A 121,896-nucleotide genomic window follows, 5' to 3' on the forward strand; every position below is an offset into this window, starting at 1 on the left:
TCTCCAATAGGAGGTCGAGAAGAAAAAGGGCAGTTTCATGACTCCTATGTGGAAAAGATGAGAAAGCGGGGGGAGGACATCTGTAGACATACATGGGTTGGGGAAGTAGGAATCGCTTAGATCATTGGTGTCAAACTCACTGTGTCACATTGATGTCATGTGATATATCGCGACATTTTTTGCTTTCGTGGAGCTGGGATGGGATATTGCCTGCGCATGATGCATCTGGTCCGCGGGCCACCAGTTTGACACCCCTAACTTAGATGATGCTTCATTACCCTCAACATATGCCCAAATTACCCCTTTGAGTATAGTTTAAAACCCCCACTTTAAGAATTGTTGTGCTAAGCAGTAAAGTTAGATAGAGCGGCAGCACTGAGAAAGCAGTGCCTTTTCAGTTTTATTTAACAAAAGTGCATTCACAACTAATTTTTGAAATTGTAGATACAGGAATAACAAAATATTACAAATTACTTTAATGTTATAGTTAATGCTGAAATATTTCTACATCGTTAAGAGTTGACCACTGTATTGTCATATTTGAACATTTTCGTTTTTCAAAGTGCAGCTTTTTTCATTCTCATTTTCTCTAATAAAGTATTAAATTGAGAAGTCAAGACAGGATATCTTCCCAGGAATTTTTTTAATATTGAAAAGTATGCATAAAAGCATAAAATGAAATAAAGATCCTGTGAAATAATGATAAAATGAAATAATAAAACTTAATTTAAAGCACACTAAATGTTTCTAAATTTTATATCCACTCAAATAAAACATTAAATTACCTTTCTGTGGAGTTTGTTCTTGGGCTTCTATTTGTATTCTTTCATCATATAGTTTATCTTCAATTTCCTAAATTGAATAAGAAAAATTGCTAATAAACTATAAGAACTACATTCCTGTATGACTGATTAATTGATTTAATAAATGTATATCCCATCTTTCCTCCAAGACAGGTATTTGCAAAGCATTTTATTTTCCAGGTTTTTCCATTACTCTTATTTTCCACAATTATAAGCTGACCAGATTCAAAAATTATGAATGCAAAATGCAATTATTTTTGTCCATTTTCATTATACACTATGGTTACTTGTTTTATAGATCTCTGTCATGTCTCCTTTAATTTATGTATCTCATATTACAACTTTTCCTCAGCTTGAACATTTTGGTTGCTCTTTTTTGCCTCTTTTTTATAATACAGTTATCAAAGTTTAGCAACCCAAATTGTGCATTGTGGGGTTACACTGTGTATTTTTTTTTTAAAGGCAGTTTTATTTTCTATTCCTTTAGTTCCCAACATTTTTTCAACAATTGCCAAACAGGTCACTGACCTCAATTTCTATTACCTTTAACTTAAATTACATTTGCCATTTTAACTATTAGTATTTAGTATTTTTATTTGATATACTCTTATACCTAAGTGCAGTACAAGCAGAAAACAATAGAAATCAGCAAGTTAGTATAACAAATATTTACCTTCTCAAATGTTATATTACTTTATAATTATTTACCTATGCTTTTTTGTTTTTATCTTTCGGCGTAGATTATGGTCTCCTACAGATTGGCTATCTGCTAATTCCTAAATTAAGAAATGCCAGTCCCAATAAGTATCTTATGGGAAATCAACACAGTTCCTCTAGCACACGGATGGCAAACTTGTGGTGTCATGTTGCCGTCATGTGTAAGGTGACCAGATTTTAACATTGGTAAAGAGGGACATTGTGGGCGTGGCTTATTTTGTGGGCGTGGCTAGCTGGTCATGTGACTGGGTGGGCGTGGCTAGCTGGTCATGTGACTGGGTGGGTGTGGCTAGCTGGTCATGTGACCGGGTGGCCATGGCTATGCGTATAGGGTAAGGTGAACAGATTTTAACATTGGTAAGAAGGACACCATTGTGGGCGTGACTTGTTGTGTGGGCGTGGCTTGGAGGCCATGTGACTGGGTGGGCGTGGCTAGCTGGTCATGTGACCGGGTGGCCATGGCTATGTGTATAGGGACTACTCAGAGGGCTGAAAAGTCATTTCTGACAGGTCCTCACACTTTTGACTGGTCCTCACACTTATGACCATCCTCACATTTATGCCCGTGCAGTATTCTTAACAACCATGTCACTCATTTCACAACTGCTTCTCTTCACCATGGTGACAAGATAGGGCAAAAACGTAAAATGTGAGGACAGTCATAAGTTCGAGGACTGGTCAAAAGTGTGAGGACCAGTCAAAAATAACTTTTTCAGCCCTCTGAGTAGTCCATATGCACAAAAGGACTAACCAGAGGGCTGAAAAAAGTCATTTCTGACAGGTCCTCGCACTTTTGACTGGTCCTCACACTTATGACCATCCTCACATTTATGCCCGTGCAGCATTCTTAACAACCATGTCACTCATTTCACAACTGCTTCTCTTCACCATGATGACAAGATAGGGCAAAAATGTAAAATGTGAGGACAGTCATAAGTTCGAGGACTGGTCAAAAGTGTGAGGACCAGTCAAAAATAACTTTTTCAGCCCTCTGAGTAGTCCATATGCATTAAAGAGGGATAGAGAGGGATGAAGGAATGGAAATTAGAGTAGGAGTGAGGGTAAGAGAGGGAGGAAGAGAGGAGGAGAAGGAGAAAGGAAGAGGAAGTAGGGAGGAGAAAAAGAGGGTGGGGGGAAGAGAAAGTAAGAAGGAAAGAAAAGAGAGTGGTGGTAGGTTTGAGGAGAAAGATTGCTGTACAATAAAAAAGATGAAAGGGAAGAAAGCCAACCCCAAGCAAATATAAAGATATTAAGATTAAGAATGAATTGTTAAACTTTAAAGAATAAAAGAGAACAAATATGAATAAATAGCAATAATTAGAATTTAGAAACACACATACAAACATGCAATGTATTTTCTTTGAACAGAATATTTGGCTGGTTCACAAATTTAAACAGCGTTTAGTCATTTCAATTAAATTTACAATTTCTATATTTCCTTTTTGCCATATTTATTCCTCAACTATTTTTTTAAAAAAACAATATTACCCTTCATCCTCATCTCTAATCTTAATCAAATTCAATTTTTCCCTTCTATTCTATATTATACCCCTTCCCATTGTCATCTATTTTTATATCCATCCTCACATTGGTTAATTATGTAATTATGTAATACAGTTGTTTAATACAAATTCAACATTTTAATATAAATCAATTAGTTATATAACTATCTTTTTTGTATATTAATCAATATGAACATGAATATTCCAATTATTTCCATGCAATCCAATTTCTTACAAATCAATTAATTATATTTACCAATAATAATAAACCAAATAATTTCCCCCATATATTCCTCCAAACCACAACTTAACCATTTCTGCTTTCAACACAATATACAATTATTAATAGTATCTCAATTATTACAATTCCCTAGTTAAATAGAGCTTTTTTTCTTTTGTGTTTTAAAATCTTGAACTCTCCTCTTTTGCCCAAAATTTCCCATTGTTTGCAGTTTTGTACCTACCTTTTTTGGTGAGGAAAAAGAAAAAGAAAAAGAAAGAAATCTCTCTCTGCCTCATTTTGTCACGTTGCAGGTTTAGTTTCGCTTTCGCCTTTGTTTTCAGTATAGCTGGGGGGGGGGGGAAATCTGCTCCAGGAACTTTTTGCAGCTTTTTGCAGCTAATTAACCTAGCGGAAGCTGTTAACAGGGGCTGTTTTTTCTATTTTTGCAGGCATGGGTCTATTCATTTTTTTTTAACACTGATCAGCTGTAGGTCGGCCCTTTGAAGCCCCGCGGCAAGAGTTTAAAGAGTTTTTTTTCCCTCTAGCCATCAGCGGGGATTCAGGAGGCAGAATGAAAAATCGGGACTTTTTTAAAACGCCGCGGGACGCGGGACAAATTGCTCAAAAGCGGGACTGTCCCGCCAAAAGCGGGACGTCTGGTCACCTTAGTCATGTGACATTTTGTGACATTTTTCCCCTTTGCGGAGCTGGGGTGGGCATGGCCTACACATGATGCATCTGGCCCTTGGGCTGCCAGTTTGATAACCCTGATCTAGCATTAAAGTAAACCATTGTTGTTCCTCCCTGCTCCTTGTTTTTAACTATTCTATACCTGGAAGAAACCTAAATATAACTTGTACTGCTTTTGTTGTTTTGTGATTAACTTCAGGGTACAAACTGTGTATATTTAATTTAATACTTTTTAAATCACCTTTTCTTTAGTTCAAAGCAGTTTACATGTGCATTTTTCATGAAAATATACAAATAAAAAATGACGTTGAACAGAAAAAGTTGTCAACCTAGAGGCATTTTCTAAAAAGCAATTTCTGAAGAATGTCCAAAATTCTAAAGAATATACTATATTCTATTTTAATATGGACAAAAGTACCTGATTTCTAGTACTTCCTTTAGGTAAAGAATTTTTTTTCTTTGCAAGTCTTTCCTGAATTTTCTCTTTCTGAAAAAAGAAAGGAAATTGTTAAAAGCTTATCTGTAAGGATACAAAGCTACTTTTAAAAAAATAACCCTAAACAATGGATATAATCACATGCTTATTAGTCTCAATATTTAATTTAACAAATTATCTAAAGAACAATTATATCTAATCATTAATTAGTTAGAAAATAATATATTTAAAAGTATTTGTCATAACTTGCCTCACTCTTATCTAGTGATGCCTCCAAATCTTCATCAGAATCCATTTATGTTAATTAACTGAAAAATATAAGATATAAAGATTTATAATATATATATATCATATCAACATAATTTCAGCTTGAAAATTAGTAAAAAATAATATACAATTACTTTAATCAAAAGAAATTTGTTGGGACTATGTTTTTAATGTATTTTTTAATACATTTATGTTTTAGCATATTTTTCTGATTGCACATAAAGTTATTGAAGAGTTCAGTGAGGATCGCTTGTAGTTATGTGGAATTGTACTATGATATGTCTCATATTACATCGTTATCCAACATTCAATCCTGTTTTAAAACTTGAAACAACTGTAAATTTTGTCACTGCTTTTGCATTTCCTTTGTATGTATCTTTGTACCTAAAGATAAATTTATCTGACTTAACTTTTTCTGAAAAAGGTATAGATTTAAGTTCCAATTTTTCAATAACATTTCTCTAATGAACTGGATAAATTGGAGGCATGAAAATTTTGAAGTGCCAGAAAAAAAGGCAGCAAATAAAATCTTCTTCAATATTATAATTCTACCATGATCTACATGAATCCAAATCATTTTATGAAGGTGAGAGCTGTCAATACATTTAAGACAACATAACTTTAAAGATGTTGATTAGAAAATGTAAGTACTATAGGAACCAGGCTTATATAAAGATGTATTGTGAAAAAAATCAAATAAAGCACTGCAGCTAATTTATAATATTTGTGAGAACAGTTTTGTTTTGTGAATTATCAGTCAATTCTTCCCCTAAAATGCAGATTGGTAATGTATGTAACAGTGTACAATATCACAAAGTTGATATGTATATGATGTATGCAAGGACACAACTTCTTCAGCTTCAACCTCAATAATACACAGGCAACAATCGGTACAACCTCAAGGTAAACCTCTCCAAACTCAATTGCAGAAAATACGACTTCAACAAGAGTGATCAACGCCTGGAATGCTCTACCTGAGTCCATTGTTACATCCTCTAACTCTCATAGTTTCAATCTTAAACTGTCTATCATAGACCTCACTCCATTCCTAAGAGGTCCGTAAAGGGGGCATGCATAAGCACACCAGCGTGCCTACCGTCCCTGTCCTACTGTCCCCATTTATTTATATTAATTTCTTTCATTCATATCCATGTTTATATTTATACCTGCTGTCTTGTACATGTTTGACAAAATAATAAATACAAATACAAATTTAGTACTGACAAAATATTTATTTGCTTTGAGTACCAAATGTAAGTACCAAATTAAAAAAAAAAGAACAGAATCATCTGTGGTTGAAAATGCCTCTCTCTAAATCACCTAATGACAGGCTAGAAAATGAGTTTTCACTGCAGCTCTGAGATTTCTATGACAAGCTTTTACAGAAGAAATCTAACAACTGCATTCTTTAAACGGAAAGCATTTATGTTGTTAACCAAGTTGTATATTGTATCTTAGACATTATACATAAAGTTGGTCAAAATCCAGACGACCAATGTATATCAGAAGTCTGTATATCAAAAGTAGCATCCAGAATAGCCTGAATATGAAAGATTTTATCTACAAAAATCATTGAAAGTATTACACAGAAAGCCTTATAGAAATCTGAAGATTCTGAGTTCTGCAGAAAGAGATCTGAATATAAGTCAGCTCCCCGCACACAGAATCTAAAATTTAGCAGGTTATGAAGTAAGACGTGTGGATTCCATTTTCAGAATTCTCCAGCCATCCATGCTGCATCTGTTGCATTTGGTTTCACTGGTTCATCTTTGATCTAGCCCAGTGGTCAGCAACCTTAAACACTCAAAGAGCCATTTGGACCCATTTCCCACAGAAAAGAAAACACAGAGAGCCACAAAACCCTTCCCCTGACTATTTCCTGAGCGGCCACAGAACTAGCATATGTAGTTGAATTAAACATTCCGTTTTCTTCTGAAACTTTTCTTTTCTTGGATTTATCCATGGTTGGCCTACCAGGGGTTGAAAAGCTCAATAAATTACATCTCACACATTGGTGGTTGTGACGCCTATTTTGAGTGACAGGGAGCCGCAGCAGAGGAATGAAAGAGCCACATGTGGGTTGCTGACCCCTGATCTAGCCCCTGTACGTTTGTTGCTGTTGCTGCTGTTATATGTGTGTCTCTCTTCTGGATGTCTGTGATCTCTTTCTTAATTTTTATTGTTCCTTACTCTGAAAGTGTATGCTAAGTCATTTGAAGTTGGTTGACCTCTAAAATAATGAATAAACCAACCAACTAATAACATATGGAAAGGTCTCTTCAAGAAAGACTCTTTTGTTCTTCTCTCAAGGTAGCCAGTCTAACTCATGTTATAAGAGGATTCGCCATTGCTGCCTCCATCCAAGTTAATCTACTTCAACTGGATCATCAGCTCAATTGGGCGTTGTTTATTTGCATCCAATTCATGTTAAAGATGCAAGGAATTAGAAATTGGTTCTTCAATATTTAAGACCCCTTTCCCTTATGTTTCTGCCACAATGTTAAAATCAGCTAGCAGGACACATTTGTATGTCCCACCTGTGGCATTTCAATTATTAAGCCCTTCCCCAGGAGATCTATACCTATATCTATATGATACCAGGATCAATGTTGATTACATTGATGCCAATTTCAATCTAACTAATTAAAAAAATGGGAGGAAGGAGGTTGTCACTGAAGTAGGTTATAGTTGTTTTGATTGAATTCTGCCTTGAAAGCTATAATACAAAATATATAACTATATAATATATAAACAGAAAATCTTCAATTTGGGCTTTTTGCTAATATACTGTACAACCACTATCAATATTCTATGCAGTTGAGTACTTTATTCTGCTTCATAGGAAAAGGAAATCCTTTTCCAAAAATTTTTCTCGAGTTTGAAATATCCCAGACATTAACGCATGGTGTGGTCAGAAGCAAATTGGATTAAAAATATACCCAGATTAGAAATAGTGAACAATAAAAACATGGGAGAAGTTAAATGTTTATAGGACAAGGTATAAAATGTACAAAATTAATGATTGTTAGGAATTATAATGTAAATAAGAGAAAAAGGGACAAGAAGAAAAAGAACAGCATAAAGGGAAATGGGGAAAGGTGTAAATATTAGAAGATGGCTGTTACGAAAGTTGTAAAAAGGGATCTTATACTATGTGTTTTGTGTTTGTTATATTGTGTTGCGTTATAAATAGAAAAAATTAAATAAAAATATACCCAGGAGATTAAATAAATATTAGTTATGAATTGTATCTAGTCTTAAGCAAGGATTGCAGTAAACCATTGTATACTTTCGGTATTAAAACTGTTTTTGGGGAAAAGGGCTGCAATGCTCTTCTCAAAATATTTATCAAAACTGTGCCATTACTTAAAAATCACTCCTTTTTCACGGCGAACTTGTTTTATTTTTTGTTTACCTTGTCTGGCCCCAATTTATTATCTTTCTGGATTTTGTCAAAACTCTTAATGTGTACTAGAAACAGTATTTCCCCACACGCACAGCCTTCTGTCGAAATAACTGTATGCAAGGGTGAAAAGAGATGAAAAGTTACACTTTCCCCTCAAAAACAGGGACGATTTCTTTTCTGCGGCACTGTATCCCAATAGCCAGCATTGCTAGCTGTCTGCCTCTTGCCGAGCTTACGCGAAACTAAAATTGAGTCGGTTTCTAGTTTTTTTCTCCTCACGACACCTTGGCCCACATTAAAAAAAAAGAAAAAAAGTGGGGGGAGGGAAGGAACCGCTTCCCAACCGCCCCTTCTCGGATAGCTCCCACCCGCTTTGATGTTGAGCATGCGCACGAACTCTCCTCCGCCTGAAGGGGGCAATGCCGACGCAGCCCAGAACAAATCAGATTTTTTTTTCCCTGACTCGGACCTCGTGCCTCGCCGGCTCTAGAACCAGGGAAACCCGCGCGAGCATGCGTACAGAACCCGGCGTAGCTGACGCGCCAATGCGCGTGCGTTTATAACCGAGCTAACGTTAGAGGCACCTGCGCAATTCAAAAAGCATCGTGAGGGCTCTCGTTTGCAAGGCCGGCTGGCTTTGTTTGCAAACAAACTCCTGCCTGAGGGTACGAAGTGCCAAGTTCCCTAACCGCCCGCGGTCTTCGCTCCCTTTCTAGTTCTTCGCGAAGCTGCGGTTCGGTAGCTTCAAGGCCCCCAAATTTCGGGACTCGAAAACTACCCGCCGCCTTGACCAAGCCATCCTCTGCGAAGAAGCTGCTGGGACTTTAGGGTGTCCCTGGGGCCCCCGTAACGGCTGGCTTCAGGCTGGCGTTGGAAGTCGGCTGCCCGGCGAGTAGTTTTGCGCTGCGCTGCCTGCGGGAGACGAGCCTGAGCTCTTCCCTGCTCCTTCGCTCTCCCAATTGTTCAGTGTACTTGTAAAGCCTTAGGACAACTGCCCCCCTCATGGCTTGACCCCGTCGCTCTCGTCTCCCCATCCCGTCGGCTGCTTGGCCCATGAGGCCAAATCAATGAGGTGGTAGAAGGCCCTCTTGGTTGCTGGGCCTGGTTTGTAGAAGTGTTTCCTCTCCTCCATTGGCTGCTTTAAGATGGCGGACCAGCTCCCGAAATTCTGGAGGTTAACAGAATAACAGAGTTGGAAGGGACCTTGGAGGTCTTCTAGTCCAACCTCCTCTCCCTCTCAAGCAGGAAACCCTATACCAAGTTTTAACTGGCCAAGTTTGGGGGGGGGGGGAAACTGCTTTAAAACAAAAAGGGCTGCTTCATTCAAAGGAATTTTAAAGCACCCTTGCTGCTTTACTACTTTTCTCTCAGTTGTGCACCTTTCCAACTACACCTACCGTGAAAAAAGGACCTTGTGGATGCTAACCAGCAATGGTGAGAAAAGGCTTTATCCCCTTGGCCTTTGCTTCAAAAGCTGAGCCTGGTTCCCTGTTTCAAGACAAGACTTGGGTTTCTCAAAACAAAGCTGCCTGAAACCACGTCTAATATGGTCCTTCAGGGCGATCCTATAAGACTTAAAGAGATTGGCACTATGTTAACTGTGTGGTTCTCTCATTTGCTGCAGTGCTGCCCATTTTCTCTGCTGGCTCCTGCTCTTGTCCGTTCCAGCATTGAGCATGGTAAAGAAGAATACTATCCCTGATGGGTAAGTATCTCATAAATACTGCCTAGCCCTAGAGAGATAAAAGGGGGGACGGCCCTGACAGCCCCACTTGGTTCTCTCTTGCCTCAACAGCATCTTTGTAATCTGCAAGACAAGGTGAGTATGATAACAGGAGCATGCAGGTTACCATCCTCCAGGTAAGTATTTTAACCCACATTTTATAATGCTCCATCGGCCTTCAGTATCTCCTATTTCTCCTCTATCTTCAACCTTGGACTTGGAATAAATTAACTCTATAATTACAGTTATGTCAATGGCATGGCATAGAAGGTTGATACCAAGATTACTTCAGTAAAATAACATGATACCATGGAAGAGTTCGGGTTTATTACATGTGGTTCAGTTTACTTTTGGATTAAACAAGAACGCTTTCTGTAATTTCATAGAACTTGGACATATGATTTAATTTTTTTGCAGGATTTTTGTCCCAGTGGCAATTACCCTATATTTTATTAATGTCTGATAGTGTTAACTTAGCCTTCAAAGATATTGCATTATTTTTGTTCTAAAAAGGTGATTCTAAAAAGATTCTGAGCAGTTTATAATTTTAAAAGAACACATATTTAAAAAGTGATCTGTAAAACCACCTAAATAAAAACCAAAACATTGCCATGGGTTTCACAAACACTATAGCCTAGGCCTGGGAACAGATCCAAGTTTTCAGAGATTTGCAGAATTTTTGAAGAATAGGAGCTAGATGTATCATTGTGGGGATTCTATTCCAGTGGGCAGGAACTGTGACATAGAAGGCCTCGTTCCTTGTCCCACAAGTTGGCAACATCTAATTTAAGAGAGCCAGATTACACCCAGTCTGCCTGATTGCATTGAATTGGCAGGAACAGAGAAAGGCACTCCCATCAAATAACCAGACACTATTCCATGAACGGTTTTATAAATGATAACCAGTACTTTGAATTGTACCTGGAAGCCAACTGGTAACCAATGAAGTTTGTGAAGCAGTGATGACCTGGGTAGAATGCAAGAAGGCTATTACTTGCCTGTGCCACTGCATTTTGAACAAGATAAAGTTTCTGAATAGTCTTCAAGGACAGTTCCATGTAGCTTGCTTTGCAGTAGTGATCATGACATGAGTAACTTTCTGAAGAACCTCGTAGTTAAGGCAAGGAGGGTGCAGCTGGTGCATAAGGTGAACCTATACAATGATCCTCCTGGTCATAGCTGTCACGGGCTTTTTCAGTAGTTTGCAAGTTCAGGAGCGCCCCCCCCCCCCCCCCCCGCATGCTAGTCTAAAATGGGAGAATGCAACCTAAGACCAAAGATGAAAATGTCCCAAACGTAGGGGGCCTAAATAGCCCCAGCCATTCGGTGAGATCAGGATCGAGTCTCAATCTGTTCCTTCCTATCCAGATCCAAACAGTCTCCAGAGTGGTTAGTATAGTAACAACTTCATACATGCAGTCCAGATTGAAGCTAGGAAGGACTGCTATGGAAGGATGTAAACATTGCAACACAGTTCTTACAACTCACACAGCTACTGGGCAAGAGAATACCGTGATTGACAGATCAAGAAGCACAAGGATGGCGACACTGTCTTCATTCAGCTCTGCTAAACATCATCAACAAGTGCAACCAATACTGTCTTAATACTTACCCCTAACCTGAAATCTGATTAGTGTGGGTCCAGTTAATCTCCTTCCTCCAGACTTTCTACAAGTGCTTCTGATCACCTTCTCAACAACCTTCATCACAAAGGGAAGGTTGGAAACTGGATGGTAACTGTCCACAATGTAAAGTCCAGCAATGGCCCCCTGAGAAGGGATATACCCACTGCCTCCTTCAATACTGGAGAGATCATCACCTTCATTAGAGACTTAATACCATTGCATGGCCACGACCACAGGTTACATCCCATCTTAACTCAGGAAGAACCGAGATCAGAAAAACAGGTTACTGAATTCACAATCTGGAGAACTTTGTCAGGAGTCACAAAATTAGGGCATATCACATATCTCTCATTTGGTCATTCGCAGAGCAGAGCCTCAGAGCACCCTCAACAACTTGTGGGTAATAGTCATCCTTCCCTGAAATCTCCGTTGATGCAAAGCTAAAATCACAATGGATATATTAACCAAAGGGAATAGGGTCCAGGTCTTGATAATACAAATCAGGTTGGTCCCCTCACCCACAATAAGATTATGGACGAAGGCAGATTTATTAATTTATTAAGTAACTTGTTCAAAAATAATAGCTATGATGGTTACTATTCTACATTGAGCTATACAAAGCTTGGAAATCATTCCTGTTTGATTGTTGTGGTAGCATTTAAAGAGTTAAATTCAGTTGTCTTATTTATTAAACTCACGCTTAGCTGTTCTCTATATTTCTAGTAGATATGTGCAAATAGCACTTGAGTAAAAATACACATGAGTATATAAGATTTTGATGCTCTTAATTATATATATATATATATATTTATTTGGTCTTTGAATTGGGTAAATCAGACATTAGTATGCTTTGAATTTTTGATGGTGGAACAAAGAAAAATATTACTTAATTTATTGAAGTTTGTTCTGAGGTTATTATATACTTGATTTTTTGCACATTTATATTCATAAATGTGATACAGTGTTTATAGTAATTTAATTTACAGTATTATCTTCATCCCATGCTTGTTAAAATTATTTGTACTTTGGCTTAATAAATAAAAGTGAAAGAAAGTTGTAACTGTAATTAAAATATCTCTTTACAGTGGATATATTATTTGTAAGTATATACACTTTTGTCTTTTATTGCAAGGAACTTTCTCTTATTTTTATATGAGAAATAAAATGAAATGTATAATTAATGTAATATAATTGTCATATATTTGAGAGCCTGTTTGATGTAGTGGTTAAGGTTCTGGCCTAGACACCAGGAGTCTGAGTTCTATTCCTACCTTAAGTATGAAAGCTAGCTGGGTGACTTTAGGCAATCACTCTCAGCTCAACCTACCTCACAAGACTGTTGTGGGGATAATAGAAGGATGAAGACATATTATCTATGCTGCCTTGAGTTACTTATTAAATAATAAATATGGGATAAAAATCTTAAAAAGAGTACTTAATAAATTATCTTTAGCTTTTATTCATAAATATCTGAAGCTAACAAACATTTCAGTTTCAATTTCTATATTGTTAATGAAGCCATCATTTCCATAATAGTTGAAATATATGCTTTTATATAATTGTTTTTGTAATAATACTGAAAAGTTTTATTATTTTCTTAGATTTTAGGATCTCTTGCAAAAGGATTATTTTGTCAAAAGCCAATCTTGTAAAACGTTTCTATAAATGCACAGGAATTTGCTTGAATAAGTACTTAAGTCAGTTTCTTTTTAAATGTTTTTTTGCAACCAATTCTGAAATATCCTGTGAAAATAAAAATTTAATGATTTCAAATATCTGGCATTGTTTTATAACATATATGAGTTGTTTATGTTAATGATCTGGTATCATTATATGAGATGCTAATTGTTTTATGAACCACCATTGTTTTGTTGTCATTTTATAGAACAACCACATATAGAATCAAATACATACACATTTTGTCAGACCACCCTTCAGTCCTGGAATTTAAGTAGCTTCAAGGCTTTGCTTTATTTGTATTTCTGACTAGAGTGTCCAATAAAAATTTTCAACTGCTCTATTGTTTCTTTATTTCACTAATCAGCTATAGTTAATCAGTTATGAACATCTGGGGTAAATGTTTATAAGCACATGTGAAAAAGAGTCATTTTAAATAATAGCTTTTTGTCAGATAATAGGTTGGGTGAATCTTTTCACCATGGTTATAACAGGAAAGTATCAAAGCAAAATTGTGAATCCTTTTTATTTTTTAAGAAATAGACAATTTCGCATTCTTTTTTTCAGATACTGCTGACAAAACACGTTCTCGGTGATTTTTCTGAAAAATAGCAAACTAGTTTTAGAATATAACAGCAGAGCTTATCTCATCAGATAAAAATTTAAGACCTAGATGCCCTCTGGGTCTGCAAAGCCTAACTCTTGACTCCTAACATGGTCAATCGTTTGGTATTTTTTGCTGCCATCAAAAATCATTTAGCAACTTTCTCCCACCTCTTATGAGAGAAACCTCTTATGAGAGAAAACCTTTGTTTCTTTCCGGCAATTTAAAAGAGAAAAATGAGGGGAAAATAAATTATATAGTACCATAGTACCTGGTTCCATAGCTATGAAGTTAATTAGCAGAAGCTGCTCATTTGCTCCCTCTTTCTGAGAGAATGGCACAGAATTTTTTAAAAGAATTAAATATTAATTAAAAGTATTTTTTTAAAACATTGGACACATACAAAATAGTAGTCGAAGAGGTAACATTTTTAAAAATATAGACTGCATTTTAAATGGACTTCCAACAGGAAAACAAAAAATATGGGACAAGCAACAAGATGATACTGGTTGTTCCAATTTAGAGACAATTTTGATGTAAAATGGTTCCATGTTGTATGATGAATTTCTTTTAATGATATTAGATATCGGAGACAAAGTTTAAGTAGCAATGTATCTTTTTTTAAAAAAAGTAATCTACAATTTCTAGTTAAACATCTTCCTTATGCCTTAGAAACAAATGTTTTTGGTTTGCTTTCCTGGATTTTCCAGATTTATTTAGTTTACAACCTGGAATCGGGGGCATAGAACACATTTTTTTTACCTAAGATCGATACCCAACTTCTGCTTTTCTATTACAAATACAAAAACTTCTATCCTTTTAGCAAGGGCTGGGACTATGCCTTTTGCGGTTTGATCATGTTTGAGAGCGTCTGTCACCTTGTTTAGAGTTGATAGTTTGGAGAGTTATGAAAGCAGATTGGCTTCAGAACAGCATTTGAACAAAGTGGCTTTTGTGTCCTTATATCTAGTATATTTCTTGCACTAACGTCTTCTCCAAACTGAAATTATCTACATTAAGATGTATGTTTCCTACCTTGCAAAAAAAAAGGATATATGCAGTTGCTGCTTATAGTCAGGAATGCATCTAGTCCTCTGTCCTATAAGCTGTTCATGACCAACTGGGCAGTATTATTTGAGTCATTTTTCAGAATGAGGAAGTGGCATATAAATGTAATAAATGATATATTTCTGATAATGGTTAGAAGATAAAAATCTAGCCAAAGAACCCAGATTAGCCTTGATTCCGATAAATGCTATTGAAAACTAGCAATAACAAGAAATAACCGAGTTTATAAACACAACAAAGAGATGAGGGGCACTGCACAGGAAAAACTTAAAATAGTTTGATATCTTGAAAGCTACAATCTCCAAGCTGTTAACTATTTTTACCATAGACAATTTACTTCTTCATGCTGCTCTGTAGTTAGAATTTAGAAAATGATTTTTTTTATTCCATATTAAATACTTTTACATATTCTACTTTGGATCAATGGTAGAGTGATGAAAAACAAATTAGTTCATTAAATTTAATAACATTAAATTTAATAAACAGTACCATGTCATTTCCTTGTACATCTTTAACTTTATATCTTATTATTTATTTGTGGTGTTTGTGTTTTGATTGAATGATAAAATAATTGCAAAGCTTAAGCAACTATAAGTGAATAATGTACTCCATTTTTATAAATATTCTCATCCAAAAATAAAAATATATAATATGATTAAAAACTAAAGAATACATTGAATTTTAATCATATCAAGGATTTGATATATATTGTTGGTGTTCAGCAATCTAAATGAACTGTTACTTCAGCCACTCAGTAACATTGGCTCACCAAAATATTAAGTTCTTATGAGATTATTATAGTAATTTTGTAAGGGAAGGAGTGACAGAATCTGGGAGCAAGTTCCTGCATCTTACTATGTTAAAAGTTTCCAGGTTTTTCAATTTTTATGTTCTATTTTCCAGTACTCAATTAGATTTCAATTTAAAATCAAAACAATTATCAATGGATACTGGATTTTTTTTTAATGCTGCCCATTATTATTTAACAAAGAACTGTAACTGATAGATTTGCTTTCCTTTTTTGTAAATAGATATCCATTGGAGTTATTACAATGAATTTATGATGAGTCTGCCTTGAAAATAATACAGAAATTTCAGTTACGGTACTCCAAAATACGGCTATTGTTATCTTAAAATCATGTAATGATTCAATACATCAATGTTTCATTATTTCTGGTCTATTTTGAAACCCAGTTAAACATTCTGATTAAAGATTTGGAATCAAGTTAGCAACTGAATCATCTCCTTCCATATGTGTCTAATAAAACAACCAAGTTCACTAAGAGCTTTAATGCTGCTATTCAGTGGGCCTCTTTTCTTTTTCCTTCTGTGCAGCATGTTCTGTTGGCGGTGCCTCCAATTTAATTTTTTGACAGTGCCTCTCGGGCTCTAGTATAACCAGACTAAATTTGTGTTAGATCCCAGAGCCAAAAAGGTGAATTAAAATTGTTTTACTCCCTCTCTCTCTAAAGTTACATCGGTACATCTTTGATGGCATCCCATGCAGAGGAATGACTTCTGCAGATAGATAAGCTTACTTCTGATGCCAAACTTTAAAAAGTAAACTTTTAAGTACCATAATCTTTCAGTTTAAAATCCGTATAAAATTATTGTTGTTTAAAGAGAATTCCATCATTGCTGTATTTTATCAACTGTTTCTTAATTGCCACCTCCATCTCTATCAAAGTTATTTTATCATTTAACATTTCTCTAACTTCTGATACGTTTGGTAGCTTTCTCTCTTGTAAATACTTTTTAATATTTTCTTCTAAAATATTTTCTTGACTGTATAACATTTGGAAGTAATTTTAGATAATATTTTTCTTCTCTTCTACCTTGTAATATAGATTCCCATGTTCGTCCTGTAGGTGCTGTATCAACTTTTTAGCTTTTTTCTTCTTTAATTTATGAGCCAGCCATCTTCCCGGTTTGTTTGCTGTTTCGAAATAATTTTGCTTTAACATTTTTATATTCCGTATCATTGCATCTTGTTGTGTTAGATTAATTATGTGTTTTGTTAAGTCTCTTTCTTCTTTAATTTTATCGTTCTGTGGTTCCTTCTGCAGGCCGGCTTCCAGTGTTTTAAGTTTCTCCTGTAGTAGTGTTTGTTGTTTCCTTTTCTCTTTATTTCTCCTCACCCCATAGACTATAGATACTCCTTGCATGTATGCCTTGGTGGTGTCCCATAAATTCTGTAGTGTTGTATGTTCTTTCCTATTCTCTTTGAAAAAAAGAGACAATTCCTTTTCCGTTGTTTGTGCATACAGTTTTTCTTTTAGAATTCTTTGGTTTTAGTGTCCACCTTACTTTTTTCCTCTGACCTTTCCATTTTACCACTAATAGGTTATGATCTGCCCAGGTATTTGATAAAATCTCTATACCGTCTAAATTATTAATTGGTTCTGGATTCATCCATGCCGTATCGAATCATGACCATGAACTATGGGGGTGGGAGAAAAAAGTATATTGTTTTTTCCCTGGATTTAGCTGTCTCCAGGCATCTCTTAAATTAAGTTCTTGCACCATATCAAAAAACGTATTCGGTAATTTTCGTCTTGTCTGATTATTTTTCTTTGTGCTCCTATAATCACTTTTGTTGTCTTCCACCGCATTAAAATTGCCTATTATGCAAATATTTTCATAATTAAGTTCCATTATTTTCCTAAGTAATTTGTTGTAAAAAAAATTCTGTTTTGTAAATAAATTGCTCGTGTCCTGGCTCCTCTCTCCTGTCATTCTATTTCCCTCTGTTCTCTCCTGTCTTGTTCCATAATTTTTTCCTCTTATGTCTATTCCTCTTGACTTTTGTCTTCTACTTTCTCTCTGCTATCCAGTTCGTCCTCCCTACTTATATAATGATCGTAAAATTCTTGTGCTTTCTCTAAGGAATCTATGTGGAATTTCTTTTCCTGCCAAGATATTAGCATCCCCTTAGGGATGAGCCATCTAAACATGACTTTATATTTTAGCAATTGGGTAGAGAGAAGTTGGTAGTTTCGTCGTCCCTTATTCTTCTCAGTATCTGTTTTAATGTTATAATGTCTTTTCCTTTATAAACCAGGGGTTCTTCTCTTGTTTTACTGTAGACTTCGTCTCTAGTTTTCTTTCTCACCAACCGTATTTGTATCTCTCTAGGGAGTTTGTGTCTACTTGCATAATTCGTGTGTATCCTATAGACTTCGTCTATCTCGTTTTCCATTTATTGTTTATTTTTTGGAAGGAGTTTCGCTAGGAGTTCTGCCATTAATTTTGGAAGTTCTTCCTCCTTACTTTCCGTTATATTTTGGAATCGAAGATAAAATATTGATTTTTTTTCATCTCTAAATTTATTACAGCCTCTTCTAGATCTCTATTCCCTGCCATCATTCTGCTTTCTGTTATATCTAGTTTTTTTTTCCACCTGTTCCATTGTAGCTTTTACTGTTCTGTTCTTCTGTTCGTTTTTTGTTATTGTTTCCTGCATTGTGCCAATTTTATTATCTAGCCTGTGTATCTCTCCTTTCAACTCTCCCATATCGTTTTTGATATCTTCTTGATTTTTTGTCATTACCTTCTGCATTTTCATCGTTGTCTCTTGTATTGCCATCAAAGTTGATTGCATACTCTGCAAGTTCACAGTGCAGCCAGATTTTTCGCCTCCCAACATGCTTTCCACTGAACGTGGTCCTGAGGGGGAGGCTATAATCGCGGTTGTTTTCCCCCCCTCCCCCTATTTTTGTAACTGTGGTGACCATATTCATCATCTTGATATTTTTTTAAAAAAAATTCCACAGTACCATATATCTACCCCTATTTTCCTCTTCCCTTCTTTTTAGAATCTTAACTAAATTAAGATTCTAATTAACTAAATTAACTAAATCCAATTTCCTTCACTCATAGATATTATAATACCTCCAGTAACACTATATAACAATCTATCTGGCAATCTATCTAGTTCTACCTTCTCAATATTAGTAGCATTCAATATTTCACTGGGCACCACAATATCTCTAAGATTTCTCTATGATGGCTACTTTACATTCAAATTTATTTAACTTAATATAGTTTCTTAGTTAATTCATTAACAGAATGATAATTATTAAATAAATTCCTTCTTACTCTAAAGTCAATTAAGGATAATTACATTTAAGAATATCTTTCTAAAATATATTTATATATAACTACTATATACCTCTATTCCTTAAAATACTATCTTTAATGTACTTTAGCGCTTACAATTCAATCAAAATTATATCAACACTTTTACATGAGCATCAACCAGCAGATAGAATATATATATATTCATTCTATCTGCTGGTTGATGCAATATCAAGCCTCTGTTCGTTGAAAAGAGTTGTTTTTTTTAAGGGCTTGAGTTCTTTCCTACTTTGACTCTTTAAAGGGGAGAACTCTTCTATCTCTTCTAAAAGGTTCTTCTGTGTCTCTTATTTCAAATAAATACTATAAACCCGCTATGTCCAAGTTTATGATGTCTTTGGATTTTTCTTTCTCTTTAAGGCTTAAGTCCAATGTATGGAGTTTTTTTTTCCTCCCCAAGATGTCGTCTCAATTCAGAAAGGCACAGTCATCCTAGTTCTGTCCAGCAATCTCCCTCTTCTAATATGCACGATGTTCTCTTTTTTGAAGCACCGTTGTCAAAATCAAGTTTAATTAAAGCCCCAATCCACACATTCACTCACAGCTTTCACACGTTACTTTCCTTTTAATATTTTGACAGCTCGTAGCCTCCGCTCCCACTGCCAATTTGCCTGTTTATTCACCTTCCAGGAGACTCGGTTCACTGCTAATATATTGCTATTATTTCAATCCTTGAGAGTTTTTCCTTTCTGTCTTTTATACTCTCTTCTTACTGATTTCTTCTGTGCCAGATCGGAGGGTTCCTTTTGTTTAATGGGAGCTCGTACCACTCTCCACTTAAAACGCTGAGAATACCCCTCTACTCCATCGATCCCTCCAGGATCTGATTCGCCCATGGGAGCCTCAAAAACACAGAAAATTAGGTGAAAACAAGTGGAGCCCTGCTCATTTGCCCACTACAGTGTAACGTCACTGCTGGAAGTCCTCAGACTAATATAACTTCTTGCACTTTTAAATTTTATAAATGTTTTATGTAATATAGTTTAGACTTATCAGAAGATAATCTTTTTGAGAAAAGAAGTTAAGCATAATATATTAAATAATTTCTGCAAATCATTCTGTATTTCCTCAAGTTTTATTTAAAGAAAGAAATGTAGAATACGCATATACGTTTCTTAGCATTTATTTAAAATCAGGAGCACCTACATTCTGTTGAATTCAGTGCTAACAAATGCTATACTAGATTCCACTCTTGGAACATGTTTCATTTCATTGCCTTTGTCTCCATAAAGAACATAAGAAATGTAAAATCTGTAAATGTAAATACCACATTCTGGGTTGTGTAATTGTTGTAAATTAATTTTATGTATGTGTAGGCTGAGACCACACTTTTCTGAGGAACACTCTTCATGAAATATATGGGCCAGATGTAGAAGTTGATGAGACCAGGCACAAATCCCTTGTCTTGAATTTAATTTAAATTGAATGTAATTGTTCCCCATATATTTAATCTTTTTCCTGATTTGTCCCATTAAAAAATTGAAGTTGACAGAATTCTGCACTGCTGCCTGACTTCTGCAACCACTCATGGCCAGATGCCCTGTGGCTTGTTGCACAGCCCATGCAAGCTGTCTCTGAGCTGTAAAGCTGTCTCCAAATTGTTTTGCAGACTTCTGGAGGATTTTTTTTTTTTTTGAGGAAATAGTTTTTTTAAAAAACATTCTGCCAAGATTTGGGAGGGCTGCTTGTAGGCTCTGGGTCTCAGATTGTGTATCTCTGTTGTATATCAAGCAAAACATTAAGGACAAATCTTATAGTACTCTAAATGGGGCTGAAATCGGTGGAGTTCACAAGTGGTTGGATCATGTATTAAGATTTCATTAGATCCAGTGTATTTTCTATTTACAAAGATACCATACACCTATGCTTTCAAAGGCTGATATACGAACCTCACTAGTTTATAGCATAGTCAAACTAACATGTTTCCCCGAAAATACGATCTACCCCGAAAAAAAGCCCTAGCCCAATTTTCATGCATGCACCTAATATAAGCCATATCCCAAAAATAAGCCCTAGTTAAGCCCCATCCACCATCTGGTTGTACGAGATGGGATGAGGCGCATGTGTTGTGGCCCGCCAGCGGCCTGCGCAGATCATGGCTGATCCCAACGAGGCTGGTGTGGTGTCACCAGCAGCCGACGCTCGCGTCGGACAGCGAGGAGGCTGAAGAGGATGTGGTGCCAGACAGAGAACCTCCAGAGGCTCCTTCAAGTGGAGAGAGCGAAGTGAAGGAGCCTCTTCTCAATGCTCGAGCACGCAGGGCTGCCAAAAGGCAAGAGTGGCTACTCAGGAGGAGGAGGTCTCGAGAGTAAGGCTTGAGGATAATTGGCCACTCCCTTAGCCTATTTAAGTCACGTGCCGTTAGTAAGTTTCTTGCTGGAAACAACTTGTAATTATCATCAGAGCATTTTTGGAAAAGTCTTATCGTATCTTGTTTTCTGGTCTGGTTGCCAACCTTTGCTGGACTTTGGTTTATTCTTGCTACTTAATAAATTTGATAAGGACCGTTGGTGTGTGTCAATATCTTCGGGAATCCGGAGCTGGGGGAGAACAACGTGTAAAAATCAAGCTGGGGTGGGGAGGGTGGAGCTGGCCCATGGGCCCTGCACCTGCTTACATTAGGACCACAGCAGCCAGGCTTCCCATATTCTGACACCTGTTGTACTGCTGCCTGACTTCTGCAACCACTCATGGCCAGACGCCCTGTGGCTTGTTGCACAGCCCATGCAAGCTGTCTCTGAGCTGTAAAGCTGTCTCCAAACTGTTTTGCAGACTTCTGCAGGATTTTTTTTTTTTTTTTAGGAAATAATGTTTTAAAAAGCTACCATCAGCTATCCTTTTCCTTTTGGCTAAACTCTGCTAAGTTCACTCCAACCATTTCCACTTGACTGCACTTTCTCTCACTATTGCTTCCCTTCTGAGAAGGCAGAAAAGAATGTCAAGTATACCTATGGTATGCTGCGATTTGCGGCAGGAGGTTGCATGGCACACACAATGACACATGTCGGGGCGTGGGAGGCCTGGCTGTGGTGGTCCTAAGGGAGGCCTAAAAGAAAATAAGACTGGGTCTTATTTTCGGGAAAACATGGTACTTTTGCTTGAGAGAGAAAAAACCATGTCTAGTTGGGGTGGGAATGTTTGTTTCTTTTGCATTACTGTCATTTCCTGAAAACTTAACAAAGACCTTAATATGTTACAGAAGTTGAGAATTGTTATTTGGAATGAAATTCCTTTTGCCCAGCATAATAGCAGTGACAGATCATGGAGGAGGAGGAGGATTAATTAAACATTTTTGCATACTTGCAAAGAGAATGAAAAAGAATGTGTATATAAGGCCCCGAAAGCTTGGCGACATTAGACTAAGAAAAGCATGTAGATGATTTTTTTTAATTACCAATTTTAGCAGAAACTCATTTTGATTGGAGACTTAAGAAGTGGATGAACCCAGCTTCCAGTTCAGTATAGCTTCTATAAATTCAGACCCCCAAATTCTCTATTCATTAGTTATTATTTCAGTAATGTGAATTGTTTTATCAGGGCAATACTGTTTTCTATAAAGCATTGCAGTCATAATTTTTTCAATGTTTGTATATTTAAAGGTGTCTTTTCTTTTTATTAGCTGGAGGAATGTATCACCAGTTGGACAACCTATACCAGGAACTCGATTCATTGCTTTTAAAGTACCCTTAAAAAGGGTATGTATAAAACTATTTCTATGAAGTTATATTAACTACAAAAGAAAATAAAGTGAGATTCATTTTATATAATCAATATATAATCAATATCAATATCTGCAATAATACAGATTCAGTTCTAAAGAGGTGTTTCAGAGTACACTGGCCAAAAGTGTAGCACCCTTGTAGTTAAGTTTGAACTTCTGTACAGCTGACTATTAACCTTCCCTTCAGAGGATAAGAGCTTTTCATGTACTGTTAAATATCACCAATTATATGGTTTTCACACAGTCCATCTGTCATCAGTGCTACCTGTACTATTCACTTTAATGAGGGAATCATATCTTCCCTCAGTTGTTTTTTCAAATCTAATAAGCTTAATACACACTGGCATTTAACAGCTAACCTTCAATTCCATAATTGCACATTTTTCTGTGATCAAATTCATTCAGAATATTGCACAAAATTTCCCCTAATTCACCCCCTCGTTCTTCCATTATTGTCTTTCACTGAAACAAAACATGCAACTGTCACCACGCTGTCATCAAACAATGGATTTCTACTTTCAAATACACCCACAGCAACCTTGGTGACATCAACTCATAGTTTTCACATACATTATAAACCCTTCCATTAATAATTAAACCTGTACTTTCATACACATATTCATCAACTTCACTTCAAGCTACTTTTATTTAGATGTTACTACATTCTTCCCCATTTTATTTTTACAAACATATTGATTTTCCTTCTTTATTTCATTTACTTTGTTTATACATATACATATGCTTATACACATGCTGTACATTTACTCCTTTTATATTTTTATTCATGTGACTTAGCCTTTGTTTGCTCATTAAAGCTGATAAGGTTCACATATGAATTAATTTGAGAACATAGGTGGAACAGACATTTTTTTCCAATTTGGGTAGCACTGTTCCTAGTTCTACTATGGATGATGTTCCTCAAAAATGGAAGAAAGAGTATTTCTGTTTGCCATATATTTATTTATTAAATTTATATGCTACCCATCTTACTGCTGAAGCAACTCTGTATCTGATAAATAGTAATATTATCTAACAGTATACAGAGTTCTAAATTGTGAAATATACTTCATAAAGCTGGAAATGCAAAGATGTTTACTTCACAATTACCTACTCCACCTAGACACTGCTTCTCTATTTCTCTGTAGAACAACATGAAACTTCACTTATTCATGGTTAATTCAGAATCATGGCATTGGATGAATGCTTTCAGAGACTATGCATTTGTTCAGTCTGGGGATATAAAATATGAAATATTTATTATTGTTATCCCTATACAGTGTCACCCTGTAGTAAAACAACACATACAACTAGAGTAAAAAGAAAAACAACTTCAGTCCTTAAAGGATTACTAGCTGTACTATTTATTTTTAAATCAATTATTTGCTTAGAAACTACCTAATTGTTCTGAATGCTTGTGTTTTGTTTTTAGTTTGACTATTTTTTAAAAAATGTAATGAGTCAGATTTTTCTATATGCATAAGAATATCTTTCTATACTGTTCTTACTTTCTTTTTTTCTCCAACCTAGGCAATCAATAATCGACTTCCACTACCTCAAAAGTTTACACCAAAAGATCTCATTGCTGCAGTGAAAGCTTTCAATAAGGAGCTTGGTTTAATCATTGATTTAACATATACAACAAGATACTATAATACTAAGGTAATTGTAAATTAGTATTTGCTAGGGATAATAAAAACATTTTTTTATTTAGAAATTTAGAAATAGGTCGAGTTGTTATGGAATTTTCAGTCTTCAGCATGAGAAGAACTGTTCTATAATAAAGGCAACGTCTCGCCGGAAATGAACCTACCCACCTGGTCCGTTCATCAAGAGAAATTTAATAGGCATGAGAGAGAGAATAAGTATTCTTTATAGCAGGAGTCCATGGCCTGAGTCCGGTCTGCGGCCCATTGGGAACTGGGCCACATAAGCGACAGGTGAGCTCATGAAGGTCCATTTGCACAAGTGGCAGGCACATATGTGAAACTATCCCCTCCCCACTCACCATCATGCTGTCTACGCTACCAATCCACAGAGCCAGAAAGGTTAGGGATCACTGCTTTATAGCATCGTCGACTTTATGGAATGGTCTTTCCCAAGAAGTATGTGCAGCACCCACTCTGTTGCAGTTCTTTAGACCAGTTATTTTATTTCCAAATTACCTTCGCTAAACCGGGCGTGGGCATGGCTGTGAGTTTGACAACCCTGTGATAACACTTTTAAAACCAATAAACTAACCATTCTGTTACATGCCACAATATAACAGTTTGGCTTTATTCACAGATACTGTCACTACCAGAATTCCTATTAAATATTGCAATGTAGCGAGGAAGAAAAAATCGTAAAGATCTCCATCATAGAACTTACATTCAGTTCTGTATTTGGAGGTCAACTTGTACTAACACAAGTTGAGATCACTGCAACATAAAAAATAGGATTGTTTACTTAATGACATTGCGCTTAATTTCTTTAAAAAATGAATATTAAAATAATGAAAAATATTTAGTAATCAATTACTATATTAACTATAGTATTTGTTCATCTTTTCATTGCTAGGAATTGCCCAGAAATACGGAGTATAAGAAACTTTTTACTGTAGGCCTTGAAGTCCCAGATGATCCTACTATTCTACTGTTTAAAAAATGGGTCAGAAAATTTCTATGGGATAATGCAGACAATGGTAAATAACAGCCTTTATCATTTCATACTAGAGAGCAAGAACAATTGGAAGTTGTGTATTTCTTTAGATTCCAGCTATCATATAGGAATAATTACCTATATATATACATATATATATATACATACATACATACATATATATATATATACATAAACATATTATTCTAAATCAGAAACATCAAAAATAGCCTTCTACATTCTACACAGAAGATGGAATGGGATGTCTTACACCTACACTTGGTTATGAAACAGTGCTACTTTCTACATAATATACAGGTAGTCCTCAAATTATGACCTGATAATTACAGTTGTAAATCATAAAGTGAGTCATCACATGACCAACCTGATTTTATGGCTTTTTTGGGGGGGGCAGTAGTCTTTAAGCAAACATGGCAACTTAAAGCTAACATTGTGGACATTAAGCAAACCCATTGTACTCTATGGGCCAGTTTTTACCAGTAACCAGGAGTAACAATCAGTTTCTGGCAAAACTGTCAAATGGCCATAAATGCGGGCGAGTTGCCAAATGCCCAAAATGTGATCACATGATTGCAAGTTGTAAGTAGCTTTTGGGGGATCCATTGTAACTTTGAATAGTCATTAAGTCAAGGGTTACCCAAACTGCATGCAGATCAACAAAGCTTTCACCTCTGGTGTCAACTTTAATACCATAAAACTCCCTCTCATAATCTAAGAAATGTTTAGCTCTATCAGTTTTGCCTCTTTTTTTTTTAAATTTATATGCCGCCTTTCTCCGGAGACTCAGGGCGGCTTACAATGCATTAAGCAATAGTCTTCATACTATTGTATATTTTATTCAAAGTCAGCTTATTGCCCCCACAAACCGAGTCCTCATTTTACCTACCTTAGAAAGGATGGAAGGCTGAGTCAACCTTGAGCCTGGTGAGAATTGAACTCACAGTAATTGCAGGCAGCTGGCAGCTCTTCTTGATCACACTTAGTAGGAACCTTGCACGTGCAGCAGAGGTCATACAATCTGCTCCTGAATTCCCATTTTTTCCAGTTCTGAATCAAAGTTTCAGAGAAATGTAATTGCACAAATCCACTAAAGAGCAATATTCTATTATTTTAAAGCCTTCTTTGTATCATGCATTAACATTGCATTGTTTAATTTTCATTTTGCTTTTCCAATAGAGAAACTAATTGGAGTACACTGTACTAATGGAATCAATAGAACAGGTTACCTTATATGCAGGTAAGTGTCAAAGCAAACATTAAATAATTACGGTACTTTCACTCCAATGAAAGTTGGGTAATCCATAATTGTATTTATGTTCCTTTAGATATCTTATTGATGTTGAAGGTTGGGATCCAGAAACAGCAATCCAAGGTATTTGCATGCCTTTTTTAACAAAATCCCAGGTTATGCAATACTGTTTGGTTGAATGAGCTGTTGTAACTGAGATCCAAAAGATCACTTCCCAAAGTATCACATGTGAACTGAAGAGTTTTCTCCCCTGCTTTCGCTTTCAAGTTCATCTCACAAAAATGAGCTTCATGGAATTCCAGCAGGAAATTGGAAATGGAAATGCCCTCCCTTCCTATATGTACAAAAGCACTTCGCACATCTATAACAAAAGGAGAAATGTTTCATATAATTTCTTTAGGTAGTCCAGACCTAATATTGCTTGCAACATTTGTGGAAAGTTGCTTTTGTGGCATCGTTTCCCTGCAAAAATGCCCAGCAAATAAGCAATTCCCTTATTATGGGTAGCCCTCGACTTACAACAGTTCATTTAGCAACCATTCAAAGTTACAGTGGCACTGAAGAAAGTGACTTATAATGGTTTGGGCACTTCTCCATTGTAGTGGAGGCAGCATCCAGGAATGGGTTGTCCTCGTCTGTCAGCCAATATGACTGAGTCTGTCAAAGCTGCGAGGACATACCTTCTGCCAACGGTCCCCAGCTTTTGACTCAGTCTTGGTCAATGACAGACATGATTTCTTTAGCTAACCTATTCTTGGATCACTTCTCCTTACAATTGACATTTTTATTCATCTTCTTCAATACACATTGAACTGTCAACTGGCTCCCAGCCATGACTGGTGGAGCCAGGCTTTTCCAACGTGAAGGGCTTTAGCCCGACCCCACTGAAGGCCACCTGGTGGCAAGCCAGACATTGAACATTCCTGGCAGGGCAGCAAGTAGCAGCATTGCTCAACGCCACTGACCCTTGGGCTGCTTTGGACGTCAGCGATCGGCGCTTCTCTCTCCAGTGCACAGCGGGCTTCCCGCTGACAACCAAGTCAGTGCCTGAAGCCTTCTGGATCGTCGGATCGTGAGTTTTGCTGCCCAGCAGCAGTCCAGCAGCCCAGCCTTTGCCTTCAGTCTCACAGGCATCTGAGTCCCAGGCCCGGGTCCTGGGCACACTCCTGAAGGAGCACCAGGCTTTTGCTGCACTTGCGAGCAGCAGGGCCCAATTTGGGTGAGTGCTGAGCCGCGAAATGGCCCAGGATGCCGCGGCTGCTGCCATTACCACAGAGAACGCGCTTGGCAGTAATAATCCAGCTGTCTTGATCCCTGAACGTGTTCAGCAGGACCCTCTAGGCAGAGGCCCGCGGGCAAGAGAGCCATGGCAAAGATATTCCGGCACCGTGGAGCCTCCAAAAAAGCCTCTAAGGCTTCGGAATATGTCAAAATTAGGTCTCCCATGCTGGTCAGTACCTGACCTAGCCGCAATCCTGCAGCTAATGCGGTCAGGCAGCAGAAGGCTATCGATCGGGAGATCGAAAAACCTTAAAGAAGACTGACCGTCAGAAGAAATTGTCTCAAACGGTCCAGGATCAGGCAGCAGATTCGCAGCTGTTGGAGCTGCTAGAGGACTTTGACAGCCACCCTGCCTTGCAATGGTCGCCAGATGGTGCTAGCGTGCAACATTTAGCTGATCTGCCTGGCAATAGACAGCCTTTGCCGAGCTTAGCTCCACAGGGTTCTCACTCAAGTTCTGCCTGGCAACAGCCTGTCAGGCAACAGGCTATTGGCGCCACCTTTACTCCTACAGCTGCAGGATTGCGGCTAGATCAGGTGCCGGCCAGCATGGGAGACCTAATTTTTGAGGGGAATACCTAATTTCAGAAGGGAATAGCAACTGACATACAGCAGAATCAAAGAGCTGCCTCTCTTCACTCTGATTACCCCTTGCCTCATTCCTTCCTCCCAGTGATTCATACCTCAGGGGAGTTTTGCAAGACACAAGATCATTACCCCCCGAGCCCTTCACACCGTTCATCAGTGTCTGAAGATGAGGCAGACCAGGATCTGGACTTAAAGGATGATGAGGGCTTGCAGTCAGATCAGCCTGCATTTGCAGAACTGTTCAGACCAGCCTTATTTAAGTCCTTGCTTTTCAAGGTAAAAAATTCCACCAACATGGCATCCACCCCACCATCCTTGGATCCTGTTCCAGGTCCCTCTGATTCTTCAGGCTCCTCGTTTTCTGAGCCCACTAGTGAGGCAGAAGTGGTACCAACTGCACGCATATTTTTAGATGTTGTGCAAAGGCAGTGGGCTGCACCTGCGGCAGGGCCTAACCCTGGTTCACTGGATAAAAGATTGTACAACATCGGGCCTGAACTCTGAAAGGTGCTTATGGTGCCTAGGGTGGACACCCCAGTGGCTGCATTGACTGCGCAGGCCATGATTCCAGAGGCCCCAGAAGAAGCTCTCTGACCTGAGGACAGGAGGGCAGAGCAATCTTTGAGGAAGATGTACCAGGCGGCTGCCTGGGCCGTGAAGGGCTCCACAGTGGTCTCATTCTTTAATATAAAATCTCTCCTCTGGCTAAAACAGCTGCAGGATCGGGTCCCGATGGGTGATATCAGGAACCATCAGGACTTGAACAAGTTGCAGGCAGCTCTAGAGTTTTCCACAGATGCGACGCTGAATGCCGCGAGGTTTGCGTCAAAGGCCATCGCCTCAAATGTGAATTCCAAGCGGCTCCTGTGGCTCCGCCAATGGCAGGCAGATACCAAACACAAGTGGAGACTGGCCTCCGCACCATTCTCTGGGGAGCAATTATTTGGAGCCTCCCTGGACCCTGTTCTGGTGGAATCACATGATAAACGTAAGATCCTCCCATCTCTCTCCAGCGGACGGAGGCCCAACCATCAACCTACTTCCAACGCCAGTCCTTTAGGGGTTCAGACAGTGGGTTCGGGCCACCACGCTCGCCATTTCCCTTCTACCAGAGGCAGGACCAGCAACAAGAAACGGCGGGTAGTTTTAAATAGTTTCCACCTAGATGGCCCTTTCGAAGGGGAGGAAGCCATTCTTTCAAGTGCCAGAAGTAGCTGCACCACCAACCTTCCCATTGGTGGATGCCTGGCACATTTTGCCAGGAAATGGGAGTACATAACATCTGATGCATGGATCTTGGAGGCTGTCCGCTCGGGCCTCTCCTTAGAGTTCCTCTCCACCCCCCCGAGGTTTTTCATTCGCTGCCCTGTTTCAGGGCTCAAGGCGAAGCGGGTCTTCATGGAAACTGCTATTCAACATCTGCTGGATATCCAAGAGATTCAGCCGGTTCCAGAGGACCAGCAGAGGTTGGGATTTTATTCCATCCTCTTTGTAATTCTGAAAGCCTCAGGATGTGGGGGGGAAGTTTATAGGGCAATTCTAGACCTAAAACTATTAAACCACCTTATCATCTACAAGCGGTTCAAAATGCAGTCTCTTTGGGCCATTTTGGATGGCGTTAGGGAGGGTGACTTCCTTCTAGTTACCTCACCGAAGCTTATCTTCATGTCCCCATTATTATTAGTTCAATTTATATGCCACTTTTCTCCGAAGACTCATTGTACCGGGACATAGGCAATACCTTAGGTTTTCTTATGCAGGATGCATTATCAATATGCAGCATTGCCATTTGGCCTATCGTCAGTGCCCAGGGCGTTCACGAAAGTATTGGCTGCCCTGGCAGCATGCCTCCGGGCTCTCCCCATGCACGTCCAGTCCTATCTGCACGATATCCTGATCCAGTTCGCCTCGGTTCCCCAGGCGTGTGAGGATCTCAGACGCACCATCCAGGTGCTTCAGGATGACGGGTTATCAATAAATACCAACAAGAGCCATTTCACACCAACCTACAGCCTCCATGGTTCACCGTTGCCCTACATGCAACCTCACTAAGGTACTGCAGGCGCTGACCGAGGCCCCATTTGAACCACTGAAAGAGGCCACATTGCGCTTTCTGACCTGCAAGGTGGCCTTCCTGGTGGCCATAACATAGGCCAGGTGGATATCGGAGTAGGCAGCGCTTTCTATCAGACCGGATCTCTGTGTATTCCACCCTAGCTGGGTGGTTTTACATTTGGACCCTTCTTTCATTCTGAAAGTAAATACGTGATTCCACAGGGCCCAAGAACTTATCATACATTATTTCTGCCCCAATCCAGTGCATTCACTGGAAAGGAAGTGGCACACGCTAGACGTGAGCCAGACACTCCAGATTTTTTTTAAATGAACTTCCTCCTTTTGGAAGACGGAGTCGCTTTTTATATCCTTTCAGCCCGCCACCTTAGGCTCTAGGGTTACTCCATCAACCATGGGATGCTGGATTAGGGCGTGTATTGCCAAATCATACAAGATACAGGCCATTCCATTACCCAAGAGTATAACAGCACACACCACACGGAGTGCAGCCACAAGTGCGGCATGGGCAACACAGGCCTCTCTGGAAGAGTTTTGCCATGCGACAACTTGGTCCTCACTGTCCCCTTTTATCAAGCACTACAAACTGGACAGCTATGCCTCGGCTGAGGCAGCCTTTGGTAGGCAGGTCCTACAGAGAGTGCATGTGGATGTGGGGACCTCTGACCAGGCTGCAGCCCACCCATAAGAACACGACGGCTTTGGTATGTCCAATTCCTGGATGCTGCCTCCACTACAATGGAGAAGGAGCGTTGGTCCTACTTGATATGATCCTTCTCGTTGAGTTGAGGCAGCATCCTGCCCCACCCTAGAGTAGGGCTGGCCCTCGGTCCACATTGGATCACATCAGAGCTGACCACGTCAAGTCTGTCCCTTCATCTTCGCCAAAAGCTGGGGACCATTGGCAGAAGGCGTGTCTTCGCAGCTTTGATAGACTCCGTTCTATTGGCTGACTGACAAGGACAAACCATTCCTGGATGCTGCCTCCACTCAACGAGAAGGATCATATCAGGTAAGACCAGTGCTCCTTCTGACCGCTGCAGCATCTCCATGATCGCATGGTCAAAATTTGGCAATTAACTCATATTTATGACAGTTGCTGGGGTCATGTGACCACCTTTTGCAAGCTTTCTGACGAGCAAAGTCAATGGGGAAGCCAGATTCGCTTAACCACTGTGTTACTAATTTAAATGCAGTAGTTCAAACAGTTAACAACTGTGGTAAGAAAGGTCATAAAATGGGGCAAAATTCAATAAGTGTCTCACTTAGCAAGAAAAATTTTGTGCTCAATTGTGTTCGTAAGTCAAGGACTACCTATACCAGTGATGGCTAACCTTTTTGCCATCACGTGCCGGGGGGTTCACGCACGCGTGCCCACACCTATTTTCTATGCACCATGTGCACGCCGCCTCCCTGCTCCTGGCACACAATGGCCTGGTGGGCCCGTTTTTCTTTCTCACCTGGCTCCAGAGCCTTTCTAGGAGCCTGGGGAGGGCAAAAATGGCCAGCCCCTCTCCCCCCCCCCCCGGAAGCCAGAAACTGCCCGTTTGCCAACTTCCAGTGGGACTGTTTCTGGCCTCTGAGGGGGTGGGGAAGGCCGTTTTCGCCCTCCCCAGACTCCTAGAGAGGCTCTGGAGGTTGGGGACAGCAAAAAACAGGCCTTCCCCACCACCACCCCTACTTCTGGTGGGCCCAGAAGGCCCGAAAATCAGCTGGCAGAGCTGAGCTGGCATGCCCACTGATAACGGCTACGTGTGCCACAGGTTTGCCATCACAGACCTATACATTAGTCTCTATATTTATTATGTATTGATTGACATATCAAAATCATGGTGCTGTGGCTGACATACAAGAAATATTCCTAGCAATGGATAAATTTTGTGATTGAAAACGAAGTGTAACATAGGACTCCAGTGAGAGGCATTGGTCAGTTTTGGATTCAATAGCAAACATAGTTTATTTTAATAAGCAGAGATTTGTAGGAAGATTTCTTTTTCTTTATCTCTTGGTGGTTCAAAGAGGAAATCCAAAAGCTGCTGTAACTTGGTTCTAGCTTTTTTTTTTTTTTACTTAATTAAGAACAAGAAATAGTTCCTATATAAGGCTATGAAGAGGAATCTAGTCAATTCAAAGCAAAAGTAAAAAAACATTTCAGAATATTGTTGATTTTATAGTCTATTTTTGGACTACAGTAATTTGATTTGCCACTGGGAAGCAGAATGATGCACTTGAAAAAATGCTTATCATGATCAAATAGGGCCGCACTTTTGTTTTTATGAGTGCAAAGAAACTGAAGTTCATATAGGCATTTTTTTGTAATAATCAAGAATTCCCATGGCATTTCATACAAAATTGTACACACACACACACACACACACACACACACACACACATACAAAATTCCAAGTCACTGCAGTTACTATGACAACTTTGTTCAGTATTCTTCTATCTGATACCATTTCCACTTAACTGGGGCAAATTCTATGAAGTTTCAATTTACTGTTAAATAAGAACTTTGGTTATGTTTAGTGACAATCAATATTAAGTACAATCTTTGTTTGTGCTTAAGTAGAAAAAATATTTTTTGGGAGGAGGAGGTGCACCGAGTCTTGCTCCACATTTGCTAACCAGCTGACAGGAACATTTATATGAGAAGCATCCTTTTGCTGTTGTGGTTTTGAAAAAGCAATTTCTATATCAGCGTATTATCAAAATTCCAAAAAACCAGAAGTCAGATTCTAGAATTATGTGCTATTATTGAATATTTCCTCAATAACTTGTCCATTTTTCACCAAGAGCCCTGTTTAACTCGTGTTCTTGCCATCTGTTTAGCTTTTGGAGAAGCACGTGGTCACCATATGGATGGTCCTATATATCTGACAGATCTTAAAACTCAGCCAATGAGAAGGTGAGTCTAGTCCTATTCTTGTAGAATATGTTCCTTTTCTGTTCTGACACATTTTAAATAAGCTTCAGTGTTTGTTTTTTTCTGAAGTTGATCACAAAAGTAGAATAATCATTGCCTTTTTAAATAGACTTTAAATAGACCCCAAATTGAGAAAGTGGGAAACAAATGGTGAATCCTAAAAGATTTAGGTAGTTGATAAGCTTATAGAAAATACCTACAAGAGTACAGTCATTTCAGGGAGAGACTATAGAAAAGTATCCTATAATCAATAGAATTATGCTATACATCCTGATGAGAACTTCTCCCTTCTTTCACTAGATTTAGTGTAATCACACTATTTTTGTCTTTTTCCATTATAACCTCAGCAGAAAATGTGTTATATTCTCTTTTGAAATTCCTTAGCAACCTGGGGATGAATATGTGGGATGCTGATGGAGATATTGTGCCACCGCCAGATGATATAGACGAACGTATGGATCGATTTCCAAATGAAGAATATTCTAGGTAACTGCCAAAAATGTATTTGTCTTCATGTGGTAGGAGAATTGTATAAATCTAACTTGTATAATTCCACATACTTTATTCAACCCTGAGGGAATAATTATTTTTGAACATGTTAAAAATATTAACATACTCATTGTCAAGCTTTATTTCGTATTTTTACATTGCTATTAGTAGTGCAGAAGACTGTAAGCAGGGATATGGGTCAAGAGTAAGAAACTTAATTCCTCCATTTTTTTTATAGTTTCCTTTTGGTTAGCTGGAATCCTTACTGACACTCACCAGCCTTCTCACTGTCCCAACCTCAGCAGGAAGGCAAGGTTTACATAACCAAGTTCAAAGTACTTTGCAGGAGAGTGAAAATTAGACCCTATGCATAAGTGTATTTACACATATCATATAGGTCAGAGAAGATGTTCATTAAAGGCAAACTAAATTCTAAACAATTTTGACAAATTTACATTTGTCCTTCTAGAATTTGTTTTTGTTAGTGTATATTATCACCTGATTTTAAGAAATATTTTTTTTTTCCTGGCAGGCCTGGTAAAAGACTAAGGGTTTATGATGATGGCCCCAATGACTTACCGGAACAGATCCGATTGAGAGAGTTTGATTTTATTAATAAGGGTCCTGGGAAACGTCGAAAACCATATCATGATCACCAGTTTCATGATGACATGCAGCCACCACTGCCACAAATAAGACGAAGGCATTTCGCTGACCATCAGTTTCATGATGACTGCCAAGAAGAAATGAAGATTAAAGATTTAAAGTTTAGTACAAGAGAACCAGGGCACAGATTTCAACCTTTTGAAGACCATCAGCTTGATGATGACTTTCGAGGAAATGTATCAGGGAGAGACATTAATATGAACCGTAAACAAAGGCATAGACGTTTTGCTGACACTCCTTCTTATAAGCATAGACCGACAGATAGCCAGCTCAATAGAGGCCGAGAAGGAAGACGAAGACCAGTTTACAATCGACAGTCTAGAGATAATTTTCAGTCACTCCTGCAGGACAAAAATCAGTCATTCCTGAACAAGAGACCTGTGGAAAAACTAAGACTGTTTCAGAATTGTCCTGTTCGTGATGATGTCCACTCACCAGTGGGAGATTTTGAGTATGTGACTAGGGGATGTGGACAAAGAATGGTACCTTTCCTTGACCAGCAGCATCACAGTGAATTACAAAGAAAATTGTCATTAGAAGATTTTGATGATGAAGATTACGATAGAAGTAGACCATTCCTTGATAATCAGTCATACTGTGATTTTAGTGAGAAGTCTCAGCTGAAAGATTTCCAAAACAGGGGACCTGAACAAAGGCTGAATTCTTTTAATGATCATTCAACTCACATTAACGAGCCACATGGGGAATATTCTGAAAGGTGAGAAGAATTATTGATTAGCTTCAATATTATTTGTTCATTTTTGTTCATAATTATAGTGGAACTTGCAGGTAAAGATCATATAAATCAATAAAACAGGCATTGCTTTTTAATGTGTTACTAATAGTTTGAATTATGTGTTATACAGAACCATTTGCAGATTTTTTTATGCATTTCTGTAAATTCATTCATACTAGCCAGTTTACATTTTTGATATATGATTATATTAATGGAACTGGCAACCATCAATTGCCAAGTGTTTGAATTTGATCATTTGACCATAGGGATACTGCAATGGTTGTAAGTGTGGAAAATGGTCATGTCATTTTTTTCTGTGCGATTGGAGCTTTGAACAGTCACTAAATGAACTATTGTAAGTCAAGGACTACCTGTAAACTGTAGCTCAGGGGTGTCAAACTCACGTCATGGCGGCGTCTTTTTTTCCCTTTCACTAAACTAGGCATGGGCGTGGCCAGTGTGTGATGTATCCGGCCCGTGGCCCACAACTTTGACATCCCTTCTGTAGATGCTTTCAACTTAGAATGGAAGTCTAAATATATATACTGTGAATTTTAAATTAAATGAATGAAAGGAAAAGTATAGGTTTGGTATCGGTGAGAACAGGTCTGCATTATTCTGTTAGTAGACTTGAATGAATGGGAATATGACAACAGAATATAGAAACAGTGATCGGCCTTTTTGGACATCCACAAATTAATGAAAATGGTGGCTTAGTATCTGTTTTGTTAAATATCTCTTTGCTTAATACTTAAGCATAAACCTGTTCATACATACAAATAAAAAAGGAATGAATATAATTGAAATAGCTGCTTGCTTTGATTATGTTGAAAGTTTAACAATAAAGGAGAGGTATTTCTAAATGCAGGAGAAACCATTAGATGGTAGGGTGAAGAATGACTTCTGGAGGAAGTGGATATGAAAGACAAGGAAAAAATGAAAAACTAGAATGGAGTAGAACAACTACAGAAAGAGAACAGGGACTTCCAGCTGATGTCGCAGCAATATTGGACGTGAGAAACAAGTCTCCGCACTCCCATGCCAAGTTCTTCCTGTTGGAGGGCTCTGAAAGGAGCTAAAGCCACCCTGTAGGGGTGGTGAAGAAAAGAGGGGCACCCTGTAGTTCTGGGAGAGCAGCAATTCTCCTGCTGGACTCAGGGCTTCTTCCCTCTCCCTTGGGAAGAGGCAGCCATCATGGCTGCCACAAGCTGGGATAGCCAAGGCAACAAAGAAACATGTAGGAGCGGTCAGATGAATAGTGATTAGAGCTGGGTGATATAGACTGGAAACTGGAACTATTTTTATTGGGAATACTCTCCAGAAACTATACCAAAGAAATACAATATTTAATTTTACATATTATAACAGCAGCCAGAATAACATACGCACAGAATTGGAAAAGCAACATTATACCAAAAGAGGAAGAGGTGATAAGGAAAGTCGGATTGTGCAGAGATGGACAAATTGACGAAAGAGATTAAAAAAAAGATGAAACGGAATATTATTTAATATGGAATAATATTGAATAAATGGCTAGAAGTTAGGAATAGTAAATAAGAAGGATTACTAATATGCCACTAAACAATGTATGTAAAGTAATATATAGATACAACAATATGTATAATAGATAAAGAAATATATACATAAATAAGGAACAAGGGAACCACAAATATAAATATATGTAAAGACGAGGGGTTGAGAACCTGAATTTTAGAAGAACACCAATATGAAACTGTTGTAAAATGGAAATTTATGTTTTGTGTTTGTTTCTGTTCTTGTTTATAAAGGAAAAAATAATAAAAAATATATTTTTTAAAAAATATTTTTTAAAAATATATACTATTTAAATATACTATTTTTTTAAAGCGGCAAATTACCATAGGGAGAAAAATTCTAGTCCCGAAAGAAAGGAACTAAGGGGAAGAAAAGCTAAAGACCTTTAAAACATAGAAAATTGGATTCTTAAACTGGGTAGGCGTTGTTTTGGAAAAGCATTATAAAATGCTGGAACTATCTACTGGAATTTACTTGAATAACCTATTTTGCTTCCATAAATTGAACTAAATATGGATTAATCAATTTATCAGAACTGAAACAACACTAAAACCTAAACTGAGGCCGCCATCTACTGGTGAATGGAAAATATACTATACCCCTACAAGACTAGGAAAATTCTTAAAAGAAAGAAACAGCATTCATCTGGAGGACTGTGGTGATACTGTTCTATAACTATCCACTTTATGATTACTGGAGACTATTGTAAGAATAAGGAAGACTCTTAAGTAAAGTAAAGTGACTCTTGATTTGTGGAGGCTGCCTGGACTACTTAAATGGAACTGATTAATAATCCTGAGATATAAAGAACTATGATTATTGAACCTTTCTGAGGAGTAACATTGGATTTGAAAATGCTGCTTTTGGACTTGTAAGAGCAGAACTTATTAAAATAAGACAAGATGCTTCATCAGGAGGAAATGAATGTTATTTCAAGAGAAACGGTGTTGATGTTTCAAATCATTAGGGGTACTATGACAAAAAATCACTGAGAGATAAAGAACCTAATGCAAGACATAAATGGGAAAATAGAAAACATGCTACAACTGATAATGAATGAAGATCAAAGAGCCCAGGAAAGAGATGAGACAGTAGAAAAAATGGAGGAAAAGAAAGAACAGACAAAACAGAAAACAAAGCAAGAGGATGAGAAGGCGATAAAGATAATAATGATTCATGAAAAAACCAAGAGAAAAGTACTTTAAGACTCTTAAAAATGGAATTGGATAATCTGGAAGAAAGGGAGATAAGAGTTTGGGTGGACACCTGGGAGACCCGGCACCTTAGGAGGATAGAGATGGGAGAAATATTCAGATTGAATGATGAAGACACAGATGCTGATAGAGACAAAGATCCAAGAGAGGCGTATGGGAGGCAAGCCAAAAAAAATGAATAAGAATTGAAGTATTAAAACGGACAAGAGATGGTGGATAGAAAGGAATTATCATCACTTTCTTTTTTGTTAATATAATGATGGCCTGATTAAAAACTAGAATAGGGGTAGAAATAAGAACACATACTTATATAAGGCAAGAGTTAAATGGAAAGATTGGAGGTTGAAATATATTATTAGATATGTTTAAATAATAAGATGACTGGTACTTGAATGGCGTATTGTGACTTTGAACAACCAAATAATGAAGGACTACGTCTTATATAAACAAGTGTATTAACGCTAGGATTAGTAATGGTGGCTTGATTAGAAATAATCTAATTCTGCCTTAAAATAGAGGTAGAAATAAGAAATAGGGATTATTAGCAGATATATTTATATAATAGAATATAAGTAATAATTAGATGGAAATATTAGAGGTTGAAAGATGATATTACTATGTATGCTTAATAATATCATTGGCATTAAAATGGAGCATTGAAATATTGAACAACTACTCTAAAAACAATCATGTATATCAATACTAGGATTACATAAACTTGATTAATTCAACAACTATTATTACTACTACTATTGCTGTTTGTATCAAAATGAATTATACCCAGAGGCCACACAGTTCATGTATTGATATTGATGTATATTTTTTAAAAATCCAATAAAACTTAAAAAAACATGAATCTTGTATTTTAAAATAAATTATACGTGAAAGGGTTATTGCTACAAAATGATTAAAATGTTTAGTGTACATGTAGAGAAAAAGATTGTCATAAAGAATGTAGTTAAATGCAAATAATAATTGTTTTGAAAGAGAGTGAAGAATCTTGCACACCAGAGTAGAATTAAAAATAAAAGTCATGGAATTCTTGGGAGTGAAACTGAAACAAGACTCTTGCAAGGAATACTGTATTTTAGAGTTTTGTATACTAATGACACATCCAAAATGAAATTGAAACATTTGGTGTAAATGTCAATATTCAAGAAAGGAGAATGAAAGGAAAAAATGTTGTGAGATTGTTGGAAACCCAGTATAGATGGTAGCAAAAGAACAGGAGTCTAGCACCTTTTCTGATTAACAAATTTTCTTGGAAGCATTGTATGAGCTGCAGTTCACTTCATCAGATGTATGGAGTGACTACACTGATGTCGGATTTAAATTGAGGTGAGTTGGAGAGGAAGGGAAGGGAAGATTGGTGGTTTTGCAAATATAAGCTACACATGAGTCAGATTACAAGTAACCTATCAATTAATAATTGTAATGTGTTAAAAACCCATTGTTGAGAACTTCTGAGCCCAGAATCATTGGATGTGAGTTCAACAAGTTCTCACTTTGTGGTGCTGTTTTAATTCTCTTTTTTTTCTTAGTCTGCTGAGGAAGGTCCTGGGAAGTTAAAAAGTTAAAAGTTAAAAAATTACTTTAGCTTTGTTTTGAGTTTTGATATCAAATTAATTATTTTGTGCAAAGATTGTCCAAATAGAATCCAGAGGAGCATTTCCGGAAGATGATGGCACACAGTATGGATAGAATAGATACAAATGGCATAACTGAAGAAATGTTTAAATATGAATGTGCTTTGCTTACAAAACCAACTGTGCCTGGGAATTGGTTTCATTCTAGTATCCTGCCAGAGGTTTGAATCCTGCTGTCCTTTAAATGAGCCCTAAAGTCTTGGCTCTTTTCCCAGACTTTGGGCAAAGGTGGGATGTGGCTTCCCTATGTGAAGAGTTTTGTATCTGTTCTATGTTCATCTTCCTTTTTTGTTGTCTGGTGTTATTCTCTTTCTTTGTGCACCAGAATCACTGGAGTGCAAGTTACAAAATCTAAATTATTTATAAACAAATAACGAAATAAAATGTAAGAATAAATTGAATACTTCAGCATCAAGCAGAGAATAAAAAGGGATGTGTTATGTCTCTTTGGTTGTGTCACATATTCATGGATTTATAAGGAATGCTTGCGATGATGCAGAGATGTACTAATTGGGGACATGAATTACGGGAAATTTTATATGCAGAAAATGCCTTGTTAAGATCCTGTATAATTTAGCTAATGATAGGTAAATAGTATGATACAACAAGAAGTTTCTAAAAATGAAGGTATTAAATATCAAGTAAGTTTTGGAATGAATGACTGCAAACTATACCTAAATTTGGAAAAAAATGCAGGTAGATGAATTTGTAACCTTTGCTAGAATGTTTTGTAAAGATAGGGAAATTGAGAAATTTTAAGACATGCAATTACTAGTAGAAAGGTGATAGGCACTGTGTGATCTGTTATGAAAATATTTACTGAAAACTGTCTATAACAGAAGAAATGTAAAGGTTGAATGGAAGAGGAATAGGTACTGAAGTTACATGGTTACATGTAACAGGAATGAATGGATACTGAATGAATGTGGATTGACTATTAAATTGAATTACCAGTATGAAAGAAACATATTGAGGAAGTTTGATCACATAGAAGGAATGATTTGTGAGCAAAATATATGAAAGAAGAATGTATCAGTCACGGAATAAATTGTGTTGGATGAAATTAATTAGATTTTTTTTTAAAAGGGAAGTTTATTAATTTGATTTTTCTCCTGGGTTAGTACTTTATAAGTAATTAGGCTACATACATACATACATACATACATACATACATACATACATACATACTCCTTCCTCATCCTATTTTCCCCACAACAATCCTATAAAGTGGTTGGACTGAAAGACTGACTGGCCCAAAGTCAGACACACAACTTTCATGCTTAAATTGGGACTATTGTTTCTCATTGCTTCTAGCCAGTGCCTTAACCACTAGACCAAACTGCCTTTCTAGATAAAAGTTTAAAGAATAAATGACAATGTATAAAGCTGTATATAAATATTATGGAAGCAAACAGGTCTAGAGAGCTAAGATGGTATCGGCATAAATTTGAGGTAATAACTTTCTTTTTCATTACTTACCTCATTTCTTTACCTTGTATTTTCTTACTTCCAAACCACACTTTGCAAAATGTTGGTTAACATGAAAGGGCATGTACATACTGTAACATGTTTACATGTTGTGGAACATAGAAGAACATGATTGATGAAATGAGACAGTCATAATGAAAAATGCAAATTTTGTTGAAAATTTTGTTGAAAAGCCTACTAATCTTTGAAATTCCATCACCCCCATATTACACAAGGTTTATTTTACATTACACTGTTAGGTATGTAAGTTTGGATCCAGAATTATGTGAAAAAGAATTTTATGGCTAAGATTAAGAGAGAAAGGGTGGAGTGATACTTTTATTTGATTCTTCATCTTATTTGAACCCCAGTATGAGTTCTGTAGAACTCACCACAATAGAATATAAAGTGACACTGGAGCTAGAGAAGGCAGAGAAATTGTGAAAAACCCATCTAGTAAGTGTTGGATCCTGGGTTGTATTATCAATGAACCAATTCTTTTAATTGCATAATGCCAATTAACTATACAAGTAGTCCTCAACTTGCAATGGTTTGTTAAGTGACTGTTTGCAGTTACAACGGGGCTGGAAAAAGTGATTGATGATTGTTTTTCGTACTTAGAATTGTTTCGGGATCCTGGTTACCAAAATTCAGATGCTTGACAACTGACTCATATTTATGATGGTTGCAGTGTCCTGAAGTCATGTGATCATCGTATATGTTCTTCCGACATACAAAATCAATGGGGAAGCCAGGTTCATTAACTGCAGTGATTCACTTAACAGCTGTGGTAAAAAAGGTCATATAATGGGGCAAAACTGTCTCACTTAGCAACAGAAATTTTGGACTCATTTGTGGTCGTAAATTGAGGATTACCTGTATAGTATCACACCTGTTTTTTCTTCATTACATAATTGACTTTTTGGGTCCTTGGTTTTGTCTTAGCTTGGTGGTTTACTTGCAGAACTGTCATTACCCAAGTAAGTAACATCATCAAAACTAGTGAATGTGGGATATGCTCTCTTTTTATAGAGTAGCTTCTCAGCCGCTGTGATGGAGATGTGATTGGTTTTTCCTTGGTAGTTTATTGATTATTGAGTATTCTGCTGAAAAGGTTTATTCTTTTCCTTTCAGAAACTATCGTTTTCCTTCTCATGAGTACTACGCAGAATCTCCCTTACTTCAGAGAGATTATGGCTCTGATAAAGATAATTATAGTGGAACTTGCAGGTAAAATTGTGATTGTCACAGGAGTTCATACGAAACATATTATTGTTTTGGTTCACTAATTAAAATTGGCTCCAGGTATGCTATTCAAAGGCCTAATGTAGCCCAGTCCTGAAAAATTATGTACATTGCATGATCATAAAACTATATGTAGTTCTTCTGTTTCAACTTTAACAAGAAGACAGTCTTTTAAGAACATACATCATTTGAAAGACTTATTTCTGGTTAGGTGAAAACTTTAGCTAACATTTAACATTTAACCATTTGATGTATTCTTAATTTAATCTGAGAGAGCAATATTTATTCCTAAAAGAGGTATGATCACAAAATATGCATAACCCCATAACTTAAATTCTAGCAATATAGTCATTATCATATTGGCATATTCATAAGTAGTACTTCTCATTCAATGTGTACTAATCTGAGAAAAAAATGTATATAGGTTTGCTCTGAAACACTGCGTACAGGAGTTCTCTACTTAAGACTGTAATAGAGCCTGCCCATTATGATTGTAAATCATGACTCATAAAGCAGGGTACCGTGTGACGGACCCGGTTTTATTACTTTTTTGCAGAGGTCACTAAGCAAATCATCCTGGTCGTTAAGTGAATCTGGGATCGTTAAGTCAACCCATTGTTCACTATGGGCCAGTTTTGCCAAAAGTAGGAATTAAACATTTTTTTAAGCAAAAAGTTGTAAATTGTAGCCATGTGACATTGAGACACTACAAATGTCCATAAATGCAGGCTGGTTGCCAGGCACCCAAATGCAGTCATGTGATGGGGAGGCAGCTGTCAGAATTTAAGAACCGATTATAACTAACTTTTGGGGAGTCCATCATATCTTGGAAGAGTCACTAATTGAAAGTTGAGGACTACTTGTAATCTACAGTTCTATGTGAGTAGATTTAAGGGATGTTTTCCAAGACATACTGTACATGAAACATGCCCCATGTTATTAAAAAGATTAAGAATCTTTCGAGAGAGGATATTGGGCAAATTGGAATCTTTCCATACTTGAACATCTGTCCCATCACATATTTCAGTAAAACAGCTTGATATTAGAAAGCCAATGAGAAAGGACTATCACATAGAACCTGTAATTAGTATAATTTGAAAAAAAGGCATTTTCTACATTTATTCTGAAAGATTCTTTCTCTAACAAATGTTCAATGAAATCATGTACATTCTGATATGTTTCTTTGAATTAGCTATTTATTGTTTCAATAAAGTAACACCAATGTTTGTATGTCTCATTGCTACAAATTGCTCATTATAATATTTGATTAATAATTGTTTTCATATTATAGATCTGATTGCCCTGACGATTACAGGAAAATCCATCCTTTGGAGGTAATTAACAGAGGAGGAAAAGCTAGATTTGCTCCATATTCTTCTTACCCAACCCTTCACTCTTCATCTTCACATCAGGAACTGAGTTCAATCTCATTGCACAGTGGAAGGGAACATCAGTATGAAATTAAGAGAGAGATGAGGCAGGGGAAAAGATTACCAGTTGTAACAATTGATTATAATTATGGCTTGCCTTTAGACTATGCTTCTGAAGAGGAAGACAGAGCTCGTTATGTTTCACGTGCAATAGAGCACTACATTTTGAATTGAATTGGATGTGTACTTGCATGCATTATTTTATAAACATCTTCCTGCATATTGACCAAATTACTTCTAAAGTTAAAAAAAAGCTTCGTTATCATTCAACATCTGTTGAATGAAAAATCTGTTACAAGTCTAGTTCTGTTTTTTCACGTTTAAATGATAAATAATTGGTGAAAACAATGCCTTTTATGTAAAATCAAACTAGGTTCTCTCACTCATGAGATTGAACAACGATAACCATGAACAACTGCAAATGGTTCTCCTGTTTTCCTCAACATGACATGTTTCAGCTAAAATGTAATAAAACAATTGGATTACTGATTTTGATAGAATGTTACTCTAAAGTTGGCTTTGAAAAGAAACAAAAATATATAAAGATAAAAAAAATCAGTTCTAGTAATGTGGCTTATTCTTTTGATAATCTAGATTTTTCAATATTTCTTTTGGAAAATGTGCATGTAAATATTGTTTCAGAAAAAAACCTGTCACACTAGAAAAAACAATAAACTTGAGATTTATGTTCAGTTATTATACCTATATTATATCAAGAATATCTCACTTTTTAGTTGAGAGACCAGATAGTTAGAAATCAGCTACGTGGTTCCTTCCTTGAGAGATGGGTGGCAAATAAATTTAAAAACAAACAAAGAAAGAAACGCCTTCCTTCCTTCCTTCCTCCACTCTACTCCACTCCATATACCCCTGGCCCATGCATGCTTTTACAGCATTCTGAATAAGTATTGCTGAATCTAGAGTTTACGTTTCAGTTTTTAAGCACAGTAAAAAAATAACGTATTACCATTCTAATTTCTCAGGAGATGATTTTTTATTTTATTTATTTATTTTAATTATATTTATATGCCACCCTTCTCCCAAAGGACTCGGAGCGGCTCACAAAAATTAAAACAAAACAATAAAAACTACTAAAGTAATCAATTAAAATCTCCCAATTAAAAACCACCCATCAGATCAGTAAATTTGTTGAAAAAGCCATGTCTTCAGGTCACGGCGGAAAGAGCGGAGGTCGGGGGCCATCAGGAGCCCCGTGGGTAACCAATTCCAGAGGGTCGGTGTGTCCACAGAGAACACCCTCATCCTGGGCGCCACCAGTCGACATTGGCTGATGGCACCCGGAAGAAGGCAGTCCTATGTGAGCGCACAGGGCAGTGGGAGGCAGGCAGAAGGTGGTCCTGCAAGTACCCCGGGCCCATCCCACGTAGGGCTTTATAGGTAAGTACCAGCACCTTGAAGCAGATATGGAGGACCACCGGTAACCAGTGCAGCTCGCGCAGGAGAGGTGTAACACGGGAAAAACGGGAAGCTCCCATAACCCGCGCGGCCGCATTCTGGACCACCTGGAGCCTCCGGGTACACCCCAAGGGCAGCCCCATGTAGAGGGCATTGCAATAGTCCATTAATTAGTTTCTTGGATATTAGACAAAAAAGTATCTCAATACCGTATTTCATACCCCAGCCACAGGTAGGGTGCATATGGAATATGCTATTTGAAATGTCAAAAGACCTGCTTCAGCCCTGCAAATATTATTCTACACTAAAAGGGCACTGTTTATTCCACCTGCACTACAAATACATTCAACTCAAGTGTGGGCACAATTATTATTTGGTTCTTATTTGAATCCATATTCTTCTTTTGCCCCTTTGGAAAGAATTCAAATTTAGGACCATAATTCAAGTCCCATAATGCATCTCAGATGTGATCCTACGTCACAATGCTGGAATCAACGAAGGCAAATTCAGGGCCTTCGTACACATTTTCACATATCAGGTTAAACTCTTCTTTTCCTTAGCAGGTCTAACTTCCTAGGTACTTTCTGATAATTTTGTCTTCTCATGGACCAAGACAATACGTGAAAAAAATGGAACACTTAACTTTTTAATTCAAGTGCTTATGGTAGGGTAAGAACATACAGAACAGGTAGTCCTCAATGTACGACCACAATTGAGCCCAGAATTTATATTGCTAAGTGAGAAATTTGTTAAGTGAGTTTTGCCCCATTTTACGACTTTTCTTGCCACCTTTGTTAAGTGAATCACTGCAGTTCCTAAATTAGTAACACGGTTGTTAAGCGAACCTGGCTTTCCCATTGACTTTCCTTGTCAGAAGATCACAAAAGATGATCACATGACCTTGGGACACTGCAGCTATCAAAAACATGAACCAGTTGTCAAATGTTTGTATGTAAATCACCACCATGGGGATGCTGCAAAGGTAAGTGTGAAAAATGGTCATGTCCGTTTTTTCCAGTGCTGCTGTAATTTTGAACAGTCACTAAACTCTTGTAAGTCAAGGACTACCTATAATCAACCAATGCTTTAAGGACATCAGTATTTCTCTCTGCAGATGCACTTCAAAGTAGCCTTTGCTCTTCTTTCAGACTAACCGCACAAGGAGGAACAGACCAAGAAATCAGTTTTCCAGGAAAGCTAAAACTACTTTTATTGAGTAGTTATGATAGCAGAATCTTTTAACTCATACAGTTCAATGAATTTAGAGAGTTGTTGGTCTGAGCCCTTTCCAAATATCTGATGTGGCAGACTTAAAATATGTTTTGTCATCTTGACAATGGAGCTGGTATAACTCCATCCAGATCACCTTTGCTTTCTACAATTTTGTCCCCAGATTAAGGAGGCTCTATTTTGTGTGTTCCCATCAGCTCTTTTAGAGGGGAGATACATTCAAATGTAGATAATCTATGGAGAGAAGTAATTAAAATCATCAAACGTCTTATTCTGTTGATTTCATGCTGATATTTGCTCTTATCTTCACATATAACCAAATTCCATGGTCATTTTGATCACTGATTTTTTTAAAGAGTTACTTTCAGACTCAATGACTATTTCTTTAAATGTGGCTAAATGTCATGTAACGTGCTTGGCTAATGAATTAATATTACTGTACTTTATGCAATATATTTTATAGATTGCTCATTGACCATAATAAAGAATCACCACACAGACACAGACACAAACCAAAGACAATTGCATTGGCTACCCCAGTATTTAAAAGTACCTAGAAAAATGTGAACTACTTGATTAGGACTTTCTTTATTCCTGAATATTTCCAATATTTATGTCGTAGAATCTGGAAAACAAAGTTAAACTCATATTTATCTTAATAGAGCTTAATTCTCTTTAAACCATAAATAAGTAATCCGAATTTATTTCTGTGAGTTCAAGTTAGACGATAAGTAGCATTTAAAATTATGAGATCTTTATAAACCCACTGAAATAGTCTAAACATTAAGAGAGAGGAGGCATAGAGCAGGCATTTTTCTATGGTTTTAACTGGTCAGTTAAGTTATTGTTATGGCATCAGAGGCTCCAACATCTTGGGAATGGGTTGAACTGAGAGCAAATTGAGGACCCAGTTGTGGGGGCAATAAGCTGACTTTGTATAAATATACAAAAGAATGAAGGCTATTGCTTAGCGCATTGTAAGCCACCCTGAGTCTCCGGAGAAGGGCGGCATATAAATCAAATTAAAAAAAAACAAAAAAACTGGCCCAAAGTCATCCTGCTGGCTTTCATGCGTTAGAGAAGGCTAGAACTAACAATCTCTTGTTTGCCACTCCAGCCTTAACTGCTGCACCAAAATGGCTCTCTATAATTTGTTAGATTTATACCTCATTTTCAGAGGATGTGCATAATGTTCCCCAACCCATTCTTCCCCCATATAAACAAACCCAAGGGGTATGTTGGTTTGAGACAAAAGGACCCACCGTATTTCCTTGGCTGAGACTGGACTTGATCCTAGATCTCTCTATTCCATCACTGGTCTGCCATTATTGTTTAGCACAATCTGTGTTCCAGTTGCCTCGGATTCAGAAAAGTGGCTTTGCCACATGCCTGGAAGATTACCATGTTTCCCCAAAAATAAGACCCTGTCATACTTATTTGAATCCTGAAATAAGCGCTTGGCCTTATTGCTATGCGCTCAAAAGACTGATTGGGCTTATTATCAGGGGATGTCTTATTTTGTGGAAAACAATATTATCCTACATAGTCAAGAGGCCCGTAATATTCATTTGATGAGGCTATTTATATTTTGATTTATATATGCTTTCCTTTGGCTCATACACTTAAAAGCCATGCTCACAGACGGTAAGCAAGGCACAATTTAAAGTGTAAGTATGTTTTATGAAAGTACTATTCATGCATGAAAAGCTAGGACAGCTGAAGCCCGGGTCCGCCCCATGTGAACAAAAGATAAAAAGTGAACATGCCTTTGTCATCAGGCAGATAAGAAATAAACTCGACTGCTGAATAAACAGGATCAGAGATTACCCATCTAATTCAGCTCTTTCCCAAAGCTGTTGTTTTCAAAAAGAGAAAATAAAATGACAGAAGTGAACTTGCAGCATAGATTAAATAAACATTCCAGTTTAATATAGTTTACAAAGGCAACATCAAGCTATAGGGTTGGGTTGATTCTGTTTGAATAATTAAAATTAGCTGCTTTTGTTTTTCTTATAACATCCTCTCTGTGCCATGTGTTCAATTCACAGATGTCAACTTGCTTATGGACACTTCTGTATGAGGTAGCACTTTCCATTCTATAACTGATTTTATTTTTGATTTAGAAACTTCTAAATTAAAAGGGAAATTAGTGTGCGGCAAAAAACTTGTGAGTAATCCATTTTCTATGAATGTTTCTAGGCCTCAGCTATAGAGTCCAGGAATTCCTAGGAAATATAAAGGGTAGGAGGATGCTCTTTTTTCTATTTTCCAATGGGGGGGGGGAGACAGCGGAACTGAAACAGTAGAAAACATTCTGGGAAGTTCTAACGGGTAAAACTGAACAATCTCATTTTCTTTTGCAAGGGAAAAGGGTGGAGTTTTTTGCCTAATCATATCCAATACATTGCAGTAGCCACTAGTCAGAAAACGCATAATGGAGTGTGATTTCAATCCAAAAAGGAAGTGGATAACTTTGTCTGTGGAGAGGGAAGATGAGATCAAGAGACACGACATGACATTGCCATGTGATCTTGGTGACTAATCTCACATCAGGACTCGGGAATTAAAGGACAGAGTTTGAGCGACTGCATCAATGCAGGCACGGCATTGTTTCTTCATCACTGTAATTATATGTGAACTCCTATTGGTAAAGTTTAAAATGTGCCAAAAAGAAAAAGACCATAATTTCATCATAGTTATTTGATGCTACACTCCATAATGAAAGGTATACTTATTATGACAACGCATAATGTGTGTTTGGTTTCACATTGGCAAACCCAGCCATACTGGTTTGTAAATCTTGGTTCATAACTTAGCATGATTGTTTTAAGCCAACCCACCATTGTTTTTGGCCATCGTACCATGGCTCAGTGGTTAAAACCCCTGAGCTTGTCAGTTGGAGAGCTGAGAGCCTGGATTCAACACCCAAGCTCCATGCAAGGAGGTGAACTCCAATTACTTGTCCTAGCTCCTGTCCAGCTAGCAGTTCGAAAGCATACGAATGTGAGTAGACTAATAGGTACCAGTTCTATGGGAAAGTAACAGCATTCCGTGCACCTTTGGCATATAGCCATACTGGCCACATGAACATGGAAATTGTCTTCGGGCAATGCTGACTCCCTTGGCCAAGAAACAGAGATGAGTACCATGTCCTAGAGTCTGACACAACTGACAGACCTTTACATTTACCATGGATAAACACATAATAGTTTAGCTACTTTAAGGATCAGGGTCTTGTATGAACATACTACCTATAATAATGTATCCATCCAATACATTGGCTGGTTTTTGTTTTTTTTTTTGGTTTTTTTTGCAGAACATGCTGAATCACAAATGGTATTTTAGTTGTTGTACAAACCTAACCCATAAGACTAGTTTATAATTCAAGGAATCATGCAATGGAAAATTAAATAAATCAGATTAGGTCAACCATAGGTTAGTTTAAATTATTTGACTGCAACCATTAACTGTTTATTTTGTATATCACCTAGAGATTTTAGGCTGACATAAGTTTATAAGTCTTACAAATGAATAAATTGCAAAACTAAATTAACTAGCATAGTTATCCAGTCATCCACCTTCACATGGGCTTCTCTTTAACTGGGGTTTTGGTTTATCCTCTCTCTGCAGACCTGGAAAATTCATGATCTTGAATGCCTACAAACTAGATGTAGTCACCTATGACAAATCAAGACACTATGAATCAGGAATCTTAATTAAAAACTTTTTGTGGTAAGATTATTTGGCTAATTAATGTTAGCACATAACAAATTGTAAGAAAATATTTTTGGCTATTTTTCCGAATCTCTTCTATGATTGTGCATCCCAGTTGGAGCGATTGACATTTGTGGGAAAATATAAATAACCAACAGTGTAATGGGTGAATTGTACAGTTGGTATTATTGTGTATGTGTTTAATATTTGAAACAATAGTGAGTCAGTATAGTTCAAACTAGAGGTAAGGATGGTAACTTTTTGCAGAATAGGTTAAATTAAAAATTTTAGTTGGAAAGTGGAAAGATGATAAGAGTATACTACAGATTTTCTTCAGTGCTATTTTGTTTGTGGTGAATTAAACTATTAAAGACAGGTTTCTAATTAATAATGGGGGTTTTGCCAACTTCTATACTAGTTTAAATTTCTTCCATATGGAGGTTTAAATATTACATGTACATTAAAATGATGAATAGCCCATGGCATTCCCCACTTTACAAAGGATAATAATATTTAATATTTAATGGTTCAGGCAATGAGAATGCAAATGCATTAGTCACTCTCTACAGAAACCTAATGATTAATCATTAACCTTTCGATTCTATTTCTTTAAAATTTGGTCAAATATTTTAATGATGCACATCTGGACTACCTAATAAAGTCTGTCTGCTTTCTATTTCTGAAACTCCTGTGTACAGTATTAGTATGCCTACAGTAGTGAATGACCCAGAAAAATAGATTTGCATGAAAACTGAGTTTCAGGCATGGGAACAGAACATTAAAGAAGCAAAAGAAAAATAAGCAAGGAAGTTCCCAATAGCACCAACTGCCAATTTAACAGTCCGATTGGTACATCCAAGAGTAATTGTAGTTTGTATCTTACTGCACTGTATTGAACCCATGGAATTATCAACAAATCCATGCTTTTGCGTAGCAGAGCTGTCAAAAAGACTACCAGATGGCAGCAAATGGATGACTGCAATGTACTGGTTGCAATTCAGATGAGCTAGCTCCTTTTGCTCAGTTGCAAATCCAATTCCTGAGATTTATACATAATTCAGCATAACGTGCAACCCAAGGACCCTATCTCGTGTAAACTCCCATTCGATTAACCATGGATGGGCTGTGCAAATGCAGACATGATCTGATGCAGGAACTTATCAAATACAGCTCTTTCGAGTCCCTCTTGGAAGGCATTCTTTGTATTGGATCATTCAGATTTGGAGAAAGTAGCCCAGAAGCTTTTCTAAATTGCACGGTTTATACTGTGCTGTCCACCTTTTTTTTTTTGTTCTTGTGAATTAGATCTCGTTAGCTTGCTATATAAAATTGCAGACGAATATGTTATTCTATATAGAACGAGCCACCCTTCTTCTTTCGAAAACAAGACACATTTCTTGAGAAGTTGGCCTCAAAAGACTCGAATTACCGCAAGAGCAACCAACGTACAGTTTCCTCCGCTTCCCTTTATGGATGGGCAGAAGAAAAATCAAATACTCTTTAAGTGCCGATACCGCAATGAACGCTGGGAAATGTAGTTCTCCAACTCCCCATCCAGGCAAATGTATTTGACCATCCCAACTCACGAAAAAGGGTTTTTCCTATTACACAGGCTCGTGGGGGGGGGGGTGTTTACGGTATTATTTTCCTCTTGGTTTAATGCGTTCATCACTTCATTGTACAAATTATGCGCACTGCGCGGCCGGAAAAATGATTCCTTTTCTCCTTTTCTGAAGCTGAAAAACCCGCGTGACTTCATCTTTCCATTCAACTGTACACTTGGTACTGCCCTCTCCCGTAATGGCGGCCAAGCGCCGCCTCCTCTTCTTCTTCCAACTCCACAACGGACTTTTGTGAACTCTAATGGTAGATTCCTATTTAGCCCCTCTGTGTGCCCGCCCCCGCTCTTTCCTTCAAACGACGCCTCCTATTGGTTGCGGTCTGGCGTCCATGCCAATCAGGAAGCGGCTTCCATGGAGGAAGGGAATAAATACAAGATGGCTGCTCATATAAAACCAGGCGTCGGGCTTCTCCCTGGTGATGGAGGAATAGAGGCTTTAATCCGCGCGGCCCGTATTGTAGGTCGCTGCTGCTCGGAAGGGCGCCCGAAGAGGGGAGGGGGCCTCAGGCCGCCGCTAGGTACAGCCGCCTCTAGTCGCCCCTTCGCTTGCGGGGCCGCGGCGTGCTTTCCTAAGGCCAGGCCGGGGTCCTGCCATCTCCTCCTTCGCCGAGCCTCGGGGGTCTCTCTCCCTGCTGGGCCGGGCTGTAACTCCATCTCCTTCCGACTATGGCGGTCTCCAGGTTGGTGTCAGGTAGTGGATTTAGGGGAGTGGGAGTTGGCCTTGTTGGTCGGGGCCCTCGGCGCCTGATTTTCTTTCTTACGAGTGGGGCAGGCCTCATGAGGGGTGGGGAAAGGCTCCTCATTTGGGTTGTGGGTAGCCCGGCTTTCCTCACGCCTTGGAAAGCCGGGGAAAATTATTATTTTTTTTTTTACGGGCTTTGGGGGCCCTCCGCTTATTTTTTCAACCCCGAAGGATCATCCCGCGTGGCATCCCTTGAAGGTCTCCGTATCCTAACTTTGGAAAGTGTCTTTCTAGGGAAAAGGACAGCGGACTGAAATTGGGATGATCGAGCCCGGGGGGAGGGGGTTCGTTGTATTTAAGCTGCTGGTGTGTGTCCATATCCTGGTTTGGTGAAAATCGGTGGGAAACGACGGTGGTCCGGATTTTAGGGGTGCCCTAATCTGTTTTCCTCCCCAAATATAATCCAGGAGGGTGGTGTGAGAATGATCTTTTTCGGTCTCTCGCCCTGCCCATGGCTCATCGAGTTGTGTTGAACTGAACTGGATTGACTTGGGATCCTTCCTGCTGCAGAATTTGGTGGTTCATCTCTCTCTTAGCTGCTGAAGTTTCAGCTAGCTTATGCCTCTTTTTGAGATTTCCAAGCCAACAGTGTTTTTACAAATGAAGATTTTTTTTTTTTTTTGCTACTTGTGTTACTCCTGCAGCTCTTCCTATATTTTTACATAATACCATTTTGTTTGCTGGTTGTGACTGTCAAATACCTAAGTTCAGAGGGAATCTGAACTGCTTTCTGCTTTGACACATTCCTTAATATGAGTTGAGTGGTTCCTTAGCTGGCAAATAAGGATACGGGGGAAACTGATCATGGAGGGAGGAGAATTGTGTTCATTTATGAAAGCCAAAAATTGGGAGTCTTGTAGCACGGATATCAGTTAAGCCACTCCTTGCATCTGATTACGAGAGCTTGTAGCTCAGACATGCTTGTGCCTTCTAATGAAGCATGTTAGTTGGAAAATATCCTACCAGACTCATTTTGATATAAAGCTGGAAAATATGCCTGGATCCAAACAGCAGGAAATGTCAACTGTAGGGCAGCTTCACTGTTGCAATTTAGGTTCTAATATAAAACCAATTTTTTGTTCTGTCACAGTTAAAGTGGTTGAGCATCATATCTCAGGTAGAATCTCTGACCTTGGTCCTCATTTACTTACAGTCTGTTCTGAACATTGATGTGCTCCTGCTTGATTACACATGCTTTAAAAAAATTATGCTCTAGTAACCCCCTGTTTGAAGATTATTTTTTTTCTGATTAGCTATGTTGAACCATAAGGCTGTTTCATAGCTTTCCTTCATAGAGCTAATTAATAAAGTTTGTTTCTGACCATTTAAATTCCTCTTATGCTATATTTTTGTATGATCATTAATTGACAATTATGAGTTCTTGTTTTTAAATGCATTATTATGTGGTTATTGTAGCTTACTATAGTGACATAACTTTAGGAGATTCATAGTTGAGTGGCATTAAAATTTGTTAAATTCAATCTTCTAGGGTCTTCACTTATTCATAAAAACGGGAAGATCTGCTGCACTGAGATGGGCTGCACTGTGTAGTTGCCACTATCAATTGCAGACATGATCTGGTGTAGGTACTTATCAAATACAGCTCTTTCGAGTCCCTCTTGGGAAGGCATTCTTTGCATTGGATCATTCAGATTTGGAGAAAGTAGCCCAGAAGCTTTTCTGTTTCCATAACCAAAAGTGAAAATAGCGATGACTTAAGATAGGCTAGGGGTACAGCATGCAGGTTTGAGTTAACCAAAAAATGTTCTTAGCATTTTCAATGTTATAAATAAAGAGACTATATTTCATTAAAAGTTTGTGTTGACTAAACCAGGACAGGTTCTGTTGAATATAATTTTCAAGGTAGAATGACTGCATTACACATTTTTGTCTTAAGCCTTTTCACAATATTTCATAATAAGAGGTTGGCTGAAGTTCTTAAGGTTCCAATCTTTTACTTGCTTACAAAGTAACAACTTGTGTTAAATATGGTAATATTTAATAATATGTAATATGTAATAAAGCAGAATATTTCATTATAAATTTTAATGCGAGAATCCATAGTGCAAAATTCTGAACACCTTTACAAACATTTCGTGTGTGATTGTATTTAAAATTTTTAAAAGCAAGATTTAAAACTAATACAAACTAATGTAACAAAATTAAAGAGCTAAAATGTAAGAAAAGCAAAGAAATAGAAAAGAAAAAGTGACTTCTGATTTTTCACAGCATTACGATTATATTTCAACCTCTTTCAAGTCATATCATGATTCTCTTCCTGTAAAATCATCAATCAACAATTCATTTTTTCCCATTTTTATGCAAAAAGTTCGTAACAGGTTTCCATTCACCAATAAATGTCAACATTGTTTTTTCTCTAAAGAAGTCAGTTTATCTCATCAAGCTCTGTCAATTTTATCAAGTATTTTTTCATAGTAGGTAGTGTTGAATCTCTCAGTTTTTGTGTATATGATAATCTTGTCAAAGTAATGCTGAAATAATCTTCTGTGACTTCTTTAACTATCCTAAAACGAAAAGATTTAGCATCAATTGAAGATTTTTAAAATCCTCTGTATTAGTATATGTATTTGAATTTTAGTTGAATTTTTAAATTTAAGATCTTTATTGATTTTTAATTTTTTTTTGAATTTATTGATACAGACATCTTATGTCCGTAAGTCACCTAATGCGAGATGGGTGGCATACAAGTCTCATAAATTCAAAAAATATTTTAGCTTGTTTTTACATATCCACCAAGCATCATAGAATGTCCGTATTTTTCACATTTCCAATATTAATTTGAACTGCCTTTATAGAGAGCCAGCTTTGTATAGTTGTTAAAGTGCCAGCTAGAAATCAGGAGAGACTGAGTTCTAGTCCTGCCTTTAGGATGAAAGCCGGCTTGGTGACTTCAGTCACTCTCAGCCCATGACTTTAAGCTTGACAAAAAGCCATTGGTCAATTCCTATCACAACCAAATGATCAACGTTCATTTGATCCAAAAAAGCAAACTCTGCAGTTGCAGGAAAAATGCTAGGAAGAAAAAAAAAAAGCCTTTATACATTCTAGATGTTCTCTGAAATATATCTCATTTTATAAAAAATTCTCTTTAAGATCATGATGATGATGTTATCCATTCAGTCATGCCCAACTCTTGGCGATTCTGTGGGCCAGATCTCTGTATGCCTTTAATTCTTTAAGATTAAAAATTAAAATTCTTCAAGATCATATTATAATGTAAATTTCATCCTGTTAACCCTAAATTTTCCCATTGATCAATCTGTATGTTATAACCAAAATGCTTAGTCCATTTTGTCATACATTGTTTAAACCATTCTTCCTCTGTTTTACATTTCAGCAAAAGTTTATGCATTTTAGCAATTGGACATTCACCATCAGCACACAATTGTACTTTGAATTCTGTCTTACTTTGTTTTGTACCATAGGTCTTGTTATCCATTTTAAATCTTTCTGATGAGAAAACCATTGACAACTAATATCCTTCTGCTATTAGTTCTTTTCTTGATTTAATTTTAAATTCTCCTTGCTGGTTTTTCTATCATTCCCAGTACATGAACCATCTTTGTCTGCTATTTCTCTTTTATGATATGCTTCTTGAGCTGAGATCCACAAAGATGTTTTTGGGCACTATCTGGGTTAATATCCATTACATATTTTCAGTATAGCATATCTAATAAAATGATTTTAAAGTCCCCTTTGCTTTTAATTTAGTGTGCCTTAAATATCCATGCCATACAAACCTCAGGTCATAACGTTCTAACTCAAAGTCTCGTTTCTCAGCAACATCCATTCTTTCATCCAGCTGCAAAATACAGTTTCAAATCCGGTAAACCCAGTGTTCCTCTTTCCTTTGTATCTAGTAATATAATTAACTCTTGGGTTTTTTTCCCTTGCTATATAAATTTAAATATAGCTTTTTGTCATTGTTTGAATGGTGTGTCAGTTGTCAAAACAGATATTGTCTGAAACAAAAACATTCTTGGCAAGACATTCATTTTTATCAGAGATTCTCTGTAACAGTTCTAATTTCTTCCATCTTAAAATCTCCTCAAATCTATTCTATATTAAAAGTCTATGTTCATTCTATAATTATTTAGAAATATAAATAACATACAATTTATATTTATCATAGTTACATTCAAGTATTTTACTTTTTTCACTCTTAAAACCAATTTCTCCATCAGTTCTATTCAATCTTCTAATTTTATATTACCTGTTAACATTTCATCTTTCAATTATTATTCTTAAAACCTTAAAAAAAATAAAGTCCTTTAATTTTCCCATTAATGTTTCTATTTCCTCTATTGGATCATCCAAAACTAATATCAGGTCATCTGCAAATGCCCTTAATGTGTAAATTTCTTTTTAAATCTTAACTCTCTTGATTCTCTTGATATGTCTCTATTGAATACTTCAAGAACTAAAATAAGAATGGAGACAGCTGGCATCCTTCCTTGACTCTTTTTAAATCTCATAAGATTTTTTATTTTTTTATTATATTTGTATAGCCAGCTGCCCATGTCACCAGAAAATGACTGGAGTGTTTAACAATGAAATAAAACAATAATATAAAAGCAGTCATTATAAAAATAATCATAAAATATGGATAATCATTAGTTACAATATTGAAGTATACAGTATCACAAACATATATGATAGTATGTACATCAGCCAAAATATGGGTGTCAGCTTAAAATGTTGCTGGTTTTCTGGAACCCCTAAGCTCCATAATGTAACTAAGTCTTGAGGGACTTCCTGAATATCAACAGTGATGGAGTTAATCTAGTTTAGGTGGGTGAGAGATTGCCCATAAAGCAGGTGCCACAGCAGAGAAGACCCACCACCTAGTACCCATCAAACATAGTCCCTTGTGATGCTATCCTCAGCATGCTTTCCCTGTCTGATTTAATGAGATGGGCTGATGTAATCAGGGAGAGGCAGTCCAGTGCCATGAAGGGCTTTAAAGGTCAAAACTAGCACCTTGAATTACACTTATTGTGTTGCATTCTGCAACAGTTGAAATTTCCAAATACTCTTACTTGTAATGTAGTGCCCTGTAAGCCATAAGGATTTACAGAGGACAATCTTCTCTCTCTCTCCCCCATCTCACCCTCTCCCTCCCTCTCTCTCTCTCTCTCCCTCCCTCCCTCTCTCCCTCTCTCTCTCCCTCCCTCCCTCCCTCTCTCTCTCCCTGTCCCTCCCTCTCTCTCTCCCTCTCCCTCCCACACATACACACCAGCTATCAATAATGTGTTGAATAATATTCATCATTTGCTCTAAAGGTTGTAAAAGCTTATTCTCAAAACATTTATAGTAAGAAGCTGGCAGCCATCTGGACAGGTGCCTTTCCTGTTTCACACTATTAAATAGTTTCACACAGATCTCTTATTATTATAGCTCCATTCAAAATTTGATTCTCTATAATCATAAATTTTGTTTATGCAAGTATTCATCCTATTTTTCCAAGAATATTTCTTGACTTATGTATATAGTATAATACTGATGAAACATATTTTGTATATTTGCATTATCTGTTATTACAGATTTTCCTTGTAACTTTAATGTTGCCACCTTTTTTCAACTTATATACCACCCATTTCCCTATTTGCAAACTTAACCTTTCTTTGTTTTGCATAGTTCATCTTCATTTCCATCTTTCTCACTATTAACATCCTGTAGATAATGGCCTCTTTAAAAGCTTATTTTGGTGAGTAATAGTTGTTATCCCTGGAGATTGTTAAATTATTCTTCCTTTTTGTATTTCACACAAAATCGTTTGTATTTTATCTTGCCTTTTTTTTTGAATTTACTGTTGCATTGTATAAAATATCCTCTTACAAAATCTTTACTGCATCCCAAGCCATTCTTTCTTCTGTACTTTTATTGAGATTGTTCTCAAGAAAATCCCTTTAACTTCTTTTTACAATCCTCCACTACCATTTCTTTTTGTAATAACTTCTCATTCAGTCTCCACCTAAAAGATCCATTCTTCTTTTTAAAAGTTGAAGTCACTGGATTGTGATCTGAAAAAGTCTTTGGTAGCATCTCGAGTTTATAAACATTAATAGCCAAAATCTTTAAAATCCAAACCATATTTGTTCTTGAAAAAGGTCTTTGTCTTTTCAAAAAAAACAAGTGCATTCTTTTGAGCCATGATTTTTATATCTCTACGTATCAAAAAGCTCTTAATTTATCCATTAAATAATAAATCTTTTGTAGTTTATCATGATGTTTTCCCAGAAGTTCTATTTTTTTGTAGAGAAACCATTCCACTCTCTCAGAAGGCAACAGTTTTCATATGAAAAATTCAATGATTTGTCCATAAATCCTTTATAAAATGCTGTTTTATTTCCATTTGAGGTATAAATTCCTAGTATCAAAATCTTGGCACCCTGTAGATTAATTTGTGCCCTCTCGTATCAGCCATGATCATCAATTAAGTTGTTTTCGATTGATGTACAAAACAACTCAGTTTTATTTCATTCCTGCTGAAATAAATTCTTCACTCAGATTTTTGTGACTCATGTTTTGTATCTTTTCTCCCCAATACATGTGTCTTGTAAGCAATCACATCCTGTTTCATCTTTTTTAAATGTTTTTTCTTTTTTCAGAAGCAATTGTTCCATTTATATTGTACTTATCGTATAATATAATCCAAAGTATCACATTTATAATCCAAAGTTGGGCCAAGACTTTAGGAAAATCAATACCTTTAGCACCCAACATGGAATCCTTTTCTGTGGCTTTCCCAAAGGTGCTTTTTCAGGATGCAACTGGACTTTCTTGTTTTTTCTTTGAAGAAGTTTCGTTTCTCATCCAAGATTGTCACTATCCTGTCAGAGCTAAAGAAGCTTCTTTGTACAAAATACCTTTGTAAATAGCAAAAATAATTAGATTAACCTTCCCATAAAGGTCTAATAATTATAATAATGAGATCTTTGTGAGAATGCTGATTATTAAGGACAGTAGATAATTGATAGATTTTTAACAAAATATAAGGATAAAATAAGCTAATCTATGGGACTAACTATAGAGAGCTAATTGGGACTAAAGTGTTTCAGATAGACAAAAGCAAAACAAAAAATAGGAATCCATTTATTTTCACTATTGTAATTAACATACTTTCACTTTCTTATAATTGAAACCACAAGAAAAACTGCCAAATTAGGAGAAGGACAGAAGGGTTCACTAGAACAGCTAGTCTAACTAGAACATTTCACTAGATTTGTTGCAGATAATGTTTGAGGAAATTGGCAACCCTTGCTTACAGTTTGAATGTTTTTTAAAAGGACATGGATTTGCAGGAATAAACAAGATACAAAAGAAGTAGTTAAGAAAATTGAAGAACTTTGGACAGTTGGCTGAAGAATAAAACAAATACTGGCAAAGTAAAAGTTTTGAAAAGTAAGCCAGAGTTATAAATAGAAAGATTTCGACAACTTGGCATTACTGGAAATGAGAAAAAAGGAATTTTGTTGCAAGACTACAGAAGAACAAGGAATGTATATTATATAAAAGTTTGTTAACTCTTTAATTTTTTTACATTGGCACTGAGATGGAAAATTGATAAAATTATTGGATTAATACATTTACTTAAGGAAATTCTAATTTATTAATCCTATTTGTTAAATTTATTTGTCACTTATCTCACATGCGCTACCCTGGATGGCTTCAAATAATAGGAAAATAAAACAAATGTAAACAGCACAGAAGTAAAATAATAAAACAGTAAAACGATGACAGGAGCACAAGGAGAATAATACATCAGTGTGATAACCAGAAAAGTGAATGGCTGGAGAGCAAGAGAGCAAGGGGGCGGGGAGGTAAAGTCGGCCATCAATCCAACAGCCACCTCCAGGGTGTAATTCTCCTATTTGGTCCCCAGGCAAAATGACAGAACCATGTCTCCAGGCTCTTGAAGAAGGATAGGAGGGTGGGAAAGGATCTTACCTTAGAGGGCATGATGTTCCAAAGGACAGGTGTTGCAACAGAGAAGGAGTTTCTTCTGGATCTTGAGAGTTGGAGTTTTTTGACTGATAGGGTCCAAAGTAGGCCCTCCCTGCCAGCATGAATAGGACAGGCTTGTACTAGCAGGACAAGTCGCTTCATCAGGTAGCGTGGACAAGTGCCATTAAGTGCTTTAAAGGTCATAACCAACACCTTGAACTGTACTGTGAAGCATGTCGATAGCCAATTAAGTTTGTGGAGCACAGATATAATGTGGGCCATCCTAACAGCCCCAAAGACTGATCTCAACTGCTGCACTTTGAACCAGTTGAAGCTTCCAAATGGACTTCAAGGGAGTGGTGAAATGTAAAATTTGTTACTACCGTGGGCGTGGCTTGGTGGGGTAATGTGACTGGGTGGGCGTGGCCAACTTTTTTTTTTTTTTAACTTTTAAAACCATTTTTTCTACAAAGTCTTTGGCCAAGAGGTTGTTTTAAAAATGCTTTTAAAAGCCTCTGACAATCCCAGCTGAGCTGCGTGATCATAGAGGCTTTTTTTTTTTTACTTTTAAAAGCATTTTTTTGGGCCTAAAAGGTGGTAGAAAAAATGCTTTTAAAAATAAAAAAAAGCCTCTGATGATTGTACGGCTCAGCTGGGCATGGGGGGTGGGGCGCAGGGATTTTTGCTACCGATTCTCCGAACCACCCACTGCCATTGCTACCGGATCAGACGATCCGGTCCGAACCGGGAGCATTTCACCCCTGCTTCAAGGGTAACCTCGTGTAGAATGCATTGCAGTAGTCCAAGTGAGAAATGACCAGGGCTTAAGTCATGATCCAGAAAATATCGCAACTGGTGCACAAACTGGAACTGTACAAAAGCTCTTCGGGTCACGTCTGCCATCTGCTCTTTGAGCAGGAGACATGAGTCCAGGAGAACCCCTAGGTTGTGAACTGTGTCCAACAAGGTAGTGAAAACAATCCAGAACTAAGGATGACAAATACTAAGATCCATGTACCCAAAACCACTCTAGTCTTGCCAGGGTTCAGTCTGTTGTCCTTCATCCAGATCCTTACAGCCTATAGCACGGGTGTTAAACCCGGGACATGACGCCGCCAGTTTGCCTCCCCTAGCCTATAGGCATCGCAAGAGGGCAGAGACAGCATCACTTGGGTCACCAAATATAGAGATGCAGAGCTGAATCATCAGCATATTGATGATATCTCAACCCATGGTAATGGACAATTAGAATAGTCTAATTGTCTAATTAGAGAAAAGTTTTTTTTCCTGATAATCTTAAACCTTTATAAACATTTATCAACAAAATCAAGTTATACAATTCTTATAAGTTGTGAAAGCTAATTGTTAATCGATGTATACTATAAAATAGTTGTAATTATGGTCTATTTGAATAAAATATGGTCCATTTGAATAAAAATGAGTTTTATGGGACTTTTGGGCTGGATAACATATTAATCCTATGATCAGAAAGGGTAGTACATGAAAGAGGAACCATAATAAGGAAAGATTTGAAGAAGAAATAGTTGAGATAAGAAAATACCATGCTACAATTATAAAAAATATAATACTATAAACAAAAATTTAAATTCATAAACAAGAATAAAAATGGTTGTAAACATAGTTAAAGAGTGGAATAAGATAGGAGCTTAAATTTTGTACAATAGAATAGTTTTATGTGAGAAAAATAAATGCAGTCTTGGTGTCTGCTTTGTACCATGTTAAGAAAAAAACAACCCTAATTTCTATGGAATTAATAAATCGCTTCTTTTTTAGGTTCTACTTCTAATGCAAGCTGTTTAAGTTATTAAAATAGCATCATAACTACAGAACTTGAATAAAAAGTCAGTTTAAAATGGGATTGATTTTGCAATTCAAACAACGTAACTCCTGAAGTATGTTCAAATTCTAGAGATTTTAATTCTTTTCAAAGCTATTTTATTAATACTACTGTTTTATTAAGTGGTTCACAAGCCTTTATAAAATCTTACATGTGTTTGTGATTGCCAGGATCAAAAGTCTTTCAAAGGTTATTATAGACAGACACATCACACTTAACTATTACTTATTTTGCCCTGTAGTCAAGTAACATAATTTCTACATACTATTAGATTTTTAAAATTTAGCTTGATAGTATAAATTTGGGCAACATATTTGGGTAGCTAATAGTTCATATCTACATAATAATAGGGAAATTAATTGTCATTCGGTTTCATTAATAAATTTCTCTAACAAATGGTATTTTAATAAGATTCTTTTGTTGTATAGTACAAATCTCTTTTGTAGTACGGCTAGTCTTCACTGAAGGAATGGTATGTTGTTTTAGCACCCCTACAAAATACTGGTATCTGCCCATCCACACTTACAGCCACAGGAATACCTCAACTTCCTCCACCACTAATCTTCCCCCATCTCTTCCCTTTTGGTCGCCCTGCACAGCAGCACATCATTCCTTGAAGTTGGTAGCATTGGGATTGAAATAGAGGCCTGGGAGCCTCTGCAGTCTCAGCTGGGGACAACTCACCGCAACCAACTCACCATGGGACAGCTTGTTGCGGGACAATTCAACAATTCTATTTAAATTATTATTATTATTATTATTATTATTATTATTATTATTATTATTATTATTATTATTATTATTTTGTTATTCACATTTCATTTGTCCCTCTTTTGGCATCCTTTCTTTAATGTTTCTATTCTGCTATTTCTTCAATATTAGTGTAACTCTTGTCCTGGGGTGAGTTGTTCCATGGCAATGGCAGATTGTCCCACGGCAAGTTGGCAGTGACGAGTTGTCATAGACCCAAACAGGATTCTCTATCAATCCCAGCACTGCTGCTAAGGAGTGCCATCCCAAGCTCAGCACTGCAGCCAACTACCCCAGCAATGACAATGCAAAGACATAATGCTTTGCTTGTTCAGTCAGCCTTTTCCCCCTGCTCTCTGACACCTCTGATGGCCTTGCCAGCCTGTTCTCACTGACTCTCCCACTCGACTTTCACCAACTTCCTTCTGCTGCTGACAATAGGTGCCTGGCCTGGTCCTGTGTGAAGCAGCTGCTGACCGTGCCAGGCCTTCTTCCCAAGGCCTCTCGCCCAGTTCTCCAATAATCATATGTCATTCTCAGAATACTATTCCATTCGCAGGATGCTTGTCACCCCTTGTCAGCAGTGGGAGGTAGATGCCAAAGGTCAGCTAGAAGTGGCAGGGTCAACAAGTCCTGGATGAGCAGAATACAAGGCCGCAAATCCAACAAAGATGGCAGACTTATAAGATGCCCAAAAGAACAGAGATGGGGGAGGAATAGGTGGGGATTAAAGAGGAGGCCACCTTTTACTTTTACCTTTTACTCCCAGTTCAGGGCTGGAAGGGACCAAGCCAGTGGTGGTATAATGGCTGGTGGGATTCAGTTAATGACAGCAACTGGGAGTCCTAGGGTTGCTATCGCTAAGTGATATTACGTAACATCATGCTTTATAACCGCATCAATTAACAATGGAAATTCTGGTTCTAATTACTGTTGTAATTTAAGAATTACTTTTATGGAGCTTAAAATAAGATGAAACATTTAACTGTTTGTTTCTGTAAGTTCAACCAAAAGCCTTCTGGCTAAAAAACTATATGGTATTCATCCTTTTTAAGAATTTGTGATTAGAGCATCCAAGCAGTGGACTATTTAGTTTTGTCTCCTGTTACATTCCTTCATTTCTTTTAGGGAAGCAAAAATCCGTGGTAGAATTGCAAGTCATGTTAGTACTGAATGTGTATAATTCTTCAAAATATTACTTGTGCTCCTTTAAGCCTTTTCTGGTCTTGTAAATGTAGACCTTTTATTGTACATTGAAAATCAAATTATAATAATACTTAAATGGAAACATCTTTTATAATATAAGCAAATAAGGATCACTATTGGGAAAATAAGAACCATTTGATAAATGTAACCAAAAAGCAAGTCTTTATTCCAATAATACACAGGCACAAACTGTTCCCCATAATAAGCAGTTGGCAGGTGATACGATAGATAGAGTATAGAGCTGTGCAAATCTTCCAAAACACTTGTTTCAGAATGTACAGTAGTACATATGAAGAATTTCTGTTTAAACTGTTAAAGCAGCCACATATTTTTTCTGGGCTAATAGTTTAGGCATGCATTTTTAAAACATTTAATTTTTTAAAATATTTGTTTGTTAATTGTTTGCCTTTCATTGAGCAGCTCAAGGCAGCATACACAGTTTTCCCTCCTATATGACTGTGTCTTTATTACTTCGCTAAAATAAAAGTGATTGTGTGGTCTATTGTTTAATACAGCGTTTCATTGTTCATTGAGATTGTGGCTTGGATTGACAAAATAGGCCTATTGTAAACATTTGAATAATGCATATTTCAATATCTTATCTTTTAAAACCATGTGATTCTAAATTGCACATGCTTCTGTCACTTCTGTAATACATTTTTAATTTTATTTGTATCCACTCTATGATACCCTCTTAATCAGTACATAGAATCTAGTTTCTGGGTTTAATTTTTCCTCTACATTTTTTCTTGTGTGACTACAAGAAATTTTTTTATGAAGAACTTAGTATCTAATTTGCCTACTTTTCCATAAAAAAACTATTATGACATGATTTAAAGATAGTGCGTCTGGAATTTGTCTTTAAGTATATATTTTCAGTTTCTACTGGGATTATTATAAATATACTACAATGGATGTATGAATACAAGATATAATATAGATGCAATGAGATTTCAAGTTAACAATAACACTGAAGCAATAAGTAGTATACAAAACCAAGGACCAATGTATTTTAATAATAATACGAATAGCAATAGGCTCTCAAATGTCTGTTAAAAAGAAATATAGATTGTCAACCCCTGTTTCAGTATGTAATTGTGTTATGGTATGTTTAATTTGTTTCCTGTCTGGAACAAGCAAACTGTACTCCTACCTCACATTTCCATTCATGACTTGTTAATGTATGGGATGTATGTAAGATTCTTTTTAAGTGCCTTGGTAGCAAAGAGGAACTGAGCATCTTCTACTGAAAACCATCCCAATCTTAAAACACGTCAGAGCCAAAAAAGGAAAATATTTATTCCCTATTTAAAAGTGAATAAATTCCACAGGAAGAATTTAAAGAATTAGAAAGAACAACAGTAATTATAGTAATTACATTTCTTTTTGTATGAAGAAATGCAAAAGAATGTTGAATGCAAAATTAAAATAAGCTTTTAGTCTGCAGAAATTACATCACATTGGTAATTGATTCCAGACATTCAAAACTGACAAACAACATTAGTAGCTGTTTAATTTTTAATTCTTATGTAATTTTTGTTCTATGTAAGCTTTCATTAGTCCAACCTGTTAAAAAGACTAGAAAAAAATGGGGAAAGGTAAACAGTATTCAAGTTTTTTAACTTCTAAAGCTTAGAATACTGGAAAAGTTCAATTTATGGCACACTACTCTGCAGCTATGCATTTAACTTTTATTTGAAAAGATCAGGCCAAATTTGTTTTGAAAGCTTTAGAAAGGAAATAAGTGAAATAATAAAATATATCCCATAGACCTTCAGCATGTAATAGCACCTGGCTAAACACATCTGAGTTCAGAAGCTAAACAGGCTTGAGTTTGATTAGTATTGTGTTGGGCAGTACTCAGAGAATTCCATGCCTGTAACCGACTGGAAAGTAAAAAATAAATAAATAAACCCACCTCAAAGTAACAACAGGAAATTATAGGTAGTCTTTGAACAATGATGGCAATTGGGACGAATTTCCATTGTTAAGTGGCACATTGTAAAATTGCTGCCTTTAAGCATGACATCATGTAATTCCCATTTTTGACCTCCTGCCAGCTTCCCCATGGACTTTGCTTGTTGGAAGCTGGTAGTGAATGACCACAAATGGTCATCACGTGACTGCAGGATGCTGCAATATTGTGATTGTAAGCCAGTGGCTAAGTGTCTAGATCACAGTCACATGACCAAGGAAACGTTGCAACAGCCACAAGTTCAGACTTGGCTCTAAGTACCATTCGTCCATGAGCATCATACATTTGAACAGTTGCTGAATGGTCATTAAGCAAGGACCATGGTTATTAAGCAAGGACCGCCTGTATTTCCACACTGTTGCCAAGAAAATTGTAATAGTGATTGCCCCTTTATTGCTTAGTCAGTTGAACATTTCAACAAGCAATGAGGGTCAGTCGAATAAAATAGAATAAGGTAAGGCTAAATGTAATCAAGTAAGGTAAGGTAAAATAGAATAAAGTGATAAAACATAAAGTAGGGGAGGATAAAATAATGTAAGATAAAATACAATAACAAAAGAATACTAAAAGGTAAAATGGGTGCTGAAATATAGAAACAATGTATTCAGATAAATGCATCACCTTTATGTGCTATCCCCACAAGGTTCTATAAAATGTGTTCTAAATTGAGAGCTCTATTCTCAAAAACGTTTTTGTGTTTTGATGTTTTTGTCGTGAAGTACATGTAGTCCTCGATTTACGACCACAATTGAGCCCAAAATTTATGTTGCTAAGTGAGAAATTTGTTAAGTGAGTTTTGCCCCATTTTACAACTTTTCTCACCACATTTGTTAAGTGAATCACTGCAGTGGGTAAATTAGTAACACGGTTGTTAAGTGAATTTGGTTCCCCATTGACTTTGCTCAGTCAGAAGGTCACAAAAGACTCACATAACCACAGGACACAGCAACCATCACATTTATGATGTGTCCGAATGTAAATCATATGACCATGGGGATGCTGCAATGGTCATAAGTGTGAAAAATGGTCATAAGTTGTTTTTTTCAGTGCCGTTGTAACTTCGCTCACTAAACGAACTGTTGTAAGTTGAGGACTACCTAAAAACAGTTTTATTATTGAGATCCTAATGTCTGACTCTGTCAGATAATATCTGTAAATAGTGAGCCCTTGTTGGGGCATTTAGTTGGCAAATAAGACATATACAACATCATTTATATTTGATGTTACAATTACAGACACTCAGAGGATGACACTTGGTGGAATTGTGTGTATTTAATTGTAGAATCCAGCTGTTCAAAAACTCCAGATGGAAAAGCTGGGCAGCTTTTTTTAAAAAAAAAAGTTAACAAAACCCCCAAATCAAGCATCATTACAGTAAATAGAAGACAAAAAATGCATAAAAGGTGATCACATGAGCCCAGGTCATAAATATGAGTCAGTTGCCAAGGGTCTGAATTTTGATTACATGACCATGAGGCTGCTGCAACGATCTCAAGGGTGAAAAAGGGTCATAAGTCACATTTTTCAGTGGCATTGTAACTTCAGACGGTCACTAAATGAACTACCCATAGTGGCAAGTAAGAATGGAAGGATTAGCTAACAATAAGTACTATCACCCACTGGGAATTGCACTTGTCAATTACATGTGTCCCAATATCAACTTTAGATATTAGATCTCGTTATTGCAAATAAAACATTTTCTCTAAAGCTATTTCTGTGTAATCAATTGGAAAGAGAGATGAAATAATAGAAAGTGTGTGCTATTGTATATCACCACTTGATGATTAAACATGGAACAAAAAAAATGCCCGTTGACTTGAAATAGTGTTGAGTTTTTTCCTCATAAGCTTTCCAAACGATACTTTGATGAAATGTAAGAAAAACAACAACCAGAGTTCTTTCAAACTCTGGTTGGCAATTGTAGTAGATTAATTAAACATGATTGTATTTTGTTTTAAGATTGATGAGGCAGAATATATATTTTATAGAGTTTATCTTGCCCCCTCTGTCAGGCTTGATCGCCTCTTTATCTTACTGGACACTGGCACAACACCGGTAACAAGGAAAGCAGCTGCCCAGCAACTTGGGGAAGTTGTCAAACTTCATCCACATGAATTGAATAATCTCCTGGCTAAGGTAAATGCTTTGGATGTTATTATAAGCAATATAATGTTGATGCTAAGAGAGCTGGTTTGATGTGGTGGTTAAGTCATCAGGCTAGAAACCAGGAAACCGTAAGTTCTAGTCCCATTTTAGACATAAAGCCAGTTGGATGACCTTGGACCAGTCACTTTCTCTAAGCTCTTGGAAAGAGGCAATGGCAAAACACTTTTAAAATGTGTTGCTGAGAAAACTACAGGCGTTTTTCCTGGTAGCATTGAGAATTGGACATGATTGAACAGAGAAAAAAACAGTGTTGGATTTATTCCTCCCTCTCAAAGGCCAAATTGTATTTTCTATAGCATTCTATCACTGAGTGTTCTAAGCATTGAGGAGCACATTGAGATTTTAATGAAAGTATTTACACATTTATACATTGGCCTTATTTATTAGGAGTGCAGAATTTCTGTAACTTGAGAGCTGTGTTAGGCCTTGTGAGGGCTATATTCTAAAATGGGTGGGATTAGAGTCTGTTGGGGAGCTAGATTCAGAAAAACTAAGGGATCATATGGGTGTTTAAGCAAATAGTATGGCATTATTTTCTCCATAAATGTTTCTCAAAATACAGAATGTTCTGCCCCATCCATTTGAGGAGGGGACATAATTTTTTAGACACCATGCATGTTTGTCTTGAAACTGGTATTGAATGTGCTGAACTTTACTTAGAAAATTTTATTGGCTACTGTGTTTTCATTTTTGAGTCATTTCTATTGCTAATCAATAGTATTATCAGTGTTCTTAAAAGACAGTGATTCTTCTTTGGTGGTCCATCTATAAATCATTAAAAGATTAAATTAATTAAAATGGTTTTTGGCAAAAAAAATAATATGAGATATAGAAAGCCATATAATTGATGATAATCATAAAATGTTTAGGTTTCTGTAGAGACTTTCATACAAATCAAATAATTAGAAAAATGTCTTATTAAATTTAGACTTTCAGTCTAGCCTTTGATATCCTGTTTCCCCGAAAATAAGACCAAGCATGTTTTAGCTGTGTGTGCCTAATATAAGCCCTGCCCCCAAAATAAGCCCTACTTAAGAGCCTGCACAGCTGTCCGCCTGCCCATTCCATCTGGTTGCTTGCAGTGCCATGGCCATGAGGCAAGGCAGAGGAGTGGTGAAGCTGTCCCATGCGCCCCACACCTGCTTACCTCAGGGCCCCCGCAGCCAGTCCATCCACGCCCCAACACCTCTCTCATGATGGCAGCACCAGCAGCCATGTGCAGCCGGAGCCCATGTAGCTGTTGGCCCACTTCTTCTGCTTGCTCACAACCACAATGGAGCAGGAGGCTGAGCAGTGTGTTGGTACCGCAGCCGTGAGGTGAGGCAGGTGTCGGGGCGTGGATGGACTGGCTGTGGGGACCCTGAGGTAAGGCAGTGCGACGGGCAGATCCACCCCCCCGCCTCGTGGCACTGGCACGCCACACGGCCTCCTGCCGTGCCACGAACAAGCCGAAGAAGTGGGCCTCCCGTACATGGGAAAAAATAACACCCCCAAAAATAAGCCCTGGTGCTTATTTTGGGGCCCAAAAGAAAATAAGACCCAGTCTTATTTTTGGGGGGAAATGGATAATGCCAACTTTTGGGAGATTTTTAAAAGTGGTTTGCTGTATATTGAACTATTAGCTTTTTATTCTTCAGAAATTCCACAGTATTAGTTAAGAATTAAATGAAGTGCATTTAAGATAAGAAATATGAATAACTTTTTAAAAATTTTCTTAAAGGTATTGGTACACTTAAGGAGTACAAACTGGGATTCCCGCATTGCAGCTGGACAAGCTGTGGAAGCCATAGTAAAAAATATACCGGAATGGAATCCAACTCCACAGCCAAAGCAAGGTGCTTTAAAGAGAGCTATACAAAATTCTGCTTATATATGTATATAGTGTGCATATGGATTTCAACTTCAAGAATTTTTCTAGACCTTGCCTGTAACATCTTTTTAACTATATAACATGCTTGCAAGTTAATGAAGAACACAATACAAGGGACCTCTTCTCTTCTAAATAATAAAGGATCTACAGTTTTTTTGACTCTGGGGCAAATTGGGAATAGGGAAAAAATACTATAGATGCTTTCTCACAGAATGACTGACATAATGCAGGTGGCTAATTTCAGCCTCCATTTATCAGAAAACAAATCACTAAGGTTATTCCCCCAAGCCGCCTCTAAGCTCCCCTGATGCTCTGTACCTTTCTATTTTTTTTTGAGCAGGTGGAAATGGTTTCCCCCCCCCTCCAAAAGCATTATGATGCAACCTGACACTTTCATTTTCTAAGAACACCTTGGGTGTTTATGTGAGTCCCTAAAGCTTTATTGGGAGCACAAGTGTAGTGCTTTGCTTTGCTTTCTTTCTATTTACTTTTTAAATTTTAATCAATGAAATCAATTGGGCAAGAAGTATAGCAAGTACCAAAAGTGTTCTTTGGTCATAAAATATTGGGAAACTAGGAGTTATATGATAGGATCATTATCTGTTTCTTTGCTGCGCTTGCTTATTTAGTTCTTTACAATGTTAGTAAAATAGACAATGCCTGAATTATATTTGGGCCATGTCCTTTACTCTGATCTCATTCTAAGTTTTATTAACTTTTATCTAGAACGTGGCTGTGAAAATCAGGTGGAAGACACCTCTACTTCTGATCGGTTGCGTTTTGACAAATTTGATATTTGTCGACTTTTAAAGCATGGCGCTTCTCTTCTTGGGTCTGCTGGTGCTGAATTTGAAGTTCAGGATGATACATCTGGTATTTGTTCCCTTAATACTTCAAGTTGTCCTATATACTTAGCAATACTCTTTTTTCATGTATTTGTAAAAAAATATAATTTTTTTAAAAAAAATTCTGTTCTTGTGACTAAATATTTATTTAGGTGTTTCTACAGCTAACTGAATCATTATCTTTAATAATTCAGATAATCAAATCTGCCAGAATTTTGCTACTTTATTAATTAAGTGAGTGAAGCTAATTCTCACGTGCTCACATAGAAAATAAATAACCCTTTTCTGCTCCCGATTTTGGTGACAGAACTTCTCCTTTTAGCAGAATATTTTTTTTAATTGCACTTGAGATGACTTGGCTGGTGAAGAGAGAAATAAGGCCTTGTTTTCCAATCCTTTCTTCTCTCTTCAGTCCTGATGGGTTCTAGAAAGTTCCAGAACTCTCTTGAGCAGAGAAGGGCAGCACTGAAGGCAATTAAGGGAGAGGAATTAATGAATTTTTCATTGGAGGTGTTCTTTTATTTATTTTTTGAATGAATGAATATTCTTGTTATGGTTACTCACCAGAATATTTCTTTATATTATTCAGTTTATAAGGCCATACAACTCTGAGTATCAAACAATAAAATCAAGGGTAAAATACAATTAAAAACACAAACATATGGAAGAAAAATCATTCAAAAACAATAAAATAACATAGGACCAAGTTCAAGTCTGGGGGAAGAATCAGGTTTTCAGGGCTCTTTCAAAGATAGGAGGGGAACAGGTATATCCAAGAATGACAGCAGAGAAGGAATGCTGCATGTTCTGAATAAAAAAATTTTCTGTCATTGGAAAGAGACTTTCATTTCATAGTAGATAGACTCTAAACATAATCTTCTGCCTGTATCTTTGAATTAATTAGTTGGGTATATTTTGCAAGCTCTATTCTAAGTGCGTATGAATTGGTGAAGAAGCTTTTTCAGAACACTCTGTTTTTCTGTAGTGGGTAAGCTACCGAAAGTTAATAATGGAATAAGACCTTGAAAATATTTGTTGCTTGGAAAATATAACGTAGAAGCAAAGTAAATTATTGTGCAGGTCTTACATAATAGCACTTCTAAAGAGATAGAGTTTTTCTTTTCAAACAGCGCTCTATCAATAAAAGCTGAATATAGTTTGCAAACCAAACATAACAATAATCAGGAACTATTTGGTGTACTTTGCACAAAATTCCTTTGTTGTAAAGATCACTGGAGGAAGCTAAGCTATTAAGGGTTTTTTGGGGGCTTTTAGATTTAAGATGTGTTCAGTACTTTATTTCAAAAAAATATAGACTTGCTTTGTAAGAACATAGCCTGTTATCCTTTTTAAGGTGAAGTGGATCCAAAAGAAAGAATAGCTCGACAAAGGAAATTGCTTCAAAAGAAACTTGGCCTTGATATGGGAGCTGCAATTGGAATGAGTACAGAAGATTTGTTCAATGATGAGGATTTGGACTACACACCAGCTTCATCGATTCTGGTACACAAACAACCTGTAGGTAAAACTTCAGGCTATTTGACTGCATGGACGTACGCAGTGGATTTTTTTTTCTTTGTTTGCAAGCTGCCAATAAATACTGTTTTAGAAAGGCCAATCAAGATTATCACTAGAAATGATTTTGCAGATTGAGGGACATCTGTTCTCCTTTTGAAGAACAGGTTGGTGAGATCAAAGCATTGATGTAAGCTTTAGTCCAAGGGTAATTTTGCATCTCAAGCTCCTATTCTTCTAAAAAGCCGTACAACTTCTTTGGTGGCGCAGCAATTTTGGGAGAAATTTAAGTAACTGCAGCAAAAGGTGGAGTGGGGGGGAAGTTGTTTTACATGAACAGAATGAAATTCTGCTGCTCTCAGATTTATCTAAATTTATGAACCTTTTCAGACTCTCCAAGCTGCAGAATTGATTGATTCGGAATTTCGAGCTGGAATGAGTAGCAGACAAAAAAATAAGGCTAAAAGAATGGCTAAGTTGTTTGCAAAACAAAGATCGAAAGATGCAGTAGAGACCAATGAAAAAAGGTACTGTAAATAGTATTTTAAAAATTCAGGAGTTGGACAAGATCTTAGAAGCTGTCTAATCCAACCTCATTAAATCGAAAGCATCAGTGAAATCTTTTTCTGACAAATACAACCAGGGACTTATGATTCTCTGCCCAGAGTTACAACTGTTGCAGCAGTCCTAGACTCACATGATTGTGATCTGGGCACTTGATCATGTGACCTGCATTTGCAATCTTCCCTGCCATCTTTCCCAAAATTGGGAAACCAGAAGTGAAGTTCACAAGCCACTGCTGCCTGCTAAGACAATCTGTGTTATTTTTTAAAAAAATATGATGTCTTATTTTTAAATTTTTAAAAAATCATAAATATTTTTATGCTGTGGGTTAGACAGCATCACCACCAGATGGATTCGTAACTGGCTGACCAACCGCACTCAACGTGTAGTCCTCAATGGAACTGCATCTACATGGAGGGAGGTATACAGTGGGTACCCCAGGGCTCTGTTTTAGGCCCAGTACTCTTCAACATCTTCATCAATGACTTGGACGAGAGGATACATGGGGAACTCATCAAATTTGCAGATGACACCAAGCTAGCAGGAATAGCCAACACTCCGGAAGATAGGCTTAAGTTACAGAAGGATCTTGACAGACCTGAACATTGGGCGCTATCTAACAAAATGAAATTCAGTGGTGAAAAAAGTAAGGTTCTACACTTAGGCAAAAAAACCCAAAATGCACAGATACAGTATATGTGGTACCTTGCTCAATAGTGGTGACTGTGAGAGGGATCGTGGAGTCCTAGTGGACAGTCACTTAAATATGAGCCAGCAGTGTGCAGCAGCTGCCAAAAAAGCCAACACAGTTCTAGGCTGCATAAACAGAGGGATAGAATCAAGATCACATAAAGTGTTAATACCACTTTATAATGCCTTGGTAAGGCCACACTTGGAATACTGCATCCAATTTTGGTTGCCACGATGTAAAAAAGATGTTGAGACTCTAGAAAGAGTGCAGAGAAGAGCAACAAAGAGGATTACATGACTCGAGGATAAAACATATAAAGAACGGTTGCTGGAATTGAGTATGTCTAGTCTTATGAAAAGAAGGACTAGAAGTGACATGATAGCAGTGTTCCAATATCTCAGGGGCTGCCACAAAGAAGAGGGAGTCAAGCTATTCTCCAAAGCACCTGAGGGCAGGACAAGAAGCAATGGATGGAAATTAATCAAGGAGAGAAGCAACTTTAGAACTAAGGAGAAATTTCCTGACAGTTAGAACAATTACTTGATGGAACAACTTGCCTCCAGAAGTTGTAAATGCTCCAACACTGGAAGTTTTTAAGAAGATATTGGATAATCATTTGTCTGAGGTGGTGTAGGGTTTCCTGCCTAAGCAGGGGGTTGGACTAGAGGAGCTCCAAAGGTCCCTTCCAACTCTTATTCTATTCTTATTCTATTCTTATTTTTTATTTGTATTTATAGAATAAATATATAAAAATAAAAATGTAAATCTTATTATTTTAAAATTTGTTAAAGACAACTTCCTCTGGTCTTCTGGGGGATGATTGAAAAAGGTTCATCCCAAAATCCAGCAGGATTTTTAATGTGGGCCATTTGCAGCCAAACCGCCAGGGACAAGAGACTTCCCTCTCGTTTCTGGGTACTGGCTATAAATGCCTCATGCTACTGAAAATGTCAAAATCCTGCTTCGACCTTTTTCAGCCAGCTTTTTTTTTTTTACTTTGTTCTGTCTGAATGACCCATTTTAACAACCAAAGTTGGGAGTGCTGCGATTGCAATTGTTGAGTGAATAAGTCACATGACATCATACTTTACAACCAGTTCACTCACCAACTGAAGATTCCAACCTCAGTTGTGATTATAAGTCAAGGACTTATCTGTACTTTATTTTGTGTCTTTTAAAAATAGCATATTTTGGGAAACTATCTTGTCCATTTACTTTCATTGTTCTCAATTCCGCATGTTGCCCTGCATCTTATTGTCCTGTTTTAGTCAACATGGGTAAAAATTTTGATCTGTTCTCAATTTGCCTTATTTCCCTGACCTTAATTATAGTATATACATCCAGGTCACTGCATTTCAATAATCATTCCACTAACGAGGCAGCCTTCTACTCTGTGTATGTTTTTAGCATAATGAATCATCCATCAGAACATGAATCATTATTACCATATTTTCCCAATAGTGTTTAATTTTCTGCAGTAAAATATTAAGAGTGTAATGATAAATCATAAATTGAGTAAGGCAGCATGAAAGAATTTTTACTCTTGTTGCTGCTGTTATTGCTATAGTTCTCCTTTTTCAGTTTTTAGAAATTTCTGATATTGGAATATTCTCAATAATTATATCCGATTTATCCATATTCTGGCATTTGCTAATGATAATTTGATGTCTTTATAAAAGATACCTTCCCTAATATGAACCATTTTAATAGCATCATAGCAAATTTGTTTGGAGTATAAATACAGACAGTGCAATATAGGGTTGTTCAACCTTGGCAACTTTTAAGATTTCTGGAGTTTAATTCCCAGATTTCCCTAGCCAGGAGAATTCTGGGAGTTGAAGTCCAAAAGTCTTAAAGTTGCCAACGTTGGACCCCCTGGTGTAATGTGACCATCATTATGGACGTATTTGACATATATTTCAATATCTTTTCTAGCAATGACAGCACTGATGGTGAACCAGAAGAAAAAAGAAGAAAAATTGGAAATGTTATCATCAGTCAACCTGCAACTGACTCCAAACTTTTAGTTGATAATGTTCCAGAAGAGGTACAGGAAGTCTTCATAATAGATTTAATTGACAGAAAATCCATCCTCATTACTTGAAATGAAATACTTTCTTTTTAAAACATATAACACTCTCCATTAAATCCCGCTCATTGTAGACATTACATTTCTCTCACTTAAAAGCAATAGTAATCAAAGCAAAATAGAGAAATTTAAGATGCTGAAGTGTGGAATGCAAGCTTTCTCAATTTGAATGGCTCATCTTAATGCCATGCCACTTCAGATCCTTTAAAGCTTGCTTAACAACTGGTTGCTTAGCAATCATTTGAAGTTATGCTAGATCCCCAAAAAGATACAACTCAGTTCTGGAGTTCTTCTGGACACGGACGGGGACACACACACACACACACACACACACACACACACACACACACTTCTAGTCGCATTATCACATTTTGGGTGCTTGACAACTAGTTCACATTTATGGCTGTTTGCAGCATCCCGCAATCATGTAAATAAGATTTTCAGCATTTTTTTCCCCCAGTTACCAATATTTATTTCTATTGTGAAACTGTTGTAAAATCATTCACATGGTGACCTGTTTAATGACTGCCATGACTTAACAACCGTAATTTCAGGCTCAGTTACAATATAAGTGAACGACTACCTTATTGGGCCTTGCTTATCATTAGATTCAAGACCTAGAGGTAAGGAAGAGGCTCAGAATGGGGAGTGGGGAGCAGACAGATCTTGCTTCAATTGTTCACTTGAGGTAGGAAGAGGTTGGGACTAGAGAAGGATTTTTAAACCCAAAGCATATCTTAAATCCTTACATTAATTACTTTCATTATTGAATATAATTGCTTTTTTTCCATAATTCAGAAGATTATGCCAAATGTAAATGATAATACATCACTCTTACCACCTCAAAATTTTAAAGCATAACTTTAATTACAGTTATATTTTTTCCTTCAGAGCAATGATTGGCCTTTGGAAAGTTTTTGTGAAGAAGTGTGTAATGATCTCTTTGATCCATCCTGGGAGGTAAGTGTTTCTTTGTAAACTGGGTAATATACTGGGTTGTAAGGAAGAGATGATTCTACAGTATGGGTGCATTCAGGCTAGAAGAAGCCCAGAAAAAGACTTAAAACTTCCCTCCAGAGGAAGACTTTCCTGAGAACAGGCACCTGTATTCCTTCTTTTAGCACCACAGCTGGGAAATAACAACCTATAAATTGTTTATGCTTATTGTATGATCAATCAATAATATACACATACTTGATCAAGTCTAATTTAAAACAAGTGGTGAAATAATTGGAGCAGTCGCTCACATAAATATCCTAATAACATATTTAACAAGTTATTATAAGTGTTTCTAATAATGGAAGCACACCACCAGTTATAAATGAGTGTTTCCTTCATAAACTGTCTTCAAGGCATAACATCAGTCCAAATATTGTTATTATGTTATTACTTTGAGAGTATATGCATATTTTTCTTACATAATTCATTTTTAGTTCGCTTAACAAGTTTGTTTATTGGTCATTGCAGTTCAGTGATTCAGCTGTATTCATATTGTGGAAAGTTCAATAACTCATGGTTTCCTGGTTTCTAACTTGATGCCTTTAACCTCTACTTCAAACTACTTTCATGCAAGTTTTAGTGGTTTTAACATTAAGGTTTAAGAAAGATGTCTAAATCAAAAGATGAATTGGGTATTGGAAAAACAGTGCAGTCTTAGACCTGCCAAATACTCTTTTTACATGCTGATTTCATTTAAGTTCCATATTTGTTTTGAGAGTCCTAAAGTAATATTTATTTTGTTATGCCTTCATTTGATTTTAAATTTTGACAAATTCTCAATTTTATCTAATCTGTTCTTCCGTTATTGTTGTTTTGCTCCTTTGCATATTTGTTGTAGGATGAACATCCCTTAACAAATTTAGGTGTATATTTATAAACATAGGCCTAATTACAATGACAGTAGAATGACAAATGTGCATCATTATGTCAAACATATTTTCTCTTTAGTATCTGCATTGCATTGTTTAATGTGAGTACTTAAGGGGAGGACATTAAAAATAGCTGCAGATCAGGTCACATGGAAGGTAAGATTTTGGGTAGAGGTAATCATGGTTCTCTTGATATCCTAGCAAACTCTGGTTAGATGCTCCAACAGCAAAAAGCAAGAGATAGGGTTGTGTATATATGTTTGTATAAACCTTGTGTGATGAAAAATTCTGTTCTTATAATTCCAGAATCTTAATATATTGAGGGCGGGGGTGGTGTTTTTTAGATCCGTCATGGTGCAGGTGTTGGACTGAGAGAGGTACTCAAAGCTCATGGGAAAAGTGGCGGTAAAATGGGAGACAGTACTGTAGAAGAGGTAAGCTCGAAACAGAATTTGTACACTTATAGTGCGATGTCTTCAATTTTCCAAATAAAGTAAATAGGGCATCTCATTGCAGGCTTAAGCTCTATGCATCAAACCCAACATTCTATTTTGGTTGTTAAGATCTCTATTGTTAGTGGAAAACAGTATATCAGTTTGTCCTGATCTTCAGAATGTTTCTGTTTTAATGGAGTTTTTCATAAGATGATTAAACTTCATACAGATTCTGTATCTATTACTTGGTTTTATACATAAAGTACAATGTGTTGGAGAATCGATTATATCACTGTGTGTATTGGGAGTTGAGCAGATGGTAAAGTTTTATGCTTTTCTTTCACGGACTTTTTTAATAAACAAGTTCAGATAGAAGCTAGCACAGCAATGTGAAACTGTACATAGAAGACCTTTTCCTCTTTGTTCTTTTTCTTTTAATTGGGGAACATAATTCTTTAACTAGTATGCTATCTAGTATGCCTCTCCTGCGCGAACTGCACTGGCTGCCGGTGGTTCTTTGGATCTGCTTCAAGGTGCTGGTACTTACCTATAAAGCCCTTCATGGCATGGGCCCAGGGTACTTGCAAGACCACCTCCTACCGGCCTCCCACCGCCCAGTGCGCTCACATAGGACTGCCCTCCTCCAGGTGCCGTCGGCCAGACAATGTCGGCTGGTGGCCCCCAGGATGAGGGCGTTCTCTGTGGTCGCACCGACCCTCTGGAATGGGTTACCCACTGGGCTCCGGACAGCCCCCGACTTCCGCACTTTCCGCACCGACCTGAAGACATGGCTTTTTCAGCAAATTCCCTGATCATCTGCGAGGTTTTAATTGTCTGAGGATTTTAAATGGATTTGTTTTAGCACTGTTTTATTGTTATGCTGTTTTTATTCTGTGAGCCGCCCTGAGTCCTACGGGAGAAGGGCGGCATATAAATTTGATAAAATAAATAAATATCTAGTCTTCACTTCAGAGTTGCACTAATTCTCTAGCACTATTCGTTGATGGAGTTTGATTAGTATCTTTTCTCATACAGTATAAATGCCCTTATCTTTTTAAATAAATGTAATTTCTCAGGAACAGAGTGATCTTTCATGGTGCACCTTATAATAAAGCAGTGTAATAGAAAAACACAGAATTATATTTTCCCTATTTCATTATTGGTTGTCTCTAACAATTTCTGCTGGAAGCTTATCAACAGAACCAAATAATGCAGCATTAAATACTAATTCCATGTTTAATTATTAATTGCTTTTATGAGCCTTCATATCAAGGGAAAATATTTTAATTTCTCATCAGTTTAAAATCTCTTTCATAAACAGATGATTCAACAACACCAAGATTGGCTGGAAGACCTAGCTATCAGACTTCTTTGTGTATTTGCTTTAGACAGATTTGGTGATTTTGTTTCAGATGAAGTAAGTATGCACTTTCAATGCTTCTATGCACACCCTAATTTTTTAAATTGCATCTACAAGAGTGTTGTTTTCCTCTAACCTCAGGTAGTGGCACCTGTGCGAGAAACTTGCGCTCAAACTTTGGGAGTAGTGCTGAAACATATGAATGAGAGTGGAGTTCATAAAACTGTTTCTATCCTGCTAAAATTACTTACACAAGAGCAATGGGAAGTAAGGCATGGAGGCCTTCTAGGGATAAAGTATGCTTTAGCAGTTCGTCAGGTAACTATTAAACTTCCTTCAAACTTTTGATGCTTTGTTTGATCTTTGCAGTTATGTGAAAGGAACCCATTTTTAAAAAATACATGTGAATTTCTTGATAGCAGATAAATGCTAATGCCAAACATTGGACATGGAAGCTTTAAAAAAACTTGCACCATCAAAATTGAAGTAACAAAACTTAAACTATAGGTAGTCCTTGACTTATAATCGGTTGCTTATGACCAAAGTTATGACCTACCTGAAAAGGGAGACTTATAACCCAGATCTGAAGTTCTGGTGTTTTGAGAGGAGTTTCTGCAGTCATGTGACCACACTTCAGGCACTCAGTAACAGGTGGCATTTATATGCAGTAGTCCATGGTCACGTGACTACATTTTATACCAGTTTTGCCAAAAAATCAGCATGTACTTCTGGTTTTCAGCAAAATCCCACCATAGCAAACAATGACTTCACTTCATAACTACCACAAAAAAAGTTGTAAAATGTGACTATTACAACTTACAACCATAACTCAAGGACTACCTATATTCAGAATGGTTCTGAGTAATATTAAATATTTAAAGATGGAAAAAGAGAAAGCTTGAAATTAAAGAGTGAAATCTTAGGAGGAATATATCAAAGTAGGGTGAGGAAGTACTGAAAAACATCATTATTCTGTATATAATAATTATTTTAACACGTGGACCTTGCCCATGGAAGGACATGTTCCATTGGATATTGAGATCTGAAATCATGCAAAGCTTTATAAGCCATGCTATGAATTTGTTTGCAAACAAAAAACTGAAATGTTCCATTTGGGGGGACATTTTAAGTGTGAGAATTAAAACAATTTATTTTCCCATGTACATTTTCACTCTTAAAATCCTTTTCAAAATTCCTTTTTAAATTATGGAAAAGACCATAATTAGCCTAAAATGTTAGTTTGGGATGTTTAAGAGGAAGAAAAAAGGAAATATGGAGCTTCTACTGTGATCCTTTTGCTTAGTTTTGAAAACAGAAACATATTACCACTTTTTGCTGCTAAATTTTGGAGATACAATATGAGGAGTTTGGGTTCATATGTTGAATATCCTAAATGGTTCCTTATTTCACAGAGGGGAATAATTATGGTGAAATTTATTTTACTTGAGAGCTTCAGTTTGTTTTAAAATTCTCTAATATTCCAGATGAGCCACATAAATCATTTCTAACCATAAATGAATGGTTACTTTATTAATAATAAATAAATGGGTCCAATCACACAATTTGTCATATACCTCTAGGGCAAGTGTTCTTGTTAAGAGCTCAAGCAACTATGGAACAGCAGGAAATGTACATTGGCTAATCAGACAGTTTTAGATAAGAAGATTTATAATTTGAGAAGAAATATGAAATAGTCTTCTAATTCTATCCCACAAAGTCCCAAACTGATTTCATATTTGAGGGATAGTTTACACAAAAACAGAAAAGGTTCCCTATTCGTTTTCTTATTGCGACTTTCATCTCCCTCCCATTCTTCACTTCTGGGATATTTGCTTTAAATTCTTAGGCAGATGGAACAACTGGTTTGCTTTCTTCTTCTTTTTTTCCAGCTGACACTCTACTATTTTGTCTTGTTATCAGGCACAGAGCAACTTTTTAGACTGGCATAATCTGAGGTTTTTTTTCAAGTTTTCGTTTTTCAGTTTCCATTTTACTGCCACAACTAATCTATTGTATAAACCTAGTTGACATACATTCATCAAGCCTTTTAGAGGAGGGGAAGGAAGGACGGTATTTTTTTTTAATGAATAAGCTACTGCATATAGAGAGAGATCTTCCAAACTTATTTTGAGGTGGCTCCAGTTTACTTTTAATGATTGGCCTATCAGTTTTAAGATGTTGGTTTCATTCTTGAATAGAAGGATATGAGCATGAAAGAGGACATGACTGGAAAACAATTCTCTCCACAGGCTCAAAATCTCTTTTACCCTTGGATCCTAAGCTTAACAGATTTTACTTTTATAGGATCTAATTGAAACATTACTACCTAAAGTCTTGCCTGCAATCACAGAAGGACTACAAGATTTGGATGATGATGTTAGAGCCGTTGCCGCAGCATCTCTGGTGCCAGTCGTAGAGAGTCTTGTCCACCTCCAGCCGGAGAAAGTAAGTAGAAATGCTAATATTTCTGTACTTATTGGCTTGGCTCTGGATAAAGTCCCAGGTGTGCTGTATTTGACCTCATGCATTTTTCATTGCTCTGCTCATATTTTAGGTATCTTTTATTCTTAATATACTGTGGGATGCCCTTCTAGATTTAGATGACCTGACAGCTTCCACAAACAGCATCATGACCCTTCTTTCATCCCTTTTAACTTATTCTCAGGTCCAAAGATGCAGGTAATCTATGTAATTTTTCTAGTTGAATATCCTTGTTTTATCTTGATCATCAACCTTATTTATTGTTCAGCTGTCAAAATGGATCTTAGAATATTTTTAATACATTTGCGCAGGCATATATTGCCTTAGCTGTTTTGAATTGTGTGATAGGAACAAGAGTGATAATACGTTTGCTTTAATACATGATGTCATGCGTTCAGTCTCCTTTCCGCTTCATCTTCCTATACTTGGCATAAGTGTACCCAAGATCATCCAAAAATAAGATCAAGATAATTTCTGGAGGACTTTTTGTGGCAGAGAGATAAAATCCTTTCTTTCACTACAGGGAGAAAGCAGCACATGTATATAAATTCCATAAATGAAGTATAGAATTTTTCTTCACGATCATTTCAGCTAACACCACCACCACCCCGCCCCCATGAGATAGGTCACCTCCCATCCATTTTTCATTTCCTCCTTAAAAGTCATCTACATTTGTGACTACTTAATACAATCAATTTTATCTGGGGTATTGTAGGGGAGTGGGGATTCACCCTTAAAGCTTCTCCCAACTTTTTATATCTGAGTTAAACACAAGCTCTGTGCTTAATAGTTTCATTCTTCATAAACATTGGGAATCCAACTTGAACAGTTCTTTTTCGCCTGTAAATCCCTGCCCTATCAAGTTTTGTTCAATTAAATGTGCAATCCAATTATTTTTTAATTATTTCTGAATGTTTTTCTTTAAAAACCTAGCTTACCGCACCGTGGCTAAATGGAATGGGTGCAAAATTTATTCATACTGCTTTGAACCATGATTCCTGTGATCTGCAATTGTCTATTCTCCATATCCTTGAATAATATAATAAGTATTCCCATTTTGGTTTTACATAAAAATTTATTCATTATATATGTATCCTGCGTTTCCTCCAGACATTCAAGGTAAAATAGCACTCTAGTCCAGTTTTCCCCGGAACAAACAACGTGTGGGATACACTGGACTGAGAGAGACTCCAAATCAAAAAAGCTTCCATGGCTGACAGTGAATTAGGATGTAGTTCTCCAAATTTATCTAATTCCTTTACATTTCTATACATTTTTAGAGTAGTTTTGGGGGGGGAGGAACCTTCCCAAAGCATAAAATAGGCTTTTAAAAATAGTAATAAGGCAAATGTTTGAACCGCTTATTGCCAGTTTATTTTATTTATTTATTTATTTTATTTTATTTTATTAGTCATATTTCTATACTGCCCACTCTCTGAGGACTCTGGGCGGCTTACACCAAAGACAATATACTAAATAGCATATTGCCCCCTAACAATCTGGGTCCTCATTTTACCCACCTCGGAAGGATGGAAGGCTGAGTCAACCTTGAGCCGGTGAGATATGATCCGCTGATCTGCTGAACTAGCAGTCAGCTGAAGTAGCTACAGTACTGCACCCTAACCACTGCGCCACCTCGGCTCTTAGTAGATGTTAGTAGGCTACGTAAGCTGATGTATATCAACATAATGATGTTTTCAACCTGAAAATACGAATATGCATTGCAAAATGTATTGACTAATTTATGGACTCATATTTTTTTTATCTTTATTGCTCCTCCGCCATGGTTTAGTATTCAGCAGTCACTTACAGTTCTGGTACCGCGTGTGTGGCCATTTCTTCATCACACAATATCTTCTGTCCGAAAAGCAGCATTAGAAACTCTGTTTACTCTGTTATCTACACAAGATCAGGTGAGTAATTGCTATCATTAGAGCAGTGGCTCCCAACCTTTAGGGCACCAGGGACCGGTTGCATGAAGAAAGATTTTTCCGTGAACTGGAGGGGGCGTGATTTTGCATCTCGCGGATAGGGCTTTGCTTGTTTCCACTGCCCAGTTGTTGGCATGCTGCAGTCCAGTACCGGTCCACAGACCAGGGATTGGGGATCCCTGCATTAGAGTACAAGAGCAAAGGTTGGACTTAATTTGTGATTATGTAGAAATCCTATTTTTCACTTTTGTTTTCTCTATAGCACTTTCAAAGCATTTTTCATTATTACAACAATCCAGTATTTAAAAATACAACTAATATAGTGCAGATGAATAATTTAATTGATTTAAACTTGAAGTATTGCAGTATGGTAATTCTGACCTGTTTTGTATAGCAATTTGCTGCTAATTAAAATAATTTTAATGTATTCCTTTTTGCTATTAGACTTCTGCAAGCTGGCTAACTCCCATTTTGCAAGACATGTTAAGGCATATCTTTCAGTTCTGTATTTTGGAAAGTAACCAAGAAATTTTAGAATTAATACATAAGGTATGTGTCCCATTAGGCCTTACAGTTGCCTTACCTTATCAATAAATCTGTGTATCTTTTCTGATGGTTGAGTTTTAGCATTAATCGTTTGATTTTATGAAATTGCATGAAATGCAATTCTGTAGAACTGCAATTGGAAGGGTCTGGTTATAGTTTGTTCACTGAAGAACAAATAATGTTCTACAATAGTTTTAGAACATGCATTGAATAACAATTATTTTTTTTCTCCTCTTTATTATAAATCTTAGTACATTTTCCTATTTCCACATTGAAGCTTCAGTTATTTGTTTAAAATTATTAACATTCTATTTAAATAGAAAAGAGAAAAGAAAAAATGTTCCATCAATGTTAATTATAATTTAGGATGACGGTATTACAGATATGACTCTTAGCTTTTCTATCCAAAGTTGACTATTACATTGAAAAAGAACTGCTACAACTCATATTAAAATAATTGTTATATGCTGGAGTTTGATCAAACTTGATTTCATTGAGGGCTGCATCAGGGTTGTGTTTGACCTCGGGGGCCAGTGGGGCATGGCCAGGATGGCTGTGGCCAGCTCAACATCACTCATTGAGGCTCTATTTTGAGCCACGATGTCTTCTTGCAGTCTTCTGCCAGCGAAACAGAACTCGGGGAGGCCATGCATGACCCTCCCTGATTCTGTTTTTATCCGCGACAGCCTCCTGCAACCCTTTGCCAGCAAAAACAGAACTTGGAGGATGTGCGTGGCCCTCCCGAGCTCCATTTTCTCTGGCAGAGGTACCACAGGCCGGTCCTTTGCTGTTTCCAGGGTGGTCCCATGGGCCAGATCTAAACACTTCATGGGCAGGATCCAGACTACAGGCCTTGAATTTGACACTCCTCTGCTAGAGGTTTTGCTCTTAAGCTGCTGACTAATTAATAATAGTAAATATCTTTAAATTGACTATGTATGCTTTCTTTCTCTTTAATAGGTGTGGCTTGAATTGTTGAGCAAAGCTTCTTTACAGTATGTGGTAGCTGCTGCATGTCCATGGATGGGAGCTTGGCTGTGCCTGATGATGCAGCCTTCTCATTTGCCTATTGATTTAAATATGTTGCTGGAGGTGAAAGCCAAACTGAAGGTCAGACTTGAGGAAATAAAGTATTGCTTTAACTACCATATGCCTGTTTGAATGGGGTATTTGCAATGCTGGACAGGCTTTGTCCCCAATTTTGCACTGAAGAATCCTGTATGCCAGTATTTCACTAATTAATGTTTTTCTTCCCAAGGCCTAAGGTAGTGTTTTTCAAATTTGGCAACTTTCAGATTTGTGGACTTTGATTCCCAGAATTCCCTGGTCAACATGGTGGCTGTGGCAATTCTGGGAGCTAAAGTCCACATGTCTTTAAAGTTGCCAAGTTTGAAAAAACACCTGTCTGATGCTTGGACATGTAATACTGGTCCCTTAAAAATGGCTTGTATAGATACACTATAGGAAACAATAGCTAATATATAAATATAGTGTTATTTTTATTTATTTCTAAATAAATCAAGTAGCTAACTTGTATCTGATTTGGGAGGGGGCAGTAACACTCACATGGGCTGTGTTGTTGAGATACTGCCATATGGTAGCTATTTACTCTCAGACTAACTTTGCAGTGTCTGTATAAGGTGTCAAACTCGCGGCCAGCGGGCCAAATGCATCACACACTGACCATGCCCACCCCTGTTTTAGCGAAGGGAAAGTTGTGATATGTCACATGATGACAACGTGTTGTGAGTTTGACACCCCTGTTCTGGGGGCTACACTACCTGATTTTGTTTCCTCTACATTTCTTTACTGTAAATTGTACTGTTGACATAATATTGAATGATTTATTTTTTATTTATTTGCTGCTGTTATTTGTATTCATTGCAAGCACATATCTTTTTAAGGTCTTCAAATTGTGCTGGACAACTATCAAATATTATTTTTATCTACTGGAGGAAAATATAGTGTCTTTCATTATGTGTCAAGTGTTTTTTTTTCCTTTAAGTCTAACAATGTGCAACCTGTTTTTCACATAGAATAAGACTAAGTCTCTTGTACTTTTGAAAATCGAACATTAATTCACTTCACAGCATAGCAGAACATAAAGAAACAAGCATCTGGTCCATAGATTATACATCTTACGAAAAGCTTCTTTTCAAAGGCACTCCATGTTTTTTTTTCCTCTTCATCTTTTGGGCTCCTATGTTCCGTCTGAGAGTCAGTCACATTCTAGGAAACCAAAAGTGTTTTGTTCTTCCTTTGTGGCCTAGACAAGTTAATGTCTGAAGGCGGCCTGTTGCAAGCGACTTAAGAATTTGGAGAAAGATTGAGGAAAACAATGACATACAGAATTGTCTTTTGCTTATTTTGCATCTAGCTTGTTAGACTGTAGCTAGTCTTCTCCTTTTTCAAAAAATAAATTGCTTGAGATGAGAATGAAGTTCAGGAATTTATTTACTAGGAAGTATTGGAAGTGAGGAGAAAGAATAAGAAAAAACAAGAATTAATATTTGGAAAGAAATAATCCCTAATTTTTTGGTATTATGCCCCTTTAGTTTTTTTAGAAAACCTTCCCGTTTTCCATGTTGTATTTAATCCATGTTGAATCACATTTTAATAATAACAATAATAATAATAATAATAACAATAATAATAATAATAATAATAATAATAATAATAATAATAATAATAATAATAATAATAATAATAATAATTTTATTTCTATACCGCCCTTCTCCCAAAGGACTCGGGGCGGTGTACAGCCTATTAAAAACAAAAATATACGGATATCAATTAAAAAATAATTAAAATTATTAAATAATTTCAGCCTAAATTAAAACCCAAAAATTTAAAACACCCAATTTAAAATAATTTACTTTGATAGCCCGGCCTGGCGGAACAACAATTCCGGGGGCAGTTCATTCCATAGGGCAGGAGCTCCCACAGAGAAGGCCCTCCCCCTGGGTGTCACCAGCCGACATACCTTGGCCAATGGCACCCTGAGGAGCCCCTCTCTGTGGGAGCGGACTGGCCGGTGGGAGGCTACTGGTGGCAGAAGTCGGTCTCGAAGGTACCCAGGTCCTATGCCATGGAGCGCTTTAAAGGTGGTAACCAACACCTTAAATCGCACCCGGAAGACCACTGGGAGCCAGTGCAGCTCACACAGGAGAGGTGTCACGTGAGCACAACTAGTCGTGCCCATAACCACCCGCGCGGCCGCATTCTGGACTAGTTGGAGCTTCTGAGTGCTCTACAAGGGGAGTCCCATGTAGAGAGCATTACAATAGTCCAGCCGGGAGGTGACCAGGGCGTGAGTGACCGTGCGCAAGGCGTCCCGGTCCAGAAAGGGCCGCAACTGGCGAATCAGGCGAACCTGATAAAAAGCCCCCCTGGCCACGGCCGTCATATGCTCTTCTAAAGACAGCCGTGCATCCAGGAGGACACCCAGATTACGAGCCCTCTCTGTGGGGGGCAAAGATTCACCCCCAATAGTCAGCGATGGCACATTTTCAATTAGAAGTAAACATACATGTGTATATATGTATACAGTATACACAAAATTTACAATAAGCACAAACTCTAAAAAAAATTATTGAAATAAGTGAAATAAAAAGCCAAACCCCTTGAGACTGCACACCTCCCAACTTCCCTGTGGATACTCACAACCACTTGTTTCTCTCCTTCCTTCCCATCAGCCTGCCCAGTTCCATCCTGGCTGCCAATCTTTATAGCCTTTCCTCTCTCCCACCAGTCTTCCCTGTCTTAGGTACTTCATCTTAGAAATACCGATTTTTTCCCCCTAAACATTTCATATCCCCTGTTGCCCACCTTGGAGTTTTTTCATGCAAGTCCAATGAATTTTGAGTAACTGTGCTTCATTCATATGACTGAATTCAGCAACATCCTTGATAACACATTGATCCAATAGGAGAAAAGTAATATTACTTTATTATATATGTATCCTGCCTTTCATTTAGGATCTCAAGAAAGTATACATGGTGTTCCATCCTCCTATTTTTTTTTCACAATAGTCCTAAGAAATAGGCTCAGCTAAGAGAAAATGACTGGTCCAAAGTCCCCCAGTGAGCTCCTGTTGCTGACAGTAGATTGGAACCAGGATGTCCTGCTTCTAATTCAACAGCTGAATCACTGCTGCACTCCATTGGTTCTTAGTAATATATGCTTCCTCCTGAGTTCTTGCCACACTTATATAAATTGATCACAATACCCTGTAGGATGTGGGAATAAAATTTAATGCACTGTTTCTATTTTTTAATACACACAATGGGAAGCATTTTGATCACTAGAACACTACTGACTTTCCCCTCCAGTAGAATCCAAGATCAAAGGATTGAACAATAAAAATATATAAGTATATGTTTGATTTACACCTGTAAGAATAAATGGCTGACCATTTGTAAGGCTCTTCTATCTAAATTCTGTCAGGATAAAAGGCACATTCTGATCACTCATATATCTGATCTCCCTTTGATGATTATCCCAGCTCTGTGTAGGCGAAATGATATTGAAACCTTGAAAGAAAATTGCAGTTGTATATTTTTCCTTCCATTTTTTTCCCCCAGGATAAAATAAAACCACCACAGAGGGTTAGAAATGCCAGGGGTTGGTTGAAAAAAAAATCTTAGTTTATGTCAGTAACTTAAAGAATATAGGTAGGTTCCAGTCTCAGTGAATGGCATTCCCAAGTAAATGTTCATGGAGGTTTGAAATACAACAGGGTATTTAAAATTGCTTGTATAAATTTGGGCTGGACAGTTTGCCTAACCAAATAAACAAATTTGAAAAGAGAAAAAAATGTTTGCATGATTACCTTGGCACTAAATACCTTGGTGAGAGGGCAACTAGAATGCAGTTGCTACTTATGGTTCAGGACAAGCATTAGACCTGCCTTTCTGTGCCAGCTTTAACTTTCACATTTCACATTTTTGGAGTATACGTTTCTTTGGCCTACCAGGTTTGTCAGTGGAATTGCATCATCTGGATACAAGGAGTATGCCTAGCTCATTTAAACAGATGTCATTTGTATAAAAAGTTAAACAGAAAGGAAGTTAATGCATAGCCTTGCTTAACCTTTTGGATTTGAGATCTGATTAGATAATTTACATAATATCTAAAGTGCCTTGAGATATTTTTGTACGGCATCTTAATCCATAGCAACCGTCAGGCTGCACCGAGACTGTTATCTGAACTGAAAGACTAGTAGACAAGAGAATCAAGGATGCAGTTCTTTAATAAGCTAATTTATTATTACAGATAACAAAGAAGCCCCAATAAAGCAGAAAAGCAGCAATTGCCAACTATAAGCTTTAAATCAGTCTTAAAATTCAAATCTTCTCTCCTGTGTATCCTAACAGACCGAAAGAGGGTCATTTGTCAGTGGGAGGGGCAGATGACATTGGTTAATGGCTTGACCTTATCCTTCTGGTACTCCCACTAACTGAAGCCCATCAAGAGTGTCCATTTTCTTTTGCCATCCATCTCTATGCGCAGAGCCCCTTGTGTGGTATTTGACTATTTTATAAGATACTTGCCATATGCCAAATAAATAAATAATACATAAAACTGTTAACCTCCTGCCCTAAAACTGGCTTATTCCTCTGCCATAATTGCACCATTGTTCCATTATCCCAGCCTATTCAGTAGATTCTTAGATTTATGTCTTGCATCTAGCTGACTTGTAGTAAGTAGCAAACAGATGGGCTAATAATTAGTAGGTTCCATTCCTTTCCATTCCATTACCTTCAGATTGGGTCTGTGATAACATAGCCCTAACTTTCTAGGATTTGCACTACCTGATCTATGTGAGTAGAGGCTGCTTGTAGAAGCCCGCTAGGCTGCAGGTATTTTAAATAGTTTAGGAAAGTCAAGTCATCATTTGACTTCCCATTTTGCAGCTGTCCAGTTAAGAGGCAAGTCTGATGGGTCATCTCTGTTGACCTCAAGAGCTAATTGCTGCAGTGACCTGCTTTGAGTCACTGCCTTAGAAGTATTCTGGGCAATCTATAGGAGGAATAGGTCTTCATGTGTCTTCAGGGCAGAAAAGGAGAGGGAGGAGAAAGAGAATGGAAAACCATGCCCACACTGTTTACATTGGAACACAGACTATCAGTCAAAAAAATCTATTTCTATATATCTTTAGAAAGTTTATGCCATTAATTACCACGTAATTTCCTTCCTGATGGTTCTTGTTTATCAAACCAAAAGCTTTCTCTGCTTGTCTCTTGGCTGAGTTGACTGAGGAGTGTTTGCATTTATTTGCTATCTTGTAATACCATTGGGTGCACCCTCCACTCTGAGATGGTGCTACCAAAAATTCAGTGAAATGGTCAGACGAGACAACACAATTTTGTCCAGTTTTTGGTTGGTTACAAAGATGAGACTAGGAGTGGTTTGAATTGAGATACCTCCTGACCCCCTTGTCATTTTCTTCTGAAATTAACTAAAATTATACTATATTTTCTATATTATATACTATACAGTACTTTCATTGCTATATTTCAATACTATATTTCCATTAGGTTACACAGATTTTACTCAAATGCATATCCAAGTTAACTATCTTAGCATTTGTCAAATTTTAAGCTTCAAACAGGAAGGAAAATAGGTTCTTTCTTTAGGCATGGGATGAAACAGATAAAAAAATCAAGTATCACAGCTTTTAATTTTTCTGAAAGGAGAGGAGTCTGAAGCATTTGTAATTATTAAGAAGGAAATAATAAGTGTCTCAAATGGGCAAATGAAGTTTCATCTCTCTTTATACTTTGGAAATGGAAAGATAATACCTATTTGCCTTTTGTCTGATAATGTTCTTGTGCCTGCATTTCTTCCTCTGTTGTGCGCATCAGGACAGCATATAAGTGCCTTTTAGCCAGCAATTGCGGTTGAATAACAAGTGCTGTTTTATAATTTCAGAGCATTAGAGCAGAGGTGGGAATTGGAGACAGCTAATCTTACAAGCCTATTGCTCTTATAGATCTGTATGCATATGCTTGGGTTTGAAATTATCCTCTCCAAAATTAAGAGACAACGAAAATGTTTATATTATATTTAATTTAAGATCCTGCTATATTCATGCATAGATTTTATCTGTGATTAAAATGCGCATTTCAAATATTACCGTTCCAAATATAAAAAGAAAAGCTGTGTGTATATATATAAAAACGTAGATCCTATCTTAACAGCAGGTGTGTTGTTTTCACAGGAAAAGTCAGGTGGGAAGCTGCGTCCATGTCAACCCCAGACCAAAGAAGTGGTCCAAGAATACATAGCTGGTGCCGAAAGCGTCACTGAAGATCCAGCAACTAGAGATTTTGTTGTAATGAGAGCTCGGATGATGGCTGCAAAGTCAGTTTATTCTTGAAAACCTTTAAGTTAAACAAGAGAGAACTTATAGTCAAGATATGTGATTCAAATTAGATTGCCTTAAACACTGTAACCCAACTAACAGAAATATATTGTTCCAGATTACTTGGAGCCCTCTGCTGCTGCATTTGTGATCCCAGTGTGAATGCTGCTTCCCAAGAAATCAAGCCAGCAGAATCACTTGCCCAACTCTTGCTTTTCCACCTGAATTCCAAGTCAGCTTTGCAGAGGTTTAGTGTTGCTTTAGTAATCTGTGAGTGGGCTGCCTTGCAGAAGGTAGGAGAATAGTACAGCCATTAAAATATATATTCTCCAACTTAAACCATTTCTGCCTCTGTTTAATAAAGCTTATAATTTTCAGATATATCGCCTTTTCCTATCAGCAGATAACAGTCCATATGCAAGATAATTTTCAGATTGACTGGAATTGGCAGAACTGTAATTCATGATGTCTATGGAGATCCTCAGTCATCCAAGGTTATGGTTGTCCCAAAGGTGCTTTTTCAAGAGGCAATTTCTCATCCAAGAAGCTTCTTCAGCTCTGTAATTCATGATTTTAGTTGCAGAGGCTGAAAGTACCCAAACAGTCTTCTAAGAATACGCATAGCAGCATTTAAAATTTTGTGTATGAAGAATAGACTTCTCCAACGCGCAGCTTGGAGAATCCAAAGCTTCGGGTTGTTCAGCAGTTGATAGCCTACACTGAGTGTGTTCCTTTAAGAGATTTCTCTTCAGACACGCCCACTTGCTCAACAGAGTCCCAGTTTAGTTCACTCAGTTGAGCCTGTGACACTGTCTGAATTTTTCTCTATATTTCTCTACTAAACTGTTCCTGAAGCTTTGGATTCTTTTCATAATTTTCTGCATCTTTGTTGGATTAAATTTCTCTCTTCGATTGGTTGGCCAGGGGTGAGTTTTGCCTGCCACCTCAGGCAGGCTGTCTGGGACTTTTTACCTTCTCCGGGACCCTGGCCACTTATCTGAATCCCCGTTCCACTTTATAGCCGCTGGCGTGTGGGTAGGTTTCCTGGCCTGCCGGTAACACCGCCCCCGCCCCTTGGACTTGATCTCGGACATTAGCGGCTTGGGATAGTTGCCCTGCTCCCAGCGGCACTTTCTCATTTAAATTTGATCTGGTGGCTGGCGCTGGGATTGCTTCTGAACGATCGCGCGCCTGGGAAGCACAGGGACAGCGCCGCAACTTCCCCTTGCCGATACTTCAATCAGCAGCTTCAATTTTAAATCGCAAGCGGCTTTTCTCAGCTTCAGTCGTCCCACGCAGCCCTGGAAGTTCTTCTGAGGCTTCAGCTGCTCTTCTCTATCGTTGGCTTCCCTCCTTGTCCTCTCGCTTGCTGGGCAGCGGCGCTAGGAGCATTTGACATTTTCGCGCCCTTTTTCGCCCACCTCAGCGCTCAGAGCCGCCATTTGTGACAGCTCACGCCAAGTTGCCTGTCCCTCCGGCGAGCCTTCTCTAACCCTCCCTACAGCTGGGCACCTCGCCTCCACCATCAGGGGAGGCGATAAGCAAAGGACTCCCTGCCAGAAAAAATCATCTATTCTTCTGCAGCCCTTCCCTGAAGCCATTCCCTCCACCCTGGTGCAAGGAAGTCAACGGCTGTTTTATTCTGCCCAGCAACTGCCTTGCGCATGCGCAGTTGGCTGCTGGAAGCCAAAGCCTCCTGCTGGCAATTTCTTGGGCTTATGACATTGCCTCTGTGTTATAACTGTTGGAGTTCTTAGTTCTCCCATTGTTCTCTTTGGACTTACCTGCTGTGCTTCCTTTGGTTCTTCTACTGTAATCATCTGTTTTTACATTTAAAAAAAAAAAAAAAAAAGATCCTGATTAATTCACATTCAGTTATAAATATTAATTAAAAAAAAAAAAAACTTATCTACATAACCATAAAAATATAAGATACTTACTTGAAATTCATCTTCATCATCTATAAAAAAAAAACAAAAAAACAAATTAATAATAATAATAATATAATAATAACAATAAAAAAAAAAAAAAAAAAAACAACGAACGGGAAAGAGACAGAACAGGAAGCGAAGGTTCCGACATGGCAGAACGTGCTCTCTCCTCAGATCTGGAGGACAACAACAGCTCTCCCGAGCGCCTCCACGAACAGGCCAAGCAGCGTAAAAGGTCCCGGAAACGCGCTGCGCATCCGTCTTCGTCGGCTGCTCCATGTTCTAAAAAGACAAAACACTCATCAGCTGCTGACAAGGACGCCTCCAGGAGACACAAGGCCCTGGAGCGCCAGTTCGAGAAAGCGCGCAGCCAGTCAAGGCAGGCGGCACTCACTCACTTACCGACGCCACTTTCGCCCGTTGTCGAAGCTACGGTCCAGCCCGTCCATCAGGCTCCTCAACAACATTTGCAACCGTTGTATCAATCGCCAAACATGGAAGTTTTCCCTGAGGCGTTTTCGACACACTGCTTGGAACCGGTGGACCTCTCGTGTAGTGCCATTCTTCCTCGGCGGTCTCAGCCGGAGGCAACCTTTACTCCCACGGCGGCAGGCTTGCGCGCCACGGAGGCAGCTCCTCCACCTTCTCAGTATGATATTCAGCAGATCATCTCTGACACGGTTACCAGGACACTGGCAGCAACTTCTCAACAAGCTGCACCATATGGAGCCTGGCCTCAGCCACGTTTTCCTCCTCCTCCTCTGGCCCGGGACTCTCAACAGGTCCCTGCCCAGTATCAGACTATGACGCATGGGTCCGAGCTGTATCTGGACCATGGTCACCGCGAGGAGTCTTCTTCGGAGGAGGGAGAGTGCGACCCGTCGGATATGGACTTATCTGATGATGCAGATATGCCACCCGAAAAGCCAGCCTTCTCTGGGCTCTTTCGACCCTCGCTGTTCAAATCGCTCCTGCGCAAGGCCAAGTTGGCCACAAATATGGCTGACCCAGTCTCTCAAGTTGATCAACCCGGTACCTCTCAACAACATGAGGCCTTGTTTACGGCGCCTAAGGCGCAAGCGGACTTTATTCCATGTCCACAGCTTTTTTCTGAGGTGGTCCAACGATCCTGGACCACGCCCTCCTCCTTGCCCGCTCCTTCGGGGCTAGACAAAAAGCTTTATTGTTCGGCGCCTAGTCTCCAAGATCTCCTTCAGTTACCGACTGTAGACGCGCCAGTGGCCAATCTGACGGCTTCCTCTGTAATTTCCAACGACGTCGCCGACGGTTTGCGCTCAGAGGACCGAAAAGCTGAGTTTAACTTCCGACGTACTCACAACGCGGCCGCCTGGGCGGTTAGGGCAGCCACCTCAGCTTCCTTCTTCAGCCGTGCCTGCTTAATCTGGCTCCGCCAACTTCACGAGCGCCTTCCCCCGGCGGATTCACGCCTCCGCCAAGACGTCAACAAACTGGTGGCGGCTACTGAATATACGGCGGACGCTTCGCTCAATGCCGCGAAGTTCGCTTCGCGCGCCCTGGTGTCGTCCGTCACATCTCGCCGTCTATTATGGCTTAAAAATTGGAGAGCTGATGCCAAGTCTAGGTGGCGCCTCGCTTCAACTCCATATAAGGGTTCCCGTCTTTTTGGAGAGGCCTTAGACCCCATCCTTGTCGAGGACAAGGATAAACGGAAGGTGATGCCATCCTCGTATAAGAGGGCAGATCGTAGACCATCGTCCTACTTCACCAGGCAGCCCTTTCGGAACGACTCCGGCCCTTCGGGGTCCTTCTCCTCAAGGCCCTATTCTCAAGGATTCGACCGTTCCCTCGATAGATCCTCCTTCAGAGACCGTGGTCGAAAGGCCTCAGCACCCAAACGGCCATTTCGAGGTACGGGATCCCGTACCTTTCGAAGAGGGAAGTGACTACATCCATCTTCCCATTGGCGGCCGTCTGACTCATTTTCTTCCCCAGTGGGAGATCTCGACGTCGGACGCCTGGGTGCTCCAGACAATCCGTCTTGGCCTTACCCTGGAGTTCCGCTCCAGACCTCCCTCACACTTTGTCCAATGCCCTATTTCTCCCAACCTGGACAAGCGCCAGCTAATGGAGGCAGAAATCCATCACCTGCTTCAAATCCAAGCCATCGAACCGGTTCCCCACCATCATCGCGGGACCGGCTTCTATTCAATTTTCTTCCTGGTCCCCAAATCATCAGGGGGTCACAGAGGCATCCTAGATCTCAAGAGGCTGAACGAATTTATAGTATATCATCAGTTCAAAATGGAGTCCCTCCGATCAATTCTGGCTTCCATTCGACCATCGGACTGGATGACCTCTATCGATTTGAAAGAAGCTTACCTCCACGTACCCATACGACTGTCCCATCGTCGTTTCCTACGCTTTGCCTACAACAACAGGCATTACCAATACAGAGCAATGCCCTTCGGCCTCTCCTCCGCCCCAAGGACCTTTACAAAGCTCCTGGCAGCAGTGGCGGCCCATCTACGTCAACATCCGGTCCGGCTCCACTGCTACTTGGACGATATCCTAGTGCTCTCCCCTTTTCCGGCCCGGGCATCCCGAGACCTAGAAGTGGTGTGTCGCTGCCTTCGTCATCATGGCTTCTCCCTCAACATCCCGAAGAGCCAACTGCAGCCCACTACTCGCATCCTTCACCTAGGGACAATAATAGATTCCGTAAGGGGTCAGGTGTTCCTGTCAACGGACCGGTGCTCCAGTCTCCAGTCATTAACATCACAGGTCCTCTCCTCTCGGAAGGTGACCTTGCTGCTCCTGTCCCGCCTGCTCGGCAAAATGATTTCCTGCCTGTCTGTCGTCCCTTGGGCGAGATTCCATTCACGCCAGCTCCAATGGTTCCTCCTCCCCTTTCAGAGAGCCAGGAGGAGCAACTCTCCCACACAAGTTTCCCTCCCGCCAGAGGTCGCAAGGTCTCTCCTCTGGTGGTCCTCCCAGAGCCTACGTCAGGGCAGCTACTTCCAGAATCTACAGCGCCTGGTAGTGACAACGGACGCCAGCCTGACGGGATGGGGAGGTCATCTTTTATCCCACGTTGCCCAGGGAACGTGGTCAGCAGTGGAGAGCCTCAACGGGATCAATTGGTTGGAACTCTGTGCGATCCGCCTCTCCCTTCAACGGTTCCAGCAGATTGTGTCGGGGCACCATGTCCTGATACGCACGGACAATGTAACAGCAAAGGCGCACGTGAACCGCCAGGGGGGGACTCGCTCGGGTCCATTGATGGAGGAAACGACCCTACTGCTGATCTGGGCGGAGACGCACGTCCTGTCCCTTGTGGCGGAGCACATCGCCGGGACCACGAACATCACAGCGGACTGGCTCAGCAGGCAACACTTGGACCACGCCGAGTGGCGACTTCACCCAGATCTGTTCGCCGAGATCGTCCGCAGATTCGGCACGCCTCTAATCGATCTATTTGCCAGCCGCGACAACACTCACCTCCCCAGGTTCTTCACCCGGTACCAGTGCCCTCAGGCGGAGGGAGTCGACGCCCTCGCCTCTCCCTGGCCCAGGGGTCTCCTCTATGCCTTTCCCCCTCTACCGCTCCTTCCTCGTCTGATCCGCAGGATAATAGCAGACAGGGCAGACGTCGTTCTGGTCGCACCCCACTGGCCTCGGAGGTCCTGGTTTGCGGATCTGGTGGACCTGTCGGTGGCACGGCCGTGGAGGATTCCAGGGGACAGGATCGTTCTCAGCCAGGGGGTCATTCTGCACCCAGACCCGCAGTGGTTGCAGTTGACCGCCTGGCGCTTGAACGGATCTTGCTAAGGCGAGCCAACGTGCCTAGCAATGCGATCCCCACGATTCAGGCGTCGAGACGGCCGTCAACATGCCGCATTTATAACGCAACCTGGAACTCCTTCTGCTCCTGGTGTGCTAAATTCCACCTGGATCCAACGTCTGCTTCTGTCCCCGAAGTGCTGGGATTCCTTCAGCGGGGCATGGACAAGCACCTTGCGCCTAACACTCTTCGTCGCCAAGTTGCTGCACTTAGTACGGTCCTTTCGACTTCTGCAAAGCTTCCTCTCTCCCAGGACCCGACGATTCGCGACTTTCTGCGAGGGGCATCGAACCTGCGCCCTCCTGTTATACATCGATACCCGACCTGGGATTTGACTCTGGTCCTTCAGGCCCTCATGCACCCTCCATTTGAACCTCTCGCCTCCATCAGCCTCCGCTTTCTGACTCTTAAGGTGGCGTTTCTGGTCGCGATTACTTCGGCTCGCCGTGTATCCGAACTAGCTGCACTGTCTGTGAGAAGCGACCTTTGTGTCTTCCACGCAAATCGCGTGGTACTAAGACTAGACCCCTCATTCCTGCCTAAAGTAAATTCCACATTCCATCGAGCCCAGGAATTGATCCTTCCGGACTTCTGCCCCGATCCTCGACATCCTCGGGAAGCGGACTGGCACCTGCTAGATGTCCGACGGGCTCTGCGCCGGTATATTAAGCGGACTGAGCATTTCCGGAAATCTGAATCGCTCTTCATTTCCTTTCTGCCCGCTTCCATGGGCCGGAAGGTTTCTTCCACGACAATTGGGAGATGGATTAAATCCTGCATCTCTAGGGCTTATTCGGCTCGGAACAAACCGGTTCCGCAGAGAATTCTTCCACACTCCACCAGGAGCGCCGCCACTACAGCCGCCTGGGCCACTAATGCCTCCATTTCTGACATATGCAGGGCGGCTACCTGGTCATCCTTGAACCCCTTCATCAGGCACTACAAGGTGGATTCCTTTGCCTCGGCGGAGGCATCCTTCGGCCGCCGGGTGCTCCAAGCTGTATGCAACTCTTCAGACGACGTACAGCAGCCGGGTTCCCTCCCTGTCTGAACTTGCTTGGGTAAATCCCGAAGCTTTGGATTCTCCAAGCTGCGCGTTGGAGAACGGACGTTGCTTACCTGAACGTCCCTTCTCGACGCGCAGCTGGAGAATCCAACCCACCCAGCTGACTGCTGGACATTCCTTCCTGACGCTCTACTGCTCCTTACTTCGTGAACAAAACTGGGACTCTGTTGAGCAAGTGGGCGTGTCTGAAGAGAAATCTCTTAAAGGAACACACTCAGTGTAGGCTATCAACTGCTGAACAACCCGAAGCTTTGGATTCTCCAGCTGCGCGTCGAGAAGGGACGTTCAGGTAAGCAACGTCCGTTTTCTGCCATGCTGTCATGTGTTTTCAAAAATTGCTTGAGATTTGAAAGCCAGCAGGTGACTATTTGAAACATTGCTGCTTTTTGGGGATTAAGTCCATTTTTTTATCTAGATGTACATTAAGTATTCAGTTCCATAAGACTTATCGCATTGTACTTTTATTTTAAATCATGAAACCAAATAAACACCAGTTAAATCATTTAGAGGTTTTTCAGTACTTGTAATAAGTTAATCCTCTGTACATCTTTAAGATCATTTTCATTCAAAATGTAAAATTTTGGTTGTTTGCAGGAAAATAAAATAGTGGCCGATGCTGTCCTGTCACGCTTACTTGGAGTTCTTTCTGAGCATCTTTATTATGATGAAATTGCAGTTCCCTTCACCCGGATGCAGAACGAATGTAAACAACTTATCTCTTCATTCACCGATGCAAACATTGATATTTCCAGCAAAGTAAACTGCAGCGTATTTACAATAGATCAAGCTAATGAATTGGTGAGTAGATTAAAAAAAAAAAGATTAGCCTTCACACTTCCATTGAAACCACTGTGGTGGCAAAGTGTTCCCCAGTCTCTGCAATTACCTTTTAAAATAAATCTGTTGATCCTCCAAAATAGATAGGATCTTTTTATTTAGAATAGAATAGAATTCTTTATTGGCCAAGTGTGATTGGACACACAAGGAATTTGTCTTGGTGCATACACTCAGTGTACATAAAAGAAAAGATATATTTGTCAACTATCATAAGGTACAACACTTAATGATAGTCATAGGGAACAAATAAGCAATCAAATCATAAACAGTCAATATAAATCTTAAGGATACTAGCAACAAGGTTACAGTCATAAGTGGGAGGAGATGAGTGATAGGAACGATGAGAAGATTAATAATAATGCAGACTTAATAATTAGTTTGACAGTGTTGAAGGAATTATTTGTTTAGCAGAGTGATGGCGTTCGGGAAAAAACTGTTCTTCTGTCTAGTTGTTCTGATGTGCAGTGCTCTATAGCGTCGTTTTGAGGGTAGGAGTTGAAACAATTTATGTCCAGGATGCGAGGGGTCTGTAAATATTTTCACAGCCCTCTTTTTGACTCGTGCAGTATACAGGTCCTCAGTATAGGACTGTTCTGCCCCAGCTACGGACACCAAAGAAGGCAGCACACACAAAGTCCGTACAAACCTTAATTTACTAATTTAAATCAGTTTTTTCTGAACAAAGGCTGTTAAATTAACTTCATTAACAGGCGACAAGAATCCAAAGAATAATAACTGTAATCTTACTATGGTTGGCAGAATGCCCAGAAGCAATTTGCAGGAAACTGATAAGAGAAACAAGGTCAAGACGCAAAGGAATCTGAACAAAGTTGTTTCTTGCAAATTGCCTCAGTCATCGTCCTTCCTTAAATAGGCTAGGGGAGTGGCCAATTAGCCCCAAGCCTTACTCTCGAGGAGACCTCCTCCTGAGGAGCCACTCCTGCCTTTTGGCAGCTCTGCACGCTCGTGCATCGAGAAGAGGCTCCTTCTCTTCATCCTCTTCACTTATGGGAGCTTCTGGAGGTTCTTAAGGCCCTGGCTGAATCCCCGCCTCTGGCACCATATCTTCTCCAGCCTCCTCATTGTCTGACTTGAGTGCCAGCTGCACAGGCTGCTGGTGCAGCACCACATCAGCCTCCTCGCTGTCGGAATCAGCTACTAGCTGCACAGGCCGCTGACGGGCCACAACAAGGTCCTCCTTTTTGCATACAGGTAGACCTCAGCTTACAACCACAGTTCAGACCGCAATTTGGGTCACTAAGTGTTGCGGTTGTAAAGCAACATGTTGTCTGAGCACATTATTTTGCAATCCTGACCATTAGCTGTCATTAAGTAAATTTTATTGGTCATTAGTTAAGGACTCACCCCAATCCAAGTCATTCCAGTCTTGGTCCCTCACAGATCTGAGTCCCAGTAAGGTAAGAGACTGACTCCAACTCCCCCACCTACCTACCTGCCTGCCTGTCTCCCCCACCCTCATCTCTGTCTTTTTGTCCTCTCTTCACCCTATCTTGTGGTGCAGCAAGCAGCTCCAGAACTGCATGGCTCTGGAGCTACTTACCACACCCTGGAAGCCACAGCTGCTTTAGCCCACTTCCTGTCACCCAGTCAATTGTAATATTAATAACTAGATAAAAAGCAGTCCTGATAATCACATACTGAAATCAGTAAACTCAGAAAGCATTGGTTGACATCCTCTTCAATGTTTGGGTCTGGGTAAAAAGAAATAGACCTTGTGCTCAATCATCGCAAGAGACAAGTAGCTTTAGATTCAAGGATTTTCCATCTCTGTGGATTTTCCGAATTTAGTTACTTACGGGGTTGCACTTTCCATATGGCACTTGCGTGTAATTTAAGAGTAATTTGTTACTTGTTTTGTCTTTCCTTTGTAATACTTTTTGGCTATTTGTACTTTATAAATTGAATTACAATGGTAGCAACCTAGAAGTCACTTGATTAAATAAATTTTTTAAATGGTGATTTTTTTTTTAATATCTGGAGCATTGCACGAATGTTCAATATTCTTCCTACAATTATTTTTAATCTCATAAGTGTAGTTTTATTTTGTGTTTTCATATGCATTTTTGATTACTTTGAGTACAGAGATCAACATCTATAAAAATAAATATGGGTTTGTACCAGCTTCTAGTGATTTAAAACCCTTCAATGTCCCAAAATAGTAATGATTTTTTTACATTTTTTTATTAAGGTTACTACTGTTTTTAATGAAGCTACATCATTTCAAAACCTAAATCCCAAAGTTTTACAGCAATTAGAAAGCAAGCGACAGCAAGTTCAAATGACAGTCACAGAAACAAACCTGGAATGGCAAACATTGCAGCTGAGAGTGCATACATTTACTGCTTGTGCTGTTGTCAATTTGGAGCAGCTTCCAGAAAAAATAAATCCGGTTATAAAGCCTTTGATGGAGGCTGTGAAGAAAGAAGAAAACACACTAGTACAAAATTATTCAGCTTTATGCATAGCAAAATTGCTTCAGCAATGTATTGCAAGATCTCCCTGCCCCAATTCAAAAATCATTAAAAATCTTTGCACCTCGCTGTGTGTGGATCCCCATCTTACTCCTTTAGCATCATGTCCAGCACAGCCACAGAGCAGCCATGAAAACTCAAAAGGTATGTTGACCAACTGCTAATCTTCAGTTTGCTTCATATAACCATCTTCATGGGTTCTACATTCTTATAAAAAAGTATTCCAAGGAGTTGGTTATGGCCTTTAAAGTTCTCCATGGCAGGGGTCCAGGTTACTTGATAAACCGTCTCATCCCTCAAGGAAGGCCCGCCCTACTCATGTTGGCAGAGGACACCTGCTGCAGATCCCGTCAGTAAAGGAATTCAGCCTGGTGGGATCCAGGAGAAGAGCCCTCCTCTGCCACAGCATCGGCCTCTGGAACATCCTGCCTCCTAGGATGAGGCCTGCCCCAAACCTCCTGTCCTTCCGTAAGAGCCTGAAGGCCTTCCAGTTGGCTTGGGGACCCCATGAGGGAGTTACTGGGCTAATAACTGACCCCAACTACTCACTGCCCGCCCATCTTGTGTCTTCATTATTTTTATTGCGTCAATGATTTAGTATTGTTATATTTACATTTTTATAATGTTATGTTCTACTGTTGTAAACTTCCCCGAGTAGCCTCATGGAGAGATGGGTGGCAAATAAATTTAAAAACAAACAAACATACTTTTCTTTCTTTCTTTCTTTCTTTCTTTCTTTCTTTCTTTCTTTCTTTCTTTCTTTCTTTCTTTCTTTCTTTCTTTCTTTCTTTCTTTCTTTCTTTCTTTCTTTCTTTCTTTCTTTCTTTCTTTCTTTCTTTCTTTCTTTTTTTCTTCCCTCCCAACTTTGGCTACTTGAAGATGTGTGGATTTCAACTCCAAAAATTGCTAGCTGGGGAATTCTGAGGATTGAAGTGCACACATTTTCAAGTGGCCAAAGTTTGCTATAGAAGTTGCTATAGAACATTGCTATAGAAGTTGAAACAAGTTCAGATGACATTGTCAGCTTACTGTAAATGCATTATAGCATTTTATGCTTTCTAAAGCATTTTTAGTAATTTATGATTTTAAAAAATCTCTGATGAATTCTCACCATTTTGTTCCAGCTGCTATAGAGAAGAACCTCAGCTTATAATTGCTTTTGGAGATTTTTCTCTGTGTTTAGGCTCCGTTCATCACATCTTGCTAAGCTGGGGTTTGTGGCATAAATTGAAATTAGTTTGCTATCTGAGCCAAAACCTGAAAGATCACATTGTTGCTTAGCACAATCTGTGAATCTAGGATAAGATTAGAATATCACAGACGTTGTGCAAGTTTGGTTAAGTCATGTGTCCTTTTAACATATTATTGGTACATCATGATTACACTATTTCATATAATGTATGTCTTCAGTGTCACTTTAAAATATGTTTCATGTTTCTCAAACATTCACTGACTTCTTTTGGAATGCTATTGGTTTTGGTTTTGTGAATCACCATTGACTATAGGATTTGAATTTGAAACTGCTTTCTTTTACTCATACTCTCAGTAAAATAATCATTATTTTCCTCTCCATGACAAAAACAGTGGGAGAAGTAAAAAAGCCAAGGAAAGAAAAAAATACATTACTGTACTTATTTATACCTCCCACATTTTACCCAGAGATACTCCTTAGTTTATTTCATCTCCACCACATCCCTGCATATAAGATTAGATTGAGCTATAAATCATCCAGTAAGCTTCATTAACAAGCAGAAATTTGAATTTGTATCTCTCTACGTTTGTTGCAGCATTCTTAATTACTGTTCCATACTAATTTGCTAAATTTCATAAGTGTTTCCTAATTCTGTCTCAGAATAATTCAGATCTTTCTTTCTTTCTTTCTTTCTTTCTTTCTTTCTTTCTTTCTTTCTTTCTTTCTTTCTTTCTTTCTTTCTTTCTTTCTATCTCTCCCTCCTTCCCTCCCTCCCTCTCTCTCTCTCTCTATCTCATTCATTCATACGTTCATTCATTTGTTCATCTCACAAAACAAGTGACTCTGGACCACGTACATTTTCATTGTTATCCTGCCAGCATGTTGCTCTGAATTTCAAACCAAATATTCTAGTGATCATAATCCCTTAGAATTTCAAGTTCAGCTTTTTTAAAGAATTAATATTAGAGATTGATTTTTCTCTCTAATTTCCTTTTCCATTACAATTTGTGAGAAGAGAACATGTTTGTGACCATCCCTGCTGCTTCTATTAGAGTGTTTTTAATTGCCACCTTTTTTGTAGGATCTAATTCTGAAAGAGATGGGATGCATCATACAGTCACCAAGCACAGAGGTATAATTACACTATATAGGCACCAAAAAGCTGCATTTGCCATCACAAGCCGACGGGGTCCAACACCAAAGGCCACCAAAGCCCAAATTGGAGATTTGCCTGCAAGCACTAGTGGAAATGTAACAGCAGAGCTTGATGAAGTGGGTACAAAGTTTAATTTTCAGTTTTGCAAACATTACACAGTGCTCCAATATTAATAGATAGGTAACTTGAATTGTCTTAGAAAAATGCACCAAGTTACTCTGGTGGTGAGGGGTGGAAATGGGTGAAAAATGCACCAAGCTACTCTGGTGGTGAGGGGTATACATTGAGGAGCAGAGCAAAGGTTGAATACAAGGGATTTCATTATATGCTGAATATATATTAGGGAGGCTAGTTTCAAAGATGATCAGTATTGATTTACAATTAGAGAATGCCAATAATTTTCATTGATTTTCACTACCTCATAATGAAAGCGAAGGAGAAATGGATACCTTAAATACCCAAAACATCAAGCTAAAGACAACAAGTACAGCAATCAGCTTTAGAACTTGCAATGAACATACTCAAATAGTGGATAGCTTTTTCATTTAGGATCAACCATTAAGAGTAAAGGAAGTAGCAGTCGAGAAATACACCATAGACTAGATTTGTGTAGCGATATGATTAGGTTTAGCAATGAAAGCCTTGGAAAAGATTTTCAAATGCTATGACGTATCTATACCTGCAAAGATCAGAATTGTGGAGACAGTGGTTATCTCTGTGGCTTTCTCTAGTAAAAACTGAGCAAGCAAAATAAAAAGAGTGTTAATGCTTTTGAACTTGGGTGTCAAAGGAGTCTGATGGAAATACCAAGGATAGCCAAGAAAAAAAAAATCACAAAACAAATCAACCCAGAGTTTTCACAACACACAAATGACTAGGCTCAAATTAGCAGATAATGTATCTTAGATACATTATGTGAAGACTTAGCACCCTTGAGATGTCATAATTCTGGGAAAGGTAGAAGGAAAAAGAAGAGGATAACAATTAGCAGGGACTTGATTATAGCATTGATGGGAGCAGAGTTGAAAGACCAGAAGGATCAGGCTGGGGTGGGGGGTTATCCTGGAGAAAACCTATGCAGTTGCTAACAGTCAACATCAGCTAAATTGCACCTAATCAAAATGGGGTTTATGTAAAAAAGAAACTTTGATGTTGAGCCTTTTAAAAATAGATTGTCCTATTTTCTTTCCTTGGCCATAACATTCTTCCCTCCCACTCCCTCTTTTCTTTTTTTTTAATGGAAATGAGGGAAGCTTTTGTGCATGCTTAGACTGACCTCCTTCTGGCAGTCCTTTCACACTTCCATCGCTCCTGAGAAAATGAGACACATTTGTTTCTTAGACTTGTAAGATCAATTTTACAAGAGAACGAGAAAGGCAAGAATGGAAGGAAAGAACAAGGTTGCTAGCAAATATTGTTGTATTTCTTTTTTTAATCCTGCTAGCCCGTTCACAAAGAATAATCTGTATGTGTTATTCCCAGCTTGACGACTTGAAATCTTGGAAATTAAATGTACTTAAAAACAACAACTAAAAAAACATTGTGATTTGAAGCAATTATAGTGTTAGTTATTTTACTGATCCCTTTTCTATCATTGTTGAACATCTCTTACAAAAACAGCCCTAAATTTCACTGAATTTCACATTGAGTTTGAAACATTTCAGTTAATTTTAAATTACTCATATGCGTGAATTGAAAACAATGGGAAACAAAATTTTAGCCATCATCCTGATATTGATTATACCATATTAATCTAACATACGTTGTAGATTATAGGTTGGTTTTAAAGTTGAGACTGTTAGTGCTCCCCCATGTTGGTCCTTTATTTGGATCAATATTTGATATATTGTAGTATACTTCCCACTTCAATTTCTCTTTATCTATTTGATATATGGAAACTCTGGAAAAGCACGTTATCTTTTTCCTGGAGTAACTACATTAGATACCAACATGCTATTTTATTTGTCTTTATTTGCTTTTAAATTATCCTCTTATTAAATTCTAGGCTCAGAAGCCCTACATTGTACAGCGGAGAGGAGCAGAATTTGCTTTATCCACTATAGCAAAGCATTTTGGAGATGAAATGGCAGTAGGCTTGCCACATCTTTGGGATACTATGGTCGGGTCCTTAAAGAACAGTATCGATATAAATAACTTCGGTAGGTATATTTCTTAAGACTTGGCTAATTTAAAATTTCAATTTTAAAAAAATCTAATACTATTTTCTGTAATAGATCGAAAGTTACTCTTGGAAAAAGGAGATGGACCAGCCCAGGAATTGGTGAATTCTCTACAAGTTTTTGAAATAACTGCAGCTTCTATGGATATTCGGCTTCACACTCTGGTATTGAATTTTGTTTAGAAATAGTTAACATTTTCACTGAGGTTCAATATTTGTTTTTGCTTTTTCTTAAATTTGGAATAATGGTTAGAACTGCCATCTGCAATTAAAATATTATTATGATATTTATGTAAACTCGCAGGATTGTTTTTTTTTTGACATGTGTACATTCAAATTAAACTGATGTTTCTCTGTGTCATATATATGTGTGTGAGGGGTATATGCATATTGCATAATGGTTATCTTTTGAGAGCTGAATGCAACAAAATTTCATTTTAATGTATGCTTATTAGTGTATGTTTAAAGTGACAATAAAGTTTTTGTTCCATTCTATTTTTATATTTAAATCGACCCTATTCTCTTTTTTGAAAGAGAATTCTAAGAGTTGTTGTGGTTTTAGCTTAACAGGCAACCATTCTTGAAGCTATTTTAAAGCCATTCTTCCTGGCATAATAATGATTGGACCATGTCTTTAAAAATAAGGCTCTAAATAACTGTGTCGTGCACCATCATATGCCTGTGTCTGTTTCTGATTTTTTTTATTTATTTATTTATATGCCGCCCTTCTCCGGGGACTCAGGGCGGCTTACACTGCGCTAAGCAATAGCCTTCATACTTTTGTATATTTATACAAAGTCAGCTTATTGCCCCCACAAACTGGGTCCTCAATTTATCTACCTTAGAAAGTCAATCTTGAGCCTGGTGAGATTCGAACTTACAGTAATTGCAGACAGCTGGTGTTAATCACAATGCTATCAGTCTGCTGAGCCACCAGGCCCAATGTATTGTTCAAATACATTCCCCTGTCCTTGTTCCATTGCAAATAGATAAATCATGTATTCAGTATTGTAAATAACTCACACTAACAATGAACTAAAATAGCTGTCTTTTGATAGAGTAAAAGAGTATCTTGAGTAGCCTTTGCTATACCTGTGACTGACCCATGGTTTCTTTTTTCAGTTAATACAGCACTTGCCTTACCTTTGTATGTGCCTTCAACACCCCAGCACTGCAGTGAGGCATATGGCGGCCCGTTGTGTGGGTGTAATGAGCAAAATAGCTACCGTGGAAACCATTCATATTTTTCTAGAAAAGGTTCTTCCTTGGCTGGGAGCGATAGATGATAGTACCAAGCAAGAAGGAGCAATTGAAGCTCTCGGCGGTATCCTTGCTAAATTCTTTTGCAGTCAGTCTGTGTGGGGATGTCCACTGAAGGCTAGCTTTGTCTAAATAAAACTTAATTCTGAAATTGGCTGCTTGAAAGCAATAACTTCCAAGATAAATAAAAGAAAGGAATGTTCTCCTTTTATCTTGATTAAGTAGATAAATTGAAGAGCTCAGCAGGGAGGTGCCTCGGGCAAAAGTTTGGTGGGGAGGGAGGGGGAAATGTTAGAATCATTTCTGGTGTAAAAGAGTCTCTATTGCTAATAAGAAAGTAATCCTTAACAATGAATCTACAGCTATAATGGAGCAATTAGATGTTGGAATTATTCCCTATATAGTTCTGCTTGTGGTTCCTGTTCTGGGCAGGATGAGTGATCAGACAGACAGTGTCCGTTTCATGGCTACCCAGTGCTTTGCAACTCTGATTAGATTAATGCCGCTTGAGGTAAGTCAGACCCTTTCCTGTTGTGTCTCAAGACATACCACCTTCGTTTGCTTGTTTGTTCCCTGAATTGGTTCTTGAGATACAGACTTACAGCCACAGCTGGGACCAGAATTCCCACTGCTAAGCAAGGCATTAAGTGAGTTGCACCCAAGTTTACAACCTTACAGCCACGGTTAAGCAAATTGCTGCAGTTGTTAAGTGACTCACACGATTGTTAAGCGAATCCGGCTTTTCCCGTTGACTTTGCTTGTTGGAAGCCAACCGAGAAGGTTGCAAAATGGCAATCACATGATCATGGGGATGGCACCATTCTGCATTGTCCAAAGAATACGTTTTCTATATAAAGCTTTATTTCATTTAGAGTTATCATTTTTTCAATTTTCCATCATTGCTTGGCCTTTCAGAACACCCCTTCTTTCATTCTAAATTACAAGCTATTCTGATAGTAAATTACTATGCAAGTTTGCTTAAATATTTGACTAATGAAAATTTGAAGACCACGTGCATTTTACAAACTCTGAAAACAGCGTGACTTTAATTTGCCTTTTTAGCAGGAAGTAGATCCTAATAGATACACAAACCGCACTTGGCCAAATAAAGTACTCAATTTTTAACTTGTACTTCTATCTTTTCTTTCAGGCTGGTATTCCAGATCCACCAAATATGTCTGAAGATTTAATTAAAATAAAAGCCAAAGAACGCCATTTCTTGGAACAATTATTGGATGGAAAAAAACTAGAAAATTATAAAATTCCAGTACCAATTAAAGCAGAACTCAGAAAATATCAGCAGGTAAATTTTCATTTGCTAAACAGTTTGAGGCCTTGGCTCTCATCTAGGTTTTTTTTTTAATGTATCTATTATAAAACTTCTCCAGACAAGTAAGATGAAATGATCCATTTGAAGAAGGATGCTTTAGATTGGCAACCAAGTTTCATTGGTGTTTTTGAAATTTTCTATTTCTCAATTCATTTTCCAGTTGCCACATTTTAAATTGTCAAAATTATATAACTTGGAAACTGCTTCATGGTCCTTATTAAGAGTGAAAGTCATATGTAAATATAACAGTAAATAAAAGAAGTCCAATATATATTTTTCAGCTCTCACACTATTAGGATCTTTGTCATATCTTACAGGAAGGTGTGAACTGGTTGGCTTTTCTCAACAAATACAAACTTCACGGTATCCTGTGTGATGATATGGGCTTAGGAAAAACCCTGCAATCCATCTGTATTCTTGCAGGAGATCACTATCTCAGGTAGATTACATAGTTACTGCTGTTCAATATTTCTCCAAATGTTTTCCCCCCAGCACAATAAATAAATGAATGAATTTTCTTCTACTGTTCTCCAAAGGGCCCAAGAATATGCAAGAACTAAGATGGCTGATAGCATTCCACTCCCATCCTTGGTTGTGTGCCCGCCCACCCTGACAGGTCATTGGGTGGATGAAGTGGGCAAATTTTGTTCCAAGGAGTTTTTGAATCCTTTGCACTATACTGGCCCTCCAACCGAAAGGGCAAGGTAAGCGATGTATTTAAAAATGTTACTTTTGGTGGTTGGAAATGTTTCCTTTTCTTGGAATTATTTGAATTTTTAAAATCTTTGTAGCTTGTAGGGTTTTATGCTGTATATAAAAGCCTAATTCATTTATGTTTCGTCTCTTTCAGGTTACAGCACCATGTAAAAAGACACAACCTAATTGTAGCTTCTTATGATGTTGTGAGAAATGACATTGATTTTTTCAGGTGAGAGCTTTTTTTTTATTATTATTTTAGGTGTTTCATATGCTTTAAAACTGGCGGGCCGGGGGAAGGCCCCGCCCACTCCAGCTCTGTGAAGGCAAAAAACATTGCAATACATCACAATATGGCCCGTGATGCAAGCGGGTTTGACACCCCTGCTTTAAAATAACTAAAACCAATTAATGGCATCTTCTTTCCTAGAAATATTAAATTCAATTACTGTATTCTTGATGAAGGACATGTCATCAAAAATGGAAAAACGAAGCTATCAAAAGCTATAAAGCAATTGGCTGCCAATTACAGAATAATACTCTCTGGGACACCAATCCAGGTAATCCATGTCTAAATAGGCTCATATCCACATATTTGATTGCCAAATTCTAGGCATGATGTTGATTACTAAGTATTGCTGTGCAAAGCATGTCAATATGAATGAGACACCCCTCAAGAGCTGGTAAAGCTGTTTGGGAAGTTTTTCCCAGTTCTGCATGCAGGGATGTGCACCAAGAGTCATGGGCCACCTCAGTGGAACAACTGTCACTTACCCATGCAGACAGCAAGGAAAATCTTTGAAACAGTTGTGCCATTTTTTCCCCAGAGATTGTGGTGGTCTTTAAATTGTTGTAGAGGGATGCCTTACTTCTCATTACTATTCATGCAGAGCACCCCTTTCGGATGCTTTGATTTTACAGTTTGAATTTATGTGGACTAATTTTTTAATGCATGTCTCATCCCCAAGCAAAATACGTCAGAATAAAGAATATTTGTGGAATCAGGCAGGCAGGCATGATGAATTTCTCTATTTTGCAATAAATTCACTATAATTTGTACTGCAAATGGCCAACTTGCTATCGTTACATTTTTTTTTTCTATCCCCTCTTTTTCTTTCAGAACAATGTCTTAGAATTGTGGTCACTATTTGATTTTCTTATGCCGGGATTTTTGGGTACTGAGCGTCAGTTTGCAGCTCGTTATGGCAAGCCCATATTAGCAAGTAGAGATGCTCGGAGCTCTAGTCGAGAACAGGAGGCAGGTAAGAAACACTGCTTAATAAAATTCCTTTCCTTTTGGAGGAATTCATGAATCCTGCTCTCGATTTAGTGATACAACATTAGGTAGTTCGATAACATTTTCTTATGGGCCTTTGTAGGTGTCCTTGCAATGGAGGCATTACACAGGCAAGTCCTGCCATTTTTATTACGAAGGATGAAAGAGGACGTATTGCAAGATCTTCCACCAAAAATCATTCAAGACTATTACTGTATTCTCAGCTCCCTCCAGGCAAGTTAACTTTATTTGAATCACATTGACATTTAGAACAGAAGAGAAGAATCACTTGTGGGTTTTCTCAAATCCTTTGCTTGTTCTAAATGGATCTTTCCCCATACTGTTGAAAGTGTGCTTGGAAACAATTTGCCTCTGAAGTCAAAATCTGCTATATTTATTGATTTAAAAGATAAAAGTTTGCCCTGACCAGTCGTGTCCAAATTTAGGGGATTGGTGCACATCTCTGTTTCCTTGCCGAAGAGCCACTGTTATCTGAAGACGCTTTCATGGTCATGTGTCTGTCATGACTATATGCCAAGGCACACAGAATACAAACCCAGAGTCTTAATTGCTCGGCCATTGTGCCCCTATTTACTGAAGCAGTTGCCTCCAAAGATAGATGGAATCCAGTATATTTTTCTGACAGATGGAGGAGGCTGTGATTTTTGTCCCTTCTCCCTTCTTTTTGCAGCCCCATATCTCATTTAAGAGTTTGATTGGAAGAATGGAGAGAATGTATGAAATATAGATAGGTACCAGTAGCAAAAGTGATACATTTTGTAAATGCAGCTTCTCTGCTGTTGGAAAATTGAAATGGTGACTCCCTGCATTGGCTTTTTCTTTGGAAATGCAGTAGTATTTTGATTGAAACGTGGTTTCACTCAATCTTACATGTAAGTAACCTGTAGGACACAATAAAAGCATTTGCAGTTTTAATTTAGCTTTTTAGAATCACTATACATGCTGATGTAGCATTTGGTTGCTAAACTAGGATTTGACATTTTGCTAGTGGGAGGATACAGCCAGTTTAGCTTTTTAAAAGATTCATCCGGTGACAGTTCATCTTTTTTGATGCAAACCAAAAATCCTCCTTGTAAAAAAAATGGTCTGAGCAGGTCTTTTCAAAGTGACATTTGTAGGATAGTAATAATAATTTAACATTCCCTGCAAATAAGGCCCAAGCACCCTTTTGGTAGCACTCACTCTGCCTGAGGGAGAAGGAGAACTCGTGGTCTCCTGCTCTTTAATCCAACCATCCTTTAATCATTACACCAACCTGGTTCCAATTACTGTAACTGTAAATAATATATACATTTGTTTCTTTTGATAGGTTCAACTGTATGAAGATTTTGCCAAGTCTCGCGCCAAATGTGATGTCGATGAAACAGTTTCAGCAGCTTCACTCACTGAAGAGACTGAAAAACCAAAGCTTAAAGCTACAGGACACGTATTTCAGGTTGGAAATGCATCTGCTTATTTTGCTACCTAATGAGATGCAAAACCCTGAATTTCAGCCTGAGTGAAATTTCAACCTCTCAGCACAGACACATTTTCCCTATGCAGAGAAATATAGCTTATCTAACTTGCATCCTGGCCCCAATAGTGCAGATGGGGAGGCTTTGTAAACTAGAAGTTACTCAAATTGGATTAAACCCTGTCAATTAAATTTAACCCTATTTTATCTTGCTAGCTAAACCAGATGAGGTTAGCTGATGGGTCTTAAACCTTCAGTGAGACAGGAAGCTGCTTATCCAGGCATGTGACAACAGACTCCGGTAGATTGACCAAGTCGGACATTGAAAGGTCCAATGGTTATGAAGCATCATAGAATGTGAAGAGCAGGACAAGACACAGAAGACATCCTGGTGTCTACTGTACCTTGTCCTATCTCCAGTTGTCTTGATTCTGTTTTGTTACTGGACTCAGGTGGGAATTGAGAAGAGGGAATGAGAGTGACTCGGCACAACTCCCTCTCACTTAAATCTAAATTACATGTTAGTCTCAGCACCATTATATATTGTATTTATACAGTGATCATGTGAAGTGTTCCCTTTGGGTCCTCCTTGAGCCACCAATGCCATTAAGGGGGACTAACATTTAGGTCAGAAACTGCAAGATATTACATCTTCTGGACAGAGATGAGGTCTCCCTTGAACGGTAATGAGACTTCTAGACTCTTGGGGATAGTCTGGCTCCATAAGAGAGGGAAGTAAAAGAGGTAGCTGAGTGTCCACCTTCTAAAATTCAGAAAAAGGTAGTAACAGGTTTGAACTAAAGCTTTGAAGTTTGATCCTAAATTATCTAACTTCTCCGTTTCGCTACCGATGGGTACTGATTTTGCTATTACTTCCACAGCGTGGGATTTTGGAGCCTGTGAGCAAAGGGGAGGCTTGATTTCAAAAGATGATTATCAAGATAAAGAGAGCTATTTTCATGAGATTTTTTTCCACTCTGAATGGCAGACTGAACCAACCTCATGAAAATAGTTTGAAACCCTCCACATTTAATGAAAAAGACTTGACAAACATATTAAAACGAATGTAAAAATTGAAGATTTAAAGATTAAATATGAGCTTTCATAGCACCTATGAAAGGGAAAAAAAGAAAAGCATCTTTTGACAGAATACTTCAAAAAGACATATTTAAACAAGAGGCTTTTGCATGTGTGTGTAAGTGTAAAATTGCTTAGAACTGCAGATGAATGCAGAAGCAGAACCAACCAAACAGGAATAAACCTGTTTGAAAAGAGCTCTTAGAAAAGATTTCCTACCAAATTGCTCAGCAACAAAACATCCAAAAAATATTTTTGTTAGCTATGAAGCCATAAACGCATCTATATATAGTAGTTTGTATCCTTCGAAAAAGAATTGTATGGAATTAAGAAACATTTTTGATAAAGTGGTAAAACAGCTCACTGGAATTTCTAAGATTTGGGCCAGTTAAGAACAAGCTCAAATACAGGATGGAAAATAATGCCATGAGCAATAATTTGCTACCTCTGCTAAAACACCCCTCTCATTTAAAACTTCAACAGCCTTTTTCTTTCTCAGTGTGAACACTAGCTAATGATTAAAATCAACTGTGGCTGGCAATTGACAAACCACCCATCTCCTCTCATTTTTTTGCCGAGAGTTTCACATTTAACAGCAGCATACTGTGTTCTGCCATGTAGGACGTAAATATATCCTGAAAATCTTATGCTTATTTGATTTCTTGTTTTGTTGCTTGTTTCTAAAAGGCATTGCAGTATTTAAGGAAATTGTGCAACCATCCAGCACTAGTTTTAACTCCTCATCACCCAGAACATAAAAGGATCACGGAGAAGCTTGCAGCAGAGAATTCTTCTCTTCGTGATATCCAGCATGCACCTAAACTCTCTGCTTTAAAACAGGTGGACAAATCCTTGATTGCGTATTTTATTCCAAATATATTCTGCTAGCTTCTAGAACAGTGGTGTCAAACTCATGTCATCACAGCGTTGTCACGTGACGTATTGTAACTTTTTTCCCCCTTCGCTAAATCGGGCATGGGCGTGGCCAGTGCATGACACATCCAGCCTGTGGGCCTCAAGTTTGACAACCCTGTTCTAGAACCTTCACCATGTACTAATAAATTGGTGGTTAAAAAGGAATATCTAGAAATGTTAAGATGAAACCATGGAGGAGGCAACATGAAGCAAATAAAGTACATTTTTGTATGTGTAGCATTAAGTATAACTAACAGAAAACTTTGTTGCCATCTTAAGTTTAAAGTTTCTTTTTTTAAGTGAGTCAAACTCCTTGTGCTACCAGTGGATTAAGAGTCTCATTCCATTGTTGCCATAACTTTGTAGTAAATTTTCAGTTATTTAAAAATAGCAGCTAGGTTTCAGTTATTGGTGTTTGCCAAATTTGAAGTGGTAATTTATTACTTGGTATAATTCTCAGCTAGTATTAGGATCAAAAAATGCCAGAATTTGAGCCTGCTATATAAGATTCAATGCAACTCTATTTCACAATTTGGTATAGTAGAACATAAAGATGTCCCTTTTTATTTGTCCATTTAGTCCAGTATTATTATTCTCATTTAGTTTTAAGTTTTTTTTATCTCACCTTTATTATTTTTATAAATAACTTAAAGCAATGAACATATTTAATACTCCTCCCTCCTATTTTTTTTTTCTACATCTAACAACTCTGTGAGGTGGGTTGGGCTGAGAGGAACTGACTGGCCCAAGGTCACACAGCTGGTTTTCATTTAAGCTACGTCTCTGGAACCTCACTGAAGCTGAGTTTTTTTTAAATCTCCTGGTCCTTAAATACCAAGAATGTCAAGGGGGGAAAAAAACGTTGTTATTGAGTTACTATTCCACAATCACAATGTAATTGCAAGTACCCTGTAATAGTTCAGATCTTGGACTGAGGCCAAGTGGCCAAATGTGTGACTTTGAGCCCGTTTCCCTGTAAGCCATGGGTGTCAAACTCAAAGCCCTTAGGCCTGATCTGGCAGGCGGGGTGCTTAGATCTGGCCCACGGGGCCACCCTGAAAACAGCGAAGGACCGATCCGCAATGCCTTTGCCAGAAAAAACAGAGCCCAGGAGGGCTGCATGTGGTCCTCCTGAGCTCCGCTTTCAGCTGCGACGGCTTCCTGCAGCCCTCTACCAGCAAAAATGGCCATGTATGGGCTGCAGGACGTCAACTGGCCACGCCCACCCCGGACACGTCCACTCAGCCCCCCCAAGGTCAAACACAACCCTGATGTGGCCCTCAATGGAATTGAGTTTGACACCCCTGCTGTAAGCCAAACCAACTTCAAAATGAGATAGAAATACAATAACCAGTATGTGAAAATTTTTTGGATACTCTTGTGGAGAAAAGGCCTCGAGAAGCTGGCTGACTGACCGTTTTTTGTTGTTGTTCTTTTTGTTCTTTAAGCTATTACTCGACTGCGGCTTAGGAAATGGTGGCTCTCCAGAGAGCGGCACCGAAACGATAGTTGCCCAACACCGAATTCTCATCTTCTGTCAACTGAAGAGCATGCTGGACATAGTAGAACATGACCTTCTGAAGCCTCACTTGCCCTCTGTTACCTACCTGCGATTAGATGGCAGCATACCGGCTGGTCAGAGACACTCAATTGTCTCACGGTAAAGCCAACATTGATTGTTTAGATCTACTCCAAGTCGTGTTTCCCCAGCTCCCTTTTTGGCTGAAATAGATTTGATTTTGCTGTTCACCTGGGTGGAACATTAAAGTGTTCACCTTACCTGGCCCCTGTATATTATTTACCCTTGTCCATCAGCATATGTTCCATGAACACTGGTATCTAATTGGGAAATTTTTCCTCCCCACTATCTAATGTAAAGGTATGTATAGATGGGACCATTCACGTGGAATGTGGATAAAACAAGTCTATACTCAGTACAAAACTTAATCTCTGGGACATCCAGATCTGTGGTTTCTTTGACTCCATATTTGAGATGTAGAGGTATTTCTTTCCCAAGAGGAAAAAAAAAATGCTGCTTTAGGAAGAAAGAGCAACACATTCTTCATTAAGAAAAAAACAAATCCCCACCTTGTCAGAAGGAAATCCTGCTGGGATCCTTCCCAGGGTGAGAAAACAACCAGCAATGATATCCTTGAAACCTGCTGCTCAGCTCTTTGTAGTAACCCCTCATCACAACCAAGACTTTCAGAGCGCAAGAGCTGTATTTGAAAAATAAAAGCTCTTCCAATAGAGGCAGACAAGCTGAGGCAGAACAAATGTCATGTCCTCATGTTTTCCTGCTGAGAGAGCTTGGCTGAAATTTCATGAAGCTGATATTTAATTAAAAGTGAAAGATTGCCTTTAGCCGCCCATATGATGGTGGCACAAATCCTTGATGGCAACTTCCAAACAGCTGAACGTGTTTTATATTATGGCTACTAATCTACAATGGATTTGAGCGTCACTGGGTGAAATATCTTTTTGGAGAACTTTTCTTTCTCTATTCTCAATTATCTTGTTTTTGTAAAATTAGTTTCAGGGGAAAGGTAATATTACTCAGCTGTGGTGGTGGTGGTGGTGGTGTTCCCTTGGTTTTCTAGGGCAGATATAGGCAACCCCTGAGCTATTGACTTAATATGGTCCATGTTGGTTCCCCATATAACCTGCAAACTTTTAATTCACTTACCATTTGGCAGGAAAAAAAAGTTTTGATCAGCTATCAGTCAGAGAGCAGAACTTGTATATATTCCTTATCGAAACTTCAAAAATCTTCAGTGGTGCCAGTTGATTTTTTTAAAAGCCTCATTACTACATTTGGGGGCAGAGGTGATTGCTGGGGAGGGAAAGGCTAACCTTTCTTGACTCACCTGCCCAAAATTCTCTTATTCTTAATCTTCTGGATAGTCTTAGTTTTCTGGCTATCTTCCATATATGAAAGTGTCCACTTAATTCTTCACTTATTTCAATAAATAAGTTGTTAATCTTTCATTTCACAAGGGGAACTGTCATTAGAAACGATGCACTACAAAATAACCAAATGATTCAATTCCACCTTTTGTATTTGTAGGATAGTATAATAACAGCAACCTGCTAGAACATCAGTATTTTAGATTAGATGGGCTACAGTTTAAGCATTGTAGCCAGCAACAGTAGGATGGAACCCAATCATTGTTGGGTTTATTTTAATTGACAGGTTTAACAATGACCCATCCATTGATGTGCTGTTGCTTACTACTCATGTTGGTGGACTGGGCCTTAACTTGACTGGAGCTGATACCGTGGTATTTGTTGAGCATGATTGGAATCCAATGAAAGACCTCCAGGCAATGGATAGAGCGCATCGTATTGGACAGGTAAAAAAAGATTAACCCAGATTATTTAAGATAAATTGAATTAATCAAAGATTGCCTGACGTTTCTGAAACCAATGCCATATACATGGTGAATCATTTAGAACTTAGGGTTTTTGTTTTTTGTTTTTGTTTTCTTTTAATTTTAATACTATTTAATTTGATTTATAACATTATGTTATAAAATACTAGATCAAACCCGAAAGACTTTAGAGCAAAGACAGGAACTATATTTTACAAATGAAACACTCAAATGAAATGATGATTCTGAAAAAAATTTAAGCACGGTTTGTGTTCTTACTGCTTTTACATTCAAGGCTTGTATAAAAGTCACATATGTATCATTGATTTAATTGTTGTTTGTTCCTCTAATTGGATGTCTTGTTTTGCTGTGTTATGATTTCTTTTATAGCTGGCATATGTATACATTTCCATTAAATCCCCATAAATATTAACTATGTTGCAGAAACGTGTTGTTAATGTTTATCGCTTGATAACAAGGGGAACCTTGGAGGAAAAAATAATGGGTCTTCAAAAATTCAAAATGAATATTGCAAATACGGTGATCAGTCAAGAGAATACCAGTCTTCAGAGCATGGGAACAGATCAGCTTCTTGACCTCTTCACTCTGGATAAGGTAAGATACAGATTTGTGAGGCGACTCTGAGCCCTGTATAACCTGTGCATGAAATTTGGGGAAGATCATCCATCAAGATGGGCTCCCATATCATCAGTATGGAAATTATACCCAGATACACATCTTGGACCCAGGCCAGCAAAGTGATACGCCAAGGTCTAGTCTTAATGTCTGGAGGCTATGTGGCTCTGGATGGGGAGTCAGACCCAATCCTCAGAGAGGGGGTGGGGGAGGAAAGGAGAAGGATTATATAGATCTGGGGTTATTCCCTTTAGTCTTGGCTGCACTTCCCCATTTGAGATGGCTTTGCAACCTGGGAGTTGTCTCTGCACAGCGCCTTATGTGTCAATTGCCTCATTTTTTTTGTTTGTTTGGGCGGCTGACCAAATGGTTGCTTGTGCTCTAGTGACCTTTGGCTGGACTGTCGCAATGTACTCTACATAGGTCTACCTTGAAGACCATTTGGAAGTTGCAGCTGATTCAGAGTATAGCAGCATGGATAGTCATGGGCAGCCTCAGTATGAGACCCTTCTGTGTTCGAAACTGTAGGTGGTAGTAATTATTTTCCATGTGCAGTTCATGATGATCCTGGCTTTATGCCATAAGGCCAGGTTATTTGAGGGACTGCTTTTCCTCAATAGTTTCTGCCCATCCCAAGATATTGGGCAGAGTTGATACACTTGCAGCGCCATCAATTAAACCATATGTTGGAAAGAAGGAAGTGTTCCTTATCTGTTGTACTGCTTGCCCCCCTTGAAGATCCATGGTTCCCATCCTGTTGATGTTCCAAATGTTGTTAAAACCTGTATGTTCTTCTGTTCTTGGATTATTACTCTTAAAGTATAAGCTGCCCAGAGTCGCCCTGAAATTAAGCAAATATTAAACCTAATAATTCTAATAAAATACAGTTCATAATAGATCTAAAAACAAGCAACAAATAATAACGAGAGGTATTTTGCTTCTGATAACATTTACTTAATCATTTAAGTCAGAGGTCTCCAACCTTGGCAACTTTAAGTCCCCAAGTCTTTAAAGTTGCCAAGGTTGGAGACCCCTGATTTAAGTCATTCTCCACTGAAGTTTAAATGATTTCATTGAAATTTAAGGCATTCTCCATTGAAGAGTTGCTCATCACTAATACCATTATGACAAGGAAAGTGAATGCTCTTTTTTGATACGTCTTATAATGTTCAAATTTTAAATGATTAGTTTGTTGCTTAAGTAATGATTTCCAGTAGTTTCATATTATTGCCACACAGAGAAACATATACACAGATTTTAACACGTGTTTCTTTTTTCCTCAATATTGTTCCTCCAAATCTTTAAGGATGGAAAAACTGAAAAATCAGATGGTGCCACTTCTGTTTCTGGGAAAACAACCATAAAGTCAGTCCTTGAAAATCTTGGAGAACTTTGGGATCAAGAACAGTATGATTCAGAATATAGCCTGGAAAAGTTTATGCACTCACTCAAATAACCATTCTTATGGTTTTTTTTGTTTTTTCAGCTGATATTCAGCATATTTCAAAACATTTATAGTGGACTTCTAGCATCACATGAAAAAAAGATGAAGACTGATGTTCTGCATAAAGCCAACATATTCTGTTGGGATAGTTAAGTCTTAAATACTTACATTGTTAAAATTCTAAATTGCAGTTTAGCTTTGAATTTCCAGAATAATTATAAATTCTTATAGTTTTGCATATGTTGCTAAAGTATTACACCTTCATTCAAAATAGGTTCGCCATTTCCCTTTTCCTGAACCTTTCAAAATTTCTGCAGTTTGTTTTGAGTGTTTTGTTACTTTAAACCTAGCTTGTTTTAATGGTACACTGTAGGAATGTTGGGTTTAGCTATTCGGAATAATTTGTTCACTTCAGGTTGTACATTGACATAATAACAGCAAAGCATGCTGGAAAACACTGAGGATTTAATTGAGCTTTGCAAATGCTACAGTTCCCACCTTTATATATTTAAGTATGTGGTGCTCTTCAGTCTTCTGACATTTTGAGAGCAGTTGACTTTTTAATAAAATTACCGAAAATGGCTAACAGGCCATTTCTACATCCTGTTTAGAGGATGCTATTTTTATGAGTGTTTGTGGGTGTATATAATGGCAAGAGCATAGTCAGCTCAGAGATCTAAAGTATGCAGTAGGTTTCGATGTTATATTTTTTTGTAAGAGAGAAAATATATAAATAGAACTTTTCCAGCAGTAATTCTTATAAAATTAAGAATCCATGCTGGAAAAATACCCAAATGCACTAGTGCACGAGCCTCTTAAATAAAAAGAGTAATTTTTCTTTAGGGATATAGCTTAAAAAACACCCCTTAGAAATACCCTGCATCCGAGAGAATAAAATCTTGAACTGAAATCATGTAATACAAATTTAAAGAGGCTGTAATAAAGGAGAGTAAAAATAACAGTTGTACATTTTTTTAAAAAAACGTATTCTTAAAGGGAGTCAGTAGTGACATGTCTGTGTATAGATGTCTGTACCAAATGCATACACCGTTTTCTAAATATTTTAAGACAAACTTACATAAACTCTTTAATAAATAAGTATATGTATAGATGTCATATCTAAGGTTTGAGCATGTGTGCACTTCAGCATCAGAGCTTGAACAGCTTTGAGGCCTCTGAAATGTTTAAGTAATTATTTTTAAACATTTCAAGAGGAAAAGCAACTTGTTGGCTTATGGAGCAATATTGTTTTTCAGCACTCAGATATGAATGATGAACCTGTGTCATATTTCAGCAGATATACAAACTGCCATACTGTAACATTAAACTAGCATTCCTTGGAAAAAAAAGAAAATAAAAAGCCAAATTGGCATTAATTGATCTTTTATATGTTTTGTGAAATTTTTCTTCCTGCATCCTGGTTTATAAATGTTATAAGTCCATGGAAGGAGAAAAACACATTGTCTCTGATTGATAAATAGCTTGTGTATGTTTCCGTAGCAGGGAACACTTTTACAGCTTGAGTGATCCAACTTTTCTACTCCATGTTTTATGGAACAGTGCAGTAGGATAAAAATGGGTCTAAATTTAGGTACCAGTAGTACTAGTGGTGGATTTTAATGATGTATTTTGCTTTTAATATTTTAATGCTTATAAAATGTTAAAATATTTAAATTTGGTAGCTGGAGCAGTGGGGTTGTGCAGTGAGCCAGAA

General features: G+C 38.1%; 2 protein-coding genes across 2 annotated transcripts; both read left to right on the forward strand.

Annotated features, from left to right (window-relative positions):
- The first annotated feature begins 8,620 nt into the window (after positions 1–8,620).
- Positions 8,621–43,995, forward strand: DUSP11 (dual specificity phosphatase 11). The gene is made up of 12 exons (XM_070946295.1): positions 8,621–8,709; positions 9,669–9,749; positions 22,498–22,573; positions 24,127–24,258; positions 25,156–25,279; positions 26,434–26,494; positions 26,583–26,629; positions 33,281–33,356; positions 33,759–33,860; positions 34,396–35,247; positions 42,281–42,376; positions 43,683–43,995. The coding sequence occupies exons 2-12, from the start codon at positions 9,721–9,723 to the stop codon at positions 43,993–43,995; spliced, it is 1,908 nt and encodes a 635-aa protein (XP_070802396.1). The 5' UTR covers positions 8,621–8,709; positions 9,669–9,720.
- Positions 43,996–52,229: 8,234 nt separating this feature from the next.
- Positions 52,230–121,567, forward strand: BTAF1 (B-TFIID TATA-box binding protein associated factor 1). Its single transcript, XM_070945498.1, has 38 exons — positions 52,230–52,482; positions 68,314–68,437; positions 70,188–70,302; positions 71,064–71,210; positions 72,537–72,700; positions 73,088–73,224; positions 75,888–75,999; positions 76,933–77,001; positions 78,254–78,343; positions 79,665–79,760; positions 79,845–80,021; positions 82,008–82,148; positions 82,258–82,382; positions 83,977–84,097; positions 84,560–84,664; positions 85,622–85,771; positions 91,884–92,026; positions 92,146–92,320; positions 99,442–99,645; positions 101,894–102,320; positions 104,450–104,640; positions 106,530–106,683; positions 106,759–106,868; positions 107,826–108,027; positions 108,326–108,474; positions 109,114–109,266; positions 109,611–109,732; positions 109,830–109,997; positions 110,144–110,221; positions 110,420–110,549; positions 111,110–111,251; positions 111,369–111,499; positions 112,596–112,721; positions 114,504–114,656; positions 116,180–116,391; positions 117,925–118,084; positions 118,547–118,717; positions 120,045–121,567. The coding sequence occupies exons 1-38, from the start codon at positions 52,469–52,471 to the stop codon at positions 120,192–120,194; spliced, it is 5,538 nt and encodes a 1,845-aa protein (XP_070801599.1). The 5' UTR covers positions 52,230–52,468; the 3' UTR covers positions 120,195–121,567.
- Positions 121,568–121,896: the final 329 nt, after the last annotated feature.

Source organism: Pituophis catenifer, unplaced genomic scaffold (assembly GCF_029215685.1).
Source record: "Pituophis catenifer annectens isolate HBS135680 unplaced genomic scaffold, rPitCat1.0.hap2 SCAF_6, whole genome shotgun sequence".
Taxonomy (NCBI): Eukaryota; Metazoa; Chordata; class Lepidosauria; order Squamata; family Colubridae; genus Pituophis; species Pituophis catenifer.

Excerpts from the sequence above, each read along its gene's own strand:
- DUSP11 (XM_070946295.1), top strand. The coding sequence starts at position 9,721 with ATGGTAAAGAAGAATACTATCCCTGATGG. Across the intron at positions 33,357-33,758 it reads AAAACTCAGCCAATGAGAAG|CAACCTGGGGATGAATATGT; the intron begins GTGAGTCTAGTC and ends GAAATTCCTTAG. Across the intron at positions 42,377-43,682 it reads AATTATAGTGGAACTTGCAG|ATCTGATTGCCCTGACGATT; the intron begins GTAAAATTGTGA and ends TTCATATTATAG.
- BTAF1 (XM_070945498.1), top strand. Across the intron at positions 80,022-82,007 it reads ATGCTTTAGCAGTTCGTCAG|GATCTAATTGAAACATTACT; the intron begins GTAACTATTAAA and ends TTACTTTTATAG. Across the intron at positions 114,657-116,179 it reads AACTCTCTGCTTTAAAACAG|CTATTACTCGACTGCGGCTT; the intron begins GTGGACAAATCC and ends TTGTTCTTTAAG.